At 49.0% G+C, this 141,403-nt stretch overlaps 3 protein-coding genes and 1 long non-coding RNA gene across 18 annotated transcripts; 1 reads left to right on the top strand and 3 right to left on the bottom strand.

The window, feature by feature from the left end:
• Positions 1-3,501: 3,501 nt before the first annotated feature.
• Positions 3,502-12,837, bottom strand: LOC113995234. 4 transcript variants are annotated; one of them, XM_039382800.1, is made up of 18 exons: positions 12,572-12,837; positions 11,106-11,164; positions 10,779-10,991; positions 10,161-10,305; positions 9,856-9,914; positions 8,477-8,689; positions 8,162-8,310; positions 7,859-8,006; positions 7,417-7,604; positions 7,192-7,329; positions 6,904-7,018; positions 6,639-6,776; positions 6,173-6,385; positions 5,880-6,035; positions 5,614-5,715; positions 5,134-5,236; positions 4,840-4,896; positions 3,502-4,552 (listed from the first exon to the last, which is right to left on the bottom strand). In XM_039382800.1, exons 1-18 carry the CDS (start codon positions 12,690-12,692, stop codon positions 4,353-4,355), a joined length of 2,517 nt encoding a protein of 838 aa, XP_039238734.1. In that variant the 5' UTR covers positions 12,693-12,837; the 3' UTR covers positions 3,502-4,352. The 4 variants fall into 4 exon arrangements, with proteins under 4 accessions (XP_039238734.1, XP_039238733.1, XP_039238735.1 ...); XM_039382799.1 differs by having other exon boundaries at positions 9,856-9,920; XM_039382801.1 differs by lacking the exons at positions 10,161-10,305; positions 10,779-10,991; positions 11,106-11,164 and having other exon boundaries at positions 9,856-9,920.
• Positions 12,838-13,049: 212 nt separating this feature from the next.
• On the top strand, positions 13,050-13,866 carry LOC120323545. Its single transcript, XR_005564082.1, has 2 exons — positions 13,050-13,617; positions 13,723-13,866. It is a non-coding gene; the product is annotated as an uncharacterized LOC120323545 (long non-coding RNA).
• Positions 13,867-21,257: 7,391 nt separating this feature from the next.
• Positions 21,258-32,026, bottom strand: LOC120323543. 11 transcript variants are annotated; one of them, XM_039382786.1, is made up of 27 exons: positions 31,503-32,026; positions 31,200-31,264; positions 30,768-31,085; positions 30,373-30,514; positions 29,006-29,070; positions 28,679-28,891; positions 28,249-28,393; positions 27,945-28,003; positions 27,618-27,830; positions 27,188-27,335; positions 26,896-26,954; positions 26,569-26,781; positions 26,150-26,291; positions 25,844-25,902; positions 25,515-25,727; positions 25,200-25,348; positions 24,897-25,044; positions 24,455-24,642; positions 24,230-24,367; positions 23,942-24,056; positions 23,677-23,814; positions 23,211-23,423; positions 22,923-23,078; positions 22,657-22,758; positions 22,163-22,265; positions 21,869-21,925; positions 21,258-21,571 (listed from the first exon to the last, which is right to left on the bottom strand). In XM_039382786.1, the coding sequence occupies exons 1-27, from the start codon at positions 31,621-31,623 to the stop codon at positions 21,372-21,374; spliced, it is 3,882 nt and encodes a 1,293-aa protein (XP_039238720.1). In that variant the 5' UTR covers positions 31,624-32,026; the 3' UTR covers positions 21,258-21,371. The 11 variants fall into 11 exon arrangements, with proteins under 11 accessions (XP_039238720.1, XP_039238719.1, XP_039238721.1 ...); XM_039382785.1 differs by having other exon boundaries at positions 27,945-28,009; XM_039382787.1 differs by lacking the exon at positions 26,569-26,781 and having other exon boundaries at positions 27,945-28,009.
• A 3,895-nt stretch (positions 32,027-35,921) lies between these two features.
• TRPM8 (transient receptor potential cation channel subfamily M member 8) lies at positions 35,922-67,803 on the bottom strand. Of its 2 annotated transcripts, none has more exons than XM_039382798.1 (25): positions 67,629-67,803; positions 66,435-66,508; positions 65,098-65,254; positions 62,020-62,197; positions 61,505-61,677; positions 60,008-60,182; positions 58,874-58,941; positions 56,525-56,722; positions 54,986-55,088; positions 54,331-54,449; positions 53,644-53,934; positions 53,234-53,329; positions 52,602-52,731; positions 50,954-51,099; positions 50,308-50,420; positions 49,514-49,721; positions 46,616-46,707; positions 45,765-45,903; positions 44,716-44,887; positions 44,322-44,499; positions 41,684-41,874; positions 39,781-39,880; positions 38,549-38,582; positions 37,533-37,619; positions 35,922-36,962 (listed from the first exon to the last, which is right to left on the bottom strand). In XM_039382798.1, exons 1-24 carry the CDS (start codon positions 67,725-67,727, stop codon positions 37,569-37,571), a joined length of 3,285 nt encoding a protein of 1,094 aa, XP_039238732.1. In that variant the 5' UTR covers positions 67,728-67,803; the 3' UTR covers positions 35,922-36,962; positions 37,533-37,568. The 2 variants fall into 2 exon arrangements, with proteins under 2 accessions (XP_039238732.1, XP_039238731.1); XM_039382797.1 differs by having other exon boundaries at positions 49,505-49,721.
• Positions 67,804-141,403: the final 73,600 nt, after the last annotated feature.

A 141,403-nucleotide genomic window follows, 5' to 3' on the forward strand; every position in this document is an offset into this window, starting at 1 on the left:
CACACACCCTCAGCCCCCCCAGTGACCCTGCAACTCACGGCTGGCAGCTCTGTGCACTTTACCAGTCAGTGCCATACAAGATAAAGCTCCTTAGGGGAGTGCTGGAAAGGAGCAAGGATTTTTTCAGTGCTGCTGGATCTGGAGAAGCAGGCACAAGTGCAGATTGACGTGCACCTTATTAGCTGGTCTTCAAGACCTTCTTTGGAATACTACCAACCCCTTGCTCTCAAAGGAATTCACCAGACATACCTGGAGGATCTCCCAACTTCTTCAGACAAATCAGCTCTGCAATGACCTTCCTCCAGCCTAGTATTCTGAGTACTAACTGTGGAAGACAGGTAAGTTGAAAATAAACTGGAAATTCTTTCTAAATGTCTTTTTCTTGAGACTATAAGAACATTTTTGCCAATGCTGCAAAGAGTCATGTTCTAGTGAAGAATGCTTCATTAAAAGCTTTTAGGAGACCAACAAAGACCTGAAAATTGGATAAGTACAATTTACAGTAAGAATTTTCTAAAAAGGGAAAGAACTTTTCCCTCAGCTTGATCAGGGTTCCACATCCTCCCCAGCTTGTCAGCTCTGGAGCAGTGTCTCACAGGGAGGACATCCAACACCCTGGAACTTTCTCTTCCCTAATGAGTTAGGGAGTGAAGTTTCTTATTAAAAAAAAAAAAAAAATTAAAAATCGTAGTAACAGTTTTGTACCTTTCTATGGAAAAAACCAAAACAGTCCCAGCGGACTAAACCAAGAATCTGCTCATCTGTCACTTCTAATGACAAAAAACTGCCAACATTGAAACTTATAATTCCAGAGTCAATATCACTGCTCATCTTTGCAGGAGATGGAAGAAAAAAAAAATCCATGTTATTTGCTACAGCAGAGCCCACAGGGCCCTTGTTTTGAAGTGTTACTTAGTCAGTTCTACTAACCTTATCCACACTTAAAGTCCCTGTATCTCGATCCAAATCAGCTTGAAGTCAGAAGGCTTGTAACTGATACAGTGGGAAGTGAATGAAACCCCGGAGAGAGAAACCGAATGGGAAATGGGTTTTAAAGAGAGACCACCTGCCCCCAAGGCGAGACAGTCCTAGGAAACTACAGTAACACATTGTTCTCGTTGAGCCTTTTGCCAAGGCCAAGAGATTTAAAACAAACATAGCTCCAAGACAGCAAAGGCAAAGATTTCCATTTTCCCCCCAGACATTAGCTCAGCTGCAGTATCCTATTGACTTTCTGCTATCTCTGCAGAGTATTTCCGGCTTCAGCTGGTGGCACAGAAGACATGAAAACTTCCATTTTGCAGCTTGTCTGAAAATGAAACCCCCAAGGCTCTATGTGAAACAGTTACTCACAAGACAAAAGGTTTCGAACCTCTCAAACACCCACTTGGCTCTTGCATTACATTGCGAGGAATTATCTTCATTTAGAAAAACTGGAAGATTTCTAAGTTCATGAGAACAAAAAGAGGGTTTCCACCAACACACTGACAACAAAATCTCCACGTAAATACAAAAAGATTTCTCAGAACAGAAGTAAAAGCCATGCAGATTTGAGAGCACAAATATTTCCTATTTCTCAAGAAAAACAAGTGTTCAACATGCTAACTCTGAACAAGACAAGCAGTGAAGCTGCTCTCCAAAGGACTCCAGAAATACTGAATATTCATTTTGCTGACATGAATCACACAAAGCATAGAAAAAAATCTCACAGGACCCTGCCTTCCTATCTGCACAAGAGCAGGGACAATCTGAGCAAATGACATTTCCCTATGCTAGGGAACCAAGCTTCGGTCTTGCTTCTGTAAGTAAACTGCATTCCCAGAGCCACACTATAAGGTACTGATCTGCTGTTCAGTCTTTTTCCACTCAACAACATGTTTTCATTCCTTATTCAAGTCAAGATCTCCCTCTGCTTCCCCAAGCTGGGCATTGTTTTCTTTTAAATCAGCATCTCTTCTTGCTGTGTGAATGCCCAGGCTGAAGGACAGATGAGGACTCAGAAAGATCTGGCTGCCTGTAAAATTTTTCAGAGGAAAGACTAAGTCAGGTGCTTGTGGTAAACTCACCATCTCCAGACAAAATATTTGAGGACCTGTGTAACAGTTTGTTAGGATACATCCCCGGAATAAAGACAAGTGCAACAAACATTCAAACACACAAAGTATCTTTTCATTACAGTGAGAATAATAATAATAATAAACTTAGCAAAGAGAATCAAAAAACAAAAAAGAATACAAAATAACTGCCTTATCGGGTGGCATTAAAACAAACACTACTAACAGCATTTAATACAGTATAATATTAACTAGTAAAAAGGGAATTAAAGGGATACCAAAAAAGGATCTTAACACAATATTATGGATAACTATTAACATGATATCGGTTAGTAAAAAGGGAAATTAAAGGGAAATACTATGGACAACTAATTTATGTAACAATATTCAATAATAAAAGGGGAATTAAAGGGACACTAAAAAGAGATATTAAAAAATTTGCTTTCTCAGTTGCTTCCTGTCAATAAACTGTGCTTACCCACACAGACAGGCCAGGGCTACCAGGACCTGCAGCAGCTGGTGATGCCTGAGGGGCAGCCAAACCCCGCCTGTTCATCACCTGAGAGCAACAGTCTGTGCATGCCCTGCTGGAGGGCAAGGGGTGAGTGACCCCGGCCCACATCATCTTCCCAAAGGGAAGAAAAGAGTTGTGTTGTATCCTGAGGAGGAATAAACTGCTTGGGATCAAAAAAACCCATAAAATCACACAACCAGTGGCTTACCTCTTCTTCTGGCATGCACCATTTTCCACACCAATTTCAGCGGCACTGATTGTGTCACTGCACATCTACAGAACACACACCTACAGCTCTACCCTTAAAATAAGTTCTCAGTAGATTTCACTGCTGAGGGAGAAAAGCCCCATTAACCACATTACATCTCAAGCCTGCTTCCACTGACTAGGTTTGGTTGTTGCTGGTTCTGCCTTCTTTCTCCTCTTTGCTCATAAACTGGGCCGTCTTTGCAGCAGACACCAAAGGACTTCCCTCCATCCCTGAACATCACCCTAGGAGGCCCTGTTTCAGCTTCTTCTGCTTCTTCCTTCCACTCCAGAAAGGCCTGCGTTTCGAGTTCAGAAGCCCATGCCTCCTGTGTTTTTAAGGTGCCTGCCTGGAGGAGAGGTTGAGCAGCTGCACCCCAAGGCTCCTGTGCCATGGCAGTCTCTAAGGATGGCCCCAGGGCCACTGCCTTGGGATGCCTGAGTGTGGAAGGGGAGTCTGCCGTCAGGCACGGCCACGGAAGTCAGTCAGGACGACAGGCTGCCCCTGAAGCTGCCAAGTGTTGCTGTGAGGCTGGGCAGTCAATAGAAAGGCCTCGTGGCCCCTTTTCCTGAAGCCTTTGGCCAAAGCCGGTGCAGTTGTGCCCACAGCATGCCCGCTTTTGGCATGCTGGCCCGTGTGGGTGCCGCAGTCGATTGTGGAAAGAACGACGTGACAAACTCAGAAGGTTCCAGCAGAGTGGTGATTAGCTCAGAGCCATCACAATTTATTGGGGGGGTAGCTCTATTTATAGGGTAGGTAAGGAAGGTTCTGGAAAACAGGGAGGAGCATGGGACTGACAGGGGTGATAACCAACTGGGGAAGGAAGGAGAGAGCATGGGATGAGCAAGGCCCAATGAGGGAAACAGCTGCAATGCAGCAAACTTGGACCAATAGGAAAATGGGGATTAAACATGAGGGGAAAAATACAATAAAACTTGAAAAAAACAGGGTACAACCATTTTAACACAGGCACTAACAATATTAAAACTGCCTTCCTGGTCTAACTGTCTTTCTATGTGCAGCATCACAATGTTTCAGTTGCTGGCAGGTGTTCTGCCGTCACTGTCTCTCTGAGGTTTCTTTCAACTGCTCTGGTCATCTTTGAAACTGTTTTTCTTCCTTCCATGTGCCTGCCACCTGTGGGTGCCTGGCTGAGGAGGCCCAGGCGTTGTGGCTGCTGCTGCTCCTGTGCACAGCCTGCTGCTCTTGTCTGTGGCTTGGGTGGCAGTGACTGCCCGAGGTGCCCAAGGTGCCCCCCCAGGCCCTCCCCGTGCTGGTAGCACCTCTGCAGGCCCAGAGCTCCAGCTCAGCGGGCTCTGGGACACAGCCCCATGGGCTGGGCAGCCATGGAGGCCCGGGCTGGCCCACGGCCCTGCCTGTGCCCCTGCCCCTGGCCGGCACCCAAAAAAAGCTCCTGGGCCTCTGTGGATGATAAGATTTATTTAATATTCCTATGCTAGGAATATAGGAAGGGCTTGCGGAGAAGAGGCGTCTTCCCCACAGGCTCAGGTGGCCCCAACAGACAGAGCTGCCTGCATCAGCTCTCCACACAGCTACCGCAGCACAGGCACACACAGCCCCACACAGAAGGCCGGGTACTCCATGCCCTGCAGAGCTGGTCTTGGAGCTGCTGGAACCTGGGGTAGGGAGCTCTCTGTACAGCTCCAACAAAGGAGATGATTTCAAGTGCCAGCTTGGAGACAGTGGGACTGCTGTCATCTGTCATGGCCTGAAGGGCTGGAACAGAGACAAGGTCAGAGCCCGGATCGGTGGGGACCCGAGGAGTCCCTCCTGTCAGGGCCATCCCACCCAGCTCTTGCTGTTGCCAGGAGGGAGCGAGGCCCAATGGGATCAGCTGGAAGGTGCTGGCCCCCAATACCCCCCGTGCCCCCGAAATCTCTCTCTGCTCTGACCACGCTGCCCCTCGTCCGGGCAGGGAGCAGAGCCCTGTGCAGCCAGGGCAGGATTGCAGCTCCCTGCCCAGGCTCTGTGCTCCCCTCACCAGCCCCAGTGCCCTCACTCACCATCGATGATGAGCTGCAGCTCTTGGTACTGTCCCCGCAGGTACCTGCCGGCGATCCCTGGCAACACAGACCCTGTCAGGGCCCCAGCGGCACAGCTCCCCCCCGGCGGCGCTGCCGGCCCGGCCACGCACCCTCCTGCCCTGGCAGAGCTGAGCCCGGGGCCTTCCCGCCTCGGGACTCCCCAGGGCTGGGCTGGCACAGGGCGGCAGCCACCAGGGCACTCGGGGCCCCCCAGCACATCCCTCGGGGCTGGGGCCGAGCTGCAGCGGGGCGGGGAGGGACCTTGTGGCTCACCCATGAACTTGACGGCCGCCTCTCGCAGGGGCTGCTGTGGGCTCCACAGGTACGGCAGGGCCTGGTGCACGTACTTGGCCACTCTGCTCCGGTCCTTTTTCAGCTGCAGAGAGTGGAAGGGTTGGCTGGGGCTCTGCCCCTTGGCCGGGCGCTGCCTGCGCCCAGCACTGGCCTCCCCTGCCCGCACAGCCCTGAGGCCCGGGCAGCAGCCGCTGGGGCCGGCTTTGGAGGGAGCAGAGGGCCGGCTGCTCCCCGGCAGCCGCGGGGCCGCCCTGCCCCACAGCCCAGCTGGGCCGGGGCTCCAGCGGCACCCTGGCTCGGGGGCAGAGCAGCCCGCAGAGGAGCCCGCACGCCCCAGGCAAGGCAGCAGCAGGTGGGGCGCAGGCTGCTGTCCCGCGGGCGGCTGCAGCAGTGGGCAGGGGCACAGTGCCGGCCCCGCACTCTGGGCACTGGGGACTGCGGCTTTGGGGTCGTCCTTACCAGGCACTCGCCGAAACTCCATGGCTCCTCTGTGTTGACCAGGCGCCCAAGATCCCTCCTCTTCAGGAACCTGGTCACAGCCAACAGTGCTTTCCGAGAGGCCTGCAGAGCAACAGAGACCAGGACATGGCATCGCAGCCCAGGGCACGGGACCTGTGTCCCTGGACCAAGGCCAGGAGGAGGCTGGAACCCAGAGCCCACGATGTGCCAGGACAGGAGGCAGCCCAGCCCCCTCCCATGGGACACCAGAGCCCACGAGTCCTCACCTTTTTCACGACCGGGTTCTCATCGTGCCGGTGGAAGTAGAGCGGGAGCAGGCTCAGGCACACGTGTGGCTTCAGGGGTCTCTCTCCCGCTCTCTCTATGAGTGTCATCACACGTGTGAAGATGACCATGGAGCCCTCCCGCACACTGCTGTCGTCCTGGTGGAAAGAAAAGAAAGAGGAAAAGACCTCAGCACCAGCTTGTCCAGGCCCCACCAGGCACAGACCTGAAAATCCACAGGGCACAAAGTTTCCCAGCAGCACCCAGAGCCCGTGGTGGGGGCACAGAGCCTTACGTGGTCAAAGAGTGGCCGGAGCGCCTCAGCCAACTGCAGGCCGGTGGGGGTGGGTATTAGAGGGTCTTTGCTGTGGACCCTCTTCTGCAGCTGTGTCCACACACGGCTCCAGAGCACATTGTCGAGCACAGAGAGGGTCATCCAAACCGTATCTCTGTCCTCATCCCCCAGGAGCTGCACCAGGCTGTCCGACAGGCTCCAGATGCTCTTGTCCTATGAGGAACACAAGGCTGTGCTGTGAAGCCATGAACGGCTGCAGCCCCAACCCCGCTCCAGCAGGACAGCCCCACGTGCTGCCGCAGGGCCCGGAGGTCAAAGGCCTGTGCCGACGGACTCTGGCAGCTGAACAGGGAGGCAGCAGAGCTGGGAGCAGCTGCCACAGCTCCTGAAGCCCAGCCAAGCCCAAGTGACTGCACTCCCCAGCCCCAGGATTCCAGCACAGCTTCAGCCAACTGCCCCTTCTCACCATCACGGGATCCTGGCTGAGCGCTATGAGGACTCTGAGCCCCAGCTGACGCCACTTTTTGTCCCTGCTCCCCAGGTTCCTTGAGAGGATCTCCAGGACTCTGTCACCGCATTCTCTGGTGTCCAGGCAGTCCAGGACCTGAAAGGCACAGAGCAGTGACGGGGTGCCCAGCCAGCAGGAGCCCAGACCCGCACAGGGCTGGGCCCTCCAAGAGGCCAGAGAGGTGGAGGCAGCTCGGTGAGGCAGCGCTCGCCATCAGGCTCACCTCCACAAGGAATGCCATAGCAGGGAGGTCCCAGCACAGCTCCTCCCTGCTCAGCAGCTCCAGCAGGTGGAGTGTGATGCGGGAACACAAGGGGCTGGAAACACGGCGCATCTCCCTGACAGGGGGAAAAAGGCACCACTGACCCCGAGCCCGGTGGGCAAACCTCTCCCAGGACAGACTCACAGGGCCCTGGTCTTTCCCCACCAACCCAGGAGGGATCAAGGGCCCTCTGGGAGGCAGAAAGGACAAGCAGAAAGGACAGGGACAGCGGGGACAAGGGGGTCTCACCTGGCCAGCAGAGCCACTGCGTAGCGGCGGCTGCGAGCGTTGAGGAGCCTCGCCCAGCCACGATTGTGGTCCACTGAACGCACCACATCCTCACAGTGCAGGCAGCAGAGCAGGGCCTTCATGCTCAGCACTGCAAATCTGTGTGCAGAGCAAAGCCCAGGTCATGCTGGGAGCCCTGGGCCACCCCGAGGGCATGGGAGGGAGGGGAGGACTGGGATGGAGCACCTGTTGGGGTCAGTGGGAAGGTCGTGTTCCTCCCGGCATCCCCTCCAGAAGCTGTCGACCTCCTCGGATATCTGCTCTGTGGTGATGAAAACTTGGAAGAGCAGAGCCACGAGGAGATGGGGGGAATGCTCCATCAATGGCCCTGGGCACTGGGGCTCCTGGACAATCGTCCACAGTGCCAGAGTTGCCTGCAAAAGACAAACCACCCGGACACAGTGCTCAGTGCCCGGACTTCCATGTGGCAGGGCCCAAGCATGGCAGGGCTCCCCCTGCCAGGGGAGACTCGAGGGGAGCGCCCGGCCTGGTGCCCCTGAACCTGCTGCTAGCCCACATTTCCAGGTCAGTGCCTGCAGGGAGATGGGCAGGGAGATGCCGTGCTGGGGGAGGATGGAGAGCTGCCAGAGAGGCAACCTGGGGGAAAGCAAAGCTTCCAGAAACTCACAGCCAGGGCAAAGACAGCGGTGGTGTCCCCATCGGAGGTGCAGGTGCTGTGCCATGGCCAGTCCTCCATCACAGAGAGCAGCGTTGGCAGCACCTTCTCCAGGGTCGTTCCCGACGAGGCGATGGTCCTCCACATGACTGCAGCAGCTCTGTGGAGTCAGAGCTCTGGGTCAGGGGGCTCTCGAGCACAGCGCCCTGACCTGGGCAGCTGCAGGGGCCGGGTGACAGAGCCACAGTGCTTTCAGGGGCAGGGGATGATGGGCTCTAAAGGCTGGTGAGCCCTCAAGGCAGGTGGGGGCCGTACCTGTCACATGAGGGGGCACAGCGCAGGAGGCTGATGGCGACATCCGCGGGGTGTGCCTGGGTCAGTGCTAGAAGGGTGTTATCCAGCACGTGCCCAGCAGACACATTGGCAGTCAGCCACCAGTGGATGGACCTCACCACAGCTGGCACCTGGAGGGGACGCAGGAGAGAGTTGGCAAGCTGCCAGAGGGAGCAATTCCCCACCTTCCCGCAAAAAGTGCTTCCCTTCCCGCCACACTGTGCCGGCCTCAAAGGCTGAGGGGCCCAGCAGACCCAGCTTGAGGGGCCACACAGTCCCTGCCCACAGGCTGCTTACTTGAGCAGAGACAACTCCCTCATCAAGAAAGGCCAAACTGGGAGCATCGGGCAGGTTCTGAATGGGTGTCCTGTCAGTGTCTGCGATGCCCTCAGTTGTTGGACTGCCAGCCTTGGCCTTGAGCTCGGTTGGGATGGGCTCAGGCTGTGCCATGGCCTTGGATGGTGAGGTCCTGGCCTTTCTACGCCGAACGGGCTTGGCTTTCCGCACCCTCTGCAGGAGAACGAAGGGCAGGGAAGAGAGGGATGTGCCATGGAGAGCTCTGACAGCGGTGCCACAGGCTGAGTAGGGACAGTAGACCCAGCCCAGGAGGCCGTGGCTGCAGGTACCTGATCAGTTCTGCAGGAAGCGGCCACGGGCACGGTCCTGTTCTGGGTTCTGGTCCCGTCCTGGATGTGGCAAAGAGCGAGCGCGGTCAGAGCTGAGGGGCTGCGGGACAGGCCGGAGAACACGGCCCAGCCCTGCATCCACAGGCAGGGCCGGCCCCAGCATGCCCAGTGCATGGATCAGCCCTGGGCCTTCTTCCCCCCTCCCTTTCCCAGGACATGTCCACAGGACATGGGATGGGAGGAGACCCAGTCAGGTGCAGCCACCAGCCCTGGGGCCCAGCTCTGCCACTCACCCTCCTGCAGGGGCTGGAACTGCTCCACCTCCTCAGGGTGCTCTGCTGGGGTAGCCACAGGGCTTTCCTCCTCCTCCTTTTCCACCCATGCCAGCTTGGGCACCCTGGGGGGTCTCCGCTCCATGTCGCTGCTGGGCTTCAAGGCTACCTGCAGGAGAGATGGCACGGAAAAGCTCTGGGTCACCATGTCCTGCAGAAGTGCCTTGAAGGCTCTTGCAGCAGAGGAGCCTTGGGAATGCTCTGGGTCATCAAGTCCCACAGTCTGGCCTGGAGGGAATACGGGGCAGTTGGAGAGTTGCAGAAGGAGCAACCTGCCCACTTTCCCCAGGAAGTGCTTCCCTTCCCACCACACTGTGCCGGCCTCAAAGGCTGAGGGGCCCAGCAGACAGAGCTTGAGGGGCCACACAGTCCCTGCCCACAGGCTGCTTACTTGAGCAGAGACAGCTCCCTCCTCAAGAAAGGCCGGACTGGGAGCATTGGGCAGGCACTGAACGGGTGTCCTGTCAGTGTCTGCGATGCCCTCAGACGTTGCACCATCAGCCTTGGCCTTCAGCTCATTTGGGCTGGGCTCAGGCTGTGTGATGACCTTGGTTGGTGCGGTCCTGGCCTTTCTTCGTTGAACTGGAATGGATTTCTGCTCTCTCTGCAAGAGAACGAAGGGCAGGGAAGAGAGGGATGTGCCATAGAGAGCACTGACAGAGGTTCCAGGTTGAGCAGGGACAGCAGGCCCAGCCCAGGAGGCCGTGGCTGCAGGTACCTGATCAGCTCTGCGGAAGCGGCCACGGGCACGGTCCTGCTCCTGTGTCCGGTCCCATCCTGGATCTGGCAAAGAGCGAGCGCGGTCAGAGCTGAGGGGCTGCGGGACAGGCCGGAGAACACGGCCCAGCCCTGCATCCACAGGCAGGGCCAGCCCCGGCATGCCCAGTGCATGGAGCTGCCGGGGGAACAGTACCGGGCCCTCTTCCCCCTCTCCTGTTCCCTGGCCATGTACACAGGAAATGGGATGGGAAGAGGCCCATCTGGCTGCAGCCACCAGCCCTGGGGCCCAGCTCTGCCACTCACCCTCCTGCAGGGGCTGGAACTGCTCCACCTCCTCAGGGTGCTGTGCCGGGGGTACTCCAGAGCTTTCCTCCTCCTTCTTCACCCACGCCAGCTTGGGCACCCTGGGGGGTCTCCGCTCCATGCCTCTCTCTGGCTTTATGGCGACCTGCAGGAGAGGTGGCACAGAAAAGCTTTGGGTCACCTAAGAAATACCTTGAAGGCAGGTGCAACAAAGGAGTCATGGGAATGCTCTGGGTCATCAAATCCCACAGTCTGGCCTGGAGGGGACTATGGGGCAGTTGGAGAGTTGCCAGAGGGAGCAACTTGCCCACTTTCCCCCCGAGAAGTGTTTCCCTTCCCACCACACTGTGCTGCCCTCAAGGATGGAGGATGAAGGGGCCCATCAGACCCAGTTTGAGGGCCCACACAATCCCTGCCCACAGGTTGCTTACTTGAGCAGAGATGAGTCCCTCAGCAAGAAATTCCACACTGGGATCATCGGACAGGCACTGAGCGGATTGCCCACTTTCCCCCCGAGAAGTGTTTCACCACACTGTGCTGCCCTCAAGGATGGAGGATGAAGGGGCCCATCAGACCCAGTTTGAGGGCCCACACAATCCCTGCCCACAGGTTGCTTACTTGAGCAGAGATGAGTCCCTCAGCAAGAAATTCCACACTGGGATCATCGGACAGGCACTGAGCGGATGTTGTGTCAGTGTCTGCGACGCCCTCAGTCCCTCGGGGGTCAGCCTTGGCCTTGAGCACAGTTGGGTCAGGGTCAGGCTGTGCCATCACCTTCGTTGGTGAGGCACTGGCCTTTCTACACCCAACAGGCTTGGATTTCCGCACCCTCTGCAGGAGAATGAAGGGCAGGGAAGAGAGGGATGTGCCATGGTGAGCTCTGACAGCGGTGCCAGGCTGAGCAGGGACAGCAGGCCCAGCCCAGGAGGCCGTGGCTGCAGGTACCTGATCAGCTCTGTGGAAGCGGCCACGGGCGAGGTCCTGCTCCTGTGTCCGGTCCCGGCCTGGATGTGGCAAAGAGCGAGCGCGGTCAGAGCTGAGGGGCTGCGGGACAGGTTGGAGAACACGGCCCAGCCCTGCATCCACAGGCAGGGCCGGCCCCGGCATGCCCAGTGCATGGAGCTGCCGGAGGATCAGCCCTGGCCCATCTTACCTCCTCCTATTCCCTGGCCATGTCCACAGGAGATGGGATGGGATGGGATGGGATATGACGGGATGGGATGGGAAGAGGCCCATCTGGCTGCAGCCTCCAGCCCTGGGGCCCAGCTCTGCCACTCACCCTCCTGCAGGGGCTGGAACTGCTCCACCTCCTCAGGGTGCTGTGCCGGGGGTACTCCAGGGCTTTCCTCCTCCTTCACCCACGTCTGCTTGGGCACCCTGCGGGGTCTCTGCTCCATGCCTCTCTCTTGCTCCACGGCTACCTGCAGGAGAGGTGGCACAGAAGAGCTCTGGGTCACCTAAGAAATACCTTGAAGGCACCTGCAACAAAGGAGCCTTGGGAATGCTCTGGATCATCAAGTCCCACGGTCTGGCCTGGAGGGGACATGGGGCAGTTCAAGAGCTGTCAGAGGGAGCAATTGCTCACTTTCCCCAGAGAAGTGTTTCCCTTCCCACCACACTGTGCTGGCCTCAAAGGCTGAAGGCCCACACAATCCCTGCCCACAGGCTGCTTACTTCCACAGAGATAACTCCTTCATCAAGGACCTCCAGACTGAGAGCATCGGGCAGGCACTGAACGGGTGTGCTCTCAGTGTCTGCGATGCCCTCAGTCATTGCACCGTCAGCCTCGGTGGTGAGCTCAGGCAGCGCCGTGTTGGATTTTGTCCCGTCATCGGTCACCGCGCTGTCACAGTTTGCTGGGCCGTCAGTCAACGCGGTGCCGACTTCAGGGTGCGCCTTGAGCTCACTCGGCGTGGGGTCAGGCTGTGCCATGACCTCGGCTGGTGTGATCCTGTACAGTCCACGCCGAACACCCACGAATTTCAGAAAGGCCTGCAGAAGAACGGAGAGCAGGGAAGAGAGGGATGTGCCATAGAGAGCTCTGACAGCAGTGCCAGGCTGAGCAGGGACAGCAGGCCCAGCCCAGGAGGCCGTGGCTGCAGGTACCTGTGCCGCCCTGTGGAAGCAGCCACGGGTACGGTCCTGCTCCTGTGTCCGGTCCCGTCCTGGATCTGGCAAAGAGTGAGCGCGGTCAGAGCTGAGGGGCTGCGGGACAGGCCGGAGAACACGGCCCAGCCCTGCGCTCCACAGGCAGGGCCGGGCCCAGCATGCCCAGTGCATGGAACTGCCGGGGGATCAGCCCCAGGAACTCCTCCCCCCTCCCTTTCCCTGGCCATGTCCACAGGAGATGGGATGGGATGAGGTCCATCTGGCTGCAGCCACCAGCCCTGTGGCCCAGCTCTGCCACTCACCCTCCTGCAGGGGCTGGAACTGCTCCACCTCCTCAGGCTGCTGTGCTGGGGCAGGCCCAGGGTCTTCCTTCTTTTTCTTCCTCCTCAGCAGCCTGGTCACACTGAAGCGTCTCTCCGCCATCCTACAGTCGGGCCTCGAGGGCACCTGCTGCAGGGATCGGAGATGCCAGGGAAAAGCTCTGGGGCACGAAGCCCCAGAGAATGGCCTCGAGGGCACCTGCCGCAGGGCCTGGAGACTCCTCGCCGAAGCTCCGGGTCACCAAGTCCTGCGGTCTGGCCTCGAGGGCACCTGCAAGGCAGAAAAGCCTACGAAACACAAGTCCTGCAGCGCGGCCTCAAGGGCAGCTGCCACAGGGATTGGGGACACCTCGCAAAAGCTCCGTGTCACCAAGTCCCGTGGTCTGGCCTCGAGGACACTCGCAGCACAGAAACGCCACCAAAACGCTCCGGGTTAGCAAGGAAGGAGTTGGCTGCACGGGGGCTCCGCACAGCACCGCTCTGTCCCGTCCGTCCCGTCGCACGCTCCGAGGAGCACTGAGGCGTGGCCACCTCACCACCACTACTATGTCCTCACATGTCACAAAGGGCCCTGTGACACCCTGCCCCGTGCCATCCCACCGTGTCACAAAGGGCCCTGTGACACCCTGCCCCGTGCCCTGGGGACTCCCCCAGCCCGGCCAACCTGCCCCAGGTCGGAAGGAGTCCCTTCTCCAAAGCATCCAAGACAGCTGGACACGAACTTTAGGCACAGCTGAAAAACTAAGCAAACCCTCCCCTGCTGTGCCTGCCCACGGCAGCAGAAGGAGCCCCCTCGGCTGCCGACGCAGCCGCAGCGGGAAGGCCACGGGGCCTCCACACGAGCTGGCACGGGCTCCTTGGGAGAAGTGCCGGCTGGTGGCCCTCCCGAACACGGGGCTGTGACACACAGAAGGAACGTGGGGGCGAGGGCACCAATGCTGCTACCACCCCATTGCCCGGGGCTGCACCAAAATCAGCAGCTCTGGCAAGTCCTCGCCCAAGGAGACCTGCCACCGCCCCCAGTCCTGGTAGGGCTGGTGCCCGTCTCCTGCCCCACAGAACTGTGCCCCTGGGGCACTTCTCTGCCCCAGGGCAGCCAAAGCCAACGGGCACTGATGTCTGTGCTCTTGCAGGGGGCTGTTGGGAGCAGCAGCTGGAGCAATTGGTAGCCCTGCTCAGCAGCTGTCAGAAGGCAGAAGTTGTTGCTCCTTCCAGGAATGATTTTTCCATGGAAGTGATGACCTGCAGCACAATAACATCTTTGCTGAGAAAGCACAGAAGAATCTGGCATTTAATAATCCTAAATTCAAGAAATCAGGAATGCACGTTACTTTTCATTGCTCTACACAAGTAGTTTAAAGCAAGTTACAAACTTCCCAGGTTAATTGGCATGACCTGAGAACGTAACATATTTGGAAGTTTGCTTCCCATTCCAAATCAGCAACTCTTTTGTCTTAACAGGGTCCACTGAGAGTGAATTGCAAAAAATAAACACTAAACAAAGAGAAAAAAAATAAGAATTGGGCATTGTTTGGTTTTCAAACACTTTTCTGCTAAGGGCTAATGATATAATAATTCTTTTAAGGTATAAAAGATCTCAAGGAATGGAAGTTCACACAGTGTTGCGAAAGCAACCCAAGCAAATAAGGATATTTCAAAAAGCACCTATCTGTACCAGAGAGAGGATTAGTAAATGGTCAGTAAAGTACAGCTCTCCCCTCTTCTGCCCTGCATGACAGCCAGCACCAGTAATAAAAATAGAAAAGTCATAGATATTCTTTCTGCCCTCCAACTTGCCACCTTCCCCTCTTCACGGCCTCAGCTGCAGCCTTCTGGCAAGTCAAGCAAACAGTTCTCTCTTACACATCTTAAAAACGAACATTCCACTCTAGCCAAAAATTTGGAAGTGATACCTCCAACCCCTGTCCACATTCCCCCCTGAAAGCCCCTCCTCTCTCTCCTTCTCAGCCCCTGTTCTTCACCTCTGCCTGCACCGCTCTTTGCACCTGCTCCTGCAGCAACGTCCCCGGAGCCAGTCTCTCCTCCTTTTCTAATACCATCACAAAAGGGTCATCCTCTTTTCTTTCTCTCTGCAAAAACAAGAATAGTCTGAACAGGATCCTGGCCTGTAGAAAGCAGAAGAAACTTGTCTCTGCAATAATAACTCAAAACCCAACAGGCACTTGCAGAAGATGCACGACTACACAGCCTGACCAGTGAAAAGCAAAACTTGTATTAACGCAAAGCTGTTCTCGAACTAAGCATTTTCCCTCTCCAAAAGCTACCTTCTTATAAATGCTAATATAATACACAAAATACAAGCAAAGCACACCTACCCTGCACAAAAGTTACTATTTGTCTAAACAGTCTGACATACTTGGGGCCTTTTAAAGTTAGCAGCAGAGAGACATGGTTAATTTGCACTGTCCAAATTGTACTTCGCCTTCAAAAAGACAGTGATTATAGTTGCATTAAGACCTCCTATCTGCTTAAACAGTCAATAATTTCAGACTTTTCCAGGGGACAGTTGGAAAGAACTAGGTGAAACTTTACAATGCAGAGTTTAATGAGATGTTTAATGTACTTTATATACACTTTCAGTAAGAAGATTGAACTTAACTTCATTTTCCTTCAAACAGACAACTCTGGTGCTTCCTCTGGGGCGAAAACCCATGGGCCCTACTGCTTAATCCCTTCATGGACACAGTACTGAGGGTGGCTGCAATGCACAAACATTTAATACACATCGAACAGTCTGAATTCGCAACAAACACACAACTGACCACGGGCAGCCCTGTATATGCACACTCTTATTAACACACACTCACTAATTCCAGGGCCAAGAGGATTTAGAGAAGCTCACTCGACACACAAGTTGATCAGTGTTTAGCAGCTTTTCTTTTTATTGACAGCACTGGAGAAGTATTGGGGAGAATCCTCCATCAATGCTTCCCATGGAATTACAAAAGCAAAATTATATGTTATATTTTCAAAGGTCATTGCACATTCATGTAAAATCCCACCTTTCTATGCCCCCTTGCTATGTAAGTCCTTTGTTTCTGGTCCATAAAAATCCTTTGTATGATGTATCCTTGTCATCTTCAATGAATTATTTCCCAACCTTGAATGTCCAATGCTGATTGCGTACTTGTCAGTTGAAGAGATGTATCCTATCTACTTGCAGAAGTTCTTTTCCCAGTCTGTCTTTACTTGCATATCTCTTATGGAAAAGTTAAAAAATGCTCAGCAAGTTAAGCAAAAATGCAAGGTTCTTACTACATTAGAAGTGTACATGGCTTTGGCCTAAAATAACTCTACATTAACTATTTTCTATTGAAGTGTTACTGTATTAAAATCTTAAAAATTAGAACTTCAAAGGAAAAACTTGTCCATACTAAGAAATCCAGGCTTAGCTGGGAGCATACACGATTTAGCAGCTTTTTCAATGTACAGTATTTAAGGACTGCCCACAGTCTGTCCTGGAGGGGCAGTGGAGAGCTGGAGAGAGAGCAACCTGCCCAGTTTCCCCCGAGAAGTGCTTCCCTTCCCACCACACTGGGCCAGCCTGGTCACACTCCATCCTGCCCAGGGATGCCCCAGGGCTGAGCTGGGCAAATACACAGCAGGTTTTATATAAGAAAGGAAGGAACTAAAAGCACAATCTTCACATCCAAGGTATACGACTGATGCGGGAAAAATAATTTCTAGAACGGAAACTTATCTCAAGAATTTATGATGGGCGCTAACTGCCATGGGAGACAATGAAAGCCTGGCCCTTTGGAAACTTTTTAGCAGGGAAACACCAATATGATCACATGGAAACAAGTACCACTGCTATTGGTAGTGCTGCCTGCCTCAGGATCGTGTAATGCACGGCACAGTACAGTTAGGTCATGAGATGCAGGAAGGAAAGAGCAGTAACCTTTCTGATAATACAACGAGGATATAAATATCCTAAGGATATAAAGCTATTAGAGAGCATCCAAAGAAGGGCCCCGAAGATGAGGAAAGGACAAGAGGGGAAGCAGTATGAGGAACAGTTGAGGCCAACTGGCTTGTTCAGCCTGGGGAAGAGGAGACCGAGGTCAGACCTCACCAGGGTCTGCAGCTTCCTCGCTGGGAAGCGGAGGGACAGCTGATCTCTGCTCTCTGTGAGCAGGGACAGGACCCGAGGGAACGGCTGGAGCTGTGTCAGGGCAGGGTTACGATGGATCTCAGGAAAAGGTTCTTCCCCCAGAGCGTGCTGGGGCACTGAACAGTCTCCCCAGGGCAGTGGGCACGACCCCAAAGCTACCAGAGCTCAAGGAATGTTTGGACAACACTCCCAGGGATGGGATGAGATTGTTGGGGTGTCCTGGGCAGGGCCAGGAGTTGGACTGGATGGTCCTTGTGGATAGCCTCCAATTCTGGGCATTCTGTAATTCTATGATTCCTAGACACTGGGAATGAAGATGGATACAATGCTCTGCCAGGAAAATAAATGCCATTTGAAGTGCCTTGAGTCGGTTGTGCACCCAGCTATACTGCACAAAATGAGACAAAATTCAGCTGCTCCTTTAGGCAGAAAGCACAAAGAGCCATCTCCCCACATGAAGCAGCACAATATCAAAAGCTGGCCCCCAAGCTCTTCTCCATCTCCAAATGCAAACATCAGCAAACAGATGCTTGCTAAAGTCAAATGAATTGCAAGGCTCCCAGGATACAAATTCCCAAACAAGCCAGGCCTTTGGAAACACTTCCTAGATGAATAAAAGTCTCTGCCGTAGAGGGTTGTAATAGCTGAGCTTCTACACTGCTGCACAGTCCAGGGAGAGCAGGGAGAACTCCACTCCACAGTGTTCTTGTACAGCCCAAAAGGTGGATACAGGGTTGGACCAAAGGCTTTCCACAGGGGGATGATGCTAAAATGCACTGTATTCTGGCACGTCAGTATTGCAGACCTCAGCAGGTCTGACAGACAGAGCATGCAAAGAACAACCTCCATCTGGCTATGACACAGAGGAATGGGAAGGGACATTGATTCCTTATGACAAGCAATTAGTGGCTAAAGGAAACCCAAGAACAGGCCCCTTTGAGTGAAATGGAAAAGCAAAGTGATTTTGGCAACAGCAGTCTTTTTCCACTCAAGAACATGTTTTCATTTCTCATTCAAGTCAAGATCTCCCTCTTCTTCCCCAAGCTGGGCATTGTTTTCTTTTAAATCAGCATCTCTTCTCGCTGTGTGAATGCCCAGGCTGAAGGACAGATGAGGACTCAGAAAGATCTGGCTGCCTGTAAAATTTTTCAGAGGAAAGACTAAGTCAGGTGCTTGTGGTAAACTCACCATCTCCAGACAAAATATTTGAGGACCTGTGTAACAGTTTGTTAGGATACATCCCCGGAATAAAGACAAGTGCAACAAACATTCTAACACACAAAGTATCTTTTCATTGCAGTGAGAATAATAATAATAATAAACTTAGCAAAGAGAATCAAAAAACAAAAAAGAATACAAAATAACTGCCTTATCGGGTGGCATTAAAACAAACACTACTAACAGCATTTAATACAGTATAATATTAACTAGTAAAAAGGGAATTAAAGGGATACCAAAAAAGGATCTTAACACAATATTATGGATAACTATTAACATGATATCGGTTAGTAAAAAGGGAAATTAAAGGGAAATACTATGGACAACTAATTTATGTAACAATATTCAATAATAAAAGGGGAATTAAAGGGACACTAAAAGGGATATTAAAAAATTTGCTTTCTCAGTTGCTTCCTGTCAATAAACTGTGCTTACCCACACAGACAGGCCAGGGCTACCAGGACCTGCAGCAGCTGGTGATGCCTGAGGGGCAGCCAAACCCCGCCTGTTCATCACCTGAGAGCAACAGTCTGTGCATGCCCTGCTGGAGGGCAAGGGGTGAGTGACCCCTGCCCACATCATCTTCCTCTCACCAGCATCTTCCTCACCCCTATGTATGCCCTCTACCACTGTGTTTCAAGGGTAGATGTATTAACTTGCAGTATGTAGCAAAACCAAGGAAGAACTCACCTCTGATAATGGGGGATATCAGGCTGACTTGCTAAAAAGCACAATGGACCTTACAGTTAACTTGTGCCATGAAGTTGCATTGTACCATACTCTAGCTGGTTTCACATCCTAATATGATTTCTTTCTCATGCCTCTACGCTCCATTGATCATCTAATTCAAAAGTCCCCCCCTTACACCCTGTTCTCCACGGAGCTAAACATAAGTATTCTGAAAAAGGGCTGCTTGAGGGAACAGGTGGAATTTTGAACAAAACAAACAATCCTGACCATGAGGATACAGACTCCCCTATGTCTTCCCTCTTCAGGTTCACAAACTGCACCATGACTTTTCTCTTTTAGCAGCATGTGTGGGAAATAGGGCCTAGAAAAAACCCGTACCTTTGCAGAGAACGGAGCGGCTCGTTACAGGGGTGAGCTGCAACTCCTAAAACTGCCATTTCAACTGCTGTTCCAACTGCCATGACATCTACCAGCCAATCAGATGCTGTGGCCACAGCTTTTACCTTACCAGGTATGATTGTCTGTTGGTGTTGGGTTATAAAAGCAGGGCTGAGACTCCAATAAACTTGTCTCAGCTTCACCCCCCTGAGTCTGTGCCTCAATGCGCCACAGCACGAAGGTGAAACAGTGAACCCTCTACCACCACTAAATATCTTCTTGCTCCCTTGGCTCTTTTACATTGCAGCTGCTCAGAAAGTCTTCTCAGCTTGCAAATCCCACCCATGCCTTCCTGCAAATCCTTTCCATCCATGTCTTCACATCCAAGAAATAAAAAGATTAGAAAAGGGTCTGCTGTTGTGCTCATACTGATCATTGTCATCACACAGCTTGTTCACAGGAAAGGAGGAGTCCAAAAAGGGAGAGCAATAATCCATAACAGTTTGTCTGCACAAATAACTTTGCAAGAGAGATTTTGCCTGCTGATAGCAGTCCTTCAGTCCACACACAAATAATCACTGCTCATGGGACAAAGAGCCACCACAGAACCTTCTTCTGTTCCTATATCAAATAAACAAAAATGGGACTGGCCGGTCATCTGTGGTCTCTTATTAGGAGAGCACCTACACTCACTCAGATCCCAAAGGGAAGAAAAGAGTTGTGTTGTATCCCGAGGAGGAATAAACTGCTTGGGATCAAAAAAACCATAAAATCACACAACCAGTGGCTTACCTCTTCTTCTGGCATGCACCATTTTCCACACCAATTTCAGCGGCACTGATTGTGTCACTGCACATCTACAGAACACACACTTACAGCTCTACCCTTAAAATAAGTTCTCAGTAGATTTCACTGCTGAGGGAGAAAAGCCCCATTAATCACATTACATCTCAAGCCTGCTTCCACTGACTAGGTTTGGTTGTTGCTGGTTCTGCCTTCTTTCTCCTCTTTGCTCATAAACTGGGCCGTCTTTGCAGCAGACACCAAAGGACTTCCCTCCATCCCTGAACATCACCCTAGGAGGCCCTGTTTCAGCTTCTTCTGCTTCTTCCTTCCACTCCAGAAAGGCCTGCGTTTCGAGTTCAGAAGCCCATGCCTCCTGTGTTTTTAAGGTGCCTGCCTGGAGGAGAGGTTGAGCAGCTGCACCCCAAGGCTCCTGTGCCATGGCAGTCTCTAAGGATGGCCCCAGGGCCACTGCCTTGGGATGCCTGAGTGTGGAAGGGGAGTCTGCCGTCAGGCACGGCCACGGAAGTCAGTCAGGACGACAGGCTGCCCCTGAAGCTGCCAAGTGTTGCTGTGAGGCTGGGCAGTCAATAGAAAGGCCTCGTGGCCCCTTTTCCTGAAGCCTTTGGCCAAAGCCGGTGCAGTTGTGCCCACAGCATGCCCGCTTTTGGCATGCTGGCCCGTGTGGGTGCCGCAGTCGATTGTGGAAAGAACGACGTGACAAACTCAGAAGGTTCCAGCAGAGTGGTGATTAGCTCAGAGCCATCACAATTTATTGGGGGGGTAGCTCTATTTATAGGGTAGGTAAGGAAGGTTCTGGAAAACAGGGAGGAGCATGGGACTGACAGGGGTGATAACCAACTGGGGAAGGAAGGAGAGAGCATGGGATGAGCAAGGCCCAATGAGGGAAACAGCTGCAATGCAGCAAACTTGGACCAATAGGAAAATGGGGATTAAACATGAGGGGAAAAATACAATAAAACTTGAAAAAAACAGGGTACAACCATTTTAACACAGGCACTAACAATATTAAAACTGCCTTCCTGGTCTAACTGTCTTTCAGCATCACAATGTTTCAGTTCCTGGCAGGTGTTCGGCCGTCACTGTCTCTCTGAGGTTTCTTTCAACTGCTCTGGTCATCTTTGAAACTGTTTTTCTTCCTTCCATGTGCCTGCCACCTGTGGGTGCCTGGCTGAGGAGGCCCAGGCGTTGTGGCTGCTGCTGCTCCTGTGCACAGCCTGCTGCTCTTGTCTGTGGCTTGGGTGGCAGTGACTGCCCGAGGTGCCCAAGGTGCCCCCCCAGGCCCTCCCCGTGCTGGTAGCACCTCTGCAGGCCCAGAGCTCCAGCTCAGCGGGCTCTGGGACACAGCCCCATGGGCTGGGCAGCCATGGAGGCCCGGGCTGGCCCACGGCCCTGCCCCTGCCCCTGCCCCTGGCCGGCACCCAAAAAAAGCTCCTGGGCCTCTGTGGATGATAAGATTTATTTAATATTCCTATGCTAGGAATATAGGAAGGGCTTGCGGAGAAGAGGCGTCTTCCCCACAGGCTCAGGTGGCCCCAACAGACAGAGCTGCCTGCATCAGCTCTCCACACAGCTACCGCAGCACAGGCACACACAGCCCCACACAGAAGGCCGGGTACTCCATGCCCTGCAGAGCTGGTCTTGGAGCTGCTGGAACCTGGGGTAGGGAGCTCTCTGTACAGCTCCAACAAAGGAGATGATTTCAAGCGCCAGCTTGGAGACAGTGGGACTGCTGTCATCTGTCATGGCCTGAAGGGCTGGAACAGAGAGGAACAGAGACAAGGTCAGAGCCCGGATCGGTGGGGACCCGAGGAGTCCCTCCTGCCAGGGCCATCCCACCCAGCTCTTGCTGTTGCCAGGAGGGAGCAGGGCCCAATGGGATCAGCTGGAAGGTGCTGGCCCCCAACACCCCCCGTGCCCCCGAAATCTCTCTCTGCTCTGACCACGCTGCCCCTCGTCCGGGCAGGGAGCAGAGCCCTGTGCAGCCAGGGCAGGATTGCAGCTCCCTGCCCAGGCTCTGTGCTCCCCTCACCAGCCCCAGTGCCCTCACTCACCATCGATGATGAGCTGCAGCTCTTGGTACTGTCCCCGCAGGTACCTGCCGGCGATCCCTGGCAACACAGACCCTGTCAGGGCCCCAGCGGCACAGCTCCCCCCCGGCGGCGCTGCCGGCCCGGCCACGCACCCTCCTGCCCTGGCAGAGCTGAGCCCGGGGCCTTCCCGCCTCGGGACTCCCCAGGGCTGGGCTGGCACAGGGCGGCAGCCACCAGGGCACTCGGGGCCCCCCAGCACATCCCTCGGGGCTGGGGCCGAGCTGCAGCGGGGCGGGGAGGGACCTTGTGGCTCACCCATGAACTTGACGGCCGCCTCTCGCAGGGGCTGCTGTGGGCTCCACAGGTACGGCAGGGCCTGGTGCACGTACTTGGCCACTCTGCTCCGGTCCTTTTCCAGCTGCAGAGAGCGGCAGGGCGCAGAGGGAAGGGTTGGTTGGGGCTCTGCCCCTTGGCCGGGCGCTGCCTGCGCCCAGCACTGGCCTCCCCTGCCCGCACAGCCCTGAGGCCCGGGCAGCAGCCGCTGGGGCCGGCTTTGGAGGGAGCAGAGGGCCGGCTGCTCCCCGGCAGCCGCGGGGCCGCCCTGCCCCACAGCCCAGCTGGGCCGGGGCTCCAGCGGCACCCTGGCTCGGGGGCAGAGCAGCCCGCAGAGGAGCCCGCACGCCCCAGGCAAGGCAGCAGCAGGTGGGGCGCAGGCTGCTGTCCCGCGGGCGGCTGCAGCAGTGGGCAGGGGCACAGTGCCGGCCCCGCACTCTGGGCACTGGGGACTGCGGCTTTGGGGTCGTCCTTACCAAGCACTCGCCGAAACTCCATGGCTCCTCTGTGTTGACCAGGCGCCCAAGATCCCTCCTCTTCAGGAACCTGGTCACAGCCAACAGTGCTTTCCGAGAGGCCTGCAGAGCAACAGAGACCAGGACATGGCACTGCAGCCCAGGGCACGGGACCCGTGTCCCTGGACCAAGGCCAGGAGGAGGCTGGAACCCAGAGCCCACGATGTGCCAGGACAGGAGGCAGCCCAGCCCCCTCCCATGGGACACCAGAGCCCACGAGTCCTCACCTTTTTCACGACCGGGTTCTCATCGTGCCGGTGGAAGTAGAGCGGGAGCAGGCTCAGGCACACGTGTGGCTTCAGGGGTCTCTTTCCCGCTCTCTCTATGAGTGTCATCACACGTGTGAAGATGACCATGGAGCCCTCCCGCACACTGCTGTCGTCCTGGTGGAAAGAAAGAGGAAAAGACCTCAGCACCAGCTTGTCCAGGCCCCACCAGGCACAGACCTGAAAATCCACAGGGCACAAAGTTTCCCAGCAGCACCCAGAGCCCGTGGTGGGGGCACAGAGCCTTACGTGGTCAAAGAGTGGCCGGAGCGCCTCAGCCAACTGCAGGCCGGTGGGGGTGGGTATTAGAGGGTCTTTGCTGTGGACCCTCTTCTGCAGCTGTGTCCACACACGGCTCCAGAGCACATTGTCGAGCACAGAGAGGGTCATCCAAACCGTATCTCTGTCCTCATCCCCCAGGAGCTGCACCAGGCTGTCCGACAGGCTCCAGATGCTCTTGTCCTATGAGGAACACAAGGCTGTGCTGTGAAGCCATGAACGGCTGCAGCCCCAACCCCGCTCCAGCAGGACAGCCCCATGTGCTGCCGCAGGGCCCGGAGGTCAAAGGCCTGTGCCGACGGACTCTGGCAGCTGAACAGGGAGGCAGCAGAGCTGGGAGCAGCTGCCACAGCTCCTGAAGCCCAGCCAAGCCCAAGTGACTGCACTCCCCAGCCCCAGGATTCCAGCACAGCTTCAGCCAACTGCCCCTTCTCACCATCACGGGATCCTGGCTGAGCGCTATGAGGACTCTGAGCCCCAGCTGACGCCACTTTTTGTCCCTGCTCCCCAGGTTCCTTGAGAGGATCTCCAGGACTCTGTCACCACATTCTCTGGTGTCCAGGCAGTCCAGGACCTGAAAGGCACAGAGCAGTGATGGGGTGCCCAGCCAGCAGGAGCCCAGACCCGCACAGGGCTGGGCTCTCCAAGAGGCCAGAGAGGTGGAGGCAGCTCGGTGAGGCAGCGCTCGCCATCAGGCTCACCTCCACAAGGAATGCCATAGCAGGGAGGTCCCAGCACAGCTCCTCCCTGCTCAGCAGCTCCAGCAGGTGGAGTGTGATGCGGGAACACAAGGGGCTGGAAACACGGCGCATCTCCCTGACAGGGGGAAAAAGGCACCACTGACCCCGAGCCCGGTGGGCAAACCTCTCCCAGGACAGACTCACAGGGCCCTGGTCTTTCCCCACCAACCCAGGAGGGATCGAGGGCACTCTGGGAGGCAGAAAGGACAGGCAGAAAGGACAGGGACAGCGGGGACAAGGGGGTCTCACCTGGCCAGCAGAGCCACTGCGTAGCGGCGGCTGCGAGCATTGAGGAGCCTCGCCCAGCCACGACTGTGGTCCACTGAACGCACCACATCCTCACAGTGCAGGCAGCAGAGCAGGGCCTTCATGCTCAGCACTGCAAATCTGTGTGCAGAGCAAAGCCCAGGTCATGCTGGGAGCCCTGGGCCACCCCGAGGGCATGGGAGGGAGGGGAGGACTGGGATGGAGCACCTGTTGGGGTCAGTGGGAAGGTCGTGTTCCTCCCGGCATCCCCTCCAGAAGCTGTCGACCTCCTCGGACATCTGCTCTGTGGTGATGAAAACTTGGAAGAGCAGAGCCACGAGGAGATGGGGGGAATGCTCCATCAATGGCCCTGGGCACTGGGGCTCCTGGACAATCGTCCACAGTGCCAGAGTTGCCTGCAAAAGACAAACCACCCGGACACAGCGCTCAGTGCCCGGACTTCCATGTGGCAGGGCCCAAGCATGGCAGGGCTCCCCCTGCCAGGGGAGACTCGAGGGGAGCGCCCGGCCTGGTGCCCCTGAACCTGCTGCTAGCCCACATTTCCAGGCCAGTGCCTGCAGGGAGATGGGCAGGGAGATGCCGTGCTGGGGGAGGATGGAGAGCTGCCAGAGAGGCAACCTGGGGGAAAGCAAAGCTTCCAGAAACTCACAGCCAGGGCAAAGACAGCGGTGGTGTCCCCATCGGAGGTGCAGGTGCTGTGCCATGGCCAGTCCTCCATCACAGAGAGCAGCGTTGGCAGCACCTTCTCCAGGGTCGTTCCCGACGAGGCGATGGTCCTCCACATGACTGCAGCAGCTCTGTGGAGTCAGAGCTCTGGGTCAGGGGGCTCTCGAGCACAGTGCCCTGACCTGGGCAGCTGCAGGGGCCGGGTGACAGAGTCACAGTGCTTTCAGGGGCAGGGGATGATGGGCTCTAAAGGCTGGTGAGCCCTCAAGGCAGGTGGGGGCCGTACCTGTCACATGAGGGGGCACAGCGCAGGAGGCTGATGGCGACATCCGCGGGGTGTGCCTGGGTCAGTGCTAGAAGGGTGTTATCCAGCACGTGCCCAGCAGACACATTGGCAGTCAGCCACCAGTGGATGGACCTCACCACAGCTGGCACCTGGAGGGGACACAGGAGAGAGTTGGCAAGCTGCCAGAGGGAGCAATTCCCCACCTTCCCCCAAAAAGTGCTTCCCTTCCCGCCACACTGTGCCGGCCTCAAAGGCTGAGGGGCCCAGCAGACCCAGCTTGAGGGGCCACACAGTCCCTGCCCACAGGCTGCTTACTTGAGCAGAGACAACTCCCTCATCAAGAAAGGCCAAACTGGGAGCATCGGGCAGGCTCTGAATGGGTGTCCTGTCAGTGTCTGCGATGCCCTCAGTTGTTGGACTGCCAGCCTTGGCCTTGAGCTCGGTTGGGATGGGCTCAGGCTGTGCCATGGCCTTGGATGGTGAGGTCCTGGCCTTTCTACGCCGAACGGGCTTGGCTTTCCGCACCCTCTGCAGGAGAACGAAGGGCAGGGAAGAGAGGGATGTGCCATGGAGAGCTCTGACAGCGGTGCCACAGGCTGAGTAGGGACAGTAGACCCAGCCCAGGAGGCCGTGGCTGCAGGTACCTGATCAGCTCTGCAGAAGCGGCCACGGGCGCGGTCCTGTTCTGGGTTCTGGTCCCGTCCTGGATGTGGCAAAGAGCGAGCGCGGTCAGAGCTGAGGGGCTGCGGGACAGGCCGGAGAACACGGCCCAGCCCTGCATCCACAGGCAGGGCCGGCCCCAGCATGCCCAGTGCATGGAGCTGCTGGGGCAACAGTACCGGGCCCTCTTCCCCCCTCTCCTGTTCCCAGGACATGTCCATAGGAAATGGGATGGGAAGAGGCCCATCTGGCTGCAGCCACCAGCCCTGGGGCCCAGCTCTGCCACTCACCCTCCTGCAGGGGCTGGAACTGCTCCACCTCCTCAGGGTGCTGTGCCGGGGGTACTCCAGGGCTTTCCTCCTTCTTCACCCATGCCAGTTTGGGCACCCTGGGGGGTCTCCGCTCCATGCCTCTCTCTGGCTTTATGGCGACCTGCAGGAGAGGTGGCACAGAAAAGCTTTGGGTCACCTAAAAAGTACCCTGAAGGTACCTGCAACAGAGGAACCTTGGGAATGCTCTGCGTCATCAAGTCCCACAGTGTGGCCTGGAGGGGACATAGGGCAGTTCAAGAACTGTCAGAGGGAACAACTCGCCCACTTTCCCCTGGGAAGTGCTTCCTTTCCCACCACAGTGTGCTGGCCTCAAAGGCTGAAGGGGACCAGCAAGTCCAGCTTGAGGGCCACAAAATCCCTTCTCGAAGGCTGCTTACTTGACTAAAGACAACTCCTTCGTCAAGAAAGGCCGGACTGGGAGCATTGGGCAGATGCTGAATGGGTGTGATGTCAGTATCTGCAATGCCCTCAGTCCCTGGGGCATCAGCCTTGGTCTTGAGCTCGGTTGGGATGGGCTCAGGCTGTGCCATGGCCTTGGCTGAGGATATCGGGGCCTTTCTACGCTGAATAGGCTTGGATTTCCGCACCCTCTGCAGGACAAAAAAGGGCAGGGAAGAGAGGGATGTGCCATGGTGAGCTCTGACAGCAGTGCCAGGCTGAGCAGGGACAGCAGGCCCAGCCCAGGAGACCGTGGCTGCAGGTACCTGATCAGCTCTGTGGAAGCGGCCACAGGCGCGGTCCTGTTCTGGGTTCTGGTCCCGTCCTGGATGTGGCAAAGAGCGAGCGCGGTCAGAGCTGAGGGGCTGCGGGACAGGCCGGAGAACACGGCCCAGCCCTGCATCCACAGGCAGGGCCGGCCCCAGCATGCCCAGTGCATGGATCAGCCCTGGGCCTTCTTCCCCCCTCCCTTTCCCAGGACATGTCCACAGGACATGGGATGGGAGGAGACCCAGTCAGGTGCAGCCACCAGCCCTGGGGCCCAGCTCTGCCACTCACCCTCCTGCAGGGGCTGGAACTGCTCCACCTCCTCAGGGTGCTGTACCGGGGTAGCCACAGGGCTTTCCTCCTCCTCCTTTTCCACCCATGCCAGCTTGGGCACCCTGGGGGGTCTCCGCTCCATGTCGCTGCTGGGCTTCAAGGCTACCTGCAGGAGAGATGGCACGGAAAAGCTCTGGGTCACCATGTCCTGCAGAAGTGCCTTGAAGGCTCTTGCAACAGAGGAGTCTTGGGAATGCTCTGGGTCATCAAGTCCCACAGTCTGGCCTGGAGGGGATACGGGGCAGTTGGAGAGTTGCAGAAGGAGCAACCTGCCCACTTTCCCCAGGAAGTGCTTCCCTTCCCACCACACTGTGCCGGCCTCAAAGGCTGAGGGGCCCAGCAGACAGAGCTTGAGGGGCCACACAGTCCCTGCCCACAGGCTGCTTACTTGAGCAGAGACAGCTCCCTCCTCAAGAAAGGCCGGACTGGGAGCATTGGGCAGGCACTGAACGGGTGTCCTGTCAGTGTCTGCGATGCCCTCAGACGTTGCACCATCAGCCTTGGCCTTCAGCTCATTTGGGCTGGGCTCAGGCTGTGTGATGACCTTGGTTGGTGCGGTCCTGGCCTTTCTTCGTTGAACTGGAATGGATTTCTGCTCTCTCTGCAAGAGAACGAAGGGCAGGGAAGAGAGGGATGTGCCATAGAGAGCACTGACAGAGGTTCCAGGTTGAGCAGGGACAGCAGGCCCAGCCCAGGAGGCCGTGGCTGCAGGTACCTGTGCTGCCCTGCGGAAGCAGCCACGGGCACGGTCCTGCTCCTGTGTCCGGTCCCGTCCTGGATCTGGCAAAGAGCGAGCGCGGTCAGAGCTGAGGGGCTGCGGGACAGGCCGGAGAACACGGCCCAGCCCTGCATCCACAGGCAGGGCCAGCCCCGGCATGCCCAGTGCATGGAGCTGCCGGGGAACAGTACCGGGCCCTCTTCCCCCTCTCCTGTTCCCTGGCCATGTACACAGGAAATGGGATGGGAAGAGGCCCATCTGGCTGCAGCCACCAGCCCTGGGGCCCAGCTCTGCCACTCACCCTCCTGCAGGGGCTGGAACTGCTCCACCTCCTCAGGGTGCTGTGCCGGGGGTACTCCAGAGCTTTCCTCCTCCTTCTTCACCCACGCCAGCTTGGGCACCCTGGGGGGTCTCCGCTCCATGCCTCTCTCTGGCTTTATGGCGACCTGCAGGAGAGGTGGCACAGAAAAGCTTTGGGTCACCTAAGAAGTACCTTGAAGGCAGGTGCAACAAAGGAGTCATGGGAATGCTCTGGGTCATCAAATCCCACAGTCTGGCCTGGAGGGGACATGGGGCAGTTGGAGAGTTGCCAGAGGGAGCAACTTGCCCACTTTCCCCCCGAGAAGTGTTTCCCTTTCCACCACACTGTGCTGCCCTCAAGGATGGAGGATGAAGGGGCCCATCAGACCCAGTTTGAGGGCCCACACAATCCCTGCCCACAGGTTGCTTACTTGAGCAGAGATGAGTCCCTCAGCAAGAAATTCCACACTGGGATCATCGGACAGGCACTGAGCGGATGTTGTGTCAGTGTCTGCGACGCCCTCAGTCCCTCGGGGGTCAGCCTTGGCCTTGAGCACAGTTGGGTCAGGGTCAGGCTGTGCCATGACCTTCGTTTGTGAGGCACTGGCCTTTCTACACCCAACAGGCTTGGATTTCCGCATCCTCTGCAGGAGAACGAAGGGCAGGGAAGAGAGGGATGTGCCATGGTGAGCTCTGACAGCGGTGCCAGGCTGAGCAGGGACAGCAGGCCCAGCCCAGGAGGCCATGGCTGCAGGTACCTGATCAGCTCTGTGGAAGTGGCCACGGGCACCGTCCTGTTCCTGTGTCCGGTCCCGGCATGGATCTGGCAAAGAGTGAGCGCGGTCAGAGCTGAGGGGCTGCGGGACAGGCCGGAGAACACGGCCCAGCCCTGCATCCACAGGCAGGGCCAGCCCTGGGATGCCCAGTGCATGGATCAGCCCTGGGCCTTCTTCCCCCTCCCCTTTCCTGGGCATGTCCATAGGAAATGGGATGGGATGAGGCCCATCTGGCTGCAGCCACCAGCCCTGGGGCCCTGCTCTGCCACTCACCCTCCTGCAGGGGCTGGAACTGCTGCACCACCTCAGGGTGCTCTGCTGGCATAGCCACAGGGCTTTCCTCCTTCTTCTTCACCAAGGTCACCTTGGGCATGCTGGGAGGTCTCTGCTCCATGCCTCTGTTGGGCTTCAAGGCTACCTGCAGGAGACATGGCATGGAAAACTCTGGGTCACGATGTCCTGCAGAAGTGCCTTGAAGGCTCTTGCAACAGAGGAGACTTGGGAATGCTCTGGGTCATCAAGTCCCACAGTCTGGTCTGGAGAGGACAGTTGGAGAGTTGCAGAAGGAGCAACCTGCCCACTTTCCCCAGGAAGTGCTTCCCTTCCCACCACACTGTGGTGGCCTCAAAGGCTGAGGGGAGAAGACAGAGCTTGAGGGGCCACACAATCCTGCCCATAGGCTGCTTACTTGAGTAGAGGCAACTCCCTCCTCGGGAACATCCACACTGGGAACATCAGGCAGGCACTGAAAGGGTGTTGTGTCAGTGTCTGTGATGCCCTCAGTCTCTGGGGTGTCAGCCTTGCCCTTGAGCTTGGTCAGGTTGGGGCCAGGCTGTGCGATGACCTTGGTTGGTGAGGTCCTGGCCTTTCTATGCCGAATAGGCTTGGATTTCCGCACCCTCTGCAGGAGAATGAAGGGCGGGGAAGAGAGGGATGTGCTCTGGTGAGTTCTGACAGCGGTGCCAGGCTGAGCAGTGACAGCAGGCCCAGCCCAGGAGGCCGTGGCTGCAGGTACCTGTGCTGCTCTGTGGAAGCGGCCACAGGCGCGGTCCTGCTCCTGTGTCCGGTCCCGGTCTGGATGTGGCAAAGAGCGAGCGCGGTCAGAGCTGAGGGGCTGCGGGACAGGCCGGAGAACACGGCCCAGCCCTGCATCCACAGGCAGGGCCGGCCCCGGCATGCCCAGTGCATGGAGCTGCCGGAGGATCAGCCCTGGCCCATCTTACCCCCTCCTATTCCCTGGCCATGTCCACAGGAGATGGGATGGGATGGGATGGGATATGACGGGATGGGATGGGATGAGGCCCATCTGGCTGCAGCCTCCAGCCCTGGGGCCCAGCCCTGCCACTCACCCTCCTGCAGGGGCTGGAACTGCTCCACCTCCTCAGGGTGCTGTGCCGGGGGTACTCCAGGGCTTTCCTCCTCCTTCACCCACGTCAGCTTGGGCACCCTGCGGGGTCTCTGCTCCATGCCTCTCTCTTGCTCCACGGCTACCTGCAGGAGAGGTGGCACAGAAGAGCTCTGGGTCACCTAAGAAATACCTTGAAGGCACCTGCAACAAAGGAGCCTTGGGAATGCTCTGGATCATCAAGTCCCATGGTCTGCCCTGGAGGGGACATGGGGCAGTTCAAGAGCTGTCAGAGGGAGCAATTGCTCACTTTCCCCAGAGAAGTGTTTCCCTTCCCACCACACTGTGCTGGCCTCAAAGGCTGAAGGCCCACACAATCCCTGCCCACAGGCTGCTTACTTCCACAGAGATAACTCCTTCATCAAGGACCTCCAGACTGAGAGCATCGGGCAGGCACTGAACGGGTGTGCTCTCAGTGTCTGCGATGCCCTCAGTCATTGCACCGTCAGCCTCGGTGGTGAGCTCAGGCAGCGCCGTGTTGGATTTTGTCCCGTCATCGGTCACCGCGCTGTCACAGTTTGCTGGGCCGTCAGTCAACGCGGTGCCGACTTCAGGGTGCGCCTTGAGCTCACTCGGCGTGGGGTCAGGCTGTGCCATGACCTCGGCTGGTGTGATCCTGTACAGTCCACGCCGAACACCCACGAATTTCAGAAAGGCCTGCAGAAGAACGGAGAGCAGGGAAGAGAGGGATGTGCCATGGTGAGCTCTGACAGCAGTGCCAGGCTGAGCAGGGACAGCAGGCCCAGCCCAGGAGGCCGTGGCTGCAGGTACCTGTGCCGCCCTGTGGAAGCAGCCACGGGCACGGTCCTGCTCCTGTGTCCGGTCCCGTCCTGGATCTGGCAAAGAGCGAGCGTGGTCAGAGCTGAGGGGCTGCGGGACAGGCCGGAGAACACGGCCCAGCCCTGCATCCACAGGCAGGGCCGGCCCCGGGACGCCCAGTGCATGGAGCTGCCAGGGATCAGCCCCAGGAACTCCTCCCCCCTCCCTTTCCCTGGCCATGTCCACAGGAGATGGGATGGGAAGAGGCCCATCTGGCTGCAGCCACCAGCCCTGTGGCCCAGCTCTGCCACTCACCCTCCTGCAGGGGCTGGAACTGCTCCACCTCCTCAGGCTGCTGTGCTGGGGCAGGCCCAGGGTCTTCCTTCTTTTTCTTCCTCCTCAGCAGCCTGGTCACACTGAAGCGTCTCTCCGCCATCCTACAGTCGGGCCTCGAGGGCACCTGCTGCAGGGATCGGAGATGCCAGGGAAAAGCTCTGGGGCACGAAGCCCCAGAGAATGGCCTCGAGGGCACCTGCCGCAGGGCCTGGAGACTCCTCGCCGAAGCTCCGGGTCACCAAGTCCTGCGGTCTGGCCTCGAGGGCACCTGAAAGGCAGAAAAGCCTACGAAACACAAGTCCTGCAGCGCGGCCTCAAGGGCAGCTGCCACAGGGATTGGGGACACCTCGCAAAAGCTCCGTGTCACCAAGTCCCGTGGTCTGGCCTCGAGGACACTCGCAGCACAGAAACGCCACCAAAACGCTCCGGGTTAGCAAGGAACGAGTTGGCTGCACGGGGGCTCCGCACAGCACCGCTCTGTCCCGTCCGTCCCGTCGCACGCTCCAAGGAGCACTGAGGCGTGGCCACCTCACCACCACTACTATGTCCTCACATGTCACAAAGGGCCCTGTGACACCCTGCCCCGTGCCATCCCACCGTGTCACAAAGGGCCCTGTGACACCCTGCCCCGTGCCCTGGGGACTCCCCCAGCCCGGCCAACCTGCCCCAGGTCGGAAGGAGTCCCTTCTCCAAAGCATCCAAGACAGCTGGACACGAACTTTAGGCACAGCTGAAAAACTAAGCAAACCCTCCCCTGCTGTGCCTGCCCACGGCAGCAGAAGGAGCCCCCTCGGCTGCCAACGCAGCCGCAGCGGGAAGGCCACGGGGCCTCCACACGAGCTGGCACGGGCTCCTTGGGAGAAGTGCCGGCTGGTGGCCCTCCCGAACACGGGGCTGTGACACACAGAAGGAACGTGGGGGCGAGGGCACCAATGCTGCTACCACCCCATTGCCCGGGGCTGCACCAAAATCAGCAGCTCTGGCAAGTCCTCGCCCAAGGAGACCTGCCACCGCCCCCAGTCCTGGCAGGGCTGGTGCCCGTCTCCTGCCCCACACAGCTGTGTCCCCGGGGCACTTCTCTGCCCCAGGGCAGCCAAAGCCAACGGGCACTGATGTCTGTGCTCTTGCAGGGGGCTGTTGGGAGCGGCAGCTGGAGCAATTGGTGGCTGTGCTCAGCAGCTGTCAGAAGGCAGAAGTTGTTGCTCCTTCCAGGAATGATTTTTCCATGGAAGTGATGACCTGCAGCACAATAACATCTTTGCTGAGAAAGCACAGAAGAATCTGGCATTTAATAATCCTAAATTCAAGAAATCAGGAATGCACGTTACTTTTCATTGCTCTACACAAGTAGTTTAAAGCAAGTCGCAAACTTCCCAGGTTAATTGGCATGACCTGAGAACGTAACATATTTGGAAGTTTGCTTCCCATTCCAAATCAGCAACTCTTTTGTCTTAACAGGGTCCACTGAGAGTGAATTGCAAAAAATAAACACTAAACAAAGAGAAAAAAAATAAGAATTGGGCATTGTTTGGTTTTCAAACACTTTTCTGCTAAGGGCTAATGATATAATAATTCTTTTAAGGTATAAAAGATCTCAAGGAATGGAAGTTCACACAGTGTTGCGAAAGCAACCCAAGCAAATAAGGATATTTCAAAAAGCACCTATCTGTACCAGAGAGAGGATTAGTAAATGGTCAGTAAAGTACAGCTCTCCCCTCTTCTGCCCTGCATGACAGCCAGCACCAGTAATAAAAATAGAAAAGTCATAGATATTCTTTCTGCCCTCCAACTTGCCACCTTCCCCTCTTCACGGCCTCAGCTGCAGCCTTCTGGCAAGTCAAGCAAACAGTTCTCTCTTACACATCTTAAAAACGAACATTCCACTCTAGCCAAAAATTTGGAAGTGATACCTCCACCCCCTGTCCACATTCCCCCCTGAAAGCCCCTCCTCTCTCTCCTTCTCAGCCCCTGTTCTTCACCTCTGCCTGCACCGCTCTTTGCACCTGCTCCTGCAGCAACGTCCCCGGAGCCAGTCTCTCCTCCTTTTCTAATACCATCACAAAAGGGTCATCCTCTTTTCTTTCTCTCTGCAAAAACAAGAATAGTCTGAACAGGATCCTGGCCTGTAGAAAGCAGAAGAAACTTGTCTCTGCAATAATAACTCAAAACCCAACAGGCACTTGCAGAAGATGCACGACTACACAGCCTGACCAGTGAAAAGCAAAACTTGTATTAACGCAAAGCTGTTCTCGAACTAAGCATTTTCCTTCACCAAAAGCTACCTTCTTATAAATGCTAATATAATACACAAAATACAAGCAAAGCACACCTACCCTGCACAAAAGTTACTATTTGTCTAAACAGTCTGACATACTTGGGGCCTTTTAAAGTTAGCAGCAGAGAGACATGGTTAATTTGCACTGTCCAAATTGTACTTCGCCTTCAAAAAGACAGTGATTATAGTTGCATTAAGACCTCCTATCTGCTTAAACAGTCAATAATTTCAGACTTTTCCAGGGGACAGTTGGAAAGAACTAGGTGAAACTTTACAATGCAGAGTTTAATGAGATGTTTAATGTACTTTATATACACTTTCAGTAAGAAGATTGAACTTAACTTCATTTTCCTTCAAACAGACAACTCTGGTGCTTCCTCTGGGGCGAAAACCCATGGGCCCTACTGCTTAATCCCTTCATGGACACAGTACTGAGGGTGGCTGCAATGCACAAACATTTAATACACATCGAACAGTCTGAATTCGCAACAAACACACAACTGACCACGGGCAGCCCTGTATATGCACACTCTTATTAACACACACTCACTAATTCCAGGGCCAAGAGGATTTAGAGAAGCTCACTCGACACACAAGTTGATCAGTGTTTAGCAGCTTTTCTTTTTATTGACAGCACTGGAGAAGTATTGGGGAGAATCCTCCATCAATGCTTCCCATGGAATTACAAAAGCAAAATTATATGTTATATTTTCAAAGGTCATTGCACATTCATGTAAAATCCCACCTTTCTATGCCCCCTTGCTATGTAAGTCCTTTGTTTCTGGTCCATAAAAATCCTTTGTATGATGTATCCTTGTCATCTTCAATGAATTATTTCCCAACCTTGAATGTCCAATGCTGATTGCGTACTTGTCAGTTGAAGAGATGTATCCTATCTACTTGCAGAAGTTCTTTTCCCAGTCTGTCTTTACTTGCATATCTCTTATGGAAAAGTTAAAAAATGCTCAGCAAGTTAAGCAAAAATGCAAGGTTCTTACTACATTAGAAGTGTACATGGCTTTGGCCTAAAATAACTCTACATTAACTATTTTCTATTGAAGTGTTACTGTATTAAAATCTTAAAAATTAGAACTTCAAAGGAAAAACTTGTCCATACTAAGAAATCCAGGCTTAGCTGGGAGCATACACGATTTAGCAGCTTTTTCAATGTACAGTATTTAAGGACTGCCTTTCACTTATCAAGTCCCACAGTCTGTCCTGGAGGGGCAGTTGGAGAGCTGCCTAGAGAGAGAGCAACCTGCCCAGTTTCCCCCGAGAAGTGCTTCCCTTCCCACCACACTGGGCCAGCCTGGTCACACTCCATCCTGCCCAGGGATGCCCCAGGGCTGAGCTGGGCAAATACACAGCAGGTTTTATATAAGAAAGGAAGGAACTAAAAGCACAATCTTCACATCCAAGGTATACGACTGATGCGGGAAAAATAATTTCTAGAACGGAAACTTATCTCAAGAATTTATGATGGGCGCTAACTGCCATGGGAGACAATGAAAGCCTGGCCCTTTGGAAACTTTTTAGCAGGGAAACACCAATATGATCACATGGAAACAAGTACCACTGCTATTGGTAGTGCTGCCTGCCTCAGGATCGTGTAATGCACGGCACAGTACAGTTAGGTCATGAGATGCAGGAAGGAAAGAGCAGTAACCTTTCTGATAATACAACGAGGATATAAATATCCTAAGGATATAAAGCTATTAGAGAGCATCCAAAGAAGGGCCCCGAAGATGAGGAAAGGACAAGAGGGGAAGCAGTATGAGGAACAGTTGAGGCCAACTGGCTTGTTCAGCCTGGGGAAGAGGAGACCGAGGTCAGACCTCACCAGGGTCTGCAGCTTCCTCGCTGGGAAGCGGAGGGACAGCTGCTCTCTGCTCTCTGTGAGCAGGGACAGGACCCGAGGGAACGGCTGGAGCTGTGTCAGGGCAGGGTTACGATGGATCTCAGGAAAAGGTTCTTCCCCCAGAGCGTGCTGGGGCACTGAACAGTCTCCCCAGGGCAGTGGGCACGACCCCAAAGCTACCAGAGCTCCAGGAATGTTTGGACAACACTCCCAGGGACGGGATGAGATTGTTGGGGTGTCCTGGGCAGGGACAGGAGTTGGACTGGATGGTCCTTGTGGATAGCCTCCAATTCTGGGCATTCTGTAATTCTATGATTCCTAGACACTGGGAATGAAGATGGATACAATGCTCTGCCAGGAAAATAAATGCCATTTGAAGTGCCTTGAGTCGGTTGTGCACCCAGCTATACTGCACAAAATGAGACAAAATTCAGCTGCTCCTTTAGACAGAAAGCACAAAGAGCCATCTCCCCACATGAAGCAGCACAATATCAAAAGCTGGCCCCCAAGCTCTTCTCCATCTCCAAATGCAAACATCAGCAAACAGATGCTTGCTAAAGTCAAATGAATTGCAAGGCTCCCAGGATACAAATTCCCAAACAAGCCAGGCCTTTGGAAACACTTCCTAGATGAATAAAAGTCTCTGCCGTATAGGGTTGTAATAGCTGAGCTTCTACACTGCTGCACAGTCCAGGGAGAGCAGGGAGAACTCCACTCCACAGTGTTCTTGTACAGCCCAAAAGGTGGATACAGGGTTGGACCAAAGGCTTTCCACAGGGGGATGATGCTAAAATGCACTGTATTCTGGCACGTCAGTATTGCAGACCTCAGCAGGTCTGACAGACAGAGCATGCAAAGAACAACCTCCATCTGGCTATGACACAGAGGAATGGGAAGGGACATTGATTCCTTATGACAAGCAATTAGTGGCTAAAGGAAACCCAAGAATAGGCCCCTTTGAGTGAAATGGAAAAGCAAAGTGATTTTGGCAACAGCAGCAGAACTCTCAGAATTAGGAGTGCTTTGTAACAGCAGCTGACAAGGACTAATTGCTGCCACTGGACTTGGGGGAAGATGAGAAAAAGGAGAGTTTGGGTAACATGGGAGTCCTGCAAGTACATAAACAGTCATCCCATGCTTTACCATCACCTTGCAACAAGCACAGAGGGCTGTTTTGTCAAAAAAAGTAAAAATAGCAAGAAAATCGTAGTGACTCCTGCCAAGGCACTGCCGCTCTGGTGGAGCAGTTCCCTCCTGCTTGGTGGTTACTGCCAGCTCAGAGAAATCACTCTTCGGGAACTGGTACCTGTGTGAGCAACAGAAGGAATGTCAGAGCAGAGCCCCCAGCCCACCTCAGTGCTTTGCTTTCCTCCTCCTGACATCAGCTCTGATAACTGGATGCCTTGTGCAGCACTCGGGCTCAAAGAGCTCATTGCAGCCCCCACCCAGCACACACGGTGTCTTGGTGGAGAAGCAGAGACTTATTATCAGAAGTGACAGCTAAAGAAACACCTGCAGGCAAAGCACCTGACAGGCCAATCTTCCCTGGGAGGGTGGGGAGGCCCTGGCACAGGTTGCCCAGAGAAGCTGTGGCTGCCCCATCCCTGGAAGTGCCCAAGGCCAGGCTGGACAGGGCTCGGAGCAACCTGGGCTAGTGGGAGGTGTCCCTGCCCATGGCAGGGGGTGAGACTGGATGGGCTTAAAGAAACAGAAATGAGGAAGAGAATTTGGCTCATATTCCTTTTCCAATATTAGACAATACAAATACAAGCATCAATAAATAATACTAACTCTTCTTCCAGAGACACACCCCTTTGACATTACAAACATTTATAGAACTTATTCAAGCCAGAGAATGGATTTCAAGAGGGCTTACTCTGCTCAGGTAGCTGCTCTTGGATTTCAGCTGCATTCATTTGATTTTGCTAGAAATCTCTTTCAGAAGGCCTTTCAAATCAGAGAGCTCCACAAAAAAAAAGAAAAGAAAAAAAAAGGTTATTTATGTGAAGTCAATCTAGCTCAAAGAAAGCAATGCTCATGAGTCATGTGAGTAACAAGAAATTGCCTCTCCAAATATTACACTAAATGCAACAGTGCTTGAAAGGACACTTTCCATTAGAGTCTTCAACAGGGTAATTAATGCAGTGAGCCCTGATGCAGATGTATTTCAGCTGGTTAACAAGAACAGAAGCACAATATGGATATTACTTTTCAGTAGAGAATTAAGGTTATCACATCTCCTTTCAGTTTCAAGAAGAGCATCACTAGCCACAGACTCACTCACCATTTCCATTTCAGTCTGGAAAGCAAGCTATTATTTTGCAGTCTAAATTATCTGACAGCAATCACAAGATTTATTTTGAAGTATTATGTGGGTCTTTTTCCACTTGGACTTCTAAAAAGTCTGTTCTGCATGCCACAGCAACTCCCTGCTTCAGAGGCCAAATACACAATTCAATCAAGCCTCAGAAAATACCCCTTGGGAAGGTCTTTTCAGTATCACGGTCATAAAAATTATAGCTGTATGACAATTCTGATAATGATGTGCTCTCTAGTAGACTGGTAGCTTTACATTGCTTAATTACTTCATGCCTTCAGCACTAGAAGCTAAATCTGACAGACATGTTTGAGAAGGGGACACTTAATTACTTAATCACTATAAACTTTCTTTGTAGTCATGATTAGATGCATTGCCAAGTGTATCCTTTCATAAGCCACTGCTTCTTTTGTTATTCTTTGCAGTAAACTTAGACACTCGTTCTTTGAAGTTAATGTCTGTGTTCCTTAAATCCATCCTCATTCCCAGGGCAAAACAGACTGGCAAAGCAGTGGCCCATCACCTGCTTTACCAGAGACAATCACACTTCCCAGAGCAATCTGAAGCACAAGTACCTTTGCATCCAGTTGTCTAAATCGATGCACCATCCTGAAAGCAGAAGGAGAACACGGAGGAAAAGGCTGAGTGCAGGTATTAGAGAAACCTTTGCTAACCACCACACTCCCCCCCAGTGCTCCATCCTCCCAAGGAGGTGGAGCTGCAGGTGATTGGCATTGCTTTTATGACAAGTAAATGAACTAAAATATGAACTACTATTAATAGGATGCTGTTCCATTTTCCTTCTCAAGACACTTCTGCTTCCAATACAAAAGATACTTTTTGGGCATTTGTTTGGCTTCTTATGCAATGCTGGGTTACCTCTGGGTAGTCTTAACTTAAACACTTCTCTGTGGACAGCAATGTCCATGTGCAGGGGCACGGAAGAGTCTGGTCTGTCCTGCCCATTCTGATCAGCTCTTCCCTGCCATTTGATTTAGGGAAATACTCAAGCTGCTGGAAGTTAGCAACCAAGTTAAGCCATCACACAGAGCAGGTTACTGTTCTGTTTTCCAGCTTTATTTATGTTTTTTTTTTTCCTCTTAGACTATTACTCTGAAAACACTGAGACAGATCCCAAAGACAGTGTGTCACGAGCTGGCAGTCGCCAGCACAATCCAAGACCCCAGACTTCCAATACCATCATTCCAAAGAGCATCCTCCTCTCCCCAGAGGTCTTTCCTACTCATGCTACTAAGCACAGATCTCCATACAGATTACTGCTGTGGGAATGTTTGATATTCCAGGTGTAATGCTAAATATTCTCTGCTAACTGTATCACAGAATTATTTAGGTTGGAAAAGATCATCGAGTTCAATCCTTAACCCAGCACTGCCAAGGTCACCATCAGACCATGTCCCTAAGTGCCACATCCACATGGCTTTTACATCCCCCCAGGGATGGGGACTCCACCAGTGCTCTGGGCAGCTGTGCCAGGGCTGGACAACCCTTTCAGTGAAGAAATTCTTCCTAATACCCAACCTGAACTTCTGATGTTACAAGAACAGTCAGCAGTAGCACTGCTTTCCACGATGAGATCTCAAAACACCACAGGAAGACATTTTCTTCTCTGCAGCACATTAAAAAAGCCACCATTTCACTTCAAAAGTTAAAAATAAAAAGCACATTTACACTGAGTTTATTTACTTACTCATTAGTTTGTAAACATTTAGAGCTGCTGAAAACTTGCCTTCACTAGAAATATTCAACAGAAAATTAAGAGAAGGAAGACAAAGAAGGGCAGACGTACTCTTCTGATGAATCATTTGCTTTGGTATTGATTTTGACAAGGTAATTCTCCTTCATGACAGCTTCCCATGCCAGAATTTCATTGTCCTCATTTCTTGAGCCTGAGAAATGTATTAGAAAAAAAAAAAAAGGTAAATTTGTCTCTCCGATGCTAAGATGCAAAAAGGCTGGGTCAGTGCTTGCACTCAGAGGTCGATGATTCCCTTCTCCACATCCTGAGCACTCACAGCCCCACTTCCCTCTTCCCCTCCTGTTCACTCCTGGCAACCAGAGTTGGCTAAAAAGAAAAAATATGGAGTTTAAACAAAAAACAAACAAAAAAACCACAAACAAACAAAAACAACAAAACAAAAAAAAAAAAAGAAACAAACAAACAAAACAAAACAAAAAAACCCCACCACACTTACAAGCTCCAAAAGTCTTTCTGGATTTTTTTGGAGTCTTAGTTAACACAGGTACCACTCCTTCAACAGGTATAGGACATTCCAGAAGCTTCCTATGTGGATTTGAGCTTTCCGTTTGTTTCCACACTATCCCAATTGGAATGTTAAGAGTGAAATATGTTAAGAATCATGACTTTTCATTGAACTTTTCATATTTCAAAGAGATGAAGCACTGTCTTCTCTAAAAAGCGTCTCCAGGTTATGCTGTAAATTCAACAGTGACACAGAGCAACCCACTTGGAGGCAGCAAAGCCCTCCAGGATAATACTCCAGCATTTAGTCCTGTTCCATTTGGACAGCACAAACCACATGGGTTTTAATACAAAAAAAAAATTAACTGAGACAAAAGAAGTCCAGAGTTGGAAAATGGCTGAAGTTTCATTTCCTCCAACCTCACCCAGCCCTTAGTTGTTCTCCCAGATACCGACAAGCATTCAAACACCCAAATCCCAACCATTTCCATAAGAGTTAAGTGGAGAAGGCAGGATTTGGCAGCAGTCTAGACATTAATGTGCTCTCTCCGTGCAGGTCTCAGCTCCTGTCATCAGCAAAACCCCGATGACATTCTGGCTCTAATTAACTCTTCCGTTTGCTTTCAGAACTGCAACATCAACTGTGCATCCTTTGAGCAGAAATATCTGCCATCAAACAACCTCCCCTGCAAGGAAACCACCCAGTGATTTGGGCAGCCAAAATGATTTAGTCAGTGCTAAAGAACTTCATATCCCAAAGCAGGTTCTTCCTCCTAAACTAATAACAAATCCAGCCTGTGCTGCAGGGAACAGGCAGGTTGCTGATGGGTGGGAATAAGCCTGTCAATTAATTCAACTTATCCTCTCCCAGCTGCTTCTGAATGGCACTTATGAAGAAAAAAGAAAACACTCCATTTCTTGGGGGAAAAAGCTTGTTAAAACAATTCCTATCTGTGCCTCTGACAGAGGAAATGAGGGAGAAATAGCTAAAGGACTGACTCGCCACGTTTTTGAGGTCCTTTGCCCATTTGGCCACATCCAGAGGACCAGGAAACTCTTTATTCTCTTTCTGTCACTCTCTAGCAAACAGAACAAATTAAAAGAAACACAAAACCACAACCCTGCAGAGCTGGAAAGCAGCACAGGCAGCCCTAAACTGATAGGATGAATCTGAAGTCTTCATTGATTTACACAGGAGGTAATTCTACCTCAAAATGGCTTGGACAAGAAAGCACTGGATAACTCTGACTTGAAGATTTGAATCTTACCCAAGAGATTTTCAGCAACACAGTGGGTTTGCTTATGACAGACAACATGAATGAGCTGCTTCTCCTTTCCAGCACAACCAGCTCCTCCAAGGTCTACAGTGCCCTTGGAAATTTCCCAGCAAACGACCAACTGCCTGGATCAGGCACAGAATGCCAAGGAGGAGCTGCAATGCACCTGCCACAGAGATGACTTCTGGGCAATAAGGACAAATCCAACTCACAACAGATGGATGGCTCTTTGCTTTCCTTCTTACAGCAGCACTTGAAACATTTCCTCATCACCATGAACATGTAGGCAAAGATGACGAAAGGGAAGGGGATAGTCAGGCGACTGCAGTATTCCTGGACCAGGAAGTAACGCTGGAACTTCCACACCTGGTCGTTGTTCTCTTGCACTGATCCAACTGTGTAACTAATGGGTGAAGAAAGAGAGAAAATACCCCCAGGATTAGATATTCAAAGAGTCCCATCAGAGCCAAGGAATACAGCACGTCTGTGCTGCACCAGGGCAGGGTTTCATAAAGCCGCGGAATCTCAGACTGCTTTGGGTTGGGAGGGACCTCAAAGCTCATCCAGTGCCACCCCCTGCTATGAGCAGGGACACCTTCCACCAGCCCAGGTTGCTCCAAGCCCCGTCCAACCTGGCCTTGGACACTCCCAGGGATCCAGGGGCAGCCACAGCTTCTCTGGGCACCCTGTGCCAGGGTCTCCCCACCCTCACAGCCAACAATTCCTTCCCAATATCCCATCTATCCCTGCCCTCTGGCAGTGGGAAGCCATTCCCCCTTATCCTGTCCCTCCATCCCTTGTCCCCAGTCCCTCTCCAGCTCTCCCGGAGCCCCTTTAGGCCCTGGAAGGGGCTCTCAGCTCTCCCTGGACCCTTCTCTTCTCCAGGGGAACCCCCCCAGCTCTCCCAGCCTGGCTCCAGAGCAGAGGGGCTCCAGCCCTGGGAGCATCTCCATGGCCTCCTCTGAACTTGCTTCAGCAGCTCCACATTCTTCTGCTGGGGGCCCCAGTCATCCTGGAGCTGGTAATTTTTACTGACTAGGAGGTTATTTACTTCATTTTTCCTTTTTAGAGAGAAACTTGCAAACATGAGGAACTAACACAGTAGAAGGAAAAACCCTGAAGTTACAAATAAACTGGGAAAAATAGGATGAGGGAGAAAATACTCCATGTACTTTTACTATCTCAGCTTTAGGCAATTTTCTTCCAGCCTAGACACTTGAGAATAGGATGCTTCCTCACAAGATACTGTCTCATTAATTCATCAGTTAAGTTGTCGGGGAAAAAAAGAAAAAAAAAAGACTAAAAATAGAACATTTACCAAAAAATTAAAAGGTCCTGAGATTTTTAGTAGAGGCACTACAGACACTCCAGGAATGGATCAAACCTACTGCACTAAGCACTGTATGATCCCAGCAATGCAACAACCACGGGAGCAAACAGCTCACAGGCTGCCTGACCTTTCAGTGTGACATTAAGTGGCAGATGAATGCTCTCAAAATGTCTGTGCTGAGATCCCAATGGACCTTTCCTGAGATAAGCCAAAACCTTCCCTGCTGGAAATTCTCTTTTGGTTTAGAAGATAAATACAACTGGCAAAAACTAGGGGTTTTTTTTACTGGCATAACAGTATAAAGTAGAGCATTTACCACTAGGTGCTGTTAAAGTGAGTGTTCTAACAAATATCAAAGGTTTCTAAGGTAGACCTGGAATACTGCTAGACTTTATTAATGTGAGTGGCTTCACCCTTTCTAAGGAGCATAAGCACTGTTATCTGTCACCAGGTCCTTGCAGGTTAGGAAAACACATAGATGTGCTACACTGGTCCTGCCTGCATTGCCAAAAATCACATTTCTGACTGTCTTTAGAGTCCAGCTCAAACTAGGGAGAAAGGTTCATTGCTGAGGGGAGCACAGATCCTAAAGCTGGGGTGTTCTCAACTCACCACACTCACACATCTCATCCCAGGCCAGGAAACACTGGCAGTGTCATTCAGAAAGGAGATCCTCTTGAGGAACACCAAGAGTCCTCAGCAGCTCCTGCAAATACTCTTGTTGCCAAAGCAAATCCCTGCCAAGATCATCACTGTCAAGGTACCATCAGAACACAAAAATAAACCTAGTGGTCCTCGAGAATGATGCCCAGGGTTGTGGTGCTTTAGTTATGTTGTAAGGGAGTGTAAAGCAGAAAAGGAGCAGGGCTGGGAAGTGGAACAGAGCCACAGCACCAATCCAACTACATGCTCAAGTGAGACCAGAGGGCCACACACTCCCCAGGTCTGAAATGAAGGACTTCCCATGACTAACTCAATTCTGTGTCAGAGCCTGCAGTGGAAACAACAAAGATTTCTGGAAGAAGCTGAGGCAAATGTTCCCTGCTCTTGCCAGTCTAGAGGTGATGGCCCTTTTCAAGACAAAGTCCTTTTACACATCCCAAGGGGAGGGGGCCCACTGCCTGTGGTGTAAGTCTGAACAATAAGGAGCAGGCCCACCAGAGCAGTAACAGGTCCATGCTCACCACGCAGCAGTTCTGGTTAATAAACCCAGGGTCCTAAAAAGATGGTGATAACTCATTTATTCAGTCTAGCGAGGTCAGTTGAACAGAAACTCACACTTGGTAAGGCACTGACCCAGGTATCACCCCTGTGTGAACCACGGGGGTTTGTACCAAGCCACTGTGCACAGGACAGGCAGCAATCCCTCCCCAGGACACTGCACCAGCTTCCAGCAGGCTGCTGTGAGAAATGCAGAGCCCAAGGGCTGGCTTCCTGCTGTTTTCCAGGACTCCATTCCCTCTCCCAGAGATACACTGGTCCAGAGATCCCAAGGAAGCCATCGCTCCGTTATTACGTACCCGAACATGGCCACGAGCAGGTTCACGAGGAGGATGTTGGTTGAGAGCATGTAAATGCAGACAAGGGGAATGGTGATCCACTCGGGAAAGCGGGGCTGGTTGTTGGCATCCAGCTCCACACACAGGGGCTTGGACTCGTTCCCAGAAAAGGTGCAGCGGTCAAAGTTGTAGGTGGTACCTCAGAGGGTGAGAGAGGAGAGCAAACTGTGAGTGCCCTCCTCCTCTTTCTGCTGGGCTCTGCTCTGACCACAGTTAGTGTGGCCTCCTCCCTCCCTGCCTTCCCATCAGACCTGGAGGCAAAGGGTCAACACGCGGGTCAACACAGGCCTGGACAACCTCTAGAAGGACAGAGCCTTCCACCCACCCAGCAGAGACCCCCCCAGGGGATAATTACCATCCACATCATCAGGGTACTGGCCAAACATGGCCAGGTAGGGCTCGTAGATGACCGATCGGAAGATCCACTCCCAGCGGTGCTCGTTCTTCCTCAGGATGCCTTGCCTGGCCACTCCAAAGGCCACCATCCACACAGCAAAGAGGAAGAGGAAGAAGAAGACGTCTATCATCTGAAAAAGGACAACAAGCATCAGTGCCCCACCGCACATCTGTTCCAAGCCACGCGTGGCTTTTTGCTCCCACTTTCACCAACACACAGCCACAAATAACTGACTATCCCCACTCAGGGAACTTCAAAAAATGGACACGGCATAAAGGCACGGCATGTTTTCAAATACAGGATATCCCCCTGGCACCAGGCAGGCTCCACAAGAGCCAGAATCACATATAAGGGCTGTGGCTGCAGCCTCTGGAGCCCCATGTCAGGTGAAAGCAGCCACTCTTCCTGGAAACACCCCTCTGGATGGCTTAAACCAGCATTTATAGCCCATACACCCTGGCTAACAGTTTCTTGAATTTCTAGCTCTTAACAATGCACAGAGAACTGAAGGCTGGTAATACTCCAGCTGAGCTTCCCCAGTTACTACAGATCCACCTTCAGATCTGCCCTCCCACTAGCCCCAAGCATCCTTATTATCAGACTTCCTCAAAACTACTGTATCAGACTCCTCACCACCCTCTTCTCCAGGCACTTGTGTGATGGATGCAGTGGAAGACCAAAATCCTCTTCCTGTACCATTCAGCATCACTATCTAGTTTGGGGAACACCCATGTGGGCAACAGGAGTGATGGGACACACCACTGAAACATCTGAGACATGGAAGCTACCAGGAACAAAATCTCCTCTCCTTATTCTTTCCCTTGGCACAGAAAAAAGCCCTGCTCTTAATTACATCCCATTTAAACCTCAATACATCCTGTTCAGCAGAGCTAATTTGCTGCCATCACCAGAACACGGTGATTTCACTCTTGAGGGGGAAAAAAAACCAAAATGAAAGGTGTTGCATCATTTATTTAGACTCTCTTGAATAGCTGCCAGAATCTTACCATCCTCTGCAGCATAATAATTTTGGGTCCTAGATTCCTGCTAACTGTGAAAATATGGATCAGCCTCAGAGTAAAAACTATGTAGTCCAAACAGAAAATGACTCTCCCGGAATACCAAGAGCTTTCATCAGAGTGAAGCCTGACGGAGACAGTAAAAGAAAATGAAGACAAGTGTTGGGTGAAACATGCAGAAATCAGGTAGAAACACAGGGAAACATTGAAATGGAGAGAGAAAAGTGAGTTAATTGGAAAGCAGAGCCCTCTCCCACATGAGGACAGAAGTGTTTAATGCACACCTTGTTTACACCCTTCCAGCCTTCCCTGAATCATCCCTGCAGCTCCTCTTACATTCAAAACTGGTAACAGCAAAGAAATTTGTACTTTTAGCTACTCCCACAGCCCTCCAAAACCACCACAGTGCAACGACCCCTCTGCTGCACTGAGGTACCAGCAATAACCTACAGCTGAATGAACAAGTAGCCTGGAAAAAGCGTTTGCATCATTTCTTTGCCATGGTTGTTAACTCATGCCATCATGTAAGACAGCTTCTGGGAGATAACAACACTCTTAGACTGTTGGAGGGACAGTCACAGTCCCCTTAAATACAGCACACTGAAGCTCAAAGAGTCCAGACTGCCAGACTGAGTAGTCAGAAACAGAAGCCAGGGAAAGTCCCAAAGATCTCCTGACTTCTTTTTTTTTTTTCGAGTTAAGACTTGGCAGTATTTGGGGCCTTCATAAAGAACAGGGAGTTTCACAAACACATTGTTCCCCAAAATCTCATTGCACGTAGTCAAAACCCACAAAGGAAGCAAAGCCGTAACACAGCCACAAGAAAAGGTACCACTCACCTGAACACAATCCCTGCTATGAAGTAGAAGATTGCCAGTGTATCCATAACATTCCACGGATCTGAGAAATACTTACTGCCATTCATGTACCACTGGGAAGGAAAAAGAAGAGAAAGTAACCCCCAAACAACACAATTTCCTTGCCCAATTTTTTTTTATTTGGTCACGCAATAGGTGCACCAGAGTTCAGATTGCTTTTAATTTCCCCAGTAAGAGGGGGTTTAATATACCCAGCAATGCCAGAAATTACTGGCCACCTGTTTTCAGAATCTGGGTGTGACCTATTAAGAGCAATGAAACACTGGGGGGACACAGGGGGGGTCACTTAAGGGTAGCTGATGAATTCTGGCTTCTCTTCTTTCACAGAGGTCATTCAGGAACCTGTCCCTGGCTACATGCACATGCTTTGGATCAAAGATGCAGAATGAATTTATTCCTTTCATGACCTGACTCTCCATTTTTGACTTGCAAGACTAGTGAGAATCTCTGCCCATTCCCAGACTAACTGGCACTGCAGCCTGGATCCAAAGTTTCTGCAAGAACCAACGTCCCGAATAATTCAGAGATGACTCATGAGGAAAGAAGTTTAATCAGGAGAAAGCTCTGCCAGGCCTATAGAAATAAACTGTGTCCCTGATCATAATTCCTTTTAATTTTTATTGAAATGATCAAAGTTTAAGAGAGTACTGGTCAGTGAATCTAACTGTCATATCCAAGGAAAGTGATTCTGCTCTCAGTGCCATTATGGGACGCAGAGATCAAGGGGAGTGTTCTCCTAGGTGGAAAAGAAGCAGTAAGTAGAAAGCCCCACTTTACTATTCCAATTGCATTTCCTTCACGTGATGGGATGCACAGCTAAAATGGACAGGGTGGCAGCTGCCAGGGTGCCAGGCTCAGGAAATACCTTCGAAATTCATGCCAGGCAGTATTTCAGCATCTCAGGGGACACACAGCCCTTTCTTACTACTTAAGGCACCAAAGGCTGAGCACTGAGTGGGGACAGCACGTCTCACACCTGTGACATCAGGTTGTCTCTGCCCAGTAACTCCCTAAATCAAACAGAACAACCGAGACTGCGGTGCAGGTCAGTCCTCAAATTCCAAGCAGTTCCCACTGCTGGGGCTTCACATGCACGGAGGTTCTGCCCAGACTCCTCCTCTGTCTGAGAAAATGGAGCTTTCCTGCACACCCCACCAAGTCTACCCACTCACCTGGCTGGAGGCTAAATCCATGTGGCTACAGGCACAGCAGGGAAAAGGCCCCTCCGATCTCACTATGGCCGTGACAGCTCTAAACGGGACATGAGAGAGCAGCTCCGGCCAGTTACTCATCTCTGGGAGCAGCAGAACTGAAAACAGGGCTGAGCCAGTGGCTCATGGTTCGGATACGGTTCAGTTCTCCTGCTTTAATCTGGAACCATGTCTAGTAGCTGTCACTTCCACAGCCACCTCGCTCTCCGACCAGAGGGCTGATTTCTCCCCAAAACTGATTATCCAACTGCAGCAGCTACAGTGGGAACCCAGCCAACATTACTCTTACTTTTCCTTGGATGTGAAAACAAAATTTGGCACATCCCTAGCTTTTTTTTTCTTTTAAATATTAAGGACACAGATACTATTTTGATGCAGAGTTAGACTAATCCACACACAATGTATCTTGGAGGAAGCCAGGGAGAAATTTCCCTGAGAAGCTCAGAGGATTGAAACACTTTTCTGTGTTCTGCTCCTTGGTAGAACAGCTTTGAAGTCAGGACACTGGCTTGAGATAACTAAACCTTCACCAAAGTCTCTGTTTTAGTTGCTTCTGCTCCCACAGCCAAATTGGCCACCAGTTACTAACAGGATTACTGAGATCTGCAGCTGTTCTACCTGCTCAAGGTTGCAAGAAAAAGGGACATTGGTAGGAATTTAAGGTTTCTATCCCTAAGGTATTTCCCCAGGACTTTTGCTGGGTACACACAGGAAGTGCAAGGACAGGTCCAGAGACACCAGAACCTAAATCAGCAGAAACAAACACTCCATTAGTGTTTTCATTGCAAAAGAGTCTTGTACTTCTCCCCCACTTTCCTTAGCAAGTAAACTTGACATAAACAAGGTTCCACCTTAACTATTAAAAAGGGAAAAGACCACAATAACATCAACATCAGAAACGTCATCTGAGCTCATGTAAAAAGTGTTATTGCAGGGTGGGAGGATCCAGCAGATCACCCGCAAACACTCGTGCCTTACAGGAGTCAGAAAACAGCACTGCACCAAACCACACACCCACCCACTGCTCTTCTGATTTCCCCTGCATGTTCCCACTGCTCTGAACACTGACTGGCAGAGACCAGCTTGCCCAAACCCCAACCATGTCATGTGTCCCCTTACACATGAATTGAGAAGATACCAGTATGTGGCTGGCTATAAAGGCTGTCCTGCATGCTGTTCCCATACCACAGCTAATCTGGTCCTACATCAAACTAGTAATAACTGTACAGATGATTAAAAGCTAAACAGAAATACGTAAAGGGGTGGGATGTGGAGAAGGGAAGCTGGGATCACTTGATCCAGAGGTATGCACCCGGATAAATGTGCTAAATCTAACCCTTTATTCTCAACTGCTTTGGCAAGCCAAGCATTCCTGAGAAATATCTGCACTGGCATCGGCTTACCTACACAATCCTCTTGGTGCATGGACACTGCAGCTACTGGGGCACAAGTAGAAATTAAATATCAGAGGAAAAAAAAAATATTCATTGAGCCTTGAGCTGCCTGAACACCCCCCCACACCCCCCCAGAAATCCCCCTGTCCCTGAGCACCAGCCTGTGCTGCCTTACACTACCCGGAGGGGGAAAACCACAGGTCTTGGCTCTAACACTGAACACTTGGGTTGCAAGCGCTGCCTACTTGTCTCACTTCATCACAAAGCAGAATGAAGACCAGCACGTAAAGGATGATCTCCAGGGCAGTGGGTTCCTTCTGGAAATCCATGAGCAACACGTAGGCGAAGAGCAACAGGAAAGCGATGTAGAAGATGACATTCCAGGAGAAGACCACGAAGGGGGAGGTGAAGAAAGACACGTAATACAAGAAGAGTTTCTTACTCCTCTCCACAGGCTTTTTTCTGAGGGATTAAAAGAGGGAAAAGGTCTCAAAGCACAGCTTTTATGCCTGGGAACACTTGTGTTCTTCAAAGCAAAAACGAGAAAGGTGCAAAGTCTAGCGCGGGATGTTACTGTAGAGGTGAAGCCATCCTGCATCCACTGGCCTCAGGCACTCCAGGAAACTGGTACATCTTCCAGGCCAGGCTGGAGGGCCTTGGAGCAACCTGGTCTAGTGGAAGGTGTCCCTGCCCATGGCAGGAGGTGAAACGAGATGGGCTTTAAGGTCCCTTCCCATCCAAACCAGTCTGGGATTTTGCAATCTTAACTCCAAGATCAGAATGAAGACAAGCTGTTAAAAGCTCATTCAGGCTTTTAATATCTTTGAGACTGACTGAACACTAGAACAGGTTTTTCGGGGGGGCTGTGGAGTCTCTGACCCTGCAGATACTCAAAACCCAACTGGACAGAGTCCTGGGCAACCTGCTCCAGCTGACCCAGTTTGAGCACAGGGTTGGACTGGGTGATCTCCTTCCAGCCTGAACTGCCCTGGGATTCTACAATTAATTGACTTGCTTGCTTTCTGCTAATGAGAAGCCAGTTAATTACCTGAATGAGATGAAACCACAACCTATTAAAGGGAAAAAGAACAGGCACAGTATGATCTTCCAGTTCTTAGTGTCTCTTGAAATCTCTCCGTACCACTGCTTGGAAAGGAAGTTCTGCAGGGAGGAAGAAAACATTCTCATTAGTTCTAACAGCAACAAAACAACCTAGAAGTGCTATTAAAAAACATTTGATTTAGTAAAAAAACACCAAACTTTGAGTTTTCATCAAAATACTTGAGATTTCTTTTTCAAAAATAAAGAAAGCTTTCTGCATCAGTAACCATGTGCTGGGTCCCTAGTCCAGCCATTCTCCATCTCTGTGATGAGGAGTTAAAAGTGAGGCTGAGAGCAGGACTGGACCTGATTGATAAGACACATATAAATCATGACCTGTTATGTAATGCCCATCCACACCAGGCATTAAATCCACACTGCACACACACAGAGTTGTGCCAAGGCAGAAATCACTTCAGGCAGTCTCTAACCTCCAGCTCATTATGATTTACAACTTTAAATCAAGATTCTTCCCTCCTGACTTAGCACTTGTGGGTAAATCAGCCGCCTCCTATTTCCACTGGAGGAGCCACACCCACAGTCAGGTCCCAGGAGTTACAGCCACCTGAGCACCTCCTGTGCACTGCCATTACCTGCACACCTGGCTGGGCAATGAACTGCTGGTCTCTGGCTTCCACTGCCAGTTCCAGACAGTTGCTCTCTCCCCAGGCTTCACAGGAATAAGTCAGCAGCTGCTCAGCCAGATCCTCGTCGCTGCTGTAGCACTCGGTGAACAGCTCTGCAGGGAAGAGGCAGCCCCACACTGAGATCCAGCTTCCACTTCCCACCAACTGGGGTGCAACTGTCTTCAGTACAACATTTGTAGTATCAGAGCGTGCAGACACAAGAACCCCTTTCACCACTGTAGAACGACGTGTGCACTGCTTTACAACCCCACTTGCACATGTTTAGAACTCATGTGTGGACAGAAAACTGTAACACTAAATTAGCTCACACAAGAGACAGCATTAGGTTGAGATCTGCACTAAAAAACAGAGTAAAAAATACAACCTTCTCCTTAAATGACTTGGTATGTCTACCTATTTCATCTTCTTTTCTTAAATTCCATTTGGCACTGATCTAATGAATTACAGTCACTCCCATATTAAGGGCTGGAAAAGGTCAGAATCCGATACTTTCTCACTGGAAATGCTTTGTTTGCCCGTTCACTCCTCAGTGTCTTGTTAAATCAGACCTGAGGGATGTAGATACTTGCAAGAAAGTCTATTTAAGGAGGTTTTGCCCTGTGGAGTAGGAGATACTTTCTAGTAACGAGCAAAATATTTTCAGTGTGACCTTGTGCCACTCCTTATAGAATCACAGGACCATTTAGTTTGGAAAAGACCTCTAAGATCATTGACTCCAATCATTAGCCCAACACTGCCAAGCCCACCAACAAACCATGTCCTCTAGTGCCATAAAACAATATCCATCCTTGGAGACTTTCAAGATGTGGCTAAACAAGGCCATGACTGAACCGATCTAGTCCTGTGGTACCACCACCTCAATGAGAAGGATGGACTGGAGGCCTCCAGAAGCTCTTCCAGCAACATTTCTACGGTCTCCTATTCAACCTTCCTATTTTTCCTACTCAGCTACTTCCTATCACCCCCTTTACCTGTCCCCTGCTCTGACTCAGGGTGGTGACACACCATTTTCTGCACCAGGCAAGACAACAAGGCCATAACCCCTAATCAAGCCCCAGAGGCAACACTGTGTTGTATCTCCCCCCAGGTTTAGGAGCCAAGATCCTGCACCACAGGATCCTGTCATCTTGGAATAAGGAAGGGATATGATTTTGCAGTTCAGAATTTAGGAATCCAATATACTATTTACCTGCAATTTATTCTCACTCCCCAAAAGTGCTCCTGCAAATTTGAAGGGTGGCTTTTCCCAACCTGAATATTACACCAGTGCTCATGTGGAAAGCTTCTCTTTCTCCATATTCTCCCCCCTGTTTGTGGGCACCCATCTTCAGCCTTGCCATTAGAGTAAAGCAGCTTTTAATACCCCACAAAAGAAATTCTCTACCCCAAAAAAACCCACCCCTCAACACCCACTTTTGGAGGCAAGCTGTTCAGACAGGACACACAGTTTCTACTGAGAACAAATGGTGTAGAAGAGATTTCCAAGCAGTTGACACTAAAGAAAAATATTTAATGTTGGATATCTAGTTTTCAATTCCCTGATCTCTGACCCCTCCTACTAAATTTCTAAAGAACTTAGAGAGAAGGCACTTACCCACTGCTCTTGTCTCATACTCATTAGCGAGTTCCTCAGACTCACCAGCAGCATTTATATCATTCTTCACCTTGGCCAAGCTTTTCAGGAGCTTGCTGGCCCCAAGGGCTGCCAAAGTGCAGCCTCTGGTCTGCGGAGAGAGAGAGTCAAATCATGCAAATCCCTCTGTGAAGAAAACATGGTCATAGAACCATAGGACCAGAGTGGTTTGGGTTGGAAAGGACCTTAATGACCATCTCATCCCAACCCCCTGCCATGGGCAGGGTCACCTTCCACTAGACCAGGTGGTCTGTGATTCTGTGATCATTAAATATCCCATCTAATCCAAATTAGAAATGGATTTCAATCGAACACCTGGAACCAGAACCCACCCATGTTGTGGAATGGGTGGGAACTCAGCATCCAAGCTTGAGCACAGACGAGGACATACAACTGGCTTGGCCTGCTGACTCACACATGACCCTAAGAAATGACCACACCAAACTCAAAATGGGCAACATTAAACCAACTTAGAGTCACCTAGCAATTATGTCTTCTGGTTTTGTGTCTGAAGATGGATCCAGAGCCTTCAGAGGCCTATAAACCAAAGACAGAGAACCCCACTGTAAGGAATACAGGAGAATTCAACTTACTTGCTCCCAAATGACTTTAGACAACTCTTTCTTGTTCTGAAGGACTGACCAAATAAACAGAGCTTGTAATGGGTGCCTTGTGATAGGACACTCCTCCTGAAAGAGAGAGCAACAATCCCTCAGACCTATGCTCACCAAACTGTTCTCAACTGGAACAAATCCAAGCCTGCCACTCTCGTTTTCACATTGTCTTCCTTTTACAGCCAGCCCACCGACCCTCTCTCTCAGCTCTCTGCCACTCGTCACACACTGCTGTGAGTTAGGTTATATTTGGTATTTATAATAAAGCCTTAAATCAGTCTCCCTGTTTTCCCAAAGGTGGCATTGAAGGACATTTGAGTCAAAGTCACTTCCTGCATTAACCAACTGAGGTTGAAATAACCTCATTCCCAGTGGGACCCACCACTTACTGAGAGGTGTATCTCCATCTCATCCTTGCTGGTTTTGTAATCCCTCTTGACCCCTCTTCGGAAGTCCTCAACCATCTTCCACACGAAGGTGAGGAGGGCATCGTTGTAGGAGTTCTTGGCGATCTGCAGGTTCTTGAACACCAGGCTGCTGAAGTTGTTGGTGTACAGCTCTCTCAGGACCTCTGTGGTGAGGAACTTGCGCAGATTCAAGCCGTTTTCCAGGAACAGCCGGACAAATTTGGGCCTGTCCTTCACCAGGGCTGTGAACATCACGTCCTGTAGGTCAGCAGACTAGGAGGAAATGGGAAAGCAATATTAGGGAGCATGTGAGCCATGTAAAGCTCACCTAAGGCCTGGCACGTGGCTTACTCACCTTTTCACCAGAACCAGCTTTTTTCTGCATGGAATTGCCATTATTGGATGGCCCAGAGCACTTTTGGCATGGGCAGATCACCTTTGCAAACAGTGACCAGAGAATCATAGAATCCACAGAATAGGATATCCTGAGCTGGAAGGGACCCTTGAGGATTGAGTCCAACCCTTAGCTCTGTCCAGGACACCCCAAGAATCCCACGCTGCACCTGAGAGCATTGTCCAAACGCTCCTTGAGCTCCAGTAGCCTTGGGATGCCCCTCTTCCCACAGCCCCCTGTCCCACTCCCTGTACTCCCACAGGAGGGGTTTGTACCTCCCAGTTCCGGTCGTTGGTGAAGATCTCATCGCTGGCCAGGTCCAGCTGGTTCCACTCCAGCAGCAGCTTCAGCTGCCCATTCCAGTTATCCCTGTCGTGTTCGTTGGTGCTGAAAGCTGCAGAGGGGGAACAACCTCTAGGTAAAGACCAGAGAGCTTCCTGGCATGACTATCTCTGCTTCTCATGCCACCTGACAGGACTCCTTCCAAGTGTCTTTCCCATCTTCCTGAAAGGCTTTCAGAGGATGCTGGAGGCTCAGAGACATACATACGGTCCAACACAAGCCACAGAAGAGCTGCCAGGAACACTCGTAACCAAAATCAACACAAGTGTCGTGCAGGACACAAGGAGTCTCCTTCAGGCTCCTCAGTGTCCTGCAAAAGGATTCCCAATGGGGCCCTACCAGCATCCCCAGAGCTCTCCTAAATCCCTTCCCAATTACCTGGCTTGGATCTCACCCACACTAACAGATCCCACAATGTTGCTGTAGCCTGCCCACACCACTCCAGATGAAGACAAGCTCTACCCTGTGGCAGGAGCGTAGAGAGATGGTACTGCTCTAAGGAAAACTGTTCTAGAAAATAAATAACCATCTTTTCCCATTTATTTTAAAAACCCAAACAAACTCCAACCAGGAAAAACAATTACTTGCCTTTGTACAGAGCAAAGGAAATGGCATTGCTCACAATTTCATCTCCAGCTTCTTCTATTTTGATCACTGTCAGTAAATGAGGGTTCTCAAGGACTTCTTTGATCTACAAAAAGAAAAAGTTCCATTTCAAAGCAATCAAGGTTGTCTAGTAGTTGATCTCCTAGAGCATTTTAAAAAGAAATTTCCCACCACATTGTGGCAAAGCTGCTTCTCATCAGTCTCCTTTCCACCAATAGTTAAAATTTAAATAAGCCCAAATACAAATAATGAGATTTATTTTAAAGTCACCGAAGTACAAGATTAATTATCCTCTGAACATACAGCAAATAACTGATTCCCCTATGCAGAATAAAAAGATATAATCTCAGTAATTAGAAGCTACTTATAAAGTAAAAAAGAAGATTGTGAAGCACAAGTTTCAACAAATGTCAAACAATTTGTTAGACACCAGTCTCTACTTCCTCGTGCTTTGTCAAAAACAGAGATAATTTCTCACATAATGAAGCTTTATGGAGTTACTTCCATTCTAGCACACAGAAAACAAAGAATCTTGGCCACTCCTGACTGTTGGAGTAGTGCTTTAGGAAGAATTTGTAACGGGATAGCTGGAAACTGTTTTCTGCCTAAAAGGTAACTCCTTCTCAAAGGCAGTTTCAATGCTGAAAGCAGCCTCAGATTTTTCAGGAGCTGCACTTTCTTCTGTCCCTATTAAGGAGGGCAGAAGCGTAAGAACAGGTCCACCTGAGGGTCAGGTAACCAGAGGTACAACAGGTTCCTGAGACTGGGCCAAGCAACCCAAAGCAGCAGGTGCTCTCCTCACTTCTCCAGTCTTCCCAGCCTCCAGAAAACACTTGTAATAAACAGTTACACATGGCATCACAATGGTGACTACCTCTGGTCCAAGAGGCAAAAAAGGGCAAAAGAAGAATGTTTTGGTGTATATTCAGTGTTGTGTCTTCAATTGCATTCCATGTACACAGAGTCAGTAAATCAACCTAACAGAGTCACAGTGGAGATGTGGTGAAACACTGCCCCAGTAAGCCTCTAGTCCTAAACATCTCACTCCTGGTGGGAAATGCCTCCTGCCCCACGGCTTTCTTCCTGCATGCCTTAATAAAGGAGCTTAGGGAAGAAATGACAGAATTCTGAAGTAGAATCACTGCAATTTGAAAGTCTGTGCAGCAGCAGCAATAACCCTTTCTCTCTGAGCAATTCTGGAACTGCAACACCAACCAGCTCATCAGCCAAGAGACACATCCAGCAGCCAGTGCTTCAGAGGAATCACAAGCATCCAGGAGCAGACAGTCACAAAACATCTGCCCTTAGCTCTCCTGGGTCTAGACATGTGCTGACTTTCCAAAAGACTGGGGCCCCCCACCTCCCTGTATCCTGATCCCTGAGAGCGTTTGGAATTTTCCTCTTTTTTAAATCCCCGTGGACATAACATGGCAAGGAGCCCTGCACATCCCACAGGTATCACCAGATATCCCCGGACCCCTCTACCCTTCTCCCGCTTTCAGCTCCCACAGTCCCACTCACCCACTTGATCCAGCTTTCAGTCTCCTCTTCCGAGAGCCTGGAGATGGTGCGGGGCAGGAACCTGAGCAAGCTCTCCTTGACACAGGAGGAAGCAGGAGTGCCTTCTGCCTCCACCAAGCTCGCAATGACATCGGCGATCCGGCCAGAGCCTTCCACCACCACACAGGGAATCTTACTCTTGATGGCCACGTTGATGGACTAGGGAGGCAGAGAGGGAGAGGGGATCACCTGAAGCATGACTGTGTTATTAGAGCCTGCTATTGAGTAAGAAAGCCTGGAGAGCAACAGAAACCCACAGTCCAGAAGAGTATTTTTATTACTGTCCACTCATACATTATCAGTGACAAGTCTTTAAAACATCACCCATCTAATGACAGCGGGCTGCGAGAAGTCCCACAGAAACTGCCAGGTTTTCATAGAGTCACAGGATGTTTTGAGTTGGGAGGGACCCTGAAGACCACCTTGTTCCAACTCCTGCCGTGGGCAGGGACACCTTCCACTAGACCAGGCTGCTCAGCTTTCGAGTTGATGGGCAAATCAGGACAACTGACAAGTGGAAATGGCATTCAGGTCACATAACATTGGCCAGCTCCAGTCACTGCTGGTTATGGCACAGCACTGCTCAGGTAACACCACAGCTGAGAGCAAGAGCTCTGGATTTACGTGCAGCAGCATTTACAGAGCGCCTCTTCTGTAGCACCAACAGAACATCGAACTCTGATGTTACTGAAAGTCTCCAAGTAGCCACTTGGGTGATTTCTCACACAGCAACGCTGCACATGGACCAACAGCAAGAAAAAAAACTTGTTGAAATCACGATGGAAGGACCCTTATCCCTGTTGCAAAGACCACAACAGCAAACATTGATTTCATTTGCGTCACTACACTGAAAACAGACTCACTGTCTGCCAGCAAACTGTACAAGGGGAGTCCATGCAAGTTATCATCAAGCACTGGAAAGACACATTAGCAATGAGACAGTTTTCTGAGAATTAAAAAAAAAAAAAAATCAACTTGTAGTCATCAAAACCACAGGCAAGTTCCTCCTGTCAGGTGGGGAGCAGGTCTGTGACAAAGGCAAGGTGTTTTTTCTTACCAACTACATCAGAGTGGTTTTCTAAAGAAGGGTTCAGCTAAAGTGCATGTTTTACATCACAGGGAGTTTAAAACAGAAGCTTGGAACAGTTTTATTTCTCCTCTGATAAAGCTGATTCTTGTCATCACTCACAGAAGCTGAGAAAGAGGGAGCCTTTCCTGCCAGCACTGCTAAGTTTGAGGCCTGGCTAGGCCAGACCCCCACAGCATGGAGCCTGCTGTGTCATTTGGGCTGATCACAGACCCAATCTACTCCTTCAGAAAAGGTCTTCACCTACAAATGAGCAAGAAGGCAGGCACGGGTGTCTCAGTGCACTTAGTGCCACTGAGAAATAAAAGTCAGGACAAGAGGACACGGCCTCACGTTGCACCAGGGGAGGATGAGGCTGGACATGAGGAACACATTCTTCACTGAAAGGGTTGTCAAGCTCTGGAACAGGCTGCTTAGGGAAGTGGCAGAGTCACCGTCCCTGGAAGTGTTCAAAACTGCACGTGAGGATGTGGTTTGGTGGTGAACACGATGGTGCTACATTGTTGGACTTGATGATCTCAGAAGTCTTTTCCAACCTTAATAATACTGTGATTCTATTAAATAGCCAAGAGACTGGCATGGGTACTTAACTGAATCATCATCCAGCTACTTTCCAGAGGAACCTCTTGCTAGGAATGATACATTTGATTTAACAAGGCTTTCACCCATTCTGACTAGCCACTAAGTCTGTGTTACATGTCATTGCTTAACAGTGGGTCTGAGGTCTCTTTATAACATATGTGTAATTCCATGGCACACAGAGTCAGTTCCTTCAGTGATGGCCAAATCCTCTCTTTAAACATCAGCAATTCAGAGCTAAAAGAAGATGGAGAAATTCAACACATCCTTTTGAGCACAGTTTTCCCCTAAAACCTGAATGGATCCTTCATTTCATCTGAGAACCTCTGAATAACACTCTGCATCCATATTCCCCTACAACCTATCTGTGGGAAAGCAAAAATTAACCATGTGAATGGAACCAGAACACCCAGGAAACGTACAGGAAGGGCTGGGATAACTGAAATTTCACACAGTGGTTCAGACTAATTGATTAACATCAGCAGTGAAGTGGTAGCACACCTGCCAAGCAAAATAGTTTGAGTAACTTCATTATTAACAGGAGAATAGAAAAGATCACCTCTTCAAACAAAAAAAAATCATAAATATCACTCTGCTTCAATTTTGCTTTCTTCACAGGAAATAAGTAAAAGAAATAAACTTACTTTCAAAGTCTCTTTCCCTCCACCTTGGGCAAAACACACAATTGGAATCTTCCCACCATAATTAGATTCTGTGAAACAGGCCAAAAGTAAAACGAAGGACAAGGATTAAATCTATTAATGCAGAACAACTTCTTTTTCCTGAGTACAACGAAAGAGTTTCCAAGCAGTTCATGCAAAAACTAGTTTGACGTTGATTTTGCCACAGTTATTAACAGCTTTTCCTGTTTTTAAGGAAAACTCAGTTTTGACTAACATTCTGCATAGTTGGCTTCAGACACGCTTCTCCAACAGAAGCTTTTTCCTGCCAGAAATTAAATTTTTTTCCTCCAAAACTTGATTTTATTGTATTTTCCTACTGCTTTGACCATTTTGAGTCTCAGTGAAAGGTGAGCTCAGAGGATTGTGTCTTGAACTTGTGATAAGAACATTTTCAGTTGTAAAGGAAAGCTAAGAATCCTGTAACTCTAGGAGCTACTGTTCGAGAGACATTCCAAAAAACCCCCAACCCCAAACAACAACCCCCCCCAAAAAAACTCTTTAACTAAGAGTTTCCTGCCAAGGCCTTTGATTTTTTTTTTGTCTCATTTTGGTAAAGAAGGGGGTGAAAGACAAATTCTTTAGGAGCAGGTTGCAGATGGCTCAATCACCCTCACACATAAACACTTTGGGAAAAGCCTAATTTCAGCTCCTGCGTAGTTGTGCTTCAGCTACCCAGAACTCAGTGCCAGGTGGGATATGTGTAGAAGGGTCAGCTTCCAATAGGAGGTGAGGGAAGGGCTGTGTGGCTGGAATGGAGCATTTGTTGTGACATCAAGACAGCAATATGAGGGGAGGTGTTGATCTGAAAAGGTCTGGCAGCTCCTGAGAGCGCTCAGGATGCAACGCAGCAACACACACACACCCACACACACACCCACACACACACCCACACACACACCCACACACACACACACACACACACACACACCCACACACACACCCACACCCACACCCACACACACCCACCCACCCCTTCCAGCTCAGCATCCACAGGATGCTGCCACCGCTTTGTCATTCCCAGGGAATCGCTGTGCACGCCCCCCCAGCATGCAAGGATGAGCAGGAGGAGGTCTGCACCCCGGCCCCCACACGAACCTGGGATAACCCGCTCCGAAATGTACTTCTCCAGCTGGGTCCGTACTTTGGCCTCCGTGGTCGGGTGCCCGTGGGTGCCGTTGTCCACCAGCAGGAGATGGGTGTGGTTGTTATCCAGGCAATACAGCGGGTCTCTCTTGAGGTCATCCATGATGTAGTGGGCCAAGTAGTTCCCCTAGGAGCACAAGCACAGTGTTGGGAGAGACCCAGGGACAGGGAACACAGAGACCTCCCAGGACAAGGACACACCTCGCTGGGAGGGTGGGGGGGCCCTGGCACAGGTTGCCCAGAGAAGCTGTGGCTGCCCCATCCCTGAAGTGTCCAAGGCCAGGTTGGATGGGGCTTGGAGCAACCTGGGCTAGTGGAAGGTGTCTCTGCCCATGGCAGGGGGTGGAACAAGATGGGCTTTAAGTCCCTTCCAACCCAAACCATTGTATGATTCTATGACAAGCCATGACAGCTGAACCCCAAGCCACCAGCTATTCCTCATTAGTTGGGAGTCTAAATTTCCTGACTCAGGACATGCTCACTGGCAGTACCAACAGCAGCAGAAGGCAGTGAGAGAAAGTAGCACAGGAGCACAGAATAAATATTTGCAGAGAAAGTTTTTCTTTACAAGAGCTGCCTGATTTGTGATGATTCTCCCGTAACTCCACCTCAGCCAACAGAACAGTCAAAGTTATTTGCAACAGTTTAGTCCTTTCAGAGAGCCAGTTAAATTCATGCTTCCTTCAGCCACCAAAAACATTGCATCTGTGGCATACTTAGTTTCACAGAATCACAGAATATGCCAAATTGGAAGGGACCCGCAAAGATTATCGAGTCCAACTCCTGGCCCTGCACAGGACCATCCCCAAGACTCACATCATTTCAACACCTCACTGAATTTTTTAGGTTGGAAGAGACCCTCCTGAGATCATCTAGTTAAACCCTCGAACATCTTTGGAGCCCTCAACAAACTGATCTGCTGTTATTTATCTAGTGGGACGGTTTTTTAGACATGTTCTGTAATGTCTAGTGGACAAGAGACAAGGGGAGCCATGCAAAGTTGGATGACAGTATCAATGAAGATCCTTAACAACAGCAGCAGCAGGTACAACCTGTCTAGGCGAGTGGGAATCCCCACTCTGGGTGAGTGCATAGGGATTTTCCTGGAGCTAGAATAACCATGGAAGAGGTCATTCCCTAATGCAACACCAGACATGGAATTAGGGCTGCTGAACCTCCACACAGACGTGCTCAAATCTGGCACAGTTGAAATTCTCCTCACCAGGCCTGAGGTTTGTGACTGTCTTGGACACTTCAGTTTCCTCCTATTCTGGGAAGAGCACCTGATGTTTTGAGGCCAAGCCTCCTCTTTCTTTTCCCACCGCCCCATTCACGTGGCACTTGGGGGGACACGGTTAGGTGGTGAACACAGTGGCTGTGCTGGGCTGGTGGTTGGACTTGATAAAGGTCTATTCCAACCTGAACCGCTCCACGATCCCCGCTCCTTACGTCGCTGTCGGCGGCGCGGATGAGGGTGTCCCGGTTGGAAATCATGCCCCAGGCTGCTATGCCAATGGCCACCACGTTCTCCTCCGAGCTGCGACTGATGGTGTTGTCTCTGACCACCTCCCCAATGTACTTCATCAGCCCGTAGTGAGTGCCCCCGGTGAAAATCCAGGCCCCTGCAAAACACCCAGTGACCCGGGGGAACACAGGGAAACGCCCACGCTCCCCCTGCCTTCAGACACAACACCCAACCCCCTCTCACAACCTTAGAGGAGGTGCTTGTTTCTCAATTAAACACAAAAGATGTGTTACACGACTCACCTTACACTACCCCGGGCACCCCATGACTAACTCTCGACCCTGTTACTTCCAAACCACGGGGTCACACGTGTCCCAAACGCACCAGCCAGCCAGAAGCAAACAGAAAGCTCTGCTTTCCTCCTCACCCTTTGAGCTGCTGCCTCTCCGACACTATCCTGCAGCGATGGACCATCACGGGCACAAAAGCAGGTCCTTACCCTTGGACTGGGCGATGTAGATCAACCTGCTGAATATCTTGCGCATCCGGGGCTTGAGCGCGAAGTTCTTGGCTCCCCCAGTGACAGAGATGACGAGGTTTGGGGTTTTCAGGTGCCAGTGCTGGGTCATGAGGTCGTAGAGTGTTTCGGAGTCTGTGTCGCACGACAGGCGGATGTACTTGGGTGAGAGGAGAGAGAGAACAAACACAGCAGGATAACCAAATATCCCAGTCCCGGCCGGGGACAGAGCGGGGATCGCGCTTTCTTCTCTAGTGCACGGCCTCATTCCAACAGCCAGCAGGGATGAGGTGAAGCGAGGATGAAATCCTTGCTTCCTCCTCCAAAACACCTTTATCCTTCCCCTGCAACCAGGCACCCAACCCACCTTCCTCTAGAGAGGGCAAAAGCACTGACCCCGGGGTTCAGAGGAACACTGCAGGGATGAGTACACCACCAACATGACAATTCCAACTGTAACAATGCTATTTATAGCTTACATCACAAATCAGTGCAAGCACCATTGCAAGGGAACTGATAATAATGACAGTTGTGTTTTGATTTAATTTAATGAACTACAAATTCCAGGCTCCATGTGCGTGGTGCCCCTGTCACAACACACACCCATAGCAGCGTTTCAAGTATGACACATAACTGTATCAAACATGTAGTACAGCTTGACCTCTGGCTTTGTCTTGCTTTGCTATTCAAGAGCCCCTTCACAATTCCATCACTGGTGGGATGGACTTTTGGCAAACAGCCACGGCTACACAGCCCATATGGGGGATGAAAGGGAGCTCAGACTTGAATCATGGAGGATCTTGTACAGGTTGCCCAGTATTTACAGGAGAGCAAAACCAAAGGATTCGTTTGAGGAAGAAAAGTCCCTGAGACGCTGAACTTGAATGAAAGAACATGTGCCTGTGTTCCAGGACAGGTTCCCAGGAGGAGTGAAGGCATTTGGCTCAGAACAGAACATCACAGAGGGTGACTGGCAGGCTGCAGCACCTACACAGGAGAGCTAAGGGCCTCCCTCAGCTTCTGCTCTGAGAAGCTTCAGCCACATAAAGCTTTGGGTGTTTTTCAGGAGAGGGTCCCCTTAGGAGAGTGGAGGCTACCAGTGTATTTAACTGGTGAGCCAGTAAACTACACCCAAGGCAAACCTCATCAGAGCCCCTCGGCTGAGCCACTTCCCTTCTCCACAGTGCAGCGGTGCCATCTCCTGGTGCTGCTGGATCCTGCTCCTGACCATGGCCACGATTCAGAGAAGCCTTCTGGGGACTGACAGCTCCCAGAACATAAAACAGCAACTGTGATGTCCCTGGCTGTTACAGGGTTCGAGTAGCACAGCAGGAACAAGGAGCTCAAAAGCAGGACTTACTGAGGGCAGAGATTTTTATAGAATCCCAGGATAGTTTGGGTTGGAAGGGACCTGAAAGCACATCTTGTTCCATCCCCCTGCCATGGGCAGGGACACCTTCCACTAGCCCAGGTTGCTCCAAGCCCCATCCAACCTGGCCTTGGACACTTTCGGGGATGGGGCAGCCACAGCTTCTCTGGGCAACCTGTGCCAGGGCCTCCCCACCCTCACAGGGAAGGAATTCCTTCCCATTCTCCCATCTAACCCTGCCCCCTGGCAGTGGGAAGCCATTCCCCCTTGTACTGTCACCCCAGGCCCTTGTCCCCAGTCCCTCTCCAGCTCTCTTGGAGCCCCTTTAGGCCCTGAAAGGGGCTCCAAGGTCTCCCTGGAGCCTTCTCTTTTCCAGGCTGAACAATCTCAGCTCTCTCAGCCTGTCCTGAAACCTGTTTATGGGTCTGTGGACATCTGATTTCTGATCAGAATTTTTTAGGACTCATCTCTCCTAAAAAGCACCAGTCAGGCTATAAAACTTCCCATCCCTCACTGATCATTGACAGCAATTCTTAGGTCACCTTGGGGTTGAAATTCTGCCCACTGTGCATGAGATCAACAAGAATTACTTTGCAATCTCTAAGAGTAGCAGGTGCCTTGCTAGGTAGGGTATGAAAACAGGGAATGTGACTCCAGCCAACGTGCTGATGGGATGGATTTGGAGACAAAAGCCTTGAACAAAGTATGCTCTGAAACGTGCACAGTGGCCTTGAGAGTCCTCACGAAACAACTGTGGGCACACAAACTGATTTCCAAGGTTGGAAGGGGGGACACAACCTAAGGAAAGAACATTTAAGCTTTGAGAACTCTCAAATACTGCAATAGGGCAGCACGTTTCTTCTTCCAGTAAAGTCACACAGCAGCTTACAACACAGTATTGAAACTAAAATATGCATATCAAGAAACATTTGAAGTATTCAGCTCTGTCTAAGCGTGATTCAAAACTCTCAGTCTTATTTCCCACTGAAATGCCTCCTATTTCTGCTACTTTGCATAAAACAAACCCAATTAATTTACACAGTGGGCTCTGATTTTCCTCATTTATTTTAAGTGTCTCAAGCAAGCTGCACTGGTGGGAAGTATCAGTCTTTTAGGAGGCAGATGAGCTCAGCCACATGTGATCCTCATGCAGTATCAGCATAAATCATGACAAACAGCAACACCAGCTCCTTTCTCCTTTCCACCCCTCTCACTCCCTTCCACTGTCTCCACTCCAAGCAAAAACGCAGAGGAAAAAAACAGCAATCAGAATAAAACCTCTCAAGTTCCACTGATTTCTTGCATCCCTCCAGAATTTACTGTTACTGTTGGATCTCCACCCTGGGAAATACTCCACATTCAATTGTTTATAGGCCTGAGCAAGCTGGTCCATGTGGATGTAAAGTAAAACTAGAGCATCACCCTCATTCACCCCTTCTCCTGCCGTGCCCAGCAACAGATAATTTCTTTAATTTCTTTTCACTCCCATCACCAGCCTAGGCAACAAATAGCACGGAAGAAGTTACTCTTTATTACCTTTTCTCAGGGCTCGAGAAACCACCTTGTCTCCTTTGCAGCCCAACTCCTTCCATTAGGCTAAAACCCACTCCACCTTCACCTTCCTTGCTTTCCTGGGGCTTCCACTGGCACCCAACAGCGGCCTCATGGGCATCCCTAATACACCCACCTACCTTGCCTCTTTTTCCCAGGTTTTCAAACTGAATGTCCCCAAAGGCATCGGTAGGAAGCTCCTTTGTGTGCTTCTTGTAGTTCCATTTCTCACTGGTGTTAACCTGAGTGCCCTCTATGTGTTGGTTTTCAGGGTATCCACATTTACATAAATTTCCCCTGAAAAAGAGGGAATAGCCAGGAAATCACAGTTATCCTGAGCACAGAGAAGTGAGCTCTGGCAGCAAGGAAAGCAACAGGCAGAGCTACAGAACCAATTGTAGCTACCGGGATTTGCCACCTGACAAAGCACCTAATCCTGCTTCCTTCCCCATAACCTGCTTCTGCCCAGCACTGGGAAGTGGCTGTGCAGGACTAGTTGGGAAAGCTAGGAGAACTTTTCCTAGGAAAAGCTGCACCACCATCTGTGAAATGCTCTGCACATCCCTGCTCCCTTGGAGGGCATGGACAAGGGGGTATTGCCTCTCCCCTTCAGAGGCCTCCTGCACTCTGCTGCAAATCAAACCAGCTCACCTTAAAAATATACAGACAAAAATAAACCAGCAAGTTCTGAAACCCTTTCCCTGTGGGCTTGGAGGAAGAGAAGCTGGGAGGAACCAGCTCCTCCATCCTTCCTTGGTCCTTTGCCAGACACCCCATTTTAGGTGGCAGAGGAGGACCCTAAGGAAGACTTTCTGAAATAAGACTAATTTCCCTCGCTCTCTCCGAGGCATTTTTCCTCCCAGCTTCAGAGCAGAACGGGGTTAGAGAGCCCTGAGAGCTCTGTATTAGGACTTCTACAGCTGCATCAGTTTGATCACTTTTCTCTTGAGACTACAAAAAAAACCAAAAAACCCATGAAAGCAAGGTTATGGTCCCCAAACTTGCATTGCACGGGTACCTGTGGCTGAAAATGGAGCCAGGATAATATCCTGTCTTAAGAGAACATCAGCCTGAGCAAAACCTAGTGATTGTCTGCTGTAAAAGCTTGTGCATGAAATTTGCGATTTGGCTTTAAAAGGAAAACTTAAATTATGCAAACCTCTGATACATACATGCATTGTTACAGACCAATAGTAGTACTGCATCCTTAAAAAGACCTATACATTGCTACAGTTATGCTTCAAATAGGGTATTTGATATTAAACCCTGTGACAAAGCTGCTGGAAGGTCAGACCCATAGTTTTGCATCAAGTTGTTTATGGAGTAACTCAGAGGAACCAGACCGAGGTGTGGTTGCACTGCTGAATTCACTTCTCAACAAAAAAAAACCCAGCAGTTTACTCCCTGCCTTAGAAGACAAACACCCTCAGCTCCCAGCCCCCCAGCCTTGCAAAACAATTGAAAAGTACCTCCTTACATTGACTTGGAGTCTTTTGTAAAAAAGACACATTCTCTCTTCTTAAAGTTTTCTTGGATGAAGTTGGCCAAATCCTGGAAAATAATTTTTTAAAGTTTCTTTCTGATAACTCACAAAACACAAGAAACCTCAGTAGCAGCATAGTCAGTTTAAACCAAGATACTACTTAAAACAGTACAGCAAACACTGGTTCTTCCCAAGAGTAAAAAAATAAAAGGAAAAAAAAGAGACAACGTTTTCCAGGGTAGAGGCAATTTTAATTTAACACATTAAGACCCCCGAAGGAGACCTGACCAACTTCAAGTCATGCTTTCTGGGAGCTCAGTGGAATACAAAGCCTCTCCAGCTTGTTTAACCATTAACTCTCCAATTAACCTTGAAACTCCAGGAGCCCAGGGGAAGCTTTCACACTTGGGGAATGCAAATTCATCCCTAACCTGCCTCTGCAAGCTACCAAAGCAAAGAGAAATTCTCACTTGCTGATAAAGGCTTGGGGGTTGTTTGTTTTCAGGCACTGCTTGGATTTGCAAGGCAAGATTTAGCTCAGGACAAAGAGGGAAGACACAGTTAAGTTTTTACCAATTTGACACAACACTTGTGGGTAAATGGTAACTAGAGGAAGCTATTCCAAGTGGAAAAAAAAAACATGAGAAGTATAATATCCAAAACAAAGAAAATTGAAAGGAACGTATTTAACCAGTAGAAGTCACAACGGTGCAAGACCAAAAAGATAAAAGGGAGGGGGAGGCACTTGCTAAAGCCCCAAGAATCAGCCATTAGGCCTCTTGCAAGCCGGTCAGGAGCAGGGAACCTGTCAGACAATTGCTGCCATCAGCAAATCATTCAGGCATAAAGGGGTGTTTAACGTAATTCTGTGTTGTCTGCCTTGGCCAGCAAGCTGCTCAGGAGGTCGGCGTGGTTCCTTGGACAGATTTATCTCTCTGAAACACGAGAAAAGATTTAAAACCAGGAGGGACTAAGGATGTACAATAGTTACAGGGATCAAAAGGAATGCAATACCTCCTTAAGAGATTCACCACGTCAGCAAAATCACTGCTCCTGCTCCAAGGGCACTGGCTGGGAAAACCTCTCCACAAAGGGAGAAGTGACAAACCCATGGTCCTGCTCCTGACACGACCCAAGTCACAGCCACAGCGTCCCACTCCCAGGACAGCAGAGGTGCCAGGTACTCACGGCATCGCTGCAGGCCACGTCGATGCTGCGGGACATGCTGGAGTACAGGAGCCTGGAATTCTCGAAATTGCCATTCCTTCGGTGCCTCATGCTGCCCATGGAAACCTGGAGGAGCACGGCAGAGGGGGGGATGGAGGAGCAGATTTCTATCACCAGACACCAGCAAGGACACTCGGTGCCCTGGGAAGGCAAGGCAGAGGTTATTTCAATCCAGCATACAGAATCAGTCAGTGCATCAATCCTTAAAACACAAAGCATTCCAAACCAATCCCTTCTGTTATTTCATACCTCAAAGAGACTTCCTTCTTTCTTTCCCCACTCCAAAAGAACACCAAGGCAACATCCTTTGAGAGAGGAACACACCTTATATGCCACCCCACTCAATTCATGCCCAAATCTCAACTCTGTCTCTGATGGGACGCTCAGGACTTGGCTGTTCAGGGCTCTGTACCTGAGTAGTACCTAACCCGGTGTATTTACAAATGAAAGGGGATTTTCGGGTACATTTGGAGTACAAAGATAACAAACTGCAGTGTTGAAGCAACTGGCCCAGCAGTGACCCAGGAGCTTCCAGCAGCACCTGAGCAGCGATCCCACAGGTCTGTCCAGCCTGGAACAACCACAGTCAACATGTGCAGTCCTAAGAGTGAGTGGACTGGATACTGGATCCAAGAGTTAGGAAGCCACCCTTGGGAGCAAATTGATTTCAGGTGCCCTCTAAAACACATCCCTGTATTAAACTCACCGTCTCTGAAGGAGCATCACTGCACTTGCAGCAAAGCACAGAACAAGGCTGTACTTATTCTACTGGAAATACTTCCATTCCCTCCATGCTGCTTTCTGAATAATACTGGGAAAAGCCTTTTCCTGAAAGGAAAGCTGCCAGCCAGCTTACATGGAGAACTCAAGAGTCCCCTTGTCCTTCCAACACTGTTTTCTCTCCTGCCTTTACCTCTGGCTGTGTGCTCTGGGGCGATCCTGCCACTGCATGGCACAGAGCATCCCTCCCTGGCACAGAAATACTCGTCCTGCCGCCCTGCTGAGCCACCCCCCTGTAAATACCTAACTTCTGAGAGCCAAGAACCGGCAAGTGTGAAACAACTTCCTTAGGGCACCTGACACAGCGGGAACGGCTCAGGCTGTGGAAGCTGCAGTTGTAAATAAGATGATGGGAGTGTGATGTGGGCAACCCCCAAAGTAGAAAGAAAAGGCAAGATTCCACATAACGACATATATTTATATTTTACAGTTATTTTAAAAATCCTTTGAAAATCGTGTTGTGCTGAGGGGGAGCATGACTGACTCGCTGTTTACTGTGCATGGTAGAAGCCCTCACCTACTTCCCCCAAATTCTGCAGCATGCCTGGGATCTCCATCATTGCTAAGTGATGGGAAAAACCCCTCTTCTTCCTTCCCAGCTTCTGCACAGGATAGGAGTGATTTAAACCCAAGAAAAGGCAAAAAGTTGAAAGTGAAGAGATGGATGGCTGGGCCCAGAGAGGCTCCAACCTGGCAATGAAGCATCGTGGAGACAAAGACATGAAAAAAAACCACCTTGTCAGGCACAGTTTGCAAGAAACCCCAGGAAACTGGGACTTGGCAGCTGATAGGGATGGAAGCCTGAGGTTGGAGGATACTGGCAACTGTGCACTGGGAGACATATTTCCTAATAACCCAGAAAGCAATTCTTATCATTTCATATGATTAATGTTCAGTGTAAAGATGTTTTCAAAGCTGTAATTCCAGATAAAAGCTCCGTGGAGGGAAATTACGTTTTGGTCGTGATCTATGGAACTTATTTATTGACAGTTTTACTTGTGTTGCTGGTTTGTTTAATAAGTTTAACACCAGGAAACTGGCTACGGACATAACCGTACAGAGAAGATTAAAAGGAAAGGGTATTAAATTATTAATTCCAAAGACTACAGGATTTCAACTTTGCCTTGCTGCAGAATTGATAAGAACGAACGTGTTGCAAATAAAAAAGTATGAGATGGCAAAGAAGCCCTGAAGACGTGGGATTTAATTTTAAATTCAAGTTCTGAAAAGCATCACTGATAGCTCAGTGTTTGGCTGGTATCAGGGAGCGACGCCCATTAACCCCACAAGTGTTAGAAATAACACAGCAATTACACACATCTTAAAAGATGTGACACAGCTGCAGCCCACAGAACAGGCAAACGGTTCCTTTTCTATCACAATTCCAACCCACTGAATTAAATGTATAAGATATTTAACGCACTAAAGCATAACTTTATAAAGTAACACATATTGAGAGTAATAGCCACTAGATAAACACCAGAATAATCTTCTAAAACGTAAAGGCTAACACTATGACTTCCACAGCACTTGAAGGAGCATATTCCAAGGAAATCTTCAGCCTGGAGGCGACTAAAAAGAAAGAGAAGTAACAAAAAATAGCTAGTTCTAAAGAGACTTTTAAACAGGCTTTTAAAAACTTGTCCGCAACTGAAAAAGCAACACCAGCCCCCATTCCCAGGCAGCTTCCAGACAAATGGAACCACTATTTGCGTTTAACATAATCCCACAACTGGCTTTGTGTGAAAGCTCTCAGAAAGCAGAGCATGTTGCCAAACTCCAGCTGCAGCGCTACCCCAAATCCAGCAAATTCAAAGTCTCTACTCACAAGGACAGAAAACAATCCAACGTCTAATCACGTACCACAGACTTACCAAAGCCTCCAGGACGTGCCCCAGCAATCCTCCTGCACTCATGGCTCCAGGAGGCAGCTTTTGATATACTTCAGCTGGCAAAGCCCCACCTTTAGCTGTGTCACGCCTTCCTTTCGAGGGAGGGAGGGACCGGGAGCAAGGAACGGCAGGATTGCTCACCAATTAGTACCAGAAGCCGCCTAATTGCAGCGGGCTGCAGGAGATGAGAGCTGCAGGTTATTTGTGAGAGCAGCAGTGCTGCTATCCCACCTCTGCCCATGCACTGCAGCTCCATGTCGGCAACAGCACTACTGAAAAGCGAGAGGTACAAGAAAATGCTTGGGGGAACAAAGAATTAGATTTTAAGGCAGCAGAAGATAGTGGAGCGCTTGTAAAATCAACACCTATTAATCTAATTTTCTACAAGGTTGTTGAAGCACTGGTGAATGCAACAGAGCATTATACAAGTGATGTTTTGACCCCAAAAAATATTAGTCAGTGTCTTAATTTTCTGTTTGACACTCAGCTGGTTTTCTCCCGCCTTTAAGTTAAAGCTTTTCACTTTGGTAAGAGCAATTCCTATTGCAGTGATATTCAGTGAGTCCTTGGAGAGACTGATTATCCCCAGTCCACTGCCCTTTCAGAAAGCAGAGCTATACCATGTGCTGCTGGAGAACCTTCTACAGCCCCGTTTGAACCGCCCAGTTTGAACCCCCTTTAGGCCAGGTTGGGCTTGGGGCAGCCTGGGCTAGTGGAAGGTGTCCCTGCCCATGGCAGGGGTGGGACTGGGTGATGTTTAAGATTCCCTCCAACCAAAACCATTCCTGGATTCTAAGTCTCAGAGTGATCTTTCCTTCTGTGATGGAGTGTAGGTTTATTATCCCAAATCTCACATTACCTTGGCATGTACACATCTCCATTTGCAGGAGTTATCACTTAGGGGCTTCACTTCACACGGCAGCATCCAAGAGCTCCCTACCACGTGGGAGTGTTCAGCTCAAAGTTCACATCCAGGGGATCCCCTGCCCCTAAGGAATGCACAGAAAACAGATACCAAAGACAAGCAGCTAAACCTGAGAGGGAGCTAAATGGCTCCTGTGCATCCTCTGGCCCCCCGTTTCCCAAGAGCAGAGTTTTCATGGACAGCAGCATGTCCCTGTCCATGTGGTCATGCATCAGCATCCCTGAAGTGCTGAAGGTGAATCTTGACTGTGCTTTACACCTGCAGCAAGTCCCTCAGCAGCTGTCCTGGGAACCAGCCCGACAACAGATCACAAGAAAAGAAACTGCTGAGAGCAGGGATGGGGAACTCAATGATCCCCTTAAAACCATAGCTGCAGGGCTGGGCAACAAGCCCTTCTGCCTGGTCCTCTCAGGCAGAGCAGGCCTGGAGAGCAGACAGATTTTTGGGGCCACTTAATTGTTCTCAAGTGCAGCAAATCCCCACGTACCTCAAGCAAGAAACCAGGCACCCCAAGCATAATTCAGAAACGCTCTCTGAACGTGTCAGGAAGTTTTTAGGGCCAAGATAATCAATATTTTCCAAAGACAAGAGCTCCTCCATGGGCAATAATTCACACTTGCCAGCATTCCTGCATTCTTGGTGTGAGAATACATATACAGATATTCCAAATCTACAGTAATATGCTAATATTTGCTGTATTCCAGCAAATCAGGTCCGACTGCAGCAGAGAGATTTCAGTGAGAATTTGCCAAACTGCACAGCATTTCCTGTCTTCTCTAATTCTCAGAAGTTACATTACTCTGGTTTAGGACTAAAAAGAGGTATTTGTGAACAATCAAATGGAGTTGTTATGGATCCTGGCCCAAGAGCTGTTTCTATGATGAGTGAAGTAAAAGCTGTCATCCTCAGCATCAGCACTGTTGTTATTGATGCAGGAATCAAAATGGAGCAAGCACTTTTATTACAAAGAAATGGAAATTCATGTAGATATAAAAGCATTTTCCATTGTACTGAGAAGAAACTGTAAGGAAGAAAGATGCTTCTGCATGTGAATAAACCTTATGATCATTTTTTAAAAAGCATAAAGCCAGAAAGCAGATTTAAGGAAAATGGTGCCTGAAGACCTACAGGGATTTGAGTCCTGCTGCCCCCACTGTGCAGAAAAATAGGTCCAATAGGATTTAATTCCATGGCTGGTAGAAAATCACCTTTTATCCCAGGACCTGTGAGAGCTTGAGAGGGGTTTTTTGTGGGTGAAGGCAGAATTGATGGTGCCCCTGTGAAGTTAAATGATATCACACAATTCCAAGGTGGTTGGGGTTGGAAGGCACCTGAAAGCTTATCCAGTTCCACCCCCTGCCATGGACAGGGACACCTGCAATAGCCCAGGTTGCTCCAACCTGGTCTTGGACACTCCCAGGGATGGGGCAGCCACAGCTTCTCTGGGCAACCTGTGCCAGGGCCTCCCCACCCTCCCAGGGAACAATTTCTTCCCAATATCAAACCTAAATCTCTCCTCCTTTAGTTTAAAACCATTTCCCCTTGTCCTTTCACTATCTGCCTTTGTAATACATACTCATTCTCTTGTAAAATTTATTTTAGGGTGGAGTTTTGTGGGTTTTGTTTTTTAAACTATGTTAGTTCAGCACACCAAGGAAAATTCTTAATGCCAAGGAGACTGTCACGGGCTGACAGCATTAAAGTCACCACTACTGACCAAGAAACCCTTTTTTAGGAACAAGGCTGTTTTGGCTAAGCTTTGAGCCACACATTTTATAACAGCCTGGTCTAGTGGATGTCAAGTGGAAGGTGTCCCTGCCCATGGCACGGGTTGCAATGACATGAGCTTTAAGGTCCCTTCCAACCCAAACCATCCTGGGATTCTGTGATTATTAGCCCACTGTTTCAAGACACCTTACTGGAAATTTCTATACAGGGTTTCAAAGCTCAGGCTCCACAGAAGCCGTTGGTTAATCTTTTGATGGATCAGATGGGCAAGAAAGTGAAATACTTCCTCTGTTGAGGGCTAATCACCACCATTCCCTTGGCTAAATTCTCCCCGTGGATCACCAGAGAGACCAAAGTGTCAAACACTGTCGTAGAACAGCCAGACTAATGACAGAAGCTCAAACAAAGTATTCCATGGAGATTCACAAAGATCATTCCCATCCCAGAAATCCCTCTGGATTTCTTTTCCCTTGGCTGCAAGCTGTTAACACTGCTGCTGTTTCTGAGCAGGACACAGGCACTGATGCAGCTGCAAACAGAATTCCACTTGCTGTGCGTGACCTGCCTGCTGTATCCCATTTATTGCTCAGGTAACAATCCACTTCTCTTTTCGTCCAAACTGCAGAAACTCCCCTTGAACAGGGGAACTGCTTGTGTGTGGCTCCTCACCCTTTTCATGTTGTGATTTTGGATCTGTAACCCCTGGGGAGAACTGTTCTGTCACATTTCCAGTTGAGACACTCCATTTCTCAACAGCATTAGGAGCAGAGGAGGAAGCAATGAAAATTATTAAATGGGAACTATGAGATAATACTTGAGCACTTCCATCCTCAAAAGCACCTTGAGCATAATGAACAGAAAAAACAGAGAGAGAAATAGAGAACTTTTGCCATTTCAACTCCATGCCCTTTGTCTCTCTACCTCACCTGGCTCCTTAAATGCTCAGCTTTGCTGAGACCAACTGGCAAGTTCCCTGTTTGTGTCTTTTACAATTTCCCAGCCCTGGACAAGAATATCTGAAGCTGCTACACGGATTGCAGGTCAATATTCTAGCAGTGGCAGGTCAATATTCTGGCAACAGGCACCCCCCAAAAGCATTAAGAGAGAGCAAAGGAAACTTAAAGAAGAGGACAAGGATAAACTTCCCCCAGCTTTGTGTTTCTTGGGTTTTTTTGGCAGTGAGAGATCTGACTCCTATTTCTGTGTGGGTGGACCACTGGGATGCACATACCAGCCACCAGAGTAAGGCTCTGATAATACAGTCAATTTGTTGCCCTAATTTTGGGTTATATTAAAGCTCAGTACAATGAGGAGCAACAGAAGGGATTCACTGCAAGAAAGGTCAATAAAACTATTCACACTACAGCAGAGTCCTGTCTGAAAAGCACAGGTAGGGTAAGTCCCTTCACGATACAACTCTGGCAACAAAAACACAGCAGAACTTTCTGAAAACCCAAACCATCTTAGAAAAACCTAAAGAGCACAGTTCTGTGAACAGGCAACACTTGGACTCCTCAGCTTTTCCTGTATTTGGGAAGGCAGGTGCACTGCTGGGGATAAACCAAGTTTCACAAAAAGATCCCGGTGCCAGTGATCCCTCTACTCTTGGTGAATGGAAACCCTTTTAAAATGGCATATTTCTGGGTGGCTGCTCAAGTCACAGGGATTTCAGATTCACTACTGAAAGCAATTTTGTAATTTTTAGCCATTTGCCTGAAGATGAAACAGAACGTTCCATCAAGCCTACAATGACACACTAAGGGGCACAGCAGAGGGAACACACTCTACTGCAAAATGGCAATATTTTGGTAACTCCTGATATTTGAACTGTTCAAAAAAAAGGATTATTGATGGAATTTAAAACTATTTGAAGCACTTCTTACTAATCTGAGCGTAGAGCTACTCTCGCTGAAAGAGGACAGTCTCCTGGACAAATAGAAGTATGACCTTGCAAAGATAAAGTCCTGCTGTTATGGGACCTCAAACCAGAGCAGAGAGCTCTGGTTCAGCCCTCTCTCATCACCCATCCTGCTGTCCACAAGCATTTTAAACCCTATTTAACAATTTACGTTCCTAAATGCAGACACTTGGATTTCCTCTAAGTGTGAGAGTGCATTGCATTTGAAGAACAATGAAGTCATGCCCATGTGCATGTCAGCCCAGAAAGCTTTAAAAGTGCATTTTGGTGTGAAATATTAATAGGTATGAACAGAACACTGGCAGATTCTTTCTGTAAAAGCCCTAAAAATAATTTAAAAAGAAATCCACCAAAAATAATTACATAATTTTCAGCTTATCAATGTTGAGTGACTAGAAATTGGTCACCTCGGGCTTTTATGCACTTAATTTGATGGAAGTGTTCTGAGGAAGTTTCATCAAGCTTTAAAAATGAGGAGGGGAGAGGAAAAGCTTTGGATGCTTGAGATCAGATTAAAAAAAACCCAAAACCCAAACTAAAAGGAACGAGAAGCCTCTAGTCAACACACTAGAGCTGGAGACTCACTCCCACCAGTTTCAATGCACAGCTTAGCTCCAGCTCCATGGGTTTCTCGGAATTGAGCTGGAATTAAAATAAAGATGTGCATTAACACAGAATAATCCAATTGATGACAATCACAGGGAAGTGACAGCATTGACACAGCACTTCTTGAAGATATGGACTCAGAAATGAAAATTGTCAGAACTAAAAAACCCTGAATTTTAAATTAGCAATAAATTCTCTTCACATTTGCACCAAATCTAAGCTTCATCAAAACCACCTTCATTAAAAGGTGGGGGGGGGGTTAAATATATCTGAATATACACAGAATATTTAAGAAAAATATCAAGCAAAACACTTCAGTCTCACTGAACTGAGACAATGTGTAATATCCCTATTCCTATTTTGCATGCCTAAGATCATATACAGAAATCAAAGCGAAGTGGCACAAAGACAAGTGGTAACACCAAAGAAAATGCTCTCCAATTGTAGTTTAATCCAAAGAAACTGCTCCAGTGAAGAAGTACATCTGCTTCTACAGAGCCATGGTATTAAAACACACTGTCAAATTCATCCAATATTCAAGTGAACGTATGCTCGGGACTGTTTCAGCCCCCCTTCTCTGGGAACTGGGTGTAACACACACACCTTGCACATTTACTCCAATTTCACACCCCTACATGGGGTAACAGTGTGTCAACATCCTCCATAAAAGGGTGCAGTTAATCAGATATCCAAATGTATCTCGGGTAAAATGCCTTTAAAATCCATGGAAATCAGAATGAGTCATGTAATGGGAAGGCACCTCGAGAGATCCAAGTCAGTCAGAACTAAACTCCACATAGTTCAATAGCTCAAAGGACATCAATCCCATAACCTGTCCAGACCCTTTTCTGATGTTCAAACATCTGAGGATGTTTGAACATCCTCAGGCTGATTTTTTTTTTCTTCTATCAGAGAATCCCAGAGTGGTTTGGGTTGGAAGGGACCTTAAAGTTCATCTTGTCATGGTCAGGGACACCTTCCAGCAAAAAGACTGGTTGCTTCCTACTTGAGATTTCCTTTAATCCAGCTTGTGTCCACTGCCCCATTCCCATGCACCTCTGAGAAGCTTGGATCCATTTCCTCTCCACCTTCCCATGTCAGGCAGTTGCAGATACCATTAAGATCCCACAGCACCTTCTTATCTCAACCTCTTGTCGTGCACTGGGGTGGGGGAAATACATGGTTCAGGTTGGAAGGGACTTAAATATCACAGAGGGGGATTCTCTCCAGCACAGCCCAGGCCAGCATTGGCCTCTTGCTGCCAGGGAACTGTGCTGACACACATTCAACTTCATCCCACAGATCCAGTCAATGACATTTTTATTAACCCAGGACAGGCTTTACCAGGGAGGGGACCAAAAGTCAGGCAATTACTAAACCACTAGCTGAGCTAGGAACAAACCTGGCAGCTCCTGGGAATGTGCTGCCAGTTCCCAATCCCTGAGCAGGTCAACCAGATGTAACTTGTCCAAGTCCTGTTTGCTTTCTGTTTGTTTTCCTGCTGCCACAGAAGAAAAAGGGACAGCAATCATCAATCCCTTGGACGTAATGTTAAGAAAGTACCAGGAGAAGTGTTCAGCTGGAAAGTGAGGGTAGAAACCAAAATCAGCTGTGACAGTCACCCCAGATCACTCTGAGTGACTTGTTTTCTAAAAACAGAGTGATGAGAGGCCAAGGACACCCTCATGTATTGAAATAAAGCTGGATTCATTTAAACTTGCTGAAACAGGGAGCAATGACAGAATAGATGTCAGGGAATGCAGAGACAACAAACAGAACACAACAACCACTGCCAAATTCACAGGAAAAAAATAAAATAGCCACACTTCAGGCTTGAGGTGGGAAAGTTTCAGTGCTCTTCACACAGAAGACCCGACTCCTTGAGGCCTCTAAAATGCTTTGTATTACTTAGTACTTTGTTCCAGCTGCTGCTGGAAAGTCAGTTGGAGAAAAGTAGGAGGGTGGGGGGAAACTGCTTCCAAGAAATTTAGCTCAGGTCAGTCAGCAAGAACTGCCCCCCTCCCACCCCCCTCCCAAGGGAGGAACGTTCAGAAAAAATTTTGAGCTAAAAAGAGTCTTTGAAAAGGAAGCACTAAAGGCAACATTAATAGACAGAAGCAGCAGCTCTGACAAGAATTTCAGCACACAGGGAGAGGCAAGGAGGAAGAGAGGGAATCAGTGGAAAAAAGTCCCCTGGAGGCTGAGGTCAGACGGATTAAGGCACTGTTTCAGTCAATATCCACTGAAAACCATAGCTGAAAGCAAACAAACACCAAATATACTTTTTCAGAGTCTTACAAGGAAAAGACTCTCATAGAAAATGTATGAAGAAGCTTCAAAGTAATTATAGGTTAGCAAAGGTATATTTCTTTCATTGACCATTATTTTAATTAATAATTAATCAGCTGCTGCTGTCAAGCCCATGTGCTTAAAAACACTAAGCAGTGTGTTCTTTATAAGGGGCAGCTTATCAATTTGATTTTACGTCCATCACGCAACATTAAAATGAAAGACAAGTGATTTAGAGTAAACCATGACATTGATCCACTCACTTATACATTTCATTGCTGTCCCAAGCCCATGAGGAGTTGGTCTCTGGGGAGGTGGGGGGGTTGGATCGACTTTAAGGGGAAGAACAGCACGAGCCCAAGGTCAGGCCCAAAGGGAAGGTGCACGATTTACTGCAGTTACACTTCTGGAGAGCTTCTGCTGCTTCCCAGGCATCCCCAGATTTCACAGCCAGGAGTGGAGGATACAGAGCAGCACTTGCACCAAAGCTGGAGTCTCTCCCTGCAGACACAACCAGCAGCAAAGAGGGGACCAGACACACCCCTCCTGCTCCCCCTGCCCCAACAGATACCACTGATGTGCACACTAAATGGCTCTAGAGCCCAAAATACACTTTTCTGGTAAGGTTGGTACTTTCTCCAAGCCTGGTCCCACTTGCCTTTCTTCCAGTACATCCTCAGCACATCAGCAGCACAAAGCATCCACTCATCCTTTCTCCAAGACACTTCATTCACAAGGTTGAGGACCACTCAAAGGCCCAGGACCAGAAGTGCAGGTGAGAGGGTGAGAATGTTTAATCCAGGAAGGTTGACTGGGGACCCTGTCAGCTGGGAACTCAAGGGAAAAAGGGGGAAACCACAAAAAACAAAAAACAAACAAACAAACAAAAAAAAAAAAAAAAAAAAAAAACAAAAAACAAAAAAAAAAAAAAAAAAACAAACCAAACCAAACCAAAAAAAAAACCAAAAAAAAACAAACAAAAACCAAACCAAACCAAAAAAAAAAACCAAAAAACCCCAAACAAACAAAAAAACAAACAAACAAACAAAAACCCCAAAAACCAAAACAAAACAAAACCAAAAAAACAAAACAAAAAAAACCACTGTGGAGACACTGATAAGGGACAAACCTCACCAGAGCCACCAAGTGATGGGCTGCCCAGAGACCACAGGCACCAGTGCCAGCAAGGTCAGCAGGAGGCAGAAATGGTACATGTCCCAAAAAACAGCTACTGGGGGAGACCAGTGGGAACGAGGAGCATCAGAAAAATGGTAGAAAGAAACATGTTATAAATTAAAAATAAAGATTAACTTCTCTCCCTGCAATACCAAGCATTAAGGCCCTTAGGCTTGGCCTTAGTTTGCCTGAGGTAAATATCTACCCACTGGTGCTGTGGGCTCTGCAGGGAGTGAAGTCATTGTGCCAGTTCCTTGTTCCCCCCTCTTTGCAAAGTGGAAGCTCCTGCAGGTCTTAAGATGGAGAAAAGTCAAACACACCCCTAAACCAAACTCTTGCACTTCTCTGAGCAGTGTTAAGTCATGGAGAGAGCAACAGCAGCAATAATTCTTCCAAGACTTGCAAGTTTTCAAGTTATTGGCACTGCTAACATGTTTTGGTCTCAGACTCTCACCAGAACACACACCCTAAAGACATGGCCCTGAATTTGATGAATTAATGCAATTATAGTACCCTGACAGAGGAGCACCAGAGACATCCTACTCCGAGCTGTGGAAGGAAATGAGAAGGGAGGGGAATATTGTTAAAATATAAAAAGGATATTAAAGCCAGCTTCAAATACCTAGATTACAAATGCATATCCCATCTGCTAGTAATTTTTTGCATCTCAAAAGGAGTCTCAAGCAAGTCAGCACCATTCAGCTTTTCTCACTGCAAGTGGCAGTATTAGAAAGATCTGTTCTAAACTTCCCCATCATCCCCAACTCTCCAGCTTCTCCCTCCTGCCAGATGGCTGAAACCACAAAAGTAAAGCATGTGTTTGAAACTGCTGCTCCCTAATTTAGGGGAGAACACATTCTTCCTCAATTGAAAAAAAAATAATGAAAACATTTATGATTTCCAGTTTCTCTGAAGCTGCAGAGAAAGGTTTTCACTCTGACAGCTTGGCCTGGAATCTGCAGGCAGCAACATTTAAGAAGCAATTTGAAACTGCAAGAGCACTTTTGGGGAAAGTGTCTCAAATGTCAGACAGCTCTATTAAAACAGCTCTTGACAGACTAATCTATAAGCCTTTCTCTTCTAGTGTGAGATTTGTATCGATTTTTAAAATAGCAATCCCATTACTACACATTAACAGCATGGATAAACATCTCTCCGAGTATTTAGGATTGCAACAGGACAAAGAGAGAATATGAGGGCAGTAATTTTCCATCACATAGAAAGTGAGGTTAAATGGAGAAAGGACCAGCTTAACACTTGGTGTCTGAAAATCAAATCCATCTCTAAAGCAAGTTTTCAGCACAGCAAGAGCTCTGCTGACCTTTTCTGTTGCCCAAATCCACTCCATACATCTCTGATCCACTCCCAGCAGTCAGCTCCAAATCCCTCACTCACCACACTACCTCTCCCACTGCCCACCATGGAAAATCCCCTTCTCAGGTGTCCAATTTCCACAATTTTAGGGGTAATTGAGGAAAACCAGGAGCAAGTGCACATACTCATGTGGCTCAATCAGCATGAATGCAGAAAACAGACTCATCTCAGAGATCTTCCAACCTAAATGATTCTGTGAGAAGAGACAGAAGAGAAATGGGAGAGGCAGCATTTCTCTTCACAGCAGTTTGGATTCCCAGAGTCAGAGAGACCAGCTCCTCCCCTCCCCGAGCCCATCAGCTGCTCTACAGACCTGTCCCCTCATCAGCACCTGTAAGGCTGAGCAGATTCCCACTGTCACAGCCCAGATAAACCAGTGCTACTGCACTAAATCCTGCTGTTCTCCAGCCCAGAGGTTCCTTGAGCTCAGCAGGCTGCTGTGTGCATTGCTCTGACCAGAGATCAGGAAATCACAGCATGGTTTGGGTTGGAAGGCACCTTAAAGATCATCTCCTCCACTCCCACCCCCTGCCATGGGCAGGGACACCTTCCACTAGCCCAGGTTGCTCCAACTTGGCCTTGGACACTTCCAGGGATGGGGCAGTCACAGCTTCTCTGGGCAACCTGTGCCAGGGCCTCCCCACCCTCCCAGGGAAGGATTCCTTCCCAATATCCAACATAAACCCTCCCTCTGGCAGTGGGAAGGCATTCCCCCTTCTCCTCTCACTCCAGGCCCTTGTAAATAGTCCCTCTCTCTCGTTCTTTCAGGCTCCCTTCAGGTCCTGGGAGGGCCAATTTGGTCACACCAAAGCTTCTCTTCTCCAGGCTGAACAATCCCAATTCCCTCAGCCTTTCCTTTTGTCTCCACCAGTTGCCAGAGTCGTGCAACAACCAGTGACCTTGCTTATATCCTGGATCCCAGGTATGGAATAAGCTACAGGAATTTCCAGGTTGCCCTCTCAAAACCCAGTGGTTTTGCCTCTCATACAGACTTGCCCCAGCTCACACACATTTAGGAGCTCATTTCCAAATGAAGCTTCACAACCACAGTTTGTGTTATCTTCAAACACGACCTGTGGGCATTCCTGGCCATCAGCACTCTGGACAACAGCAGCATGCTCAGAGGGGCACAGCACCTCTTCAACTCATCCAAGTTTTTGGTCTTTCAACTACCAAAAGTGATCCATCCCAGAATCACACGTGGAACCTGAGCCTCCCACCCACTGCCACCACTTATTGTGCACCATCTCAGTGGGGAGGAGCAGCCACGGGCTTCAGGCAGGCAGAAAGCTGATTTTTTTCCTAGTGTAGGGTGCACAACAGTAGTTTGGAGTTCACACCTCAACCTCTAGACAGCCAGGCTTGGAGCAGAACAGCTGTGCTGCACCAGGCCTGAGGCAAAACCAGTGTCACACCCCCCCCTTCCCATCACCATCAATGACACAAGCTGCAAGCCAACATTTTCCCACCAGGATGAAAAAAAAAGTTGCTATTCCTGATGTCCTTTCCCAGCTGAACATGGAGGAAACTCTGCAAGCACGAGGAAGACACCTAAGGAGGTGATGTCACCCACTGAGCCCCAGGCAGTCCTGGCTCCTACAAGCCTGCTGCCTCCAGGCACATTTCTTTTCCATGTGCTGTTCCCTCTCTTCCACCTCAGACAACCCCTGCTCACATCCTGCAATTGCTTTCTCCAAGTCCCTTCTTATAGAAAGAGTCACAAGAATGGACCTAATTGTTGCTCCAGCTTCTCTTAGGTGGCAAATAGCCCTGAATTAGGCTGGAGATGGCTCCACACGTGGACATCCTGCCTGGCACAGCTCCAGAACCTCCCACCTTGTTCCTGCACAGTTTAGCAATCAGTGATAGTAGTGGACCTTGGACCACATCCACCTGGAGTGGCTGGGTCACCTCAGAACCAGGACACCTGACCAAAGGGACAGCCCTCACAACATAGCTCCATGCTCAGAAAGAGAAAGGGAATCTTTGGGTCTTTTCTGTTTTGTTCCCCACTCTGCTGGGGGTGAGAGGGAGTCAGAGGTAGTGCCACGAGAGAGCATCCCAGGGCTCCCAGGTCTTCTATGCTCTCTGAAGAGGTCACCCAGCATCCAAGAGCCCGGGTGTTACCTGGCACCTGCTGGTTGCAAAGGGCAGAGCCTTGACCTTCTTCAGACTCTGAAGTGCAGAAATCTACTGATAGAACTCAGACATTTCAGCTAATCTTTCCATTAGGGCCCAGCTACACAAACCCCCAAAACTTAGGGCCAGAGGAATATCAATGTGCTTTTTAAATGGATTCTGTGCCCTTAAGGCTGCAGAATATAATGGAAACAACAACAAAAAAAACCCAAAAAAACCTCAAGCAGGTCATGTACTAGAAAGGTGATAAAACCCACACCATTAAAGCAGAGATTTAAAGGCAGGTGCATTTTTCTCTACAAATCTGATCCTGCTGCAAAATATCTGCGGCTGTTACAGAAGTTCACATTAGCCCATCAGCTCCATCAAAGAAGGTTTCCATGGGCTTTGCCAAGAAAAGAGACAAGTTTAGAGAACAAAAGTAAAGAGAAAAAGGAAGAACATTCTATTTCCACAGTTACTCTTGCAGAGCCAGTGGAATGGAACAGCACAAAAATGCCCAGGAAAGTGCTTGCTGTGCAAGCTCACTGCCACACAGAGCAGGGCTGCTGCCCTTTGGGAAACACCTGGTGTCCATTATTTGGGCTGTGCTACAGCCCTCCCTGGCCTGGGGAGGGCAAAACAGAAGGGAAAAGGGGGCTGTCCCCCCCATGTCAACACCTGATAAAAGCCTGAGCTGCTTCCTGCAGAGTATCCCCAGCACAGCACACCAAGTATCCTGCAGGCGTAGCAAGACCAATGTACAAAACGTGTTTTCCTGCCCCCCACTTCCCTACTCACCTGTATTCCCACATGTTGGGAATTCCTGGCTGGCAGCCAGGCTGAGGTCTGCTCCAGCTGCTGAGGAGCCCCACATCTGCTCCGAGAAACTCCGGGACAACAGCAGGATACTCCAGAGAGAGAAACACCATCCAGGGCAAATAAAAGGTATAAACAGCTTCTGGGAGGAGCAGTTGGGTGTCATAAAAGAGACCCAGGTCAGTTGGAACAGAGAACAGTCTTACTCAGGTAAAACTTTTCTTGACACTATTTCTCAGCAGAGTAACACTACCCAGAAACTGCCTCTGTGACTGAGAGCCCAAACTGCTTTCAAATATCAATATTAAAAAAAAATCCACAATTCTTTCAAACTCAAACCAACATGAAGAGGAAAAAGAATTTGGGTGTTGGGTTTTTCTTTCCAAACAAGAACCAAGCTCTAAAATACCATTTTGTATTCTAAGATCCAGACTCCTTTCTGCCACTAGATGTCCCACAAGTAAGAGGAGAATCCAGATGGAAGTGCTGTGAGCTAATTTGGATTTTTATTCGAGCTGCTTTGAACTCTTAAGTTATTATTCAACTCCGTAAAAGCTTTCTCAAATTTTGATAAAAATCAACAAAAGATTCTTTCTGTACTGATATACTCATTTCACTGTCATTTTTGTGACGTATTAGATGTTAATCCCACATTCAGGTTGTTTCTGTGCTTTAGTTCTGTAAGTTTGAACAATAATACAACTCCAGCAGGGAAGCACTATAGGGAAGGTATTTCTCCCGTGGCGACACTTCTGTTGATGTTTACTTCAACATTAAAATAAACTGTCAGGGGCTAGAACTGTAAGGTATCACTTAAAAACTACTTATTACAGCTAACATTCTGAGGAGAAAATAGTACAGATAATTTTATGTCCTGTTAGATGCTGGGAACTGCGGATGGTGCAGCATCAAAGGCGGCACCAAGCCATGTGCTGAGTGCTGAGCAGACCCCATGCATGTAAGATATGGTCCCATTGCAGTTATTTGAGGTGGAATAAGATTTTCTTACAAGAAAATAACTTCTTGTTTCTACAGTTGGCCAGAAGTGACAGCTGCATGAGAACTCCTTGCTGCACCACGAGTTTTGACCCTCCCCTGGCACAGCCTGAGGCCGTTCCCTCTCCTCCTGTCCCTTGTTCCCTGGCAGCAGAGCCCGACCCCCCCCCCGGCTCCCCCCTCCTGTCAGGGAGTTGCAGAGCCAGAAGGTCCCCCCTGAGCCTCCTTTTCTCCAGGCTGAGCCCCCCCAGCTGCTCCTGCTGCTCTCATAGGACTGGCTCTAGACCTTCCACCAGTCCTCCACCTTCCTTTTGTTGCCCCTCTAAGTCCCTGCTCTACCATCAGCCTTAACCACAGTGACCAGTCCCTTTCCCATGGTCTTCCCTCATCCACCACGATGACTTTGCTTCCTTCCATGGGACTGGAAAGCTCTGAAGCCTGACTTGAACTGTCAGCCTGTCAGAAGGTGACAGGATTACATCCACCACTGGCACAGCCCTGTATGCAACAGATATTTCCTGCCACAAGGAGGGCATGATTTCAGCCCAGTGTGGACACCAACCATTTGAGAGCCATATAAATAAACCCTGTTTTTATTTTGCAGAACAGTTTCCTGACTTTCTGTTACCACTCATGTCTCGGCACACAAGCCCCATAAATAAACCAAGGCAGGGGATGTTTTATTCATGAGCACAAAGCCCAGCTGAGTTCTGAGAAAGCTTATTGTTGCTTTTAAGGTGTCTCATCTCCAGGCATGGAGCTGTGCAGTGCAGCACATGGGAAGTGTCACAAGTCCCCAGCATAACAAGCTCAGCAGAAGATACACAGCCAGTGTGTGAGAAGGGGCTTCTGTGATCTATTGTCAGGTTGGAATTTGGTCTCAGCTCTGATCTGTGCATTCTGGCTCCTTGATCTAATTATGAGAAGTGACTAGCTAAGGATTAATATGAGAAAGGGGCCAGGGAAGTGACTTTGGCCCAGGAGTCAGCTGACAAATGCCAAATTACACAGCACAATTCCCTTGGTAAGCCTGGATTTATTTCTGCAACAATTCCCCTCAGCCACAGCAGATCAACAACTCCACAGCACCTGCAGCTCAGGAGCTTTGCCCTCAGGACTGCCAAAACACAGCTAAGCTCAGAGAAATCCTCAGCTTCACTCAAAGGGGTGCTGACCTGTGGAAGCCACAGAGGAGGCTGCCTGTTGGATTTGTCCCTGCTTTTTCAAGGGACACTGAAATGTATTCACTCGAATGTGCAAAGTCAGAAACTGGGATTCGTTGCCTGATCAATACCTGTCCGTGAAAACACTTCCTGTTCTTACAGACTGGGGGAGCAAACATTCCAGGCAGCATCAGCACAGGGGAAAATCAGTGAACAGGCAGCTGGAAGGAAGAGGCTGGTGGAGTGCAGAGCCACAAAACCCAGCTCACCAGCAGGACCCCCATGGCACCAGTAGCCTCTGGCCTGAGCAGCCTCCCCAGAGGCCTCTACCTGCAGTCCTGCCCAGAGGATCCCTTCCAGCTCCATGCTGGGCACCCAGTCCTGGGCTGAGATAGAGGAGAGATAGGGCTGGGGTCAGGTCTATCTCTCAGGTGACCCCTTGGACTCTTTCTGCAACCTTCCCACAGCCCCTGCTGCTCCTGTCTGGACCCCTGGATGGATCCTGGTCCACCCCCTCATTTGGAGCGAGGCTTCCCATCAACCCTTTTACAGCCCTCAGCTCTGCTGCTGCATCCTCATGGGCCTGAGGAAAAGAGGGAAAGGTTTCAAATGCCAAACACCACCAGGACCATGGTTTTAAGGCATTTGGTGGCTGATTGCACAGGACACTGGCAGCTGTATTTAACAGCCTTCAGTGCCTTGCCTGCTCAGAACTTTCACAGGCACAGGTCACAGGCACAACACCTGTGGAATCAGCCTTCAGGGAAGTCAGGCTTCCAAAGGACAGGAAAGAGGTTTCACTTTGCTATCAGCACTAGGAAGTCCCTGTTAAGCACTTCTATTAAGGCCCTCAAGCTTTACTTTATTGTACAATCCTGCTATAGCAGCTTTTGGTACCCCGCTGCCTCCCCTTCCTGATGCTCCTGCCCTTTGGAGAGCCACAGCAATCCTCCTGCTGGCACTCAGCTGGAGGCAGGATTTGGCCCCATTTCACCCCCACAGGCACCCCCCAGGTGACTGCAGCAGCTGCCTGCTGACATGCAGACCTGTTCACTCCCCAAACATCCCTCTGGAGGCTCTGCACAGGTGCCACCAACCACTGCCCTTGGACACATCTGATGCTCTCAGAAGTCACTTTGTAGTATTTGCTGTTCCAAAGCCAATGGACATGGGACAGCCAGACACAAAGCCAGCCCTGGGAGCAGCCTGTTCATCCAAATTCGCCCTGGCACCGTGTGAGAGCAAGAGACAAGGCACTGGCCAACATGTGGAGCTCCAACACCAGGCTGCAGGACAGCTCCTTGAAAACTGGCTGGGTTTGTTTGAACTGTTTGTAAGCACTGGATCAGACACAATAAACACACTGCATTCGGTATTAAGAGGAGACTGAACAGGTCTTTCAATTATGCCTCCCCTGCAAGCTGGCAGCGAATACTTTGATAAACATTCTAAAGGTTGTACCAACACAATCTGATGGAACACAAATAGGAAAAAAACACGTACTTGGCACTATTACTTCCTTATGAATTAGGACAAGAGGACCACAGATTGCTAGTTGGACTCTTTGAATAGTGTTATTTATATTAAGTGCTCCAGTTCCCAAAGTGTTTTACACACACTTAACTCTCACCACACACATACACTCGTATTTTAACGAATAATTTCTTCAATAGATTATTCTCCCTTTTAAGACAGCACTGTCAGGGAAGGTCACTGGTTTGGTAGTCCTTAAGCATAATTCCCTTTAAGCCACCAGTCCCAAGCCTTACTTTTCCTATTTGGCTGAAGGTGGAGCTGTCGGGGTGCATGTGCTGACTCGCCTGTGAAAGCAGATGGTGCTTTCCTTCCCCAACAGAGACAAAGGCATTCCCAGAGCAACGAAAACCCTTTCACACTGCCATCCTCTGGCAAAATATGCATTTGCAATATTAATGATAGTTATTTTTGTCCTGTGGCGCACTCAGTCCTAGAAGAATAGTGGGAATCTTTTCCTAGTTCTTGAAAAATCTTTATGGGAAAAGATGCAGCAAGTCTTATTAAAATAGAAAGAGGGGTGTTTCCCCCATCCAAGTGCATCTTTTTGTACTATTTTTAGAAAGATGAACATACAGTTATCTATTCAGATACATACACTTATACCAGGATATAAGGCCAACACTATTAGAATGTATGCTTTCCAAGCTCAGAAGCTACAGGAGGGGGGGGGGGGGGCGGAAAAAGGTCAAAGCAGACTTAACACAGTTGGCTTTTGGGATGTCTGACTAGAGCCAGACACTGGATGACTGATCCTGGCTGGAGGTCTGTCCTGTACAAGAATGAGAAGCAACTTAGGACCTGCCAGAAATTTTTGGTACTTTCATGGTTACCTAAAGTACCTGGACTCAAAGGAGATCCTGGCATTGCTGGCTGAAGTTACAGCTCTAATCCAGGTCATCAGCAGGAAACTACAGGTTTTACCTGTGGCAAACAAAGAAATCAATTCCTCAATCACAAACACAAAACACCAGGGGTTTCTGTCAAACCAGTACAGCAAACGTACATTCCCAGTATCCCTTCTTCCTCCTATCCAATCTAAGGCTGGTTTGAATACCCCTGCAGAGCCCTCACGTTCAGAAATCCCAGCAGGCACTGCTTTAATGAAGATAAAAGTTACCCAAGGACTGTGTCCAGCCCATTCTCTCTCTATGGACCTCAGCCACAGCATGAAAACAGAGCAAAGAAACAAAGTGCCCAGTGCCACGAGGGTGCAGTGAGAGCTGTACAAGGGACTCCCACAGGGCCATCAGCCAAATAATCCTCCACAGGAAACAACAGGCACACACAGACCTCACCTAGGATTAAAAGCTTGGCTTTAAGTAAAGGTGATAACCCAGGTGTCACAGGGCAACAGTGCATGAACTGGAGATGATGGGGTCCAAAAGGCTGATGGAAAGGTGATGCAGGGATTGCTCTCTCATTAACTCTCTGGTCTCAGTGCCAGAATTCAGGAGCAGTCTGTTGGCACTCCCCCGACCCCTCCAGGCTGGCAGCCTGTTGCCAAGGCTCACAAAGAGCAGCTCCAGGAGCCTGGAACAACTGAAAGTCACAAGATGTGCAGTTTACAATGCCAGTCACACTGTGACAGCAGTGTCACCCCCTTCTGCTCAGGTCTGGTGCAGGAGGAGCAATTCACCTTCTCCTTGCCACCAAATCTCAATACAGAGCCTAATGATTCCCCAGGCTTCTGGGTCCCATATGATCCCACCTGCAAATACAGCCCTAACCCCAGGATGCACACACCAGATAAAGCCTGGGGACCACTCAGGGAAGCCTAGATCCCCACACTTAGTGTCCAGCACCCACTTGCAAATTCAGCTGCATTCAGGAGCTGAGACCTTAATCTGGCATTTCACTCTGCTGCCTTTGCCCGGGTGGTTTTCCTATTACTGTTGTGAATGGCATCTGGGCTCCTCCATAATTAACAGCAGCATAATGCCTACTGAGTGCTTCTAATTTCCTAGGCTGCTTTTTCATGCAAGTGAAAAAAATGTAAGCAGACATGAGCACGGGAGAGGCACAACCCCACACGCTGCTGGGGGAGCAAGCATGAGTTCCTGCTTTAAGCAGAGACCGGAAAGGATGAGACTCTCCACCAAAACAGCATAAAAAAGGAAGAACCAACTGGTATCAGGGGATTTCTTTGCACTGAAAGGTCAGTCCATCCTCCCATGGTAAGAAAGCACGAGCCTCCAGTTTTGAGACTGAGAGACTTAAAATGAACTGAGCTACAGACACATGTCCCACAAGTATCAGATGTCCTGTCTGTCATCTTCTGCCCCACAAAGGCCCCCCCAGCATTGTCCAGTGTCTAACACTCATCCAGGCACTGCAGCAACTCCTGTTCCTCCAAATTAAAAGAAAAAACCCAACAGATTCAACCTCCCAGCCTTGGGGTTGTTCTCACCCCCAAGTACTGCATACAAATCCTCCCATGAAATAATCTCTTCTTAGTCTCCCTCCTCCTGAGCCTCTTTCATAAGCCATTCACTTATCACAATCCTTTCTATCCTTGCTTTTTTTGGTCCACCTTTTCTCCCTTCCCCCTTCCCCCCTTTTTTTTTTTTTCTTACATGAGAAAAAAGTTCTTATGTAGAGCTGAGGCTTCAGCAGTGCAGCTGCATTTAACTAAGGATTTGGAATTCTGCAAGATGCCCTGGGTTGCTGTGGACAGCATACCAACCAAGCCTCCAAAAAGCTCCAGGAAGAGCCACCCACAGCCCCTGGATATCACTGCCTCAGGTCATTCCCACCTACCAGCTGCTGTAGCTGATGTCCTGATGCAGAGGTGATTTTCCCTCTGCCTGGGAAAGGGAAGTAGCTACTGCTGTGTGTTTATCTTTTGGCAAATGCTCGTTCCCTTCAGTCTCCAACACGCCTCCTTTTAACTTCCCTGATAATGAGCACGTTGTTTACAGCAAACATTCACACAGAAGAGCGGCTTAGCCGAGGTCAGGCTCTGGGAGACGTTCCTTAGCACAGCTGAAAGCAGCTGAAGGGATGCACAGCAGGTAATTCTGCCTCTGTTTTTCTCTAGTATCAAAGAAGCACTATGGAACTATAGATTTTTACATGCAAGGTTCCGTGTTGTTCCCTGTGAGTTTTACCTGAACATTCCCCTCTTCCTCCTACTTTCCATTAGCTCCTAATGCTAAGCACAATATCACAGAATCCCTGAATGGTTTGGGTTGGAAGGCACCTTAAAGTCCCTCTTGTTCCATCCCCTGCCATGGGCAGGGACACCTTCCACTAGCCCAGGCTGCTCCAAGCCCTGTCCAACCTGGCCTTGGACACTTCCAGGGATCCAGGGGCAGCCACAGCTTCCCTGGGCACCTGATACAATCCCCATCCAGCATGGCATATCTCTCTGGTTGGTTCAGGTCAGGTGTCCTGGTTGTGCCCTGTCCCTGATCCTCACCCAGCACAGCTCAGCATGAGCCAAAACACTGCTGTCTTATCAACACTGCCTCAGTCACAAATCCCAAACAGCACCATACAGGCTGCTGGGAAGATAATTAACTGTCCCATCCAAACTAGTACAGTAAGACAAGCATCATTACCTTCCTTTTATATCCTTTAAAAGAAGCCAGTCTAGTCCCACCATTAATTTTATATTGAAATCCTGAGCTTTCCAAATGAATATTGGTACAACAGCAGTCTGAAAGAAATCCATTTCAGAAAACAATTATTTAAAAAAAAAAAAACCAACACAGTAGTCTTTAGCACTGATTTTTCAAGCTCACTGCAGCTGCAGCAGGAGTTTCCCTGCATGGCAGTGCTTCTGTGCTGCGCAGCCCTTTGGGAATCAGCCTGTCCCTGAAGAATTGACACAGCAGTAGGGACCAGCAGCAGCCACCTTCCTCACCCAGGGGAGGTTCAGGAACCAAAAACAATGAGCATTTAGTGCAGTGTCAGCCCTCAGTGGCCTGAGCAGCCCCACCTGGGACCTCCACCCACAGACCAGGAGGTCCTCTCAAAGCAGGGCACAGCCCTGGTTACAGCAAAGGAGTGCCAGTCTCCAGCACATCTCCTGGCTGAATCTCTCAGACCCACATTGTCTCCTCACCTCCAGCCCTGGCTCTGGCCCCATCTCCAGACCGTCCTAAACGAAACCCTTCACTTTGCCACAGGCAGTGATGCCTGGACTAAAGCATCCTTTCCATCTGATAAACTCTGGTCCATCTCCACACATGTTGTTTAGGGGCTGATGGGGCCAAAAGCTCAGGATTGCTTCTTAAGCAAAGGGCTGTAAAGCACTGGAATGTGCTGCCCAGGGCAGTGGAGTTGCCATCCCTAAAAGTGTTCAAAACACAGGTGGATGTGGCCCTTGATGACATGATGAGTGGCCAACAGGGTGGCAGTTGTGTGCTGATGGTTGCACTTAGTGATCTTAAAGGTTTTTTCCCACCTTAATGACTCATTCTCAGGCACACTTCCCGGGAAGTGCTCTAGCTCCTGAGGGGAACAGAGTGAGGTTGTGTTCACGTGCCTTGGTGGGACCATCTTCCTGCTGAACTCTCCAGCTCAGTGATCCATCTCCCCTGAGACACTCTGGTGCCACAGCCAGCTAAATCCCTGGAGCAGTGCTCCTCCTGGACAGGATCAGCTGGCAGGCAGCCTGCCAGCCTAGCAGGGATTTACCTTCATGCCTTTCCATCCCACTAATGGAAGAGTTGTGAAATCAGAGGGGATGTGCCAGGGATGGCTCCAACAGGTTCAGTTCGAGGCTTGTCCAAGGATCTCTGACATCAGGCAGAGGAGGGGATTTCAATCATTACAGTGAAGCAGAGCCCACTCCAACGGGACTCTTTCACCCCCCAAACCTTATCACAAGAGCTCTTTAACTATACACCCCTCCTTCTCCAGCAGGCTGGATACCCCCATGCACTGCAGACCAAACTTAAACCAAATTAAATTCTGTCATGAGTAAAAGTAGCCACAAAATTAACCCCCTTCAAACAGCATTACTGTTCAATATGTTCCTCCCTGCTCCTCAGCAGCTTTCTCCCAGTGAATATCCATGTCTGGGGCCCTCCTGGCTTTAACAAACAGATAAAGCCTTGAAGCAAGGCCACTGCAGAGCACCCACCCCTGGGAAGAGGCTGGAAGGACAAACAGCATGTGACAGATATCCCTCAGCCACGTCAGGTGTCGCTGGGAGGGCACAGGGACACTGCAGCAGCCACACAGCCAAGGAATGTGTGAAACGAGCAGCTTTGCTGCTCCTTTCCTTCCCCAGCTGCACAAGAGACATCGGGATCTCCGGGACTCAAATGTGCCCCTGCAGCAAAGATCAGGAACATCGCTGCCTGAGCAATTACAGAGACCCCCCAAAGTGAAAACGTATCTTCAGCCGCTGCGTTCACATGACACCAAGTGTTCAGCCAGGTAATTAGAGCTTAATCTTTGCCGTGGCAGGGAAAACAATCCCCCTCCCTGCCAAGCTAACAGGCTTCCTCAGCCAAACACGCCCGAAACTCTTAATTACGGTTTCAAAGTGCTGAGGGCACAGGTTTAGCCGCTCCCCTCCAGGCTGGGAAGTGCTGGCATACCTTTTTTCGCCATTAAGTGTCTACATTTACAAACAAATCCAGGGCAGAGCCCCAGCACCTGCTGTTTGATGCCTTTCACTGGAGTCAAACAGAGGAACCACAGGGTATTAGCGCCGCGGTTTAACAAAGCCCAGCTACAAACCAGCTGACACGCTGCTGTCGGCACACTCCTCACACTTCAGAGGGGGAAGCACAGTGATTTTTGTAGAATAAAAAACATACAACATACTAGGGATAGACTTGAGTGAGGACTGAAGATAAAAAAGAGGAGTACAGCTTAAGGGAAACTGGCACCCAGCTGGGGAGCAGCCTGGACCTTCCTGCCACGCTCCACCACCACGACACAGCTCAGCACCTCACGGGGTTGGATTTGTGTCCACAGAATCCCACACTGGTTTGGGTTGGAAGGGACCTTAAAGCCCATCCAGTCCCACCCCCTGCCACGGTCAGGGACACCTTCCACTAGCCCAGGTTGCTCCAAGCCCCGTCCAACCTGGCCTTGGGCACTTCCAGGGATCCAGGGGCAGCCACAACTTCTCTGCCCAACCTGTGCCAGGGCCCCCCCACCCTCAGAGTCAAGAATTCCTTCCCAATATCCCATCCAATCCCACCCTCTGGCAGTTTAAAAACATCACCCCTTGTCACTATCTGCCTATTTACTTTGGAAACACTACAAGTTGAAACCTCCTGTTAACATTCCAAGCTCACACACCACCCCATCCCAGTAGGCCCAGATTGGTCACACAGGTCGGTCTGTGCTTGTTCTCACCTTGTTTGCCCCAAAGGTGCCATTATCTTTGTTCTACTTCACTGTGTCCCCCCATTTTAGCCAGTTTTTTTCAAAGCTTTAGCTAAACAGTGTCACACGGAACCATCAAATCACCAAGGTTGGGAAAGACCTCCATGAGCATCAAGCCTTGAGGAGAACAAGTCATCACCTATGCCAAGGTGCCTTGAATTCAGAACTGCCAATGAAGCATTGCCAGAAGCCACTATAGAAAGGTTTTCCCTGTAGAAAGATGTTTTCTTCTCCACTGAGATCAGCCTAAGCTTTCTGGTCCAGAACAACAATTCCCACCTGGAAAGAAGCTTACTTTCCAGGTCTCAAATCCCAAGTCAGGGCTGTTCAACTAGTCCTGAAAGAGAACCAATCCCTTTGTGTATCCACCTGTACTGCCTCCAGCATCCCCTTGCAATGTAACACCAGAGTAGATTCTCTGCTTCCCTTATCCTCTGCCTTCCTTAGAAATCCAATTAAAGTTTTTCTTTGTACATCCCAGGAACACCAAATGAAAGTCACAACAAATCTGTATGATCAACCACTTGCATTTCCTTCTAATCCTTTGTTTTATTCTGAGCCTTGTGGAGGACATTTGTCACCAGATGGACACCACTGCCCAAACAGCTTGTCCAGCTGGCAGCAGGGCCTCCCTCACAGCTCCCCAGGAGAAGAGTGAAAACATCTCAAATCCCTTCCACTTCAGCACATCAACACTTTCTGCTATGCTAAACATTCACACTTGGTGAGAGAGAGGAATCCAGGTGGGAATCCTGCACAAACACAGGACAGGAGTTCCCCAGCACTTCAGCTGTGAGCTCAAGGAGGAGCAAGAGGCAGAGCCCAGACTGGAAGCAAGTTCTCATATTTTGTCACTGTCATAGCCACTAAAAACTAAACCTGATGCAAGACCGCCCAGCAGAGCAGTGTCCCAGCTCCTCCAGAATGCCACTGGCTCAGGTCATTCCACCAAAAGCAGTTATTTGTTATTACTACTAGAGAGTGCCAAAACAGACTAAAGAGCTTGGTAGAGTTGTCACATCCATGTGCTCTGGCTCAAGTGAGGAGCTCGGTCTCCTATGGGAAAATACATTAAGACTGACAGCTCGTTCCTATTCACAGGAAGAGATCCAGCTTAAATCCTAAGAACTGAGTTTACTGACACAGGCTACAACTGATCCAGCTACTGCCTGTGCTGAAGTACAAATTCATTGGGTATGATCAGTGCTGAGCACAGGATGGCCAGAATAGAGCTTGGCTTTCCCCTTTATTCCTCCCCTTCTTTCCCCACTTATTTTCCCCCTATAGCCACATATCAGAGTCCCACTGAACACTCCATTCCCTTTCTGCAGGCCAAGGGATCGTGTCCAATATATAACAGGGAAAGGCTTTCGTGTCTAAAAGCAGATCAAAAGTCTCTCCTTCTCTCTGGCTTGGGCACAGCACTACTCAGAGCTCACTGTCCCTGCCTCGTTTATTAACCATTAGTGCCAGCTTGGCCACCATTATTTATAACAATTCAGGCCCATAAAAGTTAAAAAAAGGGTTTATGCTTGCCTGGGTGCAGAGGTTAAGTGATACAGTACTGAGCCCTGCTCAAAACACATCTGACACAGGGCTTAAAGTATTTCAGCACTGAACTCCAAATCTGAGCTGTGCCAGTGCTGGCCAAATCCTCCTAAGCCAGCTGGAAGTCAGTCTCTGGGTTTAGCAAAGGGTTAGTGAGGCTTCACAAAATAATGGCCCTAAGTTTAACTGAACAAAACATATGGACTTAAAAAACCAGCACAAAATAATCCAATAATTACATCCCAGCAGGGAAAGATGTAATTTAATTCTGTTTGCACTGCTGAGAAATGAAAGCCTCAGCCTTTCTTGTTGACCTGATGATTCTGATTTAAAATCCACTTAGTGAATACAATTAGTGAGACTACTGGGCACACTGGATGAGGTTTGATCAATACTTGCAACTTGTAATCAAGTGCTTGTACCCAGTTATTTGGGCCAATTCAATGATATGCCTGATATCACATTGTCAGCTAAGGAAAATTGTTTGGTATTTAGACAAAAAAATCTAAGAGCTGGGAGTCATTTGGGCTATAGTGAAATGGAGCACCTCCTCTTGTTGGGTTCATGGTGCTCATTGCAGGTATGGACACGTGTCACTTCAGTGCCTAAAGGGGCTCCAGGAGAGCTGAGAGGGTCTTTGGACAAGGGCCTGGAAGAACAGGACAAGGGGGAATGGCTTCCCACTGCCAGAGGGCAGGGTTAGATGGGATAGCGGGAAAGAATTCTTCCCTGGCAGGGTGGGCAGGCCCTGGCACAGGTTGCCCAGAGAAGCTGTGGCTGCCCCTGGATCCCTGGAAGTGTCCAAGGCCAGGTTGGAGCAACCTGGGCTAGTGGAAGGTGTCCCTGCCCATGGCAGGGAGTGGCACTGGATGATCTTTAAGGTCCCTTCCAACCCAAACCATCCTGTGATTCTCTAAGCACAGTAACTGCATGCTGTGCAACCTGATTAAAGTGCAGTTGCTTTTGCTGACAAATCCTGTACCTCAGCTCACAAATGCTGTGTATTTCTTATTTTTGTAAGTCTCTTGTTTAGATATATAGCTTAAGGATAATGCTTTTTGTTGAAGGATTTATTTTGAGCTCATCTTTCCTATTCTCAGTTAAAGAAAAAAATACTCCCGTAATTCTAATTGAGCTACATTAACCTCAAATTTTAAACTGCTTCAGATCACTATTCTTCAACAAGCATGTCATTAACACAGAGGTAACACGAGACTTTTCCATGGGATCATGGAATGGCTTGGTTTGGAAGGGACCTTAAAGCCCATCTCGTTCCACCCCCTGCCATGGGCAGGGACACCTTCCCCTTTTGTTTTCTGTCAGCCTGAAAAAAGCCCTACTCAGTTAAATTATGTTGTAAACGTTTCCCAAAAAGGTTTAATCATTTTTGAGAGCAAGAGGAAGCAAATAACAAACCTACCCTATCTTAGTGTAGGTTCACACACTTATCCTGCTTCAAAACCAACTCACCTCCAGGGAGCAAATCCCTGGGAATGGAGCAAGACCTCATTTTCAAATTCACTCCATCAGCAGCTTCTGTTCTGCACCCATAAAACAGAAACAGTTTTGGGGCAAAATAGATACCCAAGCTCCTTAGTTTTTCAATGATTTCTGAGTAGCACTTGCAGACTCATCAGCTGGGTGCCATATGAATTGCAAATGATGGGGGAAGGCGAGGGGGGAGGAATATAAATCCTGTTTCAAAGGTGTTCAGCCTCAATCCCCACTGAAGGCTTACAAAAATTGTTTGATTCAGCTGCACATGACCTATTTAATATGTTAATATTTGGGACCAGAATGGAGGTGGTATCACAGCTGATAGACACCCCTTCATCCCAAATATGAAGGGGGCTCTTCAGATGCTTAAACAAAGTTTCTTTTCTGTATTTTACATCAGGCAAAAGCAGGGATTACAGAAGTAGTAAGGCCAGGTTGTTCTCTGTGGCTGAATCTCATGTAGAAAGGCAAAGATACTCCCTCTATGCCAGGGCAGTACCTGAGCACTTCCTGGGAAAGTGACCTCACAGTAAGGAATTTCCTGGCACAGATTCCCAGGAAGGTTCAGCTTTGAAGTGCAGCCTCCTTGCTGCAGAGATGCTGATGGACAACTATGTTAGTGAGGACCACAGAGCACACACCAGGCAACAGAGGCACCAGGAGACACAGGCCTGACTCCAACTCCTCACCCTGCAGAGAAGGAACTTTGTGCAAACACAGATGTGGAAGAGTCATTCCAGCCCACAGTGAACAGCTGTCCAGGAACAACTGGGGAGGACTCAGAACCATCATCTCCAACACAAGCACAGCAGACACAGACAGGCCTAGGACACCCATAAAATTAGGCCACCCAGGTTCTCTCCCTAATGCTAAAGGTCCCCATGGAGCCTTATCTTCCCAATTATTTCACTGCAAACCACCACACTCAGATTCCAAGGGTCAGATATTTAAGTCATGCCAACACTGATTACATTGGACCACCAGCTTCTTCCTGAAAGAAACCTGCAGGAAGTTTTAGATCCTAAGAAAGCAATCAAGGCAAACATTGCAACTGTGGAGATATAACTGCATCACTTCTGTAGGGAAGGCATCCAGGAATAATTTCCCAAGGTGCAGTCCTGCAGCTGCACACTATTACACTGATATCAACTACAGCAACATGCAATTAAGAGGAGTAGAGGTAAAAAAAAAAGCTCTTGCTTAATAGGTTCACACCGATATTATTTACAAATTCTGTGGAAAGTTTATAAAAATAACTTGTATAAGTGAATTTGGGAAAGCTTGATCCTCTTACTGGAGGCAGGAGGTGGAATGATAACAAACAGCAGGATGCAAGGAACAAAATGAGCACAAGTGCAAAGCCAACAGCTGTTTGTTTCTCGCTCCTCTCCCCTCTATTTCTCTTCCCAGGACAGAAGATCGAGCTCATACCGTAAACAGAAAATGCTGAATGACAGAAAGGAGCACCGCAGGCTGGAGCCCTATCCCAGGACAGCTGACCAGAACAGCCAGGCCCCCGCAATCACTCCAGCATTCCCAATCCTCTCTGAAGACATTGCTGCTCATAGCATAGCACTTACTACAGCAAATATGTTGTGGGAAGGCTGCTGTTGAAATCAAGTCTTCAGTCTCAGAGGAAACAGCATTTCCCAATCAGTCATTTGTCTATCTACCCCCTCTTCCCACCAGTTTCACCCTTGGGTGAAAAAAAAAAATCCCTTTTTCCCTCGGCTTGAGCCCCCCAGTGAGTGGATCATCTGGTGTTCAATAGCTGCTGTTCTCTGCCACTCCCACACAGACTGACAATCACAGCACAGAAAAGTCACTGCGGAACCTGTGACTGTCCCACCACTGGCAGAACACCCAGTCCTCAAAGCCAGAGACGAACAGAGATGATCCCTTCTCCGAGAAAAGGACAGGGAACCACAGGTGCCAGGTGCTCGCACAGGCTCAGAGTGCTCTTCACCTGAAAGGCGCTGTTTGAGTCACTTCTGGTAACCAGCTGTAATTAATTGTGGCCAATACAGACCCCGGCGAGTGTAAATGAGCCCTCCTAGCAGCATTTCACACTTCAGACCGGTAGCTTAGCAACAGGGGTAGAAGAGGAGTGAAAAACCGGAGATTATTGGTTTATTCAAGTATTGGGGAAGAGCCTCACGTGTTAACTGGTTGTTAACTGGGAAAAAAAAAATAAACTCTTTCCTCATAGTTTCTAAATGGGGAGTGGGGGCAAAAATTTAGTTTGTTACTATGCTACTCTATTTTTAATTGGCAATAAATTAATCTTCCCCAAGCCAGGTCTGTTTTGCCCATGGCTGATGGGTGAGGGATCTCCCTGCTCTTATCTGGACCCACAAGGTTTTTCACCTTGTTTTTTTTCCTCCCCTGTCCTGCTCAGGGCAGAGTGACTGGCTTGGTGGGCACCTGGTGGCCAGCCAAGGTTCATCCAGCCTAGGTGGAAAGGAGGCTGCAGCAGATCAGAAGTCACACATTTTGCTGGTGATCAGCTTGGAGTAAGTCGGCTGGGACATTGGTTTAATCAGCAAAATGGGCACTGCTCCTACATCTGTAAGGGATTACCTGCCTCTCCTCAAAGGGCAGCTCATTGCACAAGAGAAGAGTTCGGCTAAACATAAAAAAGCAGCTGCTTCCCCAGCCCTGGGGCAAGTCCTTGGCTGTGCTGGCAGCTCAGCATCCTACAGGGCTCATCTCCTGCAAGACTTGCACAGGAGATGCTGGGTTAGCCAAGTGCAGAGCTGAGCTGTGCCAACAGGGACAGACCAGCTGCGTGTGTCTCCCGGGGCAGAATCCCACGCCAGGAAGCAAGTCTCAAAAAAAATGAAAAGGATTAAAAGGAAAGGATAAAGGTACTTAAGCCTTGCTGTTTCATTTATAACAGACAAAAATCAGGGGACAGGGAAGATGGAAAACAGCGAGTAACTGGCCCAGCAAGGGTAAAATGCAGGAAAATAGCGTGCAAGGATCCCTGGCTATCAACTCCCCTGCTCCAAACAGCCACCAGGACAACTGAGCGTGGGACTTGCATGTCATTGTCTGCCTGGTGCCTGAGCTGAGAATAAAAACTTACCAAAAATGCTCAGCTGCAGCCAAGTCTGAGCAAAGCCACTGCCCTGGCAGTGCAGTGTCAGAGCAATTCCGTGTGTTTGTGATGAGCCCTTTGTCCTCTTCACAGCCAGTTTCACCCTTTGTGCAGAGCAGTGAACCAAAGCCCACAGACAAATTTAATGCAGGATGAAAATGTGTTTGCCTGCGTGGTTTAGTCAGACTTCATTGCATCATGTTTGGTTCCACTGGAGACAGAAGGATGCACTTGAGCTCCGTCCAGTCACTTCAGTTTTGCTAAATTTGGGAATACATGGCAAGAGTAGCATTTGTGCATCAGCACAGGCACAAACCCGGAGATTTATTTTTCCTGATACAGCTTTCATTGGTACAATATGTGCCACAGAAATACAGAAGGATGAAAATAATCTTAATTCCAGGAACTGTGCTACTCAGAAAGCCTTTCTCAGGCAATGTACAATCACCCATCGTACAGTCCTTGCTGTACGATGGTCTTGCCAAGTGGGTGCCTCTCCTCTTTGAGCTTATTTCCTCAGCCAGGGACCTCTGGGACTGATTTCCTCTGCTATCACCAGGGCAGCAAGGACAAGCACTGCTGTTTTAGTGTTTTAGCATTTAGACACAGCCTTCAGGGTTTTTTTGTTGTCTCTACAATGCAGCCCAACTCTCTGAAAACACCTCAAAAAGAAATGCACACCCAGTGACAAAGCAGAGGATCTGTCACAAAACGTGTTAGAGCAGGGGAGTGGGGCACATAGTAAGTTATGAGTAAACATCCCGGAGCAAAGGAAACCAAACCACCCAGCACAAACACCTTTGAATTGTGAACCAGCTTTAATGATACCTAAGTTATTGTGCTGCCAAACTCCCATCTGCAAGCAACTGGATGCTACAGTGCTCAGCACACTCAGCCATCAGTAGCTCTTCATCCACATCATCTGTGTTCAAGTTGGCAGTGCTACAAACCCTCACACTTTTTACAGTAAAAGATTCAAAACCTTTTGTTGCCCCTCTGGGGTCATGACCTGTTTGTGAAAGTGATTAATACAAAGGTCATCTCCAGAGATGTTTTGTCCTCTTAGGGTAAATTTGATTTTTGGAAGTGCCCCAGCAAAGCTACTGGAGGGGGAAGGATTGCAAAGTCACTACTCCTGTGTGCACAGTGAGGTGCCAACACTGAACTGAACCTCCAGCCTTTCAACAACAGGATTCCTGACCAGTCCTTTCTTTAACCAGCACACACTGAGCACCTCGAAACACACACTGGGACCAAAACACTCCTAGAAGTCCTTCAGCCTGTTTGTCAGTACCACAGAAGCCCAGAATTGGGTTGGAAGGGACCTTAAAGATCTTCCAGTCCCACTCTGCCATGGGCAGGGACACCTTCCACCAGCCCAGGTTGCTCCAAGCCCTGTCCAACCTGGCCTTGGACAATTCCAGGGATCCAGGGGCAGCCACAGCTTCTCTGGGAAAACTGTGCCAGGGCCTCCCCACCCTGACAGGAAGGATTTCTTCCCAATAACCCATCTAAATCTACCCTTCTTCAGCTTGAAGCTATTCCTCCTTGTCCTACCATGATGCCCACTGCATTTCTGCACTAGCAAATTTTGCAAGCATGATGAGGATCATTGAATACCTCACCACAAGCAACCAGTGTAATTCCCAGAATATTGACTGGATGATGAAGTAGCATTATTACAGGAGACCTTAAACACAGGGAAATTAAAACATTGGATGGTTGTGAGAGACTCCTGTCATTAAAGGGCTTAGCAAGAACATCTATAGCACTTCTAAAATATGCTTACATGCCATAAATCACTGCCCCACAATGATACATGCACATTATATTCATAACAGCATAATTACAAGGCAATTACCATACAGCAGTAATTAAGGGGAAACCCTGTGTGCCATCCAAGGCAGCTACTTTGAAAGGGACTAAATATACAAGGAAAATATAATTAAGCAACAGAAGGTGAGTTGTTTCCTGATGATAATTACATTACTGGCTGTATTTTCAAGTAGGTCACTCCTAAAACAGACCAGTTCAGGGGAAGCTGAACTTGGGCAGGATTTTGACAGCCACATGAATCCTGGGGCCCAGGTGGCCATGGACTTACCAATCTCATTTGTTAAAAGCTTTAATGGCAAGTAGGTTTTGCCCCTTGGCAGACTTTTGGGCAGCTGCCTAATTTCTGTAATGGCCTAACACAGACCTCAGCCAAAAGCAGGAGTCATTCCACATGGCTGAAGAAAACATTCAGCCCAGCAGAGTTGAACAGTACATGTGATTTTTTTCAGCTGAAGCAAAAGCTAATAGAGGTGAGAGGTGGCTACCTTTCTACACCTGACAAATAAAATGTATTGAGGAGTAACCCATCAGCAGCGAGAGGAGAGGAGGTGTAGGAAAGTGTGTGTGCAGGGCTCAGGGTGGGTTTAAACACAGCTTGAGCTGTGAGGTTCTGCTCACTGGGGACACAGAGCCTGCCTGGGGAGCGCAGCTGAGCTCTCCAGCACTGGCATCAGAGGCACTGAAGAATTTAAGGACTCCACTTGGGACAACTCTCTTAAATGCCTTGGACTCCACCGAGCCTGGAGGTGGGGGAATGCAGTAATGAACCCGATTTCTCAGGTCATTCCTATCACAGAAGCATTTTAACCTCTTTGGAGAAGCTGCAGCAACTGGTGAACTCCAAAGCTGAGCCTACAGCTCTGTGGCTGGAGAGGGCTGACTGCTATTTTTATACTTGTTTTCCTGGGAAAAGCCATCATTTTACAAACAAGTTCAGCTAGAGCAATCATTGTATATTCATTCCCTGCTCCCTCAGAGGACACAGCTTCCAGGATCCTTCCCAAGAACAGCTCCAGCAAAGCACAGATGGATGGCTCTGGATCTACCCTTCCCCAGGCTGTCCAAGGCAGTGAGTTATCAAACACTAGTTGTTCTCTTCACTGTTATCACCTAATGGGTCACAGATGGCACAAAACATTATGGCATCCTGAATTTTGTGCGCCTTCATGCTGTTGTTTGTTCAAAAAAATTAATCTCAAAGGCTGCCAACCCCTGTCTTGCTCAGAATCACCTTTTCACCTTCTCACCATCTGCTGTCAGACCTCGAGGGCGAGTCAATGCGAGTCCCAGTCTCAGCTGCAACTCACTGGGTTGCATCAAATTCGAAATCCTCCAGCACAAAATGTACCTCATTGCCACTGACACCTCCAGGAGAGGCAGCTCTTCACTGTCCTACCCACCACTTCCAGGAACACTGCAAAGAGAACATGTTGCAGAGGTCTGTGTCCCTGGCCTGAGTCCATAAAGCCCAATCCATTAAAGTCTTTAAATTACAGTGGAAAACGTCCATTATCACCTGCACGTTCCACCCAGCCTGCCCTTGTTTGCTTTCCATGGCATCACAGGAATACAAAGCCACAAGAAACATCCCAAACATCCAGTCCAGACTCACCTGATCCACTGGCTCCTGAAAAGCTCATCAGGCAAGCTCAGTTATTCCCCAATTCTCATTTAGTACCTCTTTGCTAGCACAGAAGACCCATCTCATTTATTTTGGGCCTCTGCAACTTGAAGAGCCACTTCAAATTCCCCTCTAGCCTCCAATACTTTTTTCATGCCAGTTAGACCAAAAAGAAACATTTGTTGCATGCTAAATCAACAGAAAAAGGGGTGAAAGAAGAGATCGCAGCCCAGATTTCAGCACTGAACATGTCTTACATGGCCTTTTCTGTACAAAAAGCCCAGATAAACCCAAAAATCTGATTATGTAGATTATTCTCTCACGTCACACTCTGATACTCTTATGCATTTCAAGGCTTCCAACATGCCTTTCAGAGAGCAAGGCTTGCATGAGTCCCTTGAGGGAGAGCTAGGAAGAAGGGGGGGGGGGGAAACGTGGATTTATCCTATCATTCAGCAACCACCACAACCCCAGCAGGAAGCTGGGGGAGCCTGGCATCCTGCCACAAGACAGAGCCCAAAGAAAGCTGCTCTGCTTTTAAGCCAGCCACGTGGAAATTAAGCCTGAAACTGCAGTATGGTGAAAGCTGCTCTCTCAGCCCTGCTGCTCTACTCTTAGAGCAGACCTGCTGCACCCGGCTCCGAGGGGCCAGGGCAGTGTGTGTGGGCTCCCTGTGCCTGCTGAGACATCACCCTGAACAGCAAGTCTGCCTGAAAACAGAGCTGATCACCCAAAAGGGAAACATGTGAAGCTGCAGCCAGACTAAGCAGCAGCATCACCTCCCCTGGGTCCTGCAGGTGACACCTGAAGGACGGGGCCATCCGGGAGCACCTGGACAAGCTCCGGTGGTGGGTCCGTGGGAATCTCAGGAGGTTTAATGAGGCCAAGTGCTGGTGCTGAACCTGGGTCAGGACAACCCCTGGGATTAATCCAGGCTGGGGATGAACAGATGGAGAGCAGCCCTGAGGGTGCTGCTAGGTGAGAGGACAAGGACAGCTTGACAGAGGGCAGGGTTAGATGGGATATTGGGAAGGAATTCTTCCCTGTGAGGGTGGGGAGGCCCTGGCACAGGTTGCCCAGAGAAGCTGTGGCTGCCCCTGGATCCCTGGAAGTGTCCAAGGCCAGGTTGGATGGGGCTTGGAGCAACCTGGGACAGTGGAAGGTGTCTCTGCCCATGGCAGGGGGTTGGAACGGGATGGGTTTTAAGGTCCCTCCCAACCCAAACTATTTGTGATTACATGTGTGCTCCTCACTGCTCTCCAGCTGGCAGCTTCCCTGATCTGCATTCAAGCTCCCAGGACCAGCTCTTAGAGCCTTCTCAGGTCTTACCAACTGGTCATTAGTACCCTTGGGACAGCTGAAAAACCAGGTCCCTTCTCCCAAAGTGATGTGACACTCAGCAGCTTCACCAACACAGCAAAGGCCCAGTACCCTTGCACTTCTAAACACCAGCCTTGTCTTTCTCCAGCCCTCAGTAAAAACATGGGAAACTGGTTTAGCCCTTTCTTACTAAGGACTTAGCAGTACTTGGCTGGCAGAACGAAATTCAGAGGCACATGAAATTCTGAAAATCCTTGGAAGAAAATTTTGTCTTTTCTAACGAGTCACTGGTCTGTAACCACTGCCAAAGGAAAGAAAGGGTGAGCCAAGTGCTGCTGTTACCCAGGACTACCCAAACAGCCGTGGGTTTGGTAACCAAGAGGAGATCCAGCTGCACTGGAGGGGCTGCACTGCAGCACAGCAAAACCCAGCCCTGTTTGAACAGCCACTCGGCCCCAGCCCCATTACCACCTCAAATCTCAGGTAAAAGCCATGTCTCTGTGGTCAGGTGCTGGCTGGGGCACAGGACCCCACATTGGGAACCTACTTGAAGCACTGTGGAAAAGCTGAGCCAGGCACTTCTGTGCTCCACCTTCTTGTGGTTCAAGGGGAGGGAGAAATAACTCCCTTCCTGGAAGGTGAGAGCCATTAGCAACTGCGGGGACTGACTGCACCCACAGCAGTGTGACAGAGCGGGACTGCAGAGTAGCTACTGCACTACCCTGAAAGACGTGAACAACGTTTCCCCCCATTTCCTATACTTTTGTTCATACTTTCAACTCCCTCCAGTCCTTCAAAGTTGCAGCTGAGTCACTTGTAGCGGTGAAAAAGTGACCTGAGCCTGAATATTTTTGCACAGTGCCTTTAAGACTGATTTGTTTACCTGAAGCTGCTTAAACTATGCAGAGTTCAACTCGAATTTGTTAGACTTGGCTAAAAGCCACCCTGTTCGCTATTGAAAGCGGGAGTGCTATAGAAAGTAAATGCCATCCTATTGTCTCCACGGTTCTGCTAATCTCTTACCAATAAAAAAAAAAGAAGTTAAATAAGGAAAGAAATTGTATTTCCCAGTTACTTTCATGCAGTGACATACTGTAACACCCCGGCTACGCTAAGGATTAAAACACTATTGCCAGGGACGATTTAGAGCACCATTGCACAATCAAAATAGGAGCACGGTGAAACAGGAGGGTCGTGCCTAGAGGATTCTCACACACCTGTTTATTACTCCTTGTTTCCTGCGAAGGGAAAAGATCTCAGGGTGTCCCCCGGGTTTCACAGCCCCTCGTTTATGAAAGGCTCGTGCTTTAAGCAGCATTTGGCACTGATTTCACTCGCTTCCTCCTCGTCCCCCCTGCCTTTTCCCTTTGATTGTTACTCCAGACTGAAAGGAGTGCAATCCCTGCCTTTTCCCGGAGTGTGTTCGCTGTTCAGACTGCCCGGCCCTCCCCCCTACTCAGCCCTTGCTCCGCGGAGCATCCCCCGCGCCGCGATCCAAGCGCCGGGCTCTTTGCTGCTGCTTTCTCATCTTCCCACGCCGCGGGCTGCTATTGCATCTCCCCGGCCGGCTCCTCCTCTCCTCCCCTCGCTCCCGTCCCTCTTTAGATTCACTTCAAGGCCAGCTTCCCTTCCTCGCTGCTGGGCTCACACAGCTGGGAGTGCAGTAAAGCAGGGGGAGGGAGCGGAGCAGGGAGCTTTTATTCAGCCATGCTTCCTTAACCAAGCAGCTGCTTTGAAGCCCCAAGGTCCAATTTCAGCTGCTGAAGTTGCCAGTAATAAAAAACAGCTGAATATAACACTGCTTTCAAATGGCAGGTTTGAGATAAGGGGACTCCACGGTTAAAGCTCTTCAGCTGAAACCTGATTGGAATCTGTAAACACGTTAACTTGGGTGGAATAGTCAATAAGCACTTGCTGGGACACAGATTAGCAAGAAATTCGAGACGCCCAAGGAATCCCCCCCTCTCCCTGGTGTACTCCAAGCCCTGTGCAAGGTGCTGTGGGTGGAGCCCAGGTGAGCAGCAGGGACAGGGACAGGGCTCAGAGCACCCTCAGCTCTGCTCCCCAGAGCCTGCTGGGTGTTCTGAGGGCTCACACACCTCCTGAGGGCAACACGTGGCATTTCAGAGGATCCCAGGCTGCTTTGGGTTGGAAGGGTCCTAAAGCTCAGCTCATTCTACCCCCTGCCATGGGCAGGGACACCTTCCACTGTCCCACGTTGCTCCAAGCCCCGTCCAACCTGGCCTGGGACACTTCCAGAGATGGGGCAGCCACAGCTTCTCTGGGCAACCTGTGCCAGGGCCTCCCCATCCTGTTCTGATGGGGAAAAACACAGCGGTACTGACTCCCCCAAGGCTTTTTAAAACCTAATCCCCCTTTTCCTCAGGTCTGTGAGCTCTCAGATGCTCTATACCAGGGTTTGGTCACAGGTCTGAGTTGGGGTAAAGGGTCAGGTAAAGTTCTTCCCCCAAAGACCTGGCTGTGGGTCTCGTGAAGTACAACTCTGCTAAGAAAGTTTGAGTGCCATGTCTTCGACAGCTATCAAAAAAAAAAGAAAAACAACAAAAAAAAAACAAACACCACACCTCCAGGTCACTACAGGCAAAATATCCCACTGAGATAAAAAACTAAACAGGAATAACAACTCTAAAAATAGCAATGTTCAAGTTTACACTTTTGAACAACAATATTTTCCACCCGTTTAGGCAGAACAAATTCCCACCCTATCCAGTGTCTGAATTTACAGTTCCTGGTGGCCATGGATTCATCCAGCACTCCTCTTCCCTACTGCCTTCTCCTGGACATTTCCTCAGAAAACAAATGGATTCTGCCCCACTACAGCCCATCACTGGAACACACCACTCACAAAACCTGCTCTCAGTAGTTTCCTCTCTCCCTCTCTTTGCATGCACTCTCCTGATATGAGAAGGCTCTTTATGCATGAAAATATTTTTAACACCATGCCCAAGATGCTTTGCAAACAATGCTTTTTACATAACTGGGGCTTGGTTTTTATTTTTCCTTGTTATTCCTAATGACTGCCATGGTTGTAACTGGAAGGTACAATTTCATTCCTTTTCTGAAGAGAGTGAAGGAGGCAGAGGGAGCTGATCCTTCCTCTCTGTTCAGTACCAGTGAGGCTACATCTGGAGAACTATTAGCTGTGGGCTCCCCTGTACAAGATGCAGGTTAATGGGAGTAAATCCAGTGCAGGACCAAAAAAATAAGAAAGGGACAGGAGCATGTCTCACATGAGAAGAGGCAGAGAGAGCTGGGACAGCAGGGAACAGCTGGCAAACCTCACCCAAGCCCTCACCCAGCCCTCTCTGGGGCTGGAAATGCCAGTAACATGGAGTTTATCTTCTCCTCCTCACTGGACTGGAATGCTGATTATCTGCAGCTTGTGATGTGCATTTCTCAGAGCTCCAACACATCCCTCCCCGAAGAACTGGGGGAAAGGGATAAGTCAGCTTGCCTTGAGCAGCATCTGGATCAGCTCTGGACACGTGTGTGTGGGCAGAGATGATGCTGCACACTGGCTCAATTCATAAAGAAATGTGATTAAATGACCCGAAAAGATGCTGGCCATAAACACGCCCTTGTTTGAGGGAGGAAGATTTGATGTGTCTGAAGGACAAATCCTTTCTCATTCCTGTTCCTTTCCAAGTGCTGCCTGTGGCTGGCTCAGCTCTCCAGCTCAGCAGTGCTGGACCTGTGCCAGGTGCCACAGCAAGTGAGCTCAGCACCTGACCCAACTGCAGGTTCCTTCAGTGCCCAGTGCAGGGGACACCACCTGAGCCTTCCACGGGGTCTGGCTTGGCTTCATCAGTCTTATCTTACAGGTCCTGACCAGTAGCTTTGACCATTCAAGTGCTGCATTCTCACACCAGTCACTGGAGTGGAGCCAGTAGAGCTCACTAAGCTCTTTTTTTAAAGCTGAATAGAAGCAGCACAAAAAATATCCCCTTTTACTGGGAGTTGAAATTAAAGGTGTTCATCACACAGTCACAAAACGCAGTCAACTGACTGACAGTCGAGTGAAAAAATAACATCAGTTTGGCTCTAAATCACAATTTAAAACCACTTTTTACCTAGGAGAGGTTTGAAAACACAAAAATTGGACTAATATTACATCAGGAAACCCCAAGATAAACAAAAGCTTAATTATGAAGAACAGAAAAAAAGTGACTTTTGCTACTGCCAGATGCCACCCTTCCTAGTGTGTGACCAAACCAAAGGCCTGACAGCACCAACCTGCCAATGAGAGGTGATTCCTCTTCACAACTCTTACATAAGCATAATAAATCCAAATTATTAATTGCATCCAGAACGTAACACTGAGGGTTGTAAAGCATTGGAACAGACTGCCCTCTGGGCAACAGCAGAATGGGTTAAGTATCAAGTGAATACCCCAACAAGGATGGATTATTCAGCAAGGACCAAGTTAAACCTCTATTCACAGACTCCCCAACTCACAGCAGTTGAGCTCAAATACATAAGAGCTCCAGCTGTCCCTTTAGGACATGCCAACATCTCCTTAGTGGGAAAGGATGGCAAGCCCACCTTCCCTCACACTGCAAGCAGTAGCCAGTCTTAAAGCCCCAATATGCTGCTGACCCTGGAAATAGGAGAGTCAGCTTGTCTTCTGTTCTGCCTGTTTCTGCACAGAGCTTGGAAGATTTATTCTCTGCAATAATGAACACAAACACAGCCCTCACTGCTTTCTTGGCAGCTTTATTAAAGCATTGCATGATTAAGTTAAACCATTTCATGTCAAGATTTACACCAACCCTAAAATAAGTAGTTTTGCTATGCATGACTCTTTTACCAAGCCTGGGGAAATGTTCCCTAACCTGTAAACATAACTGCAGTTCAGAGCTCAGTGCTCACAGCCTCTGAACAGCAGCAGCTTGGCACCCCCAGGAGAGGGCTCTGCTTGGGGGTCTGGAAAACCCATGTCCTGACAGATTGATTTCCAGAAGGGTTGTCTGACAGCTCCCCAACTTGGCTGTCCAGCTGAGTCCTTCTCCCTGCTCCTTCCTGCCCAGCTGCACTGTGGGCAGCAGTGACAGTGTGGCAGCACCACAGCCCCTCGACCCGCTCGACATTCTTGCCTCCAAGATGTCCATTTCTAGTCACAGAAATCCAGATCCAATGGGGTTTTTTTGGCCTCAGGATAATCCTGGAATTCTTTGTTAGACTAATTTAAACTTGGTTCCTAAGGCAAGCTCTAATGGGACATTCCAGGTACCCAAAAGCCAAGCAATGCCAGCTGGCACCTGGCTCTTCTCTGCGTCAAAAGAACCAGCCAAGTGAAAAACCAATGGCCAAGGCAAAGACAGGTTATTAGACCTTGTTAGATTATTGCACTGCCAATCTCTTGAGTTCCCATGTGATTATTTTACAAGCTGAAACACCCAGGCACCAATAATTCTCCAAAAACAAATAGAGAGGCCTAGACTCAGCATGAGGAAGTGACTCGTTTTCTTAAGCAGTTTTTAGAGGTACAGTCCATCTCTCACAGGGATCTTTTCGATCTTTTCCCCTCCCTGTAGCTCAGAAGCTCAAGCTGCCCTTACAGATATCTCTGCTCAAGACTTTTCAGGCTACTTTACACGTGGCAAGATTTTGCTCCTGCCACAGACAAGGAAACCAAGCTTTGAGGTTACAGGTGGAAAAACACCGGTTAAAGACACACCTGAAACTTTACTGAGCAAAAAACCTTCCAATAAGGAAAGAAAAAAATCACAAATACTAGTCAGTGATTACCTGATTCAAAGGACAAAGGAACTTTGTTTGCCTGTGGAGAATATTCCAGAGCAAGAAATGTAAGGAGCTTATATTGGTCCCTTCTCACTGTGGAATGCCAGCAGAACAACCCTCACAAATGAGGCTGAAGCCCCTCTCACCATCATTTCCAAATTGCACACATGGCAAAGCAATGGGTAATTATTTAACTCACCTTTCAGAAACAGAAAGTCCACCATGGCACCTACATCCAGCTCCTTACCTCAGTGCACTGATTAAAGAGCTGTTTCCATCAGGTGTTTCATCATTCCAGCAATGCCGTACTCATGGTGTACAGGGAGGTGGAAAAGCTGATGGATCACAGGAGAAGGAAGTCGCAGCTCCCGGTGCTGTGGCCAAGTTCCCCAGGTTCCAACACTGCAGGAGGTGCAGTGCCTCTCCCAGGAGGACATTCCTGGCCAAAGCAGGCAAAACCAAGCAGACTTCAATAAAACAGGCTAAACCCCTTCAAGGCACTAAGCAATCTTGCAGCTCTGAGGCTCAGAGTGAGACACAAACCTGCCTTCCCATCTGCACACTCCAGGCTGAATCAGAAATATCAAAGCAACTTCCAGTAGGGTCACTGGATCACCCCAAAAGCCTGGAGCCCTTCAGCACAGAGACCAAGGGAGCCCAGTATCTGGCCAGGGATGCCTCCGGCAGCATCCTGGAACAGCAGGCACAGGAAAACCATCCTCAGGCTCCTGTGCAGCACAGGAGGCAAACAAAGACGTCAAAAGGCCACATCCAGGTTTCAGGATGAGTAGCCTCCACCCCCCCCTTCATATCCCTGCCCAGATCCCAGCCCCATGCACCCTCTCAGCCTCATTTGATAGCCCTGTGGGGAGCCAGGCCAACTGGGGCAGAGCTGTGTCCTCAGAGCTGTGTCCCCAGAGCTGCCTTCCCCAGGGAGCTGCACCAGGAGCATCCCCCCAGGAGCACCAAGAGCCATCAGGTTCACTCTGGCTCCAGCAGGGAAGTGCCAAGAGAATATGGGAGCTGGATTAAGCATAGCACCCACCACAACCATGGCAGGGGGACCTGGGGCAACCTTAGGTGGGTTGTTTCATTGGAGCATCTGGTTCCCAGCTTTGGAAGAGTCTAACAACAGTGCAGGGCCTGAGGGAACAGCTGGAGCTGTGTTGGGGGGGTTAGGTTGGGTATCAGGGAAAAGGTTCTTCCCCCAGAGGGTGGTTGGTACTGAACAGGCTCCCCAGGGTTTGGTCACGGCCCCAAGGCTGCCAGAGCTCCTGGAGGGTTTGGAAAACACCCTCAGGGACAGGGTGGGATTGCTGGGGTGTCCTGGGCAGGGCCAGGAGCTGGACTGGTGATCCTTGTGGGTCCCTTCAGCTCAGGATATTCTGTGATTCCCTGATTCATTGACATATGAGCTTTGTGAGCAAAAAACAAATCAGTGCTCAGCACCCAAACTCCGTCATAAAAAAAATAAAAATACAATTCTGCCTTTCAGATCTAATCTGCTCTTAACACAACCTCCTCTGTGTTCCAAGAGGAGGACATGAAGAGATATCCTTGGGATTGCTCTGAGCTACGGTAATAACTTTTATTTAATAAATTCCCAATGAGCAGCCCTACTGCAAGTTTCTTTTTATAGTTGTTGGCATTAAACATGTATGACCTGTCACCTCTGTAGTCAGTCTCAGTGTTATCTCTTGGCAGAGAAACACAATGGAGAACAACAACATTCCCTCTTCTACAGCCAAATAATTTTTAATCACCTTATCCACAGGACCCCCATTGGTAATCTGTCCTCTGGGCCCTCCTGGTTCTTAAAGCAGAAGCTGATAGAGAATTCAATTAAAGTGCCCCCTAAGGATAACACATTCAATCACACTAAGTGAGGACAAGCATGCTCAGATGAAAAAGAAACTCCAGCCCCAAACTTCCAGTGGAAAGCCTTTGTCCTGGTGAGCAGAATACCACCGGTCTCATGAAGGAAAGAAAGGCTTTGGGTCTGGCCTTGGCAACAAAAAGCTGGGTTTGCAGGGCTTTGTTGTTGCTGAGTTTTCTTCCTTTTAGGATGACCTGCCACCTTAATCCAGGGAAGCCCAAAGGAGTTCTCGGGGTCAAACCTGCAGAAGATCAGGGCTGGCTCTGTTGTGCTGATTTGGTTTTCACCATCTGCTGAAGAATATGTAAATCCTGTATTCCACCACTTCCACTGCTCAGCTGCATCAAACATCATCCAGTTAGCGCAGAAAAAAGCGTGAATTAAATTCCAACCCTTTTTGAAGGGCAAAATTCTCAAAGAAAAACTGTATGCAGACTAAGGCAAGTTGGAATTTTCTACTGTAGCAAGACATTTATCATGGGGTCATAGAACATCCTGAGCTGGAAGGGACCTACAAGGACCATCCAGTCCAACTCCTGGCCCTGCCCAGGACACCCCAACAATCCCACCCTGTCCCTGAGGATGTTGTCCAAAGGCTCCTGGAGCTCTGGCAGCCTTGGGGCAATGACCAAACCCTGGGGAGCCTGGTCAGTGCCAACCACCTTCTGGGGGAAGAACCTTTTCCTAATATCTACCCTAAACCTGCCCTGACACAGCTCCAGCCATTCAGCTCAGCTTCACCACTTCATCCTCAAGCACACATTTAAAATACGTTCTATCCTGTCACACCAACCTAAAATAAGCAGGTGGTGGGTTAGACACCCAGCTTCCCAAACCATCGTGCTGTCAGCAGCTTCCATGCTGCAGAAACACACCCAGGGACAACTGCTGAGTCACAGCAGCAGCACGAGATTATCCAAGGTTTGAGAAATCTGGATTTCAGAAGAGAAACCACTGCCTTGCTGTCAGTTATCAGGGGAAACAAAACACAGCATTGAGGGAAAAAAAAAAAAAAAAGAAAACAAAGCTAAACTGTTGGCTATGTTGGGTAACTTTTCCAGTCTTCCCAGCTTGTGATAGTGGCAGATGGCCCAGTCTGTAAATTAGCAGCTACCAGATGGGCCCCTTAAGTAGCTTTACTGCAGTAAATTGATTTGTTCGTGGATTTGGTATTAAAATGTCCTTCGCTGTCTGGGTACTGTTTGGCCACAGAGCTGCAATTTCCACTTGACTGCAGGGAAGGCCAAAACCCCAAACACTCCTACTGGGCAGCTGCTTCTGCTCCATGTGGTGGCTGCTGGTGAGTCCCAGCTGGATGAAGGTACTGGAGGTACTTGGCTGTGCCAGCAAGAGCCAGCACAGGCCAGAGAGGGCACAGGAGCTGGACTTGATGAGCCTTGTGGGCCCCTTCCAGCTCAGGATATTCTGTGATTCTACCACTTAATTCTGGCCACGGATGACAAATACAGACGACTTTGCAGTGAGGAGCTGGGGAAGGACACCCTGACCCGGGGAAATGTCTGTTGGGTGGACACAACTATTTCAGGACAAAGTACTCATTGTTGTGGCTGAAAATAGGGGAGGAATTCAGCTTATCAGATACTTCACTGCCACCCTTCTGTCTCTCTCCTTCTCCCCTCTATACCCTTCGCCTCTCCTCCGGCTATCTTCACAGAATCCCAAAATAGCTGGGGTTGGAAGGGACCTCTGGAGATCACCCAGTCCAACCCTCTGCCCAGGCAGGGGCATCTGGAGCAGGTGACACGTGTCCAGGTGGGTTTGGGATGCCTCCAGAGAGGGAGACTGCACACCCTCCCTGGGCAGCTGTTCCAGGGCTCTGCCACCTCCATGGGAAGAAGTTCTGCCTCGTGTTGAGGTGGAATTTGTTGTGTTTTAGTTTATGGCCACTGGTCCTCATCCTGTCACCCTGGGCCACACGGAAAAGAGTCTGGCACCATCCTCTGATACCCCTTGGAGATACTGGTATGGATTGATGGATCCCCTCTCGGTCTTCCCTTCTCCAGACTAACCAGGCCCAGCTCCCTCAGTCTCTCCTCATAAAAGAGACACTCCGGTCCCTCAACCATCTTGTGGCCTTTGCTGGACCCTCTCCAGTAGCTCCTTGTCTTTCCTGAGCTGTGCAGACCAGAATTGAACACAACACTGCAGATGTGGCCCCAGAGCCTTTGCTGAAGGTGCTTATGAACAGCATTTGCAGAGTTTTGGCCTCTGCTGTCTGTTTTGCTTTCACCTGTGTAGGGAGCACCCTGTGGCAGTATGTGCTGCCTCGTTATTTGGGGTGAACTTTGCACCCTGAAAGGTGCCTTTATTTTGTACAACTAACCAGGATTTCTGCTCCTGTGTCAATATCTCAAAGATGATGGAATGACTGGAATGAAAAGTAGGTCAATATGTGATTTTCCTCCATTTCATGACAGAGGCTGATAGCCAACATTTTCTAGGTTGGTTGTTATCCTTCCAGACCTCTGCTCAAGTAAGAGGAAATTGTCTCAGCAGTAGTGAGCCAGAAGCTAGAGACTGACATTTGTTGAAATGAAATATTCCACATTCCTTACATTTCTTAATAAAACCACAAGCACTTCCATCTTCCTAGAGCTCCTTTGGCATGTCCTGGCATGATATCCTGTAAGACTCAGTCCCAAAAGCCTTTGCATACATTTTAGTTTGTGTCAAAGACTGGCAAGCCATGACTTAATCCTCCCAATGGCCCTCTGCATCTGCAAGGGCTATAAAGTCACCAGGGAGGAGTGACAAGCAAAAAGAAATTACATTTCTGCAAGAGTACTGTCACCTGATGGTTTATAGTTCTAATATCTAGATATTATATATATAGCTGGCAAAAGAAACCAAAGCTTTCCTTCTCGAGCCTGGATAGTTAAATCATTTGTCAGCCTGAATGCTCAGCTTTCCTCAAGTTGCATTGCTGACAACAAGCAATGGAGGATTGTTCCATCTCCCTTTTCCCTCCCTTTCCATTTCTCTTATTGTTTCAAAAGACCTGCAAGTTAGATCTCCTGCCAAAGGTATGAGCACATATTATTGTTCTTAATTACTATTAAGTTCACTCAAAGATCTTCACATGCCATCCTCGGTCCTTAGTCCAACACCTACTGGTCAAACCCCTGAAAACACGTGGAGGGAGCATCGATGTTGGACATCAACGTCCACAAGACAGTTTTTGGTTTAGTGCCTGTGGATACATTTATAACTGAGGCAGGCAGCATCCAAACCCGCTGCTGTGCTACAGACCATTACTGCTGGATTTTGTGTTTTTCTGCTGGAAGTGAGGCCAAAAAGGTCATTTCTGAACAAAGTTTTTCCACGGCAATGTGCAGTGTAAAGGGCTTTGCACTCCAGCTGACGAGACCATTCAAATTCAGCGAGCCATGACTATTATACCCAAGCTAACACACAACTATTGCTCTCCAGAAAAGCCAGGTTTACAGCAGGATCAGTCCAAGGAAACCACGGGGTGCAAAGCCTGCTACACCAAGAGATGGAGGAAGTAAACCTTGGGCTCAGGGGAGCTCTGGGAATGACAAACAGCTCTCTCCCTCTTCTTCTTCAGCACTTCACCCAGTGCCTGCATATCTGGCACGTCACATCTTCCCCAGAGAACCAGTTGTTTTCTTTACTATCCCAGCAAATGGAGTTCTACCCTGAGAACCAAGACAGCTATTCCTACTGGAATGCAAAACAATCTGGCATTTTTCAGGATAAGGTTTATTGTTGGAGCTTCATTTCCTGTTGGTTATCCTGTTGGTTCCTTCTCCAGCTTTCCTCCTCTGATTCTCAGTTTGTCTTCAGCTTTTACCCATGACCTGGGCTGACCTGCCTTCTAACCCCTGTCTCTCAAACTGCTTGATAGTCATGTCCTCCCGCTCACAAGCTCAGGTCTCTTGGCAGTGAAGCACACCAATTTGCATTTAACAATTTAAATAGCAGGAACAGAAGTCCGTGTTCCAGGAAATCTGTCTCTGCTGCTTGGGGCCCTGTCCCTGTCCTCATGCAGACGAGTTTCTGCCTGCACTGCTCCTCCAGCAACAGCTCAGCTTTCTGCTGCCTTCCAGACCATCAATGCCTTTGCCACGGGAGCCTAAACTGATTTCTCTAGATACTTTTGTCAGTCAGGTGGCTTATCTGTGTGCTCTTACCCATCAGCTCACATGCCCAGGAGCTGCAGAGGGCAAGAAGTGGGGGGACGTGTTCTAGTCCCTCTTCATTGAAATAAAATGCTCTATATCAGTAACTAAGTAACTGATATGCAATGAAAATAATCAATTATTGTTCAAAAAGGAAAGACTGCCCTTTAAACCTGACCAGTGCTCGTTATCCCACCTCACTGACAGCAACTGCCAATTCCTTCCTCCCCTTTCCCAGACACCAAAACCCCAGAATGCCCTTTTAGATGTTTTCAGAGCCAATAATTCTTCCCAATTCAAATCCTTCCTGAAGAGATAGAAGCAAAACCCTGCTGATAAGATTGCAGTCCAACCTGAGCACTCAGCTTAATCTCATTTGGGGATGCTCCCTCCATTTACCATCCATTCCACTTTGTTAGTGGGACGGTGACCTCCCATTCCTGGGCCATGATTGAGATCATGGGCTAGTCTGTCTTGAGAGCAAGGATAATACATTTATTCTTCTGTTCCCTGTTTTATTCTTGTCCAAACCCTTTCCCTCTGCATGCTGCACCCTACAGTACTGTGGGACTGCAGTCCCTGGCAGTGTTTTCGCTGGGAATCCACAAGGGCAATCCTTTATACAACATTCCCAGGATGCACAGACTTGCATTGGAAAGCCTACTTCACCTTTTGTTGCACTTTGAAGTGCAAGTACCAAAAAGTACCCATGGAAGTGTTCTCTTCTTTATACCTCATCCTCCTGCAGCAGGTACAAAGTATTGGAAAGCAGGCTTTGGCTTTTGCTGGTTTTGTAAATATTCTTTCTTTCTTCTTCTCATTTCCAGGCAGGTCAAACAGCTGAACAGCTTCTGGATCATTATTTGTGCCAGGAGCAAAGGCTGTACAGACTCCTGCAGTTCATATACTGGACTGATAAAGTGCATCACCAGAGCATGTTACACAAGCACACCTAGAAAGCCTCTAATTGTGCACAGACAGGCGAGGAGATAAAACCAGCCTGCACACTGGGGCTGTGAACTGTGCCAGCGGGGTCACCCCACCCTGAACTGTGCAGCTTCTCTGAACCCCCAATGCCTGACCACCCTTTCCAGGAAGACATTGGCTTGAGGTGGTTTCCTCCTGTCCCTTGTTCCCTGGGAGCAGAGCCCAACCCTCCCTGGCTCCATACTCCTGTCAGGGAGTTGGGGAGAGTGAGAAGTTCCCCCCTGAGCCTCCTTTTCTCCAGGTCTTCCTTCACCCTGGCTGAAGCCAGTGGTGCCTGTGGGGCTGGAAGCTGCACACCACATCCTAACCTTTGGCACAGCTTTGTCCTGTATGGCATTAGTGTCACGTGCACTAGTGAGAAGGCTGGAGCTTGTGCAGAATTATCCATACGCTAATGCGGAATTGATCCCTGTTAAGTATCAACTCACAGCATTTAGGAGTATACAAAAAAATTAAGTACAATAGCCAATTTCCTCACTGACCTTCCCTCAGACCGCAAACCTGCAACCAAGAGTCCAAAAGTTGAGCTGAGAGCGGAGTAAGTGCTAACCCTTAGTCATGAACACACGGCAGGTCCTGTTCAGAGCAAGGAAAAGTGCCTTCGTGTGAGGATCAGGGAGTGTGGGACACTTTAAAAACTTCAAGATAACAGTCCTGTGGTTAAATCAATACTCCCAAGCCTGGTGCACTGATAGTCACCTCTGCCAGGAAGACTATTCAAACAAAGTTCTGCAAGATACTCAAATAGTAACCCTCGAGGAACATTGCACACCTTCAGGGGCTCAGTCACGAGTCTTCCATTTTTTCAAGGGGCCCCTCCAGGTCAGACATGTAGGGCAGAGCTGCACAGCCAGGATTACACAAGGGCACTAAAGGTTTACACTGCCCAGTCCAAGTAGGGTAAACTTATTACACCAGCTCAGGTGTTCCAGGAAAAGTGCTGCAAAACACACACTGACTTCAACCAGCAACCTCTGCCACAGAGGGGGTCTTGACTCTGATGATTTGGCTGGAAGCAGCAAGGAGACTTTACTTGGTAACTAGTTTATTGGCATCCATTAACCAGCTTTTAGTCATATTCTTTATCCAGTTTAGCTTCTGTGCATGCTTAGAAAAAAGCTCAGAGTGAAACCCTGACTCAGTCTCCTTCTAGTCGAAAATATTCTTTCCATACTGGTTTTTTCCATCCTGCAAATAGTTAAGATCCAATTTTAGGAGGTTGCCCTTACCACCTGAAGTGCTGCTTTGGCTTCTGGAGAGCCCAGGGTGTTGTCAGCTAAGCAAACAGGACCCTCTCTCCCTCAGTGTGTTGGAGAAGGGTTCAGCCAGTGCTCTGTTGCACCACACACCATCTTCTTCCACAGAATTTGAAAACCGAAAAGCTTCTGCAGGGAAAAAAGAGACAAACCTCTGACTAAACTTCCAGTTCCAACTAAAAAAGGAGAAAAAGCACATAAAAGTGTGGAATAGTTAAGAAGAATCAAAAAGAAGCATCAAAAGCAGTGTGGGCAGCAGGGCAGGGGGGGATTCTGCTCCTCTGCCCTGCTCAGGTGAGACCCCCCTGCAGAGCTGCTCCAGCCCTGGGAACAGCCCAGCAAGGACATGGAGCTGCTGCAGAGAGTCCAGAGGAGGCACCAAGAGGAGCAGAGGATGGAGCAGCTCTGCTGAGAGGAAAGGCTGGGAGAGTTGGGATTGTTCAGCCTGGAGAAGGGAAGTTTGGGGTCACCTAATTGTGGCCTTCCAGTGCCTGAAAGAGCTGACAAGAAAGGTGGAGAGAGATTATTGACAAGGGCCTAGAGGGACAGGACAAGGGGCAATGGCTTCAAACTGCCAGAGGGCAGGGTTAGATGGGATATTGGGAAGGAATCCTTCCCTGGGAGGGTGGGGAGGTCCTGGCACAGGTTGCCCAGAGAAGCTGTGGCTGCCCCTGGATCCCTGGAAGTGTCCAAGGCCAGGTTGGACGGGGCTTGGAGCAACCTGGGACAGTGGAAGGTGTCCCTGCCCATGGCAGGGGGTGGAATGAGATGAGCTTTCACATCCCTTCCAGCCCAAACCATTGTAGGATTCTATGGTTCTATGATTTCTGGAGGCATAAGATTGTCTGTAATATAAATGCTCAGTATCATATAAAGCCAACAAGTTCCTCAAGCTCTCAGGCATTTATCACCAGATTTTTGATCCCTGCCGGGTACTAGTTCCAAAACATCAGCTGTCACTCCAGGGCTGCTCCCCAAGACTGACTGATAACCAGGCAGCTGCCCTTTAGCCATATCCATATTTCTCTGTTGGCAAAGAACAGCAGGCAAGAGAGGAGCTCTTGACACTTGTGCCCTGACTCCTCCTGCTTTGCACAACTCCTCCTGCTTTGCATCAATCTGTGTATCACACAGATGGGAGGGGCAGCAGCCTGGAAGCTGTGACAGGACAGATTTTGGAACCTGCTGTACATCCGCTTTCACTTAAAGCTTGAACTTCTCAGGGCAGATAATGGGAGCTCCCTAGAGGTCACACTGAGTCGTTTCTCCCCTGCAGAAGACAGCTAAAGCATGGGTTTGTATTTAATGACATTCTGTTTTTCATTAAAACCCAAATGAGTCTTAGTTTTCTTCTGTCAGATTGGGTAAGAAATACTCCCTGCTTCTTCCAGGCAAAGTAGTCATGCTGCCAGATTTATGCCTTTCTTAATCTTCTCTGGGAATGAATTATACTGAGGAACCACTTGAACTCCTCTGAAACTACAATTTCCTTTCGTGGCAAGCAGCCCAATTCTATAAAAAGTATCAGTGTAAAGACAAATGTATTTGATGAAGGCTCCTGCTGATGTCAACGTGAGACACCAGCAAGGCTGACGGGTAAAAACCTGCCTGTGCAACTAGAAATAAAGCCAGTTCTGTGTGGGATGAGTGTACAAAACCATGAAACACTGCCAGCTCCTCAGTGCTGTTTGCATCAGTTTAGTTTTCCACATAAGGCATTGACATTCTTCGTTTCAAAGTGATTTATAGCAGCATTAAAAATTTTTTTCACTGCTCTGTTTTGTTTGGAGCTTTTTGTTATCAGGGTTGGCACAGGATGCTTTCTGTGGGCTGACAGACCTCTCCTCCCATTTAGGAGACGGAAATGCTTGGGAACACCTGGGAACAAGTTTCCTCTAGTCTTGAAAGAAAGAAGCATCATCTGGAGTGGTTTTAGGTAGATAAATGACAGTTTGGAGCTGTATTTCTCAGGGTGACCATCAGAGCATGTTTTGTCTGGAGTCAGGGACCCATCAGTGCAGGAATCACATCAGGGTCTGCCTGTGACGAGGCTTGTTGGTGGCAGTCTGTGCTTCCAGCTAACCTTTCAACTGTGAAAGCATCTGCAGCTCCACTTCTCCCTCTCAGTAATGTGAGACTGATTTTCTCTTCATTCTCACACACATTTAAGGTAGCACATAGTCTGCAGTCCACGCCAAAACCAAAATAAATCTGTCAAAAATGGATGCCTTACAGCCCAGCAGTCTGGGTTTTCAGACTCTGATCAACATTCCAGTGAATCCCATTGCAAATGGAGATGTTAGCATTGGAATACTCAGGTTCCTGAACCACATTTTGAGAGGTTTGGTGGCACAAAACTCTGCAGGGCAGGGTTTAGCTGAACTGCTGTGGTTTCATGAATCACGGTGCTGCCTCACCAACCAAGAATTCGAGCCAACCTCAGCTTCCCAAAGGGTTGCTAAAATGCTGGTTAGCATATTTAATAAAAGAAAAATACACCCTCAGGGGTCCTGAGCAACAGTCAATAACACCCACTGACAGTAACTGAGTGGCATTAGAGATTTTTTGGTCAAGGAACTCAACTAATGGCATTAACCACAGCAGGCAGAGGCTGCTGGGAGCAGCATTTGAGGGGAGCCTGGTAATGGAATCTTCAATGATTCTGCAATTGCTAAGGAAACACAAGCACTGAGTGATAAACCCTCTGAACTGAGTCAGTGTTTATGGCTCCCTGTACGAGAGAACAAAGGACACACAGGAAATAGCCCTTATTTTGATAATAATGAAGGGTACAGTGGCATCCAAAACCTTACAAGAAGTCCAATGTGTTTCTTGACTTCAGCTTCAGGTAGAAGGGTTTCTGTACCTGAGGGTACCAGTACAATTAAAGAAAATCTAGTTTGAAACTCTTTTGGCCATGACCTCCAGCAACTATGAACTCAAGCATGGTGATGTTGCACCATGTGAAAATAACTTGTTGCACCTTGTGAAACAACTTGTTCCGTCCAGTAAAGCAACAATTAATATTACTGGAAGTGAAAGCTCAGCTTTCTTGGTATGCTGGCACTGAAAGCTGCTCTAGAAGGGCAGCACGTCATGGAGGCAACACTTGACCTTAGGGCCTTTCTCTGAGCCAAACCTCACTGAGAAACCTAAAAACAGCCTGCAGGAGACACAGATACACACATACACATACAGGGAGGGTGCTAAAACCAGAATTAGGATGGCAGTTTTGCTCACTCAGAAATGCTGCCCAGGCTTGGCCCTTCCTTTCCCTCATTTCTCTCTGTCTCTCGTTCCTCCCCCTTTGGCCATTCCTGAGGGGCATTGTCAGCTTGGGACAGCACTGACCATCCCCTCCACTGCGCTGCAGCTGCCACTCCCAGGCTCCGTGGGGGCATTCCAGCAGCAACGGAGCCACATCCACACCAGGAGCTCCAGCTGCAGGAAGGGGTTCCAGCTTCTTTCCACACGACTTTCTGCAGAGACATCCTTGCTCCAGCAGCCCCGTGGCCGTGGTGGAAATCAGGGAGGCTCTGCGTGGCCATAAACCCAATAAAATCCATCTGGGCATAAGTTCATATTTATTAGCATATCCAGAGCACAGTGGTAACTTTAATTCCCCCATGGCTCCCAGGCTGCTGCATCTCACTGATGCATAAGCAGGCTTTCTGCTGCTATTATAAAACAAATTACCTCATGCATGAGCGACCTTAATATCAGTTCACGCTCCAAGCTGTTCTGCTGTGCTGACATATGTACCCCCCTTCACCCTGCCTGCTAAAGGCACGCTGCCTTCAGAGGCCAGGGTTCTGATAAAGCAGGAAAGGGATGACAAAACAGAGTGTACAACTTTAGCACTGATACACTGCCCATATTCTGCTCCCTTTGCCGTGGGAAATCCTGGTGTAAAAGGGGTTACTGGGCAAGCAAAAAGGCTTCAATATCCCTCCTCCTGCTTTCCCATCCCACCCTCACATGGCAGGTGTTCCTCTGAGGCTGCATAGCTCTCTTCCCATTAAGACAGTTGTATCTGCAGAGGTGAATTTTGACCTGAGCAGCACTGGACACCTCAGCCAGTAAATAACCATGTCACAGAAGCACCAGCCACTGAAAGGAGAATATTATAAATAGAAATATTCCCTATAAGCGGCTTGTGACTAAGCTCACTTTTGAGCTAATAACTTCCCATGGAGATGAACTCTGCAGGAAAGCTCACAGAGCTATAAATACTCAGAATTCATTAACAGATCTTTTTTGTTGCAAACGTTCTTTTCTGGCTGTACATCATGACACTGGTGCTCCCGACCCATTCTCTCTTCAAAAGCTGCAATTGTCTAACCCCCCCATCCGGCTGCTCTCCCAAATCCACGGGAAGAAAACATTGGGGCAGTTTGGAATATTAAGACCTTGTTCGAGCGCCAAAAAGAAGGAGAAAAAGAAAAATATGACAAGGAACAGATATTATGTCGTGAGTATGTCTAAAGTTTCACAACTTTAAGTTTTAATATTTTCCTAATCTATGAAGGAAAAGGAATATGTTTTAAGGACCTGTGATTTTATTCTATAGGTTCTAAGGTAATGGAAATAGTGGATTTGTATTCCATTCCTGTCCCTACTGCCTGCCCAGATCTGTTTCCCAGCAGTGCTGAAGTCTGAGTGCTGACCAACGGGGATCATGGGAGGGGCAGATCCTACATGGAGACATTTTTGCTTCCGGGTGGTTACCCAGCATCAGGGATGCACATCAACGTTTAACTTTTTATTTAAATCACAGCAATATTTGCAAAAGAATAGTCCCTCACTTGCAGATGTTCTCTTGCATCCCACACAGTGATGCTCCCTTGAGCAAGAGTTTAGCTTATCCTAGGCCAGCTTAAATCCTTTTAATTTTGTTACATAGGCATGACTCACAAGATCCTAAGATTTATTTTCTTATATTGTAAAAGCAGAGCAGGCCAATATCTTTTCCCCTGGCTGTCCAACCACTGTTCAAAATCACAAAGCAGTTTCTTCTGTCCCTGCTTATTTCTTTGATTCACTTCAGTTCACTCACTGAAGGCTGGCAATGAGACCCATCCCTGCTGCCCCTGTTGCCATGTAGGTGTTTGGCAACAGCTCCCACACAAGGATTGTGGTATAATATTAATGAGCCCTTTATCATTCAGCTATAAAATCAGGGGCTTCGTGGTTGCTTGATAGCAGGGCAAATTTATGGAATCATGGAATGGTTTGGGTTGGGAGGGACATTAAAGCCCATCTCGTTCCACCCCTTGCCACGGGCAGGGCCCAGGGTGCTCCAAGCCCCGAATTCTGCTCTTGCTTCGCCCCTAAGAATAGTGCTGGTACAAAGGCAGGGCAGGAGTTCAGCTGTGCAATCCAAACTACTCAGGAGTCTCGTGGCATCCTAATATCTGCCCTTTTGCCACACAGCATAATGTTTCCTACAGCTGTCTGCTCCAGACAAGACCAGCAGCTGTGGCTTGGCCATTTTCTCAGCTCAGGGAAACAACCTCCAGCCTGTCTTGTCCCTGACTCTGTTCCCAGTCAGCTGGGCTTTTCCCAGCCAGCTCCATTCCTGACTTGTAAATTTTAGTTCAGAAATGCCAGTGCCACAGAATTTTAATTTGATCAGGCAGCACTTCAGTGCAGCCTGCTAGCACCTAAAGGTAAGGACAAGCTGCCAGATATCAGGCTAATTTTCAGGCATCTTTGCTCTTACTAAATAGGACACGTGTCGTAACATGAGCTTTAAGACTGGAATTCTTGGGATGTAAATGCATTAGCCAGTCCCAGGGCTGACAACCAGGGGTAAATCATGGTGAGGAGAGTCAGCAGCACGCTCTGAGCTGCTGCTTTGTTGAGCTATTACCCACCAAGGGAAGAACATAATTATTTTTCCAGGCCTGTAGTGTGACATGAACACAGGAACTACCAGACCTCTGTGTCCTGTGAGGCCTCTTCCTTTCATATATGTGACTTATTTCAGGACTGTAGGTGATGAGTGCTACCCATGTTTGCCTGTCACTGTGTATGTGAGCACAACAGGCAACTCACCAGGTAGCACTTACCCTCTTCTCTCTCTTTGCTTTGCAAAATCTACTTTTGCTTTTCAATCTGCTCGTCAAATTTCAAATTTTAATTTAATTTTAAGCTCCTGCCATGTTTTGCACCCTCCTGCCATTGCCCAGGCTCGTAGCACTTGTGCACAGGGCAGGTACCTTGGCAGCTACAGCCCTGCAATTGGCCACAGCTCGTCCTCCAGCCTCTAACCTGCCCTGGCATCTTTGAATACAACCAGCTTTGCCTCCTCCTGGAAAAAAAAAAAAGGTCTGTGCAAGCAATCTGCTCTTGGAACAGCTAATTTTCAACACTACTCTGGAACAGCTCTACAAAATTACCTTGGGCTCACGTGCCTCTTTGTGTCACCTACAATTATATTTATATTCCTTTTATATCCTCTCCTCATCAGCATCCATTTGGTGGTACAGCACACGTGGTTATCCTGATGTTTTCTGGTGATTCTTTCAGCAAATGTATCTCAAGTAAAGGCTGCCAGTTCGGAGGTGCTGTGATTTCATCTGGAACACACAGTCCCTCCTCACATGCTGAGCTGTTTTGTTTGCATTGTTGCACCCACTCAGCGCACAAACCGAGGTTCAAAAACAGTGGGGGACAGTAGAGAGTTGATTGTCTCAGCTTATAAAGGTGGGAGGTTTTCCCTAGAATCTGATCAAGTGCAGGTAGGGGCACTTACAAGACCGCCAAGGTCATTTTTAGAAGCACTGTGCAAGTGCCCACCAACCAAAGCTTTGGGTAAAGCTCGTGGCTGAACTCCTGCTCACTGGTTTAGAACTCCCAGGGTGGTGAGTTAGCCAAGCTCACACCATCCCACTTTATTTCCTGTTCTTTTTGGCCCTTGGCTTAAGTTATTGAAGTGCCATTACTTGAATACTGGTTTTACTAAAAACTCCTCCCAGTTCCAGCAGCTCTTCAGCTCTCAGCCGGTGCCTCCCTCCAGCTCCTGGCAGCCTCTCCGTGGTAAATTCAATTTGTCTGCGCCTTTCAGATGCTCAGGATTTCACTTCTCAAATCGTGCTCAGCACTGAGGATAAGAGGATGTTACAGACATTTCTCACTGAAGGTTTAACTTCAACAAAAGACCCACTTCTATCTGTCTCTAATCAGGTTTTTGAAAACCATCTTTCAGGAGCGAGAAGCAGCTCTTTGAATTATCTTTTTTTACAGTGGGAAGTTAATGAAAGTCCAAAATGTTCCCACTCATTTCATTATAGGAGCCTTCATTTGCATTCCACTGAGCTGAATCATAACTGAGCCTTACCCCCACACTGGGCATGCAGCCTACACAATTTACATGTGTGTTGGTAAAAGGCAAAAAAACCTTTGCCAGGCAAGTTTCCCAATTCATTTCTCATAATCTCTTCCCCAAGCGTCCAGTTTTTTCTGTGGCAGGTTAAAGGTAAAGGCTAATTTAAAATTACAGCTCACAGAGGCACAGGTTAAGGCAGTCAAACCCGGCTTTTTAAATTATTATTGGGTTTTAATGGGGAAAATAGGCATAATTGCCCTCTACAGTTGTTCAGCCACGCGTGGAAACGCTTTGCAAAAGTGGATGTCTAACTCTGCATGCAATTATACATTTAAATTTCCTCCAGTAGTAATCATAGAATCACAGATTGATTTGGGTTGGAAGAGACCTTAAAGCTCATCTTGTTCATGGGCAGGGACACCTTCCACTAGCCCAGGTTGCTCCAAGCCCTGTCCAACCTGGCCTTGGACACTTCCAGGGATCCAGGGGCAGCCACAGCTTCTCTGGGCAACCTGTGCCAGGGCCTCAGAACCCTCCCAGGGAAGAATTCCTTCCCAATATCCCATCTAACTCTGGCCCCCCTTCATCTTAAGCCCATTCCAACAGGGCAATGATTGCTCAGCTCCAGGCTTCCTACCCAGTTTGAGGACCTGAAATGTTTAGCTGTGATTCCCAGCTCTGCACACACTGTCTCACATCCAATACTCCAAATGCTAATCCTTGTATTAATACCCATGGGCAGCAGCCAGTGGATTGTCACAGGAACAGAGAGTGATGGAGGTGAGCCAGTTTTGAGATGTACCTGTGCCCCTACAGTCCAGGAGAAATCTTGAAAGATCTCTCTGGAGATGTTATTGATGCATCACAGAAAGAGTGATTCCAATCGTACAGCTTGAGCATCCCATAACCTGGTTTGGAAAATGACAGTTCTTGAAAATATGTGTTGGGGAAGGACTTCAATGTCTCCATTTGTGAGCTCAGTCATGCAAAGCAGATACATGTAGAAATTTGTCAGGGCAATAGGCAGGTTTTGTAGGGGCTTTCAAGGATCTATTTATGGATCTGGATTAGAAGCAGGTGCTTGTCACAGCCAATACTTAAATCTCAGCAGGTCAAACTTCCCTTTTTCCTTCCAAGTTTAGCAATGTTCCCTAAGGAAACAGAAGCATGACCCACACCCAAGGGCAGGACCCCTCTGCGCCACACTGAGTGAGAAAATGAAGCAGGCTGTGATTTCTGGCTCCTGGAAGTACTGCCCATCTTCCCAAGTTAGGCATCATTGCACTAAAGAGCTGCAAGATTCAGCTGTCAGCAATGGTCAAACACTGAGAAAGAATTTGATCTTCTACAGCGGCTTTCACTTTTTACTGTTAATTATCAGCCTTTTTAATAATCCCCCCCCCCCAATAAGAGCATCTTCCCCCTCAGCCATGCACAAAGCTTCCCACACCCAGGTCTGGAGAGCCCTTTCAGTCAGGGCTGGCCCTCTGGACCACTTATTATTTACAAGCTGCTGATGCCTCGTGGAGGGGTTACTAAAGGCCATCTGCCTAAAGAATTCCTGTTTATATTCCTCTTGCTTTATCCTTAGGAAAAACAGTTGCATAGAGGCAGAGGTATTTAAAGCTTGACCCATCCTCCCTCGTCCTGCTGGGAGCCATAATCTGTCTGTGCTATCTCAACTGATATTTGTGTAGCTGATTATGTCGTCCAAACAAGGGATTAGGGCCCTGATTTGGGGAGGGAGCAGCACGAACAGAGGGTGTCTGAAGGGACAAGCTTTTTTTTGTTCCCAGTCAAATTCCCTGAACAAAAGGGAGAGAGAAGAAATGCATCTCGTATAAAGGGCAATTGTTTCCCAATGGAACATTTCATGTTTTTCCATTAAGCCTGAGCTGCTCTGGTTGTTATGGAATATTTTATGCACAGGTCCGTTAATGCCATGCCCAGCTCCAGCACTGTGTGCTCCAGGGAAACAAAGCCAGCACAGGCCAACCTTCTGGGGTTTGATCTTCTCCTTTCTCACACACAGGATGAGTCAGAATATTATCTTTTAGTTTTTACAGCTAATTTTGTGGAATATTCCCGTGTCTCTTGCCTGAAAGACAATTTCTCATATGAACTCCTTCAAATAAAGGGTGAGATGTGCCAGGCTTGGCTTCCTGGGCACTGACCCAAGGAATACACTTTGGTCCATGACATAACCTTTGTCCCACAACTTTAAAGTCTTTGGAAGACCAGACAGATTCAGGGAAAATATTATCTGTCCCTATGGAGGAGGCAGGATAGGGAACGTGCTCGTGGTCCACAAGGTGCCACAATGGCATTTAGGGTATTTATGGGAGGCAGAAGGGCCTCCCAGGAAACAAGCAGCTCCCATGAAAACTGGAGGTGGCAGCTGGCACAGCACAGACGAGCTGCAGAACACTTTGCTCCAAAATGATGGGCAACAGAACTTTCCACCTTCAAAAAAAAGGCCACAGATAAATTCATAGAAGAGAATTAGGACATGAAGGGCTTCTGAAGACAGACCTGTACATCTGGCTCAGGAACAGGACAATCCAAGGCTACTGCAGGGCAGGAGGGACCTTTGGAGGCCACCTGAGCCAAGGAGCCTCGCTCCCTGCCCAAGGCCAGGCCAATTTCCAAGTTAGATTAAACTGCTCAGGACTTGATCTGGTTTGAATTCTGAGCATCTCCAAGGATGGAGATTTCAGAGCCTCTCTCAGAAACCTGACTGAGGCTTTGACCACTCCCTTTAGGAAGAACTTGTTTCTTTATCCTATCCTTGTGGTCTTTATACTCTCCAGCTGGCCAATGTCCTGTGGAGCTCTAGCACCCTTGATTTAACAAGCAGGCCATCCCAGTGTTCCTAACTGTTGGAATTTCTGAGGCACTACACCATTTCAGTCATGTACCTCTGTTTCCTCCCAGGAAAGGATAAAATATGGGCTGTAGTTAATTCAGATTTGACTTAGGTAATAATGCCAGAAGATTTTGTGCTGGAGTCTTTTAATGCCCTGTGTGTACTGGCAAGTTATTCCAAATACTTGCTGCAGGAAGAAGTGAAACGAGAGATTTTTGACTCTTTAGGTCTGTTGAGCAAATTCAATGGTGCAAGTTTGCCTGACAAAGCTGAAGTGGGATTCTCACTTACAAAGCATTTCTCTCGAGGTTCACATTACATGATAGCTGATACCACAAGTATTAGAGAATAAAAGCTGTGTTTTAGAAGTAATGATTTTTTGCCTTGAGTGTTAATTAGTCCTGTTGTAGACACTGTAGCTCCAAGCAGAGTCTGTCTCCAACAGGATCCAGTGCAAACTCACAGTTTCTCTCCAGAGTCAGCTGCTGGAATTGCTGCCCCAGTGCTTGGGGCATTATCACAACCCCAAAAGTATCAGCTCTGGCTACAAAACCTGTTTTTCACGGCTTCTTAATCTACAGCTCTGGCTCAGAGAGGAGAGAAGCCAAGCCATTTCTCAGCTCTGCAAATGGACTGATTTAGGTCTATTTGAAGGCCTGCTGTGATTCTGAGAGGGACCAAACCCATTTCAGATTTAACCTTGCTGAAGCTGAAGTCCTTTTGGTCCAGAGTAGAGCTACCAGAGGGGGTTGTGGACTGTCCTGCTGAAACAGATAAGAAGGAAAATGAATGATGCTGTTTGGTAAGATATATTTTTAATTCCTTCTGAGTCCAGAACTACACAGTTGAAATGCAAGAAAATAATTTGAAAGAATGAAAAATTCAAGGCCAGGTTGGATGGGGCTTGGAGCAACCTGGTGCAGTGGGAGGTGTCCCTGCCCATGGCAGGGGGTGGAATGAGATGGTCTTCAGGGTCCCTTACAACCCAAACTATTTGTGCCTCTGTTGTTCTAATATTTGATCTCAGTCTTAGGTGGCAACAGCACGCTGAGAGAGGTTGGACTCCTCATGTTTTTTCTGGCATCAGGATCCCACAATGTTTTGCTCAGGATGGAGGTGTTATTTAACAGGACTGTGTCCTGCTGCTCTTTTCAAGGACAACAGCAGAACACGAGGCGAGTGAGGCATTATTGATGGTGTAAATCTTTGTACAATCTGCAGATATTAAAACATCTACTTCCCACCAAGGAATTATAAAGTTCTTTTTTACAATGCTGAGCTGCAACCAATTTAAGGCTCACCATAACAAGCTTGAATAATTAATTTCTTGCACACATCTCTAATGGGATGCTGCAAGTCTCAGATACACAGTTCACTATATCCCAGTAAGAAGGGCAAATGGGGAAAGTCATGGCAAGCCATTGCCCAAATCCATTGCATTAGTCACAACTGGCACCTAAATTTTAGGAAATCCAGGCTAATTGGGGTGGAACCAGTGCTGCTGTTACTGCCAACCCCCTCTGGCTTCATCTGCTCTAGGGTTTTTTCTGGTTTTTAATCAATCAGTTGCACAACAATCTCAAAGAAGCTGCACAGTTTTGTGTTACCCTCAGCTAAATGCACCTCCATGAGCTGTGTATCCTCAGAGCTGAGCTGACAGTGTCTCTACTGCTGAGAAACCACTTGCAATTCTGAGCTTCCTGTGCTAATGCAGCAGGCATGGTCCTGTAATTAAAAGGACATGCTGTCCAAAAACCAAATTACAGTGTGTTTGAGCTGTACTATTAGAAAACTCAGCAAGCCATTTGCACTGGAGATTAAAAACATTGCAGTTGTGGGAAAAAAGCATCCCAAAGTGTATATTTGCCTGGAGATTTGAGATTCTGCCTTGTGCAGAATCAGCATCAGCATAATCCTCCTAAACACAGTGAGCTCACCACTGGAAGTATCAACTCTCCACCACACAGTATTAACCCAGTGCCTGGAAATCTTATCAAATTAATTGCAAATCCACTGCTACACCACTGTATTTCCTCTCTTTTTAGACTTTCCCATGTTCTTGATTTCACAGGATTTGTCTAATGCTCTTGTGTTATGCTTCAGTCTCACAGAATTGCAACAGAATAATTCACTGGCAGCCAGATCCAACCACCAGATAAAGTCAATGCCAAGGAAGTATAAAGGTTTCTTTAGCAAACAGTTTCTGGTGAAGGGTCTTGGCTCTAATCAAGGCTTAAGTCAGTTCTCCTTGCCTTTTAAGAGCCAGTCCATTTTAGTCTAGAACAAATGCTTTCTTCATCTTTGAACTCAAACAACCACACAACAGAGAGGCAAGAGTGGAGCAGAGGCCAGTGTTACACTTGTGAAGGTACTTTGGACACCAGGGTTGATAATATTATGAAAAACACAGTAACATGTTCAACCAAGTGCAGTGAAGTGACATTTATGTCACACAGGCTTTAGGCTGCCCCCACAGCCACTGGGCCACGACTTTCCATAGCTGAGGAAGCCCCTTTTATGGGGAAAAGCAATGCCTTGGCACTACATCTAATCAGGTGGGAAAGAGGCGTGCGAGCGTTTTGCCTGCCAAAGTGGGAGAGAAGCCTGCAGGGAACGCTCAGAGACAGGTTGGCAAAGCACGGGGAGGGACTTGTTTGGCCTCGTGCTGCACCATATGCTCAGCCTCCCAGAATAACAAAAAATCAGCTGCTCCTTTTCAGCCAGCAGTGTTCCCTCAGGTCACACTTCAGGTGTCACCTCGGCCACCTTTCCTACAGGAAAAGAGGTGCTCTGGTGTAACTGCAGAAAGCAGGCTCTGCACAGCAGCCAATAAAGGCATTGTGCAGCTTTGTCAGAAACCTCCCAGCCTGGCCACAGTAAATCCAGCACTTCAGTTATCACAGGCTTCCAATTTAGCAATTACACTCAGTGCAGCTGGAAAAATTTGAGCAGATATGACTGTGCTTTTCCACTCCAAACACCGAAGTCAGGAAAACAGGGGAAGCCTTTAGTGAATGCTCAGCACTGAAAAATACTAGTTGTGCTCCCAAGGCAAACCTGCTCCGGCTCCACAGACTTGAAGTTGGAATATGAAGCCCAAGTAAACATTTCACCACGTCACTGTTTGCAAGGAAAAGCGGGGCAGAGACCGTGTATCTTCTTTTAAATGATTTCATTGGCAAAGGATGAGCAGCAGATTGGAAGATGTATCAATTATATGGCTGCAGCAGCCTTGGGTGGGAATCCCTGGAGCTCAGAGAAGGGAAGGGAATCCCCTGTTGGACTGGACCAAGCTGCAGTGTACAAACACAGCTGCAATGGCAGCTTATTGCACCTTCTGTCCAAAGAATGGAACGAGCTGAAAACTTCCTGATATGACCAAGTCAAATCATGAACATCTGAACCACCACTCCTGATTCTGTGTCTGATGGATCAAGTCTGTCCTGCTCGTACCTGACATTTATTCCAGTCACTTAGCTAAGACTAACCTTTCAGAAGCAGAACCATCCCAAATAGCAGACAATTACAAAAGAGGTTGTTTATACTGATTAGCAAAATATAACAACACACATCTTATAAGAATGAGCAGTCATCCAGCCTTTTCAGCAACAGAAATAATCACTGATTTGTGGCTGAGCTGGCTTTGATGCTTCATTAACACATATGTGCCAGCTATGCATTTGATAGTTACTATAGAAGAGATAAAAAAAGCTGTGGCTTTCTTGCAGTGAAGTGAAGGCTTTACTCACCAAAAAGATGTCACACTTGTACTGAAGCAAGTCTTGTCCTTCAAATACATTTAAATCAAAGTTAAAAGTTAAAGATTTTTTTTTCCCGTTGCAATTCCATCACATCTATCCTCAGCTTTGTCAGCTTGTTTACCTTCATTGCCCTGGGGCCACATACAGGTCAAACTCCTGGAGCCTGTGAAAGTAGTGGAACAGACTTGTCAGGCATAAAAAGTTTGCAGTCTGCACTGCCACAGCAGGACACCTGGAAAGGAGTATCCTGAGAGTGTCCAGCAAGGTGAAATCACTCCCTGCTAGGGCACCAAGCTGCCTTCCTCACCTGCACAGTCCTCACAGATCTGCTCTGGGTGCTTTACTTTACATTAAATTGTATTGTCTCTCTCACCTACTTCTCCTGCTTGTTGCTCCCTTAGTTTTAACACACGTAATTCCTGCATCTTCCCAACTCACAACTGGGCTTTCTTGAAGGTTGCCCAGAGAAGCTGTGGCTGCCCCTGGATCCCTGGAAGTGTCCAAGGCCAGGTTGGACAGGGCTTGGAGCAACCTGGGCTAGTGGAAGGTGTCCCTGCCCATGGCAGGGGGTGGCACTGGATGAGCTTTAAGGTCCTTCCAACCCAAACCATTGTAGGATTCTGTGAGTCTATGAAGTCCCAAGGATCTGTGTGCAGACAACATGCTTCATCCTAGCACCACTTCCATGATTAGGCAGTCCTGAGGATCAGGGGAAGGGGGGTGGCAAAACTCACATCCTGCTTCCCAAAACCTGCTCTGCAAAGTCAGCAGCACCTCCACCTCAGAGGGAAACTGCCCCAGTTGTGTTGTTCAGCTTGGTGCCATGGGACATGTGTTTGTTGTATCGTAGCAGTAGCACCAGGGGAGGGGGAAAACTCGGCATTGCCATGAGGAGCTAACAGCCACATCCCACGAGCTCACGGGATCCTCTCCCATCCAGAAGGCAGGAAGGAGTGGGCAGAGGAATTTCTTTATGCTGACGGATGACGCCGAACAACTTCGAGTTGTTTCGAGTATGTTGCCTTTCCAAGTCCCCAGACTGGCTGCACCTCCTACAGCTTCCCAGAGCCGGAATGCTGGGGTGCAGGAGTTATTAGAAAATAGCAGTATTTGTGACAATCAGTCACATTAAATAAAAATACAACACCTGCATACATGTGCTTTTTAAGCACCACTCATAAGATCAAAGTGAACGGATGTTTCTGGTATGCCAGTTTTTCCATATGGAGATGGACGGTATATTCCTTTTAATTAAGCCTCAGGAGAAAAGCTGGTGAGGAACTCTAAGCACAGCTGAAGAGCAGCACTGCTATTTCGCTTCTAAAATCATCATCCATCACGCTGTTGCTCCATGTAAAAGCATTATGCTTAGCCATAGCTAAACTCATAAAATCCTTAATGGAATCTGCACAAAATGCCTTGTGCCTTTGAGAGAGTTCCTTTTTCAGTCTAATCAGTTTGGTTTGCTTATCCTTAAATTCAAATTTCAGTAACACGTTTATATTATATTTCTTTATGCATTTGAACCTGGCTCTAAAATATCATGCTCAGAAGTTGGCAAAGCTCATTGACATCGAATAGTAAATAAACCTTATTATACAGAGACAAATTAGTGTTGCTTTTCCCTAGCCAACACCAGCTGGGAGGGGAGTCTGCAATAGTTCAGTCCATTATTTCCAGAGTTCAGAGAGGACATCGAAGGTACAACACACCTACTATGTAAAATATTCTTAGAAACCTCCTGCTGCCACCACAGCTCCCACTATGAGAATATTCCTTTCATCTACAACCAGCAGGTAACACCAACAGTTGGTCTAAGCTTGACCTGAAAACCTGCACGTGAAAATAAATATTAAGGGGAGTTGGTGTGAAAGAGTGGAAGAAAATACGGGCTGAGTCGACCATTACAAAACTAATTGAGCTTTGTGGCATTTCCCCACATCAGCTCTAAACTCGTCAGTCAGGGTGGGATAATGCAAATTTGGCAGAAGGGCTCTCCCAGTGTGAGGGTCCCATAACAAACACATGCCTGATGGGATAAAAATATTGACTTGTCTCTGCCTCAAGCCTCTGCTGGGATGGCTGAAGCTCGGCTGCTGCAGTGTTCTGGTGCTGCCTCTCGAGAATGAGATGCAGCCACACGAAATCAGGCAGCAACAGACCCGGGGGACTGTGCTGCACTTCACTTCCCAGACTGGGACCACCATTACCAAAATTATGCAGCAGTTTCCATCCTTTATCACAGACAGGCATCTTCCTGTTGTGCCAGAGGCTCATTGCAGTTTTCTTCTTCCTCGTGTTCTGGCCTTTCAGTCAGTGAATTTCCCAGAAAGGAGCTCGTGTGTTTTCTGCTGATGTAACAAATCCCTGGCAGTGGTATTTGCTGGGATAGTACATGGCAGGTTCTCAGCTGCCTGTGAGAAGGAAAGCCCCCCCGAGAATAGAGGTTAAACCCTCATGACAACCATATGGCTGTGGGAAATGACTTAGAAGTGTCTGAAGAGCAGGGGAGAGGTTTCACAGGCAGGGCTGTCAGCTGTGACAGTCCCATTCAGAGAGAGAAGAGTCACTGATTCCCAGACAAATAAATAGACAATACCCAGCATTTCAGGGGGAAACGGCCAGAAAAGACAGAATTTCTTCGATTCCTCAGTCCACCAAAACTCGGCCCATTTCATTCAAAAGGGGTCCTTTGAACTGTGATCAAAAGAGTCTGAGTGAAATTGTGACTAAGTAAGTGATTGCTATGAATGGCTGCTTTGCTGTACAGTTAGACTGAAGCTGGCAGGTCCATTCCCAACAGAGTTTGTTAGAAATGGGTATTGCCAACATCCAGAAGAAAAAGGCAACTGCACTCAGGCAGAGTGGCCCCTGATGTGGATGACAGATGTGCTCTTGAAACATGGTCATTTCTCAGAAAGTTTTGAGTGCATAAATACACCCTGAGTAGTTTTACTTGCTAATCTGTCTTTAAAAGTGAGATAAACTAGTCCTGGTTAGGAGACAGGCCTGCCAGGTTTAAGCCATGCTGACCACCACCACAGCATTCCCACACAGCACATCAGACCCTGCTCACACCTCTCAAGCATCTTTATGGAACACAACACTGTTTCCTGGCTCCCAAGAATAAACATTACTTCACTTAAATTAATAAATTCCTGTCTCCCTTTGAAGCCAGGGCAGACCTCTACTTGGGATATTCTATATGCATTGATTATTTAGAAATGAATTTCTGGGGTCCCCCCAGCAAGAAAGTCTCTCCTGCTGAAAAAGCACCAGCTGCACCATAAGTCAGCCCTTCCAGGGAACACAACAGCAGTCAAAACTCAGCTAAAATGCAAACTAGGCACCTAAAGAGAATGGAAACAAGCAGCAGGGTCAGAGGCTGAAGGAAAAGGTTTTCTTGTTCTGTAAGGACAGTGGAGTGGTTGTGCTTGAACAGTGAAAAGCAATTTTGAGCATAGCATGAAAGCTGATCAGCTGGTTTTTCCCAGCACGCAGTATTCCATTCCATCTTCCAGTCTGATCCTTCAGCAAGCATAACTGGTGCTCCTAAACGTGTGGAAGTTTGTGCTTTACTGCTTCCCTACATGGCTGATCCACCCGAGGGGCAATCCTCTGGTGCCAGTCAGATCTCCGATGTTCGCCATGCAGGAATGCAGCACGTCTAAATTTTCCTCAGGAATTCTGCAAAGGGCACAGGCACAGAGTAGTCTGGGATTCATGGGAGCATCCCTGCCCAGGGTGAGGGGTTGGAGCAAGGTGATCTTTAAGGCCCCTCCCAACCCCAACCATTCCATGATTCCATGATGATTCTCTGATCTTTCCTGCATCTGCAGTGGGCCATGGCACAGTTTCAGCTGTGACATCCCAAGGCTGGGCACAGCAAACCCCTGACAGAGCACATCTGGATTTTGCTGATGGGCTCAGTGTGGGTAACAATCCCAGCTACATCAAAGGAATGTCATACCCAGGTTTCTCTCTGCAGCACTGCAGGTCATGCCCCACATTAGGGATCAGGATGAGCTCCATTGTGCTCTCTCAGTGTGGCAGATGGCTTTTTGGGAAGTGCTGGAGAGTTGGTTCTCTGTGAGAGCCATCATCACAAACTAGTACCAGCTTTCCTTCCCTCTTTGTGAACAGCTTTTTAAGATTCTGCTTGGTAGCAAGTGTTAAATCACACCCTGTATGAATTTCCATAGGTCTGATGTGAGCAACTGCTCTGAGCCACAAGCTTGTTACCCGTCATATGTCCGCAGTGTCATCGCCTCCTGCTCCATCATATTGTGCCAAGTGCCAGTGCTCAGTCCAAACACAACACTTTTCAGGCAGAGCAGTGTGGACTACGCTGGGTTTTTGTCCTGGAAAGCCTTTCCCCAGCAATCACCTTTTGAATTTCACATACTGTGAGTCAAGTCAGGGCTTGATGGAGTCTGTCAGAAGCAGAAACTGAGCCCTGAGCAGAACTGCAGCAGACACACAGCACAGAGAAACATATTGGGGAAGTCTGGTGTTTGCTCTCACACCTAAAAAACACTTCTTCGTGCACCAGATTGGTGAAGAGTGACATCAACAGCAGAACTGGGAGGGAGAAGGGTGAGACAAAGAGTGGCACAGCTATGAGGATACACCCGTGTTTCTCCACGCTTGCATTCCCAATGGAGTGTGACTATGCCTTAATTTTGAGTCTTACAATTTTTCTGAACTCTCCATCTGTTTTGCTATTAAGTCCAAGAGCATGTATATCAGTTCAAGGAGGTGTGTGCTTACAGCTGGCATTCATGTTCGAGTGCTTAATTGCTCCTATGCTACTTTCACAGCCTCAGCCACCTTTATATTATGTTCATCAACTTAGAAACTGTTCATCACTGTCATCTTGGACAGGGGTACTTTTTACTTTTCCAGGCAATATAGCCTTGAAAAACCTCCAAGTCTGTTGGATATATGATCAATAACCATCAGGCAATCTGGGCAGATTGCACCCGTGATAAAGGATGAAATGTTAAGACATCTTGCAGTCAGGGTCTTGAAAAATGAACCTGGCATTTGTCTGGCTGTCTAGACAGCTGGGACAAAAAGGGGAAAAAAAAGAAAAGATTATCCCTTTGCATACAGCAAATCCTCCGTCTCCTCTTTGCATTTAGCCGTCCTTTGCAAGCTGATAATGGCCGAGGTGCTGGATAAATGGGACTTTATTACTGCCCTGCTTTCTCACTTGGGGGGTTCAGCTTTCACAGCCGTTGGCACAATGGGGCTCTGACACCGCCGGGTGAGGAGCTGAGCTGGGTGAGGAGCTGAGCTGGGTGAGGAGCTGAGCTGGGTGAGGAGCTGCACCGAGCGCTCGGGGCTCGCTCGGGGCTGCCTGTGGAGACACTGTGGTGACAGGGACCTGCAACTGTAGTTATCAATTACTGGTTAGGTTTCTGCTCACTTTTTGTCATGCTCATTTAGACCGGAGAGTGGAGGACCTGTATCATCTTACAAGGTACAGATGACTTGATTAATCCCCCGGCAGACTCGTGCAAACTTTTTGCAGCACTCTCGCGTTCCTGTTGCTCTCCCAAGGCTGCGTCGTTACGTTATCACACTTTTTGTCAGAGCAGCAGGGAGCTCGCTGCATTTCTGGACATCTCTTCACTGCATTCAGTCATTCACCCAGCTTGGATAAGGATTTAGCTGTCCCAGTCAAAAAGAACGAGGTGTGTAGGAACCAGAGTCCCAGTTCTTGCAGAGACCTGAGGCAGGAGCGGGTGTGTTTCTCAAAGGACAGCACCTGATTAGAGTCCCGTGGAGATCCTCGTGTCCAGCGCACTGTTTGCCCGGGGACCTGTGTTTGGAAGCAGGTTATTAAGCTGAGGCACCTCTCAGTGAGGCAGGAAGGGCCGAGTACTGCTCCTTCTCAGAGTTTGCTGTTACCTGGGCAGCATCAGACCTGTGCTGAGCCCACTGCCTTCTGCAAGCCATTAAATGACATGCAGTGTTTGGGTAAGCACAAAAGCCACACGGCACTTCCCACATTCAGGGCACTGTAACTCAGATCAGGAGCAAGTCAGGGAACCTTCTAGAAGCAGCTCAATAGTCCGGTTGGCAGGATCCAGGCAGGTGCCCTCTGAAGGGGCAGAGGCACACGGCGTGTTAAGGACTGCAGTCAGCTCCTGGCCTTGTGGCACAGGGGAATCCTGGCTCCAGTACTGACACTAAATCCCACTCAGAGAGCCATGGGAAGGGGTGACAGCTTTACAGAACCTGGGTATCACTTTGGAAAAGGCACCTGAGGTGGATTAAAGTACCACAAAGCATCAACGTCTTTGGAGGGATTCAACAGATTTTTCTGTACAAATCCCAGGCCATCCAGCACATGGAAAGGATGAGTCATTCTGACCTCCTACCCAGCATATTAAATATGTTCAGCCAGAGAATGAAAGCTCATTTCTTTTATCCATTCACCCCTCCAGCTGACAAGGTCAGTCAAATGTCACTGCATGCTTCATCAGACAGAATGAGTTTAGCACAATGCTGGAGTCCAAGTGTGTATTTTTTATGTAGTGCATGCTTTTCTCTTTGGATGAGTTTAGAGTTCTGTTTTCAGCAAATTAGTACATCCTCCTGATTAGTGATGGCAAGCTGCATGTTGTAAAGCTTTGAACAGGCAAGGCTGTACATTCTGTTGATCAATCCAAATTAATCAGCACGCAGCTTAACACTAAGACTGAGGAACAGTCATTGTCTTATAATGCCTTGGACATGCTCAGCAGCATTTCACTGCAACACCCACCACCTGGCCAGATCACAGAAAAGGTTAGTTCAGCCTAACAGCCTGCTTTGGTGTGGCCAAAAGAAGTTGTCTAGCTAAGGGCACAAAAAGAATCACATCATGACAGCCCCAGCCACAACCAGCTTCAACTTACATACAGTTTTTGTTGGTATTTAGTAACTTACCTAAGAAATCTATGTGTGAAACAGCAACACAAAAAGAAGCAGATCTACAGCTTTGCTTATCCTTCTGAGCCCTTTCCATTCCTGCCATGGGATAGACATGTGATATTCCAATGTCAGAGAGCTCATGTTTCCATAGAACTGCCCAAAAGCTCATTTCAGGAGGCTAAATTGTCTGAAGGTTGCTCATTACGTGTGAAAATTATGAGCAGGTAAAGAAAGGAGGTGACCACACCAACAGATTGACCATGATTAGTGCAGGTTCAGCCTAGTTGCCCACACAAACCAATTTTACCTATTTTCTAATGAAAACATTGGGGTTTCTTCAGTTACTTGGCAGGAAATGTGCAACTGGGCTGCAGCACCAGGACTGCCAGTGCTAAGCAGACAAGTGTAATGCCTGGTTAAAACCAGTCAGAGCCTTCACTGACTAAGTTCAGGCCATGTTTAGAGAAAACTTTCTCTGGCAAAGTCTCAGCAGTCTCCAAATCCATTGCTTTCAGGCTTAAAATCGTGTCCTCCCAACAGACTTTCCTGCAACAAAATCTACCCGTAAAAAAGCACCTGAGGATGTGGAACTCTCAAATAGTTTCTCCAGTTATTTTATTTCCTTTTTTATCCTTGCAAGGATATTGTACACCAGCTACCTGCAAGCAGTTTGCATGAGACGAGAAACTGTCCCAGAGCAAGAGCTCATGTGAAATACTGGGATGTTTTCTTTCTTTCAGTTGAGGGAGTTGAAGTCTAAAGTCTAATTCACCCAGATAACAACTGGCCTGCAGGAGTTCATCATTAGCTTGTTTAGGCCTGATCCAGTCAACTTTTAACACATTTTTATGGTTTATTCTTACCAGTCAAATGCTGAAGTGAGTGTCACACCCCAGACTTTCCAGAAGATGCACCAGTGAAGCTTCTGCTGGGATTGGTCATACCCACTGGCACTGAGAACTCAAGTGTATTCTTTCTTCAAACAGGAGGTTAAAATGATGGAAAGAGGCTGGTGAGACACAGGAGCTGTTCTTCCATCGTATGCATTGTGCCAAACTATTACAAATTTTCAGATGATTAATGAAGCCTGAGATCTGTGACCAACTCATAATTCTGTTACATCTTATTACATCATGGATAGGCAGGACTAAAAGTAGACCATTACTTTATGTCAGCATCAGTCACCCCCCAGCATCTCTGTTAACCTCAGCTGCCAAATGACCTCTTCCTGGAGAATTAACCTCTTTGGGGCAAAAAGTCTCGTTCAACCACGTGCACAGTGAATTGTCCCCTGCCTCACACTTCTTTGGCCCCTCCTTTTCCCTTGCATGCCTTGCAGAGCACAGTTTGGCCGCTGCTGGGATGGTTTCCTCTGTATCAATGCCCTGTTTCTGGTGCTGTTACACAGGTGCTTTGGAGCAGCTGAGGGAAGCTCAGAGCCCTTTTAGCAGGTTCAGTACAGTTCAGCAACAGGTCAGATGCACTTCTATACCACAGACATCTCGAATTTGGCTTTCCTTACACCTTGAAACATTTTACAGTGTTTTCCCTTTTTACACAGGGAAAACCCTGCTGTTACCCAGCAGTCCAGCAAAAGAAGACAACTCATCTTCCAGAAGCAGATGCCAGCCCATTGCTCTGTGTGAGTGCCCACAACAGGCCAGACTCCTTTCCCGTGTGCCAGGTGATCCATAGCCTTGTGCAATGCAGGTTCCTAACCACTGGAATGCTGCAAGTTCATGTGTGCAGTGTTTTGTCCTTGCAAGCCCCAAACTGACCAATTTATGGCACAGCTTTGTTCTGAACACTTCCCAGAAACATCTGAAATCCCTTTGAAAGGCTTCTATGCAGTTTAGAGGAACCAACAACTCTACTGCATCTTTGTTTTAGTTACTGCAATAAGGGAACTCCAAGTCACTCCAAGACTGCTCACTCTTGCTTTAATAAATGAATTCACTGTTACAGAGGAACATTTTTCTGGGAAGTGACTCTTCCCTGTATTTCTTTGAAATGCTGTAATGCTGTTTTGATAATGAAGTTGCTTCACTTACTAAGTCCTTCCCACTTGTTTCCCCATTTTCACTTAGAGGCACGCTTCCTCTTGGTCTCGTTTTCACAAGATTTAAGATGCTACATTGTGCTTTCTGCTTCAGATTAGGCCCCCAGAAAAGATCAGGGTGCCCTGAGTACTGTAACATTTGAGGGATCCCACCCACA

The sequence above is a fragment of the Pipra filicauda genome, unplaced genomic scaffold (assembly GCF_003945595.2).
Source record: "Pipra filicauda isolate LSUMZ 115617 unplaced genomic scaffold, ASM394559v2 scaffold282_size1924045_pilon, whole genome shotgun sequence".
NCBI lineage: Eukaryota > Metazoa > Chordata > Aves > Passeriformes > Pipridae > Pipra > Pipra filicauda.

Coding starts and splice junctions, on each gene's coding strand:
- LOC120323543 (XM_039382785.1), bottom strand. CDS start 31,623: ATGGCGGAGAGACGCTTCAGTGTGACCAGGCTGCTGAGGAGGAAGAAA. Junction 26,292..26,568: donor AAGGAGTTGTCTTTAGTCAA/GTAAGCAGCCTT, acceptor CCTCTCCTGCAG/GTCGCCATAAAGCCAGAGAG. Junction 22,759..22,922: donor AGAACCCGGTCGTGAAAAAG/GTGAGGACTCGT, acceptor GTTGCTCTGCAG/GCCTCTCGGAAAGCACTGTT.
- LOC113995234 (XM_039382799.1), bottom strand. CDS start 12,692: ATGGCGGAGAGACGCTTCAGTGTGACCAGGCTGCTGAGGAGGAAGAAA. Junction 6,777..6,903: donor CTATGGCATTCCTTGTGGAG/GTGAGCCTGATG, acceptor TGTGCCTTTCAG/GTCCTGGACTGCCTGGACAC. Junction 4,897..5,133: donor GGCGGCCGTCAAGTTCATGG/GTGAGCCACAAG, acceptor CTGTGTTGCCAG/GGATCGCCGGCAGGTACCTG.
- TRPM8 (XM_039382797.1), bottom strand. CDS start 67,727: ATGGGCAGCATGAGGCACCGAAGGAATGGCAATTTCGAGAATTCCAGG. Junction 62,198..65,097: donor ACCTGGGAAAAAGAGGCAAG/GTAGGTGGGTGT, acceptor CTCTCACCCAAG/TACATCCGCCTGTCGTGCGA. Junction 52,732..53,233: donor CTAAAGTCATTTGGGAGCAA/GTAAGTTGAATT, acceptor CTCTCTCCGCAG/ACCAGAGGCTGCACTTTGGC.